Genomic DNA, 144,179 nt, shown 5'->3' with positions numbered 1-144,179 from the left:
TTTATCAATAACCACTAAGATGGGCGGATCGAGTCTAGTAGTTTTCTCATTGTTTATTAAATTGGCTTCAAGTTTGCTATTTTTATCCATTGCAAAGTTTTCCAAGTTGCTTTTTCATCTTTATTCTATCTGAAGTTCCAGCTAGGTCTGTGCAATATTAAATTTGTATACAAAATAAATTTGGTCTCTCAAAATGTTTCTTCCTAGAAATGCTTAAATTAAAAAAAAAAAAACAATGTTGGTGAGCCAACTTCTTTGCCAACCATTCAACTGTAGGGACCTTTATGGACCCACAGATTTTCAACTGTAGGGACCTTTATGGACCCACAGATTGAGGCCAAACTATCAGGGTTCCTTGAATCCATAAAAGCCAGGGGGAGGTGGCACCATCCCCTTCCCCAAGAACAACTAGCAGGCTGCGGTGCAGTCAGAAAAAAGTGGCACATGCACAATTGTGCGAACGCTACTATAATTAAACTCAACAACAACAACTTAGGGAGTTGAGGTGAATGTGTTTAAAGAAGTGATCATACGGCTTTATAAAACTGGTGGATGGACACATTTTGGTCAACTCGTTTTTGTTGTGTTTAAATGCCGATAGTAGGTTTCATATTCGTAGATCCGTAGACAAATATTGTTTGAAAAATATTTGAAGATGGGAGGTGTGGAGTGCCCAATAGGAGCCGTTTTTGGTATCTATTTTTCTTAAATGAAAATATATGACGTAAAACCTGTTGTCAACACGTATTTAGGCGTCCATAATCGGATATTACGAGCTCCAAAAGACCTAGTTTACGGGTATCAGTGTAATATTACATCTGAGATATACTATGTAAATGAGAAAGAGCAAAGCTAAGGTTTATCAAAATCTCATTTCATGCTACGGTGTTAAATTTCACACTAACCAAGTTCGTAATTCACGCACGAGTACCTCTGACACTAACTATCACAGTAAAGAAAATAATACCTTCTTTCATTTTTTTTCTGCGTTCCTTCTTGTACTTGAAAGGTTATATGTAAACTACATAAATATATTGTCACAATCACGAATACATCTTAATAACCGACAATTTCATCCTAAAAATGGAGGTGTCAAGGGTTTCTTTCCAACTAATATTTGTTTTATTCTTTAATCTCAAGATATTCGTTTTTTTTCTGGATTAAAACGACAGATATAATTAGCTATCACTGTCTTCAAACCGAAGCAAAAGTATTTTTCTAAAGTTATTTTGGGCCTGGGCATTCTCGTAAGATTCAAGTCCCCCACCCCTCTAAACCCAACAAATTAAATGATCAGTTCCTTAGCTGAAGGTTTATTTTGTATTCGTGCACGAGTGCGAATTCTTCGAGTACGAGACACAATAATATACATTTTCTTCCAGATGGTTTAACTGCACGCGTGCTTCTCGACTGGTGATCTGATAAACTTCTTGGAAGATTAATCATTCTTCTACGTAGCGAATGCACAGATTCTTACTATAAAGTAAACAAAGATTTTACAAGTTATATTAATAATTACTTTAATATTTTATATGTATCATGCGTATTGAAATATGTGTGGCAATATGATATATTAAGCTGACATAAAAATAGAGATGTTTTCGAGACATATAGATGTATTTATACAACTAAACTGTCAATTAATTTTTAAGCGGGACAAAACATCGGCACTGATCTTCGATATGAACTTAAGTACAGCAAGCAAACCAAACATGCTAAACATGTATGCAGTCATGAAACATTTTAAATTATATGTTGAAATACTGATACGTGTACCTTTAGAAGAAAAGAAAAACAACTAAATCGGTTTATGGTCATACTTGACTATCTAGTTTACTAATACCCTCAATGAACAAACTATTTTTGTGTACTCAAAACACTTTCAGTGCAATGTCTTACCCAACGAGGTCCCTCCGTAATAAAACTCAACATATCGAGTAATAAATCTTACTTCAGGCCGGCAAGTCTTACTTGAAACATACACATACAGCTTGATTGGTCAAAACAGACATATACATACAGCTTGATTGGTCAAAACAGACATATACATACAGCTTGATTGGTCAAAACAGACATATACATACAGTTTGATTGGTCAAAACAGACATATACATACAGCTTGATTGGTCAAAACAGACATACACATACAGCTTGATTGGTCAAAACAGACATACACATACAGCTTGATTGGTCAAAACAGTTTTGATCATGATTTTGGAGTCAAGTAAAGTTTTATGATGAAGGGATCGGACCTTTATTAAATTGTGTTTACATAATTGTTAATTATTTACAAAAGACCCGCACACAGCTCGGTCATGGGTATGAATGAATTTCCATCATGGAGTAACTCTTGACGAATGGTATGAGATGAATATTAGTCAACTGTACCTTTCTTCCATCTTTGAAATATCCAAACGCGACACGTACAAACAGTAACCTGTATCTGAAGTAAGTATTACCTCATCGTACTTTCAACAGACAAAGTAAATAATTTCATTTTAAGAAGTGACTATTGAACAAGAGCCTTCACCAATGAAAACTCTTACAAAATTAGATAAAACTGACAAGCAATTTAATTAAAGCAATAATGAGTGTTTGCACTGAAAAGATGTATGTACGTACGTGTGCATGCATGAATGTATGTATGTATGTATGTATGTATGTATGCATGTATGTATGTATGTATGTATGTATGTATGTATGTATGTATGCATGTGTGTATGTATGTATGTATGTATGTATGTATGTATGTATGTATGTATGTATGTATGTATGTGTTAGCATTTAACAGCACAATATTGGTTACATATTGCCAGTTTAAAAGTAAAGTTCTAAAACTGAAAATTAAGTATTCTAATGTCACTGTCTTGGGTAAAATGTTAGACAGAAGTCAATGAGATACATATATTAGATAAATGAACCATACTCGTTTTGACAAATACAATACTGTTCTAATGGTGTATTCTGTTCGTGCCTCAATTCGTTTTCAGGCTGGTATAATGCCGGTCTGAGCTAGATATGACGATGATGACGTCATATGTGCACTTTCTAAAGGTTGTGTCAATGCCCTATGAATCGCCCTAGAAAGGTTATCGATGGATTGAAACACAATCAGTATCTACATGAAGAAAAGACTCTTTAAACTATATTTGTCATAGTATTTATTCTTCCAAGTGTTAGACCAGTATATGCAGAAAAGCTCAGTTACCAAAAAGCCACGAATGATGCCGTCTTCTCGTACACCACTGGACGTAAACACATAAAACTTGGTAATATATTTTCCTACACTGCATCTTGAAATTCATATTATTGATTATTATTATGAGGCGAGTAATATTTATTTTTCTTAGACCACATCAACGTTTAGATTTGCGATCGATTTACAAGTTGATTCACCACGTCTTCATAGAATATATTAATGTTGACTAAAGACAGGTGAATATGCTACCGATTAAAAGTAATTTCATCACATCCTCCTAGAATCTTTGTCTTTTGACCAAAGACATATGATTATGCTATCAATTTGCAGGTAGATTCATCAAGTCCTCTTAGAAACTTTGGCGTTTGACCGAACACAAATGACTGTGCTACTGATTTACATGTAATTTCGTCGCGTCTTCTTAGAAACCATGTTGTTTGTTTTTTTATACCAAAGACAAATGACTATGCTACCGATGAACAAGTAGATTCATCAGGTCCTCTGAGAATCTTCGGCTTTATAACAAAGACAGATGACCATGCTACCGATGAACAAGTAGGTTCATCAGGTCACCTGAGAATCTTCAGCTTTTGACCAAAGACAGATGTCCATGCTACCGATGAACAAGTAAATTCATCAGGTGGTCTGAGAATTTTCGGCTTTCGACCAAAGAACGATGACTATTCTGCATGAGATGGCGAGAAAGCTGCATCTCATTTTCGTCTGTCTTAAACATATCGTTGGTTAAAGTTTCACAAAAATAACAACATCAACAAAATACAGATTTAACATCATTTTCCACATCAATAAATTACGACATTTAAACGTTTGTCTAATAGCAATTTTGTTCATTAGCGTGTTTCATAAACTGAGTCTGACTGTGCACTGAAGACTTTCAGTGAATACGGGTCAAAACTGAAATCAAAGTCAAACGAATTGATATGGAATTAAATGGTCCCAATCAATGCTCGGATGCGGAAAGTAGGTCGTGAGGTCGATCCCCAGCCGAGTCATACCAAAGACTTACAAAATGGTACTAACAACTGCCTCGCTTGGCGCTCAGCATTAAGAGGCTAGTATTAGGACTGGTCGGCCTGGGGTCAGGATAATGAGACTGGGTGGGACATCATGCTACATGTCTGCAGCATGATGTCCCAGTGCTAGACATCACTATAAACTGCCACACTGCATACATCGTAGCGATATGACTGAATTTTTTTTTTTAAAGCTACGTTAAAAATCCAAAAATCACATCCTAATTAATGCATATACTTTTATTTTGTCGGGCTTACATCATAATAAGGTGATAAGACATTCATTGTAGAACAGTTTATTGATCTTCACGCACTCCCTCTGCAAAACAATTTAATGTTGTTTGTTCAAGATATAGTACACAGAAGGTAAGGCAATAGACTCCGAACGCGTAGCAAAGAATCTTATAAAAAAGAACAGTAATTAAAGAAACAACGGTATCACCATGGAAATGTGACAAAGTTCATCACCTTAGGGAAATATATAATAACACAAAGCTCTGATGGATAGTTCGGAATTGTTTTTTACTCGCAAATAAAGTTTAGGAAGAAATGCGAAAGTGCTGTAAAGGGGGTGTTCGATCTGCACCATACCACACTGTCAACGTGAGACTATGAGATACACTGAAAAAAAGAAATTCAAACATCACATAAAAGAACTTGTTAGTTTGCCAAAAACACCATGAAGCATCCCATAAACAAGTAACACACTAGCAAGCTTTCTCACATACGCACGTTGGCTAAGCCGAGACTTGAACTCACGCGGACAGTGATGAAATGTTAAGGATCTGTAAATGTCATCGCCTTAGGCCACTCGGTTAACGTCCCCTCTCAAAAAACATAAAACAAAAAAAATTGACCAAAATTGAAAATAAATGAAACAAATTATTTATACTGTTACACGAAAGGGGCATCTGTAACAGTGCAAATTTTGTAGATACCTTGGACACGTTTGCGTAACACACTTGCCGCTGTCAGTGTGACACATGACCAATTAAATTGACGGATAGGTTTAGGTACCCTGTCAAGTCGATAGACTGCGGTGATTTTAATGTTCCTGGTTTAGGGCGTGATTGATTTTTAATTAGGATCCGTTTAATAACGGTCAGACAGACAGACGGGCAAGGTGAATTTAGAGTCTAAGTATCGAAAATTGCCAAAGTTGAAATGATGCAAAGACAAGTTAGTCCTCGTTTAATTAAGTATCATAAAATTAAACTTTGCAGAAATCGGTTTATTAATAGCGAGCGGAATAGAGAGTTAATCTAACCTCGATGGACGTGCATCAATAACGACGGTTAGATAAATGTAATCCTGACTGGCTAAGTTAAATGAGATATGTGTGTTCCAGACGAAATTCAATATTTTAAGTATTATCCATCTTACGATTAGGTAGTTCAAGTGTTTGTATTTTTTGTGTGCGGAAGGCCAAAGCTTTGACTCCGTGGATAAATAGCGAGGATATTTTCTCGTTAAAGCAATTGTCAAATGGAAGGGTGTCCGGATGTTTTGAAGGAGACATAACCAAAGGGCACAGAGACGATTATGCTAAGATAGAGGGCTTTTCCCAGTTGGAAACAAACCTGTTCCTTTTCCCGATTTCCAGGTAGCGTGGGAATACACAGAGTAGTCTGTATAAAATACGCGCACGCGTGTGTTTATCTATATGCGTGCGCGGATGGATTATTAAGCTATTTCAGTATCTAGGGAGTTTAGTACAACTATACGGGTATCTGCTTTTCACAGAGAAAGACACACACACACACACACACACACACACACACACACACACACACGCTGTTTATGGGTTTTAATATCTACAGCTACAATGTGGTTCAGTAACAATAATAAAGACTTTATAGAAAAAAAAGTGATTTACTCTGACAATCTACATCACAGATTTTACTAAAGTATTCTGTACTTTATAGATTGCCATGAAAAAAACATAAACAACAATATTCTCTAGACTAAGGAAAATTGTTCGAACATTCTCGTCATTATTAGATTAAACGAACCGAGGAAGAAATTTGTTTGTATCTAGTTAATTTTTTATAACATGGCTTTTATGTGTTTCTGTATCTAAATTTTAAATTTGTGACAAGGTTTTGCAATAGTTGTTATTAGTTTACAATAAGCCATATATCTCAATGAGTGCATACATGCTCATTCTCTCATTCAATGGGCCCCCTGTTCACAAGGGATACCCCGCAAGGTAAGATTTATTGGGTCAGGATGGGGTAGGGGTTTCTGATATTTAAAAAAAAAATATTTTTCATTTGTTATTTTTCCATATATGCGTCTATCATTTCAATAGGACAAAGTTCATTTTTCTCATTTTATCCGTCAAACACGTAGTCTGGTACCACTTCTGTTCCAACGTGGATATTTCTATCACGTACATCTTCTCAGGGCTCGTGTAATTAACACGTCACCTTAAGCATCGAAATTAACAAAGTATATAAAGGTCTGAATACTCTCACTGATTTCCTTCCACGGAATTTTTTGTATCACTTCTGATAAAGGCCCTGTCATGGAAATCCGCTTTTATACCTCTTTTTGTCGGATTAATAACTGTACATTCTGCACAGAGATGATCGTACTTCAGTGGCAAATCAAAATGGTTTTGTTACTAACTTGCACATCACACTCCGTTCAAGGGGGCCCCAAGTGGCCGAGTGATCTAAAGCGCTCTCCGTTACGGATCGCTGCCCTCTCACCTCTGTCTGCGTAGGTTCGAGTCTCGGATTCGGCTAATGTGGGTATGTGAGAAAGCTGGCCAGTAGCTTCTTGAGGGTCGGTGGTTCCTTCCGGGAATTTCCCGGGTTCTTCCTCCACCATTAATACTGACCGCCGCGTGCTGAAAAATGGCGTTAAAACCCTATAACAACAACAACAACAACAACAACATACCGTTCAGAAGTTTCCTCTTGAACTAGGTTTACGTTGTGTAAAAGATTTTGGTAACCCTCTAACTCTTCCTCTGGAATTCATTGCAGTAGCAAAAAGAATGAGTCAAAACAAACCTATACTTCTCGCCCACGTCCATTTTAACAATTTCTGACCACTGGAACACTTAAAACTTTCATCTCAATCAGGCCTTTTATAACATTCAGGTACCAGTGGTTTAAACGTCGGTAACTTGTATTTTGACCAGCTCTCGGTAAATGCGTTCTCTCAACTCTAGAGGCAAGCCACGGATGTTTTCTTGTAAAGTATCCATGATCATGTCAGTCAGAATTTATACCCATGTTGGGGTCACTTCTAATTGTCCTTATTTTATTTAAAATGTTCTCCCGGGGCGAAAGTAATCGACATAGTGAATAACTTCTGACCAATGCCATTCAGGGAAATGGCCAAGAATGGTAATACAATCTTCTGATGTAAACGGTCAAAAGTGGAATAATCTGATCAACCCAGACTTGATCCAGAAAATCTGACGAGTTTGTTGACTTTGTCAATTTCCTCTTGTGAATTTCTGGACACAAAAGTTCCTCAGTCACCAATTGAGATTTTGCTCTGGCAAGTCCCTGCCAAACTTCCTTGTAGATCTTCTCTTGCAATTCGTTTGGTAATCCTTGAGTATTACTTTTTAAATGGGGTTTATATACTTGTCTAGGTGTTGTTCAACGATTGACTCCTTTCCAAGCTGGTTTCTTAAACGACATGGTATGCCACTTCAATGACTAGGGTCCCACTAAAGGTAGGATATGACAATGCGGAGACCATCGAACATGTTCCAGGTAAGCTGAATCTTTCTGCTCCCAGTCGTGAAGTGACACACCGCAACTGAATGACTTGACCATATCCCCTTTGCCCAAGTAGAAAAATCCGGCTCTGGCTAATTCTTCAGGGCAAGTCGTTCCAGATAATTAAGTTATTTTCCTTGAAAGGTTTGGAATCTACTTTCACAGTTCCACTATTCAGACAAACGTACAGGAAACGAATATTCGTCTTTCACATGCTCATTTCGATGAGGATACGTCCTCAGGAATTTAGTTACGGTTGGATGACATCCAGTAGGGTGGTAACTGCATGGTTTCCCGTGGAGGATGATAATGAAAACCAGTAAAGATTCCACGATAACGAGTGGCATCGCTTTCGCATCCGTCAGGTCTGACACGCACATCATCACTTTCCATGGTAGTAGTAGTAGTCATAGCAAAGTTCCCATGATATGGTACTGAATCCCTAAGGTCACAGCGTACGGCATCCCTCTGCAGTCGCAAGGCATAGCATCGCACTCCACTTGAGAATCGCCAAACTTGAATGATGTCTCTTTAAAAGTATTTATCTTTCTCGATTGACGTTAGTAGTTACAATGAAATATCGGTCTTGGACGTTTTCCCTTTTATATGCTGTGACACTTCTAACAATTGGTATCCCAGGTCCAGAGTTTTAAACAATACCACGCTGACTCAAATTTCCGTCAAGGCGCCTTCTTCCTGTGTGTACTGGCAAGGTCGGTCTTGATTGCACGTATCGGCACAAGTACGGCACAAGGGAAACATAGGTTTTCCTTGGCAATGGTATGGTAAAATGGGATGGCATAATTCCGTGGGAGGCAAGACTTCGCACTTGATCAATCCTTCGTATTGTCGAATGTTGTCCGGGTCGATATGTTCCGTCAGCAATTGCGGGTACCCTGCGGAAAATTGACAATATTTGCACACGTAAGGATACAGCGAACACACGTTCAAGTATTTTTTTCTTCTTCTCCTTTCTCTTCGTCGGAGTGGTACAGCAAACAGGTCGAATTCGTCTGTCCACCGTACAAACTATCCCGCGGGTCCACCAGCTTGTAACTTTCCACAAGTTTAAATTCGAGATCGGCTTTCAAACGATGATCATACTCGTGTTCCCACATTTCCACCACTTGTTATCCTTACTGTTCTAAATTCAAGCATAGCTAACAAATAGTCTCGTACAAGTCTTCCATAGTTATCAATACTTTTAGTTTTCTTAAATTTTCAGTTTGTAACTTTAGAGTAATAAATTGTTTGTTAATATTACTAATCTTGTTGGTTTCGCTTCTTTTCTGTTACTTAGTTTAAGACCGGGGCCCCGAGTGGCCGAGTGGTCTAAAGCGTTCTCCGTTACGGATCACTGCCATCTCACCTCTGTCTGCGTGGGTTCGAGTCTAGGATTCGGCCAATGTGGGTATGTGAGAAAGCTTGCCAGTAGCTTCTCGTGGGTCGGTGGTTCTTCCCGGGTTCTTCCTCCACCATTAATACTGGCCGCCATGCATAGCCTATCCTGTGCTGAAAAATGGCGTTAAACCCCACAACAACAACAACAGTTTAAGACCACAGAGTTGTAACAATGTCTTAAGCGATTTGACTTATCCAAGCGGTTCAATCACCACCCCAATCCCAAATATACCTATATGTGCATGATCATGTTGTTTTGTTTTTTTAAGTATAGATGACCGTCGGAGAATATCTCCATCTTTCATCGCACAGGTGTTCTCTTACAGCAAACAACGTCACAATATACTTTTGACTGGCTCATCAACACACTGTATTGTTTTTACTACGTTATTATATGCATGACGTCACATTTCTCTGCCATTATCGTATCCCTTGATATCAAGAATTGTCTAAATGATCTGAGTTTAACTTCATTAGCAAATTTATATCGAATTTTTCTTTCCTCTGTATTAAAAACCTAACATTATACGCTCTCTCAAAATATGAACACATATTAAGTGTATATTTATGTACCCAATATGTACGAAATAATATTTCTTTGCTGGGATAGGTGGGAATTTTTGCTTTGTCGAAAACATACTTAAAAAAACGTACGTCCAATAAAAACGTTTTGTATGGTATTGCATTGTCATTTTGATGCAAGTGTGTTTGTTGTAGCGTTTTACGATATATTATTACCATATTGACTATATGATGTAACTCACGGTATATTCCGATGCAATATCCGTACCTACTCGGAACCTTTGTGGTTATAACCTACGTCTTGAAGCCAGGAATGAGAGAACAAAATGTAAGCCTTCGTGATATATTAGTGATGGATACGTGTTCACCGATGCATATGAAGAATCTTTTGAATTGTATCACTCATACAATGCTTTCTCGTTTTGCTTTTCTGAGATAGATGTCATCAAGAATGCATGCATGAATTATTATTATTATTATTATTATTATTATTATTAAAAGGTCTAAATATTTCTTTCCTGATCCCTGGGTCCCAAACATTCCAATAAAACGTTTGCTGATCCGGATCTATCTATCTATCTATCTATCTATCTATCTATCTATCGATCTATCTAATCCCGGTTTACAGCGTCATATCAGAAAATCCAGAGTAATCTTGTTACGAACTGAATAATATTAACAGCACGATTTCATGACAAAATAATTGAAAAAAAATTATTAATTTTACAAAACAGTTGTATTTGTCACACGTTATTTTTAAACGTATGTTAATATGTTAGGTTCACGTATTCCTTTGATCTTCGGGAGATAATTTTTTTCTGTTTTTATGTTGCACAATTTCTTAAATTATCTATTTTTTGTTGTTGTTTGTTGAGTGTGTTATGTTTACTAGTCGCTCTGATAAATATTTTGTTGGGTGTTCCCTGCATATTATATCAAAAATGTAAATCAAAAATGTAACTAGTCAATTTTAGTGGCAACACGTCCTAGTCTTATCAACATCAAAATGTCACTTACAATGTCTTTAACAGGGAGGCATCTATAGCGTACGCTTAGTCATCGCACTTTAATTAAAATTTAGATTTATAACTTATTCAACAAGTAACACGTATGTAGAAAATTCATCTCCGATAAGGTGCTAACCATTTAAATCTCGGAGGGGAGGCTGTAATTTTCTATTGAAACGAGATATTTTATGGGTTGTTTTTGTTAAATCTCAAAATAATATTTTTTTGCGAATAATGTAACAGTTATAAGAGGGTGTTAGTTTGCTATAAATCAGTGCAAGCTATTTTCCAGCTATTGACAGACGGAAATTTAAAACAGAGTCAGGCCACTGCCAGAACATTAGTTCATTATATAATTGCGGTATACCATGGTACCTTTCGCCGAATGCTATTTAAGTCTCAACCCTTAATATATCAAAGCTTAGAGAAGGAGAAAAATGGATCTACTTACCATCAGAAGCCATAGAGAATCTAAGGATGCTGAGAACAAACAGAAACGTTGCCTCTGTGTATACTCGCACGTATGAGGACATTTTTAAAACTAAGATTGGTAGTTTATGGATTACAGTACTATTACTGATTGCCTGATGTTGGACTTGACACGCAGTTACTCTGATTGTACCCCGTATTGGGAATGAAGCAAGGGTTGTAATTGTTCACTTATATACGGTGATATTGGACTAAATCACCCTGTGTAAAGTTTTGTGTGGTTACCGGATAAAGCTGGTTGCATTTGACGATTTGTGTCGTATATATTCATGAGAGAGACACATTACTAACTTTAAGTTCATACTTTATTGTTGTATTCAAAACAAACTAAAGCTAACACACACACAAACACACACAACATATATTTGTTACATATTTGACAAGTGTAAATGTGCATTCTTTTCTGGTGTAACCTACAGATAGCCTATACCAATCCGTTGGAAAACATCCATTTCCCGAGCTATGGGACACTGTACGGCAAGGCATGTGTCCTGCAATGTCAGACAATATGAGTGGGATTGCAGCGTTTTAAGCTGACCTGTTCCATCTGGTCAGGTTGCCTCGGGCTCAAAAACGAGATTGGAAAATACAAAGAGAATAATGTTGTTTAGCAAGCTCTCAATACTGTATGATGTCATTTACTCATTTGACATTACGCAATCGGGCTTATTGTTGTCGGACAAAACTAAGATAAAGCGTTCGGTAAACCATATTGCTTATTGTTATCATCTTTATTTAAGTGATAACTTGTGTGTTGTCCAAGAAGGTCTTTAAAATAATTGTTGTGAAACAACGTTGTTATGGAAACTGGACTGACTGTTCCAGCCTCTATCCAATCTTTTACCCGACAAAGATATAATAATAATTATGAGTAACATAGAATTACCAAATATATTAAAATGTAAAAAAAAGTTATCGGCTCTTTTTTTTATACAATTTACCCCTGAAGTCCAGGAAGTGAAAATGACCAAGTGGAGCTAGCACCTTTTTGAAAGGTGCGCATCTGGAGTAAGACCAAGCTGTATACTCTGTAACCCGTATTATACCCATCAATCATACACCAAAATAAAGGAAATTAAAGGTTCTTTGAATTATACCTAAGATATACAAGGTCCTTTTTAAATAGCCAGCATAACCAGTGAGAAAAGCCGGGGAAATTCTTTTTTTTTAAAACTTCTAATATGCAAAATACGAAACTGTAGAGCCCCACCATAGTGTACATATGTATTATAGTGTACATAAGTATCATGGTATACATAAGTATAGTGTACATAAGTATCACGGTGTACGTAAGTATTATAGTGTACATAATTAGTATGGTGTACATAAGTATTATTGAGTATGTCATGCTGTGTGAAATTTTTTGTTAACAATTCCTGCTCATGTTTATAAATGTCTTCTGATAGAAATCATAATTCAAAGTACTTTAGGTAATGTCAATACATGTTATAATAATATTAAAAGAAAATACCTGTCCGTGAATTATTCATTGCGTGAACTTCAAAATCGCTGTTAATTCCTTTGAAGATCTTGCCACGGGGCGAGGTACTCTGTTGTTTGAACTTAGTAGTGATGTCACCTGTCGGAAAGCCGACACTGTAACACCTCAGGATACCACCCCAGACCATTTTTAAAGAAACCACCGGTATCCAATAAAAACTAAGGTAATCGAAATTTGGGCGGGTTTCTCACGCAGCCAGACATTAATCTGTTTAATTCATTGTGAAAGAATCAGTTCACATATGGTCAATGACGAGAACAGATCATAGGGAAACTAGAGACGCTAGTCTGCGCTCCGAGTGCCGATGTTTTGCGCTTGTTACAAAGGGCGGGAAGGTAGTTATAGGAACTTAGTATGAGATTGGAACAGAGCCTTCTGAGGAAGCTTTCCGAGTGGGAACGGACGCAACCCGAAGATTATAGTGGATTAGACGTGGAGAGTACGAAGAGATACGCTGTTTTGGCGAGGAGGAGGATCGGAGACGGAAACGAGGGTACCGGAAGTACCGACAAGGAGGAATGACAGAACGAAAACGAGGGTACCGGAAGTACCGACAAGGAGAGCCGGAAAATGAATACAAGGCGGAAGTTACAGATGAGTAACATAGAAGGGACACGGGAAGGAAATCCTCTCATCATTAATTTCACGGGATGAGATAATTGGCAATTTGGATAGGTCGTATAGTGATTGGAAGCAAAAACATTGAAAAATTGTCATGTAATTGTGAGATACTCTGATATAGTTTGTTAAATTGTTATTTCTTTCACCTTATTAATTTTATATTTAAACACCTAGACCGTCGGGTCTGCTGAATGGAGGCTCGGAATTATTTAACCTTTAAATTGTCCGTCCTTCTCCATGGTTAGCAAAAATTCCGCAGGGGGGCACGTGCTAGTGTACATAAGTATTATGGTGTGCACAAGTATTATTGTGTACATAAGTATTATACTGTACATAAGTTTTATGGTGTAAATAGTTTTTATGCTGTACATTAGTATTATATTGCATTAAGTCGCAAAATAAGTTTATAAATAGCGTTAAAGAGAAGTACGAACAGAAATGAACATCCGTGCGTGTAGGTTGCTAGGCAGCAAGAAAAGTAATTGCAATGCGATCAGTCCGATTAATTGATGCTTCATTCTATTGATTAAAAGTTAATTTACTTAATTCATTTCCTCTAAGTACGATATTTTATAAATTAAATAATGGTTCTGGTCCGCCATATTATTATCCGTTAGTCCGAAACTGGAGCTATTTTCGTTTTTAGATATGAGGTAGTGATTGGTGACGTCACAAAAGGACCGCTGCTAAACAACCGTATTAGATTTCACTGGACAGGTATGTTTTTAGTGAATTTTCATCCCGACAATGACTTATTGCAGAAAAATCAGAATAAGTTCTCATTAAAGATACAAATAAAGACTAATGATTTTTATAGAAAGCATACTTGTGAGATTTTGACTGAGGCATTCAGGTTAATTCCTATTACAACTGGTGGTCTTATACTAAACTGACACTGCCTCCTACCCCTCTTGTTTACGTTTATATTTGCTCAAACTTTCTACCTTAAAAATTAGAGAGGTTTCAAAATAAGAAACTATCCAATGAGACCTTAAATCAATCGTGTAGCAGTGAACAGATTTCTGACTATAGGTCAGGCTCCCTACTGGTAAATAGACTTAATTTAGTTTGGTGTTTCACTGGGCAAGTGGTTAGGCTCCCTATTGGTCAATAGACTTAATTAGTTTGGTGTTTCACTGGGCAAGTCGTTTGATACAGACAATATAAAATTTACTATGTTTTCAATACGCCATTTGTTTATTTGAGAAGGAAAATAAAATACACAGGCCGCCTCTGGCTCATTTAGTCAACTCTACTCGGTTTTAACCGGTTTTGTCCACCACCCAAAGTTTACGAAAATCTCGTTCTTAATAACTTCGCAAACTATGAAAAGGTCTGGCTCATTAACACCCAAATTTATATGAAAAGCCGAAGCTCTCTAACTTCGACATATTTTATGAAAACCCCCGGCTCACTACTACCTCAATGTTTTTGGAAGGCACTAGTTCACTAACACCCAAAATTATATTGGAAAAACTTGGTTCAATAATGTCCCAAAACTTCAGGACAAATCCTGGCTCACTAACACCCATCAACTTTACCTCCACACACATACACACCTTCATGGTTCAGTAACGCACAACAGTTTATGAAAAATCCCAGCTCACTAGCACCAGACCCCTCCCCCGAGTTAAATTTAAAATTGTATGCAAAAACGCCATTGTCATTGTAAACTGTATGATAAACCTTCAGTCAATATACAACAAACTACATAGAATGTATCTTCTAGTTTTATTATCCTCAAACAAAAATCACAATGCAGTGAATCCAAAAATTTATGAAAAAATAAATAAATTCATGGAATCGCGGACAGTATTTTGTTAGGGGTTGGTGGTATTAAGAGGCGATATCCGTGGCACATGCGACCTTACTACCTCCAACATCCTTACCGCTCAGACAATTTTAGTTCTCTTCCATTTTTAAAATATCGGTGTTTTATCCTAACTGACTGACCGAATGAGACAGCACTGACCATTCAGGTTCCCAACTCCTTACTCCCTTCTTGTTTCCCATGGGTTTGTGTTCCCCTTGGTGATTTTTGCACATGCGCGCATCCGGGGAAAAAACCCGCGTGAGAATCCGAAACAAGACGAAAGCATCGCCGCCAGTTTGCAGTTCTGCCTGCAGTATTGACCATTCCCAGAACAGTATTGCACTAGCTCAACAGTTTTGATGTATGTTGAACGGGACAGTTTTCTTCTAGAGACGGAGATTCTGCATGCCTTCATTTTCAGAGGAGAAACAAAATTTCTTGGATTAAAGTCCACAAGAGCTAAATTTGGTCACCGCTGATGTAACAACGAATCTAATTATTGTTGTTGGACGTCCCAAGTAATATGTACAAGTTTGTTTTTACATTGGCGAAGGGATGTGGGTGCATTTTGTGTTTTCGCAGTCGCTGTGAAGTTTGTATACGGGTTTTCTTTTTCCACGTGCAAGAGTTGTATGTGGCCTAATCGGTTAGAGTCTTACACTTGATTGAGATATTACATGCTGTTATGTATATTTAAATTAATTGTTTGTCTGTTGATTTAAAAACTTTGTTATTCTATTACATGTTATTGTAATGTAATATTGTTAACTACACTAATTGGCCTTTCTTTCAGAATTAAGTTCAGTTCTGTTTGACTTGATTGAATTTTTTAAATTTATTTCATTGATGTAAATACCTAATAATAGAAATATTGTATCTAGTTACTGACCTTAAACTCAGTGACAGTTTTGGCAAACAACTTTTTTAATATTTTGAATTCTTTCTCAGAATAAGAATCATTTAGCTGAGTCAAGGTCATACCTAGGCACGTGTTAATTCGTAAATAAACATATTTTTCCAGAAAGATGAACTCTTGACCCCCATCCGGGCATCTGTTTTGATTTTAGTTAGTTTTAAAAATGATGTTATTTTGTGTTTTAGTTAGTCTTATAACTGATGTTATGATACGAATTATATCAGTCGTGCCTTAACACTTCAGAAGTCAAGTTGTTTGTTGTGTCCAGTTTGGGGCTGAAATTTTATTTTCTTCAAATTATTGAATTCAAGAGATTGTTTTCCCTAGAAATACTAAAGTGCTCTAAATTAATTCTTGGACAAAGACATTACCGGAATTTATACAGAATTCAAAAACTGGAATAATATTTTCTGTGATTCAACAAGAGACTTTTTACACATCAGTACAACGCTAACTATTGCATACGTCTCGCTTTCCATCTTGTATGGGTTCGAACCCCGGCCGAGTCATGCCAACGACTTACAAAATTGTACTAACAGCTGCCTCGCTAGGCGTTCAGCATTAAGAGGTTAGTGTTAGGACTGGTCGGCCTGGTGACAGGATAATGTGACTGGGTGGGACATCGTGCTACATGTCTGCTTCATGATGCCCCAGTGCTAGACATCACTATAAACTGCCACACTGCAGACATCGTAGCGATATGACTGAACAATTGTTAAAGCTACGTTAAAAATCCTAATCACACACACACACACACACACACACACACACACACTTTCCATCCCGTATTTTCATCGGTATTTGAACTGTGATTCACTGAGAACTTTAAATTGATAGGACTTGTCTTTTAATTCTTGAATTACAATTTGGATTTGATTCGCAATACCGTAAGTTCCTTTTTCATATTTTTTTACTTTGTACTCTAGAGAAATAAATTAATTATAAAATTTTACAAAGCTTGTTGTATTCACTCTTTTCTGTTACTTTTTTTTTAAGAGCATATACTCGTAAAATTATGTGCAGGGCCGATAACAAGGGGGAGGGAACAGCCGGGGATATATAAGGGGGCCCGGGCGGAACACTACTTTTTAATTTTATAAAAGACAAATTATGTTTGAACAAGAACAGTGAGAGGCCCGGGTGTTTCTTATCCCAGGGCCCGTGATCGCTCTCTACGATCTATCTGTCTATCTGTCTATCTATGTGTGTGTGTGTGTGTGAGAGAGAGAGAGAGAGAGAGAGAGAGAGAGAGAGAGAGAGAGAGAGAATTAATGCCAGAGTGTAATAATTCTCGCGTATGCAAAAAGAAGGCTCCAAATTTTTATAGTGGATAGTAGGCAATAAATCTGCAAAGACATGCAATCTCTCTCCTTGGGGTACGTGGTTTATGTCATGTGACTATCAGCAGGGGTTTCGCCTTAGCTAGTAAGGTGGGCATTCTTGCAAAAATGTTTCACTGCATAATGAACTTAAAAAATGATAACATTAAAGATATGCACTTGCTTTTTACCCAGTATATTTTGATTATATTTTGTGTGGGATCCCTATGGATTTTCATGTCGATTTGAATGTTAGTGGAGATTTTTCCTAAACGTTTGAATGTAACTGAGGTTTCATAAACTGTTATATGTTAGTGAGCCATGTTTTCATAAAATTGTAAGCGTTTGGGGTCAGTGCTTTTCATAAAATTTTGTAGGTTAGTGTGCCAGAGTTATGCCAGGATTTGCAATACATTTTTGCTGTTAGCTACGGCTTTAATGTTTCTCATACTATTTGGTGTTGTGCTACTAAGCAGGATTGCTCATAATTATTTGGGTGTTAGTAATTTTTTTTCTTTCTCAGAACATTTAGGGTGATAGTTAGCTATGGGTTTTCCTAAGATTTGAGAGTGCTAGTGACCTAGGGCTTCTCGTACAATTTGGGTGTTCATTTGTCAGGATGTTTCATAAAACTGTTGGGTGTTAGAGAACCAAGTTTTAAAAATGTAGGTGTTAATAAGATAAGATTTCTCATAAAATTCGTGGGTGTTAGTAAGCCACGGCTTTTCATAAATGGGGTAGGTACCATAAGAGTAAATTTCAGACTATAAACAGAATCAGTTGAAACTTATATAGACAAAATATGCACATCTCTATTCATAAAATATACATTTCATTTTTATCCAGGACCAGTTTTGAAAAAGGAAATTAACAGTTGTTATGTATATTTGATTTAATTTTTGTATCTGATTTAATTGTTTGTAAGTATTAAAAATCTTTCTATTTTTTATTTCATTATATGTCAAAATAATGTAGTTCTACTTATTAGGAAGTCATATTTTTTCCAGAAAATAGTTTCACCTTGACTGTTCATTTTAATAAACACATAAGGCTGACCTGGTTCTCGAACTTAATTCAAAATTAGTAACAGCCACGCCAACAAGTTCTTTTTTTGATTTATTTTTATTGTGGGACTTATAAGAGTGTGATCGAGGCTGTATAGAATACGTGACCCTAGACTTGTAAATAGTTTTAGTGAAGAAAACAACATTTATTCTGGGAGTAAAATGATTGTTTCTAATCAAGGACATACAGGGTCTTCGTATTTTTAAAAATATATGTAAACATGACCACGTGACCCCTATCCGGGGCGTGAATTCAAGTTTTAAACCATCGTTTTCGAGAAATAATCGCAGTTGGGCTTTTACACTGGAAAGTGTCTGTTGTGTCGTTTGGAATTATTTCAGATTATTTGGATTCATAAAGATTAATTCATTTTTTCTGGAAATATACGTATGCTCATTCAGAATTCTTGAACAAGGACATTTCATATAAGTTTTATTTGGATTTGCAAAACCGTAGTGATATTTCTTGTTTCTACAAGGAAATGTAGACTTAACACAGTACAGGTTACAGTATACGCTATCGCCTTCCATCTTGGATTCTTCGTCTGGACTCGAACTTGAAATCATTAGAACATTTTATTATTAGGACTTCTAAAATTTTATTCGTGGATTATTCTCGGATTAATTTTGGACTTGATTCTTAAAATCGTAAGTTCATATTTTTTCATTTTTGCAGTATTTTTCCAGGGAAATAAATTATTATATTTTTTAAAGCTTGTTGTTTTCACTCTTTCTTGTGTTACTGTTTATCCCAGCCTAAACATGTAACATAAGACAATTAAATTGCATATTGTTTTTTCTCTATTGTGGTACCAACATTAGTGGATTAGAAATATGCAGTCGAAAAAGCTCCTTTCACACATTGCCGAAAAATATATGTTCTAAAGTGTGTATTTGCAGACTTATAAAAAAACAACTTTATTATTGTTTTGAAATATGTCTAAATGATGTATATATTTCTATCAGGTTTGGTTGATTACCTCTGACACTTGTTTTCATTTTAAACATTTCGCACATGTTTAAAGCTGACCTTCTGTCGCATTCTTGCCAGAAAAGTCAATATACGTATTTGTTGATCACTTTTTTGTTGTCCAAAAAGCCAGCGATCAAAGATGTTTTGTATATGCACCATTCGGGGGGAAAACTTAGTTTTTGCAAGTAAAAAATCAAACGTAAATAGTCCCAATGATGATAATTGATCCTAAAATTTGATATATTTCTATAAAGTTTATACGAGAGAGAGAGAGAGAGAGAGAGAGAAGTACATTCGCTGCGAACTATAACGGCGTGTGAGGCACTAGTTTAATTTACAAATTCATTGGATCTGCGTCTTATATCGCCTATTGGTATGCACGACTTCTTAGTTTATGCCATTAACCACCATTACCATTTCACCGAAGCAAGCCGCAAAAAAGCATTATATATAGCACGATTTTATTACTTCACCTACCGATGTTATCAATACATTTATTGTCAAAACGATGAGTAAACTCGCACTAATTTCTTATTATATATCGAATGGATCTCCAGAATGGACGGTATGAAAAACGAAAATTGCTGTAAGACAGATTAATACAAATTTATTTATTCCAGTGCGAAATGCCTCCCCTACGCATTATCTTATGAAGCACAAATGACTAGTCACGAGCGAAAGACTTATACTAAATCATAAAATATTGGAATGACAAACAATAATGAACCGAATGACGACAAATGTAAACAAACTGTTGAAATAGCAGTATTTAAAACAAATTGCTTTCAGGATTATTTCTAAGCAAATTTTTGGATAGATGAGACGAGAAAGAAAGACAGAAAAAATTAATATTGCGAGAGGTACAAACTAAAATCACTAAGGAAAAAAAGAAAAAGAAAAGAAAACTTCTATCGAAAAAGAAACATTACGCTACCTACGAGGCTCCAACTGCTGACCTAAAATGTTGTGGTGATTCGAAGCAGTCTTGCACCACGTGGAACCCTTAAAATCGTGACAAATTATTATATATAAGTTAGAGATGGATTAGCTAGGGGCAAGTAGGTCATTGCGATTTGCCATTGGTGCAATGTTCTACCGCGAGCAGAGATAAATAATTAAACTACGCTTATCAATAATTTTATTTGTAGCAGTTTCAATACAATAATTGATTATTTCAAAATATTGTCAGGTATTCAAATTCAGCACAAGCTAAAACGCCCCCCCCCCCAAACTTTTACAGCGCAGATTATTATGCCACATTAAATTATTCTCTAATTGTTGTCTGTGACATATTTGTAAAAAAGATATTGAGGTATATTATTTGCCAGGCATCATTCATGAATTATAGGATACTGTAACGCTAATCATTCAGGTTTTATTTTGTCCTTTAAAAATTGAGCACCTAATAGCAACTGGTATTTTACGTGATAAAATTCTTACTTAGTAATAAATAACCAAGCATATCTGACGAGGAATGAAAAATTCTGTCACAAAGGAAAAAAATATACTTCTGTTTTAACATGCAAGCTAAATTAAATTTTAAAATTATGTCAGTGACAGCGTGTTCTAACGGTATACCCATAAGTACAATAGAGCAATCAAAAGATCTAGAGAATCAACAAAACCTTATACTTCTACAAAGTCGTTCTCTCCACGCATACCAGACCCAGAACGCCCATGTACTCTCGTTTCATGCAATGTACAAGAAATCAAATGAATCTGAAAATAGCCAAGTCTAAATAAAATAAATTATAGGTGAGTTGTAAATATAACTGCTTCGAAATCCATCTTCGTGCTAAAAGGGTCAGCATTATTCGCATTAGCAGAATATATATATATAGAATATTCCTGAAACAAAATGTGGTTATGGTTGGCCACTGCGAATTTGAAGATGACAAAAGTGGGGCGTAAAAATGGTCAATAAGAAATCCAAGTGCTTGCGAAAACGATTGTGCAATACGTTTCTTAACAAATCTATTCAGACAAAGAATTGGGCCAGGCTAATTCACAGTTATCGATTGTGACACTATATGAATGGAAAGTACATTCTTCACCTAAATACTTATACCCGGTAGCTATTGAAACCAATCAGTTGCTAATGGACACTCACAACGGTTAGAACGTGTCTTAAGACAGGATTTCTGACCACAATGTCTGCAGGGCAAATGGGAATGACTTTTACACTAATTGGTCAAGTTTTGTTTTCATTATGAGTTTGGCCGTAAGGCACATTCACTCACTGATATTTCGTTCAAAACGCGAAGATAATATAAATGTACATAAGTTTTGAAAGTTTCTCTTAGAATCCGTTAAAAATCCAGCTGTGCGGCTAGAAACCATTGTTGTAATGTAATCGCAATGAGACCCATTGAGTGAGTGTATCAATGAAATAGAAGATCAAAATAAATAATAGTGTGTGTGTGTGTGTGTGTATGCTTAAAGGCGTCTCATGACAAAGAGAGGGAGAGAGACAGACAGAGACAGAAGGATAGAGATAGAGACAGACAGGCGGGGACAGACAAAGAGAGTACCCAAGCCTTAAGAATATGGGAAGGTAGACTACAAAATATAAACAGGTTAAAACAGTTATCCATATCAAAGCCATGATGATATAATTAGAAAGGTTCTCATGGTTTTGAAAACTGGGTTGACTTTGACAAGATTTGATAATCAAAAAATCATAATTCGATCCAGATCTTCAAATACAAAATAATCAAAGATAAGCCTAGACACTTTCAGAAGCATGTGCTACACATTTGGCTTTTATCCGAGAATACTAAAATTTTGAGAGCCTCTTGAAAGCCAAAGTTAAAATGTGCGCTAACGTTTAAAACTTGTTTTCTTCAGAAAGGGACAAACTTAAACTTTTTAGTGGATGGTGTTCTTTAATCATCACTTTTCTTCTGCATAATGGTGGAATGAAGATGCTGTCAATGTTATCCTTTTGCGCCTTATTTGCTTATCATCGGCGTTGAGATTTAGCTATAAAATTGAAAGAAAAAAGGTGGAAGTAAGGGGACTCCTCTTTTATGTCAGTGAGTATAAATTGGGTTAATATGCCGATGACGATTGTATTCCCCTCGCTGTATCTCAGCATTCACTTAAGCAACTATGACTATATTGCAAGGCTTTTTCTCCTAATATCTGGACTTCAGTGTAGCATAACATAAAACAAGCTATTTGGATTGGAAATAAGAAATTTTCCAATTTAAAAATTTGTCCCGATATGGACGTAAACTGGTCTTCTTCTAACTTTACGCTCATTGGCATCGATTTCTCTCCTATCTAACATCAAATGGTGTAAATCAATTATATGAATAAACTAACGAAGGCAAAAAGAATACTGGCAAGCTGGAGTCAAAGCCATCTTTAAGTAATCAGGCAAGCAATTCTTGCAAAAGTCTTATTCTGCCATATTTGTGCATCTTTTTTCAACACCTCCAAATCCATCAAGAAAACAATTAAAGCAGAACTAAATCGTACCTTATTTAAATTGGTATGGAGTGAAATGGTGGAGATAATTAAACTTGATATACTAATATACTAGTTTAATTGTAAGGTGACCTTGAGATGGTAAATTTATTACGTGATATATATATATATATATATATATATATATATATATATATATATATATATATATATATATATATATATATATATATATATATATATATATATATATAACAAGGGGAATAAAAATGTCCTATCATGCAGAGAATCAATTCTTTATATTAAAACTTAGACCAAGTTGCATTTAATAGTTTATGACAATAAAAATATTTTAACATTTTGATGCATTTATTTCTACAGTCTGTCGGTCAAATTATTGCAAAATTTCGAATGCAAGAAAATATTAACTACATGCATTTTTGATCCAAGCTTCAGTTATATTATCTACAATTATCTAATTCATATCATTTCCAAGGTTTAACTGCCATTGTCTGGATCTTTTCCCACCATAAGTTTTCTCTGATTGCTATACTCGGATGGGTACGTTTGCCTCCGGCCTTTCAGTTATGAAACGACTCGCGCCAAGCTTGCGATTGAATTGATCAGTGGTCTATTGGAATCTCAGTAATATAATCCTTAATTGAAAAAGGCCACTCTTGAGGGTTAGGTTACTTCGAAATGTGTAATCGAACAAATGTAAGCCGCTATGACGTAATAAGTTCAATTAAAGGTCTTTGTCGTGTTCCGCTGATAAGTACATTTGCATCTCAGCGTTTTGAAATCGGCTAAGAGATTAATGTCAAATCTTTGCTTTGACCGTATATAGAGAAAACCAAAACCGAAGAACAGAAGGCTTTTTTCCCTTAATCTTAGGCCATACCGCAGATGGCATCTGAGAAAACCGACGTATGCTGAATGTGAAGCAGTATTAGAATGCAAACATAAAATGTGTATATGCAGTATTTGGACACAAGAATCGAGAGAAATTTATCATTTATTATTCACTACAATATTCCCGATGTTCAAGTTTTTTAACCTCTGACAAAATAAAAATGAAAAAATAAATGATAACTCTGTGTTCATGATGTAAAAGATCCAATTATTGGAAAAAAGATTCATTTAGATAATAAAAAAAACGAACAAAATTAATAATTGATACAAAAACCACACCAAAACGGGATACGAAAAAAAATGTATAAACATACAAAAACCACACCAAAAAGTGGAACTGAAAACAAAATTAATCAAATAATACAACAACCATACCAAAAGGGGAAATGAAAAAAAAATTAATAAAATAATACAAAAACCACACCAAAAAGGGGAAATGAAAACAAAATTAATAAAATAATACAAAAACCATACCAAAGGGGGATAATGAAAACAAAATTAATAAACTAATACAAAAAACACACAAAAGGGGAAATGAAAACAAAATTTATAAACTAATACAAAAAAACATACAAAAATGGGAAATGAAAAAATTAATAAGATAATACAAAAACGATACCAAAAGGGGAAATGAATACAAAATTAATAAACTAACACAAAAACCAAAAGGGTAAATGAAAATAAAATTAATATACTAATACAAAAACAAAAAGGGGGAAATGAAAACGAAATTAAGAAACTAATACAAAAACCACACCAAAAGGGGAAATGAAAACAAACTTAATAAACGAATACAAACACCATACCAAAAGAGGAAATGAAAACAAAATTAATAAAGTAATACAAAAACACACATAAGGGGATAAACTAATACAAAACCAAAATGGGGAATGAAAACAAAATTAATAAACTAATACAAAAACCAAAAGGGGAAATGAAAACAGAATTAATAGCCTAATACAAAAATCAAAAGGGGAAATGAAAACAAAATTAATAAACTAATGCAAAAACCAAAAGGGGGAAATGAAAACAAAATTATTAAAGTAATACAAATAACCGTACCAAAAAGAAAACTGAATACAAAATTAATAAACTAATATAGAAATCAAAATGGGGAATGAAAACAAAATTAATAAACTAATACAAAAACCAAAAGGGGAAATGAAAACAGAATTAATAAACTAATACAAAAACCAAAATGAGGAATGAAAACAAAATTAATGAACTAATATAAAAACCAAAAGGGGAAATGAAAACAAAATTAATAAACTAATACAAAAACCACACCAAAAGGGGAAATGAAAACAAACTTAATAAACGAATACAAACACCATACCAAAAGAGGAAATGAAAACAAAATTAATAAAGTAATACAAAAACACACATAAGGGGATAAACTAATACAAAACCAAAATGGGGAATGAAAACAAAATTAATAAACTAATACAAAAACCAAAAGGGGAAATGAAAACAGAATTAATAGCCTAATACAAAAATCAAAAGGGGAAATGAAAACAAAATTAATAAACTAATGCAAAAACCAAAAGGGGGAAATGAAAACAAAATTATTAAAGTAATACAAATAACCGTACCAAAAAGAAAACTGAATACAAAATTAATAAACTAATATAGAAATCAAAATGGGGAATGAAAACAAAATTAATAAACTAATACAAAAACCAAAAGGGGAAATGAAAACAGAATTAATAAACTAATACAAAAACCAAAATGAGGAATGAAAACAAAATTAATGAACTAATATAAAAACCAAAAGGGGAAATGAAAACAAAATTAATAAACTAATACAAAAACCAAAAGGGGAAATGAAAACAGAATTAATAAACTAATACAAAAACCAAAATGAGGAATGAAAACAAAATTAATAAACTAATATAAAAACCATACCAAAATGGGGAATGAAAACAAAATTAATAAACTAATATAAAAACTGTACCAAAAGGGGAAATGAAAACAAAAATAATCTAATTCAAAACCATACTAAAAGGGGAAATGAAAACAAAATTAATAAACTAATACAAAACCCAAAAGGGAAATGAAAACAAAATTAATAAACTTGTACAAAATCCATACCAAAAGGGGAAATGAACATAAAATTTATAAACTAATACAAAAACCATACAAACAGGGAAATGAAAACAAAATTTATAAACTAATAAAAAACCAAAACGGAAACTGAAACATTAGAATGATAACAATTCTGACAACACTCACTGCTATGAACAATAAAGCAAAGCAGATGGGAACAGGGATCCTTGTTTTTCTCAGGAAGTAAAAGGCGTTTATCTCGCAGGGCATTGCTACGTGGCTCACATGAGGTCGACGGGCTTGCAAAGAAGTCACTGAAAACTAAGAGAATGGAACATAGACATTTAGTAAAGAAATATCTTAGGAAACATAAATGCTTACAAACACACAGGAAACTAATAAATTTCCTCGAAGTTGTCTAACACACACACACACACACACGCTTTTACATCTCCGTCTACTAACCAGCTTACGAGTTTTCGAACAAAGCAATATGCTCTTAAGATATATCTTTTACAATGTTTAGAAACGTTGGCCCTTTTTCCCTATACTGAATGGAGGATAACCTTAAAGTAAACGGATGCACATTTGCTCAGAATAAAAAATATTTTTGTTTTAATTTTTTAAAGCAACTACGAATATGAGTATCTAAATATTCCACAACACACACAATGATAGTACAGAAACTTTGCAGACCTATTTTTTTCTTTATCATAGAACATAAACTTATAGTAAATAACTACTAAAAGTAAAGAAATGTGACTATCATACTGGCGTATGGCAAATACGAGACAGTAGGAAAGATCCCTGGCAATAATCATTTGACTTAATAAAAAGAGACAATGAAACCGGTCAAAAGTCATAATGTCTGAGGACGGAAAAACATGTCATCTAGAAATAAGTATAGTTTTGGGCAAGGTAAGGTACAGGGACCTGAAAACAGAAACCACATAAGGACGAACCATCTAAATTTAAAGAGAAAGAGAGAGAGATTAGAAGCAAAACATATAAATAAATGTCTGTGTCGAAATTAATTGTTTTTTTTTTGTTTGTTTGTGTTTTTCTACGAAAAACATACACTAACATACAATTGTGACTAACATACTGACACAAATTTTGTTCAACCTTTCAGATGCCAGAAAGGGGACACATCGACGGCCTTACGTTTAACATAGCATAAAGTATAAGGTCGGCCCACACATAAACTAAAAGAGGGGTATCAAATTTATATCGCAGGTCTACCGACAGATATGTATGAAAATTCACACAGGTGGGTATCAAATTCATACCGAAGGTAAACCGACCATTTGTATCAAATTCATACCGAATGTAAGCCGACATGTGAGTATCAAATGTAATGCTGAGGGTAAGCAGACAGGTGGATATCAAATTCATTGAAGGCAAACCGCCAGATGGGTATCAAAATGACACCGAAGGTAAACCGCTAGGTGGGTATCAAATTCATACAGAAGGTAAACCGACATACAGGTATCATATTCACACCGAAGGTAAACCAACAGATTGGTATCAAATTCACACCGACGGTAAACGTCCAGATGGGTATCAAATCACACCGAAGGTAAACGTCCAGATGGGTATCAAACTCACACCGAAAGTAAACGTCTAGATGGGTATCAAATTCACACCGAAGGTAAACCAACAGATGGGTATCAAATTCACACCGAAGGTAAACCAACAGATGGGTATCAAATTCACACCGAAGGTAAACCAACAGATGGGTATCAAACTCACACCGAAAGTAAACGTCCAGATGGGTATCAAATTCACACCGAAGGTAAACCAACAGATGGGTATCAAATTCACACCGAAGGTAAACCAACAGACGGGTATCAAATTCACACCGAAGGTAAACCAACAGATGGGTATCAAACTCACACCGAAAGTAAACGTCTAGATGGGTATCAAATTCACACCGAAGGTAAACCAACAGATGGGTATCAAACTCACACCGAAGGTAAACCGACAGACGGGTATCAAACTCACACCGAAGGTAAACCAACAGATGGGTATCAAACTCACACCGAAGGTAAACCAACAGATGGGTATCAAATTCACACCGGAGGTAAACGTCCAGATGGGTACCAAACTCACACCGAAGGTAAACGTCCAGATGGGTATCAAACTCAACCGAAGAACAATAAAATGTTGCATGATCTTTGTTATAATATAGCATTGCAACTACATTCTACACGTAAGCGCCAATTTTATAGCAAGTTTTCTATGGAGCAAAAAAGTTTTAAACGATGATGCTTACCAATATAGACTGTCAAACATACTTGAATGTAGTTGCGTATTGGGGCACATGGTGGCAAATAGCTCTTGATTTCAAAACACTGCAGTGCAGACTTGATACAAAGTCGTTTAAAATCTACATTGTTGTCTCCTAGGACAAATGAAAGCCGTCTAATAATAAAATAGGGTCCTGAAAGAAGTCTAATTCCTATTATAAATAATTAGGGTGCTAAAGGGTCTCCTTGGCGAAATTCCCCAAAGTTAATCTTAGAGATAAATTATTATTATTAATGATACAACTGTTTAATTTATTGCAGAATACTCTAGCCCACTGAGAAATAGATCCCCCCCCCAAAAAAAAATAAGAGATTTCAGGGCATTCTCCAGAAAGTCCCATTCGACGGAATCGAAAGCTCTCTCAAGGTCTCTCTGTAGGAGAAGACCAGGTTCAATTTGTTTCCATAAGATATTGCATCAGGTCGTACAAACTTTTAGTATTTTCACCGATATTCTCCCTGTTAACACAAATCCTTTGATTGCCACTAATAAGAGCAGGGAGGACTTTCTTGACCCTAGAAACAATTTGATGTGAATAAGTATTGAAATCTAAATTAAGTAGTGAAAGTAGTCTCCAATTTGTAATGAATTTTCTGTCTTTATCTTCATTTAGAATGCAAATAATGGTTCCCTGCGACTTATATTCTGAAAAATGTTGCATATCATATCCAACATTAAGAGACCTAAACAGAAAGCAGCCTAGATCTTTAAGAAAGAATGTGTAGAAATCAAAAGTAAATCAATCGGAACCAGTGCAAGTTTCATTTTTGTAATAAATCATAAAGTCTTTTTTATAATGATTAAAACAGTAATTACAAATTTGTAAATTATTGTTGTTTTTGCTTTTTCAATTTTTCTTCTGGTGATTCAATATCTCTTTTTGTCCCATTATCCTTGTTCCATCTCTTGCAATTAACTATTTTATTTTTCTCTCTAACAGACTCGTACCGCCCTGCTTTCGATTTTAGCATTACACCTTCCACTTCGTTTTCTAGTTTGTTCTAAATCTGCTTGTTTTCTTTCAGTTCTTTCATATCAGTAGTAGTCTTAAATCAAGGGATTTCTGGTCCAAAACCCTATTTTGTTTTGGACGACAACATAATTCCCCCCTCCATGTCCCCTCTTGTTAGTCTAAAAAACTACGAACACAACTTCGTTGAGGTAACAAAATTTGTATCATAATGGTTTAAAAACTGAGGACATGCCATTGAATCGTCCCCGTCGTCAAACAAACTAGGAGTTTGATTCCGAAACAGCCCTTTTTCAAGACTACGTATATATTTCACACAAAATTACTAGAGATTGCTAACAATTGCTATATCTGATATTTTACACACAATTTTAGTTGAAAGTGGTAGCAATTTATATGATATTGCTAGCGATTCACTGCAGTAAACATTCTAAAAAATCTATCTTCGTAAAATCAACATCATATTTTTGTATCCTAATGCTAATGTGTTAATGCCATCAGAACAGTATCTCTTATCATCAAAAAGACCAGATTTTAGTATTACGTCAGTCTCAATTTTGTGACAATTTGATTTTAGTTTTTTTCAACATGACCACTAAACCCATCTAACGCAGACATATACTTATCAAATCACATTAACTTACCGACAATATTTCTTATTATTCCCTTGGCTCGTTTCTTAACCATATTATCTGATAATTTTAGACAGTATATTTTACTACACAATCCGATGAATTTCGTTCTGATTTTCATAGCAACCTCATCTTAAATCTTTCCTATTACTTTTTTTTATTGTCATCGCAGTGAAATCCACTGTTTGTTGGGTAACCTGAAAGATCAAACAGATCCCCGTGTTGGTAACATTCTCTGTAAATATCATCCATCTCAACTCCATGCATCAACGCGTCAGTGTCTGTGAACAACACTTCCGTATCAGGCCACATAACCATAACAAAATCACAATGAAACTGGTCCATTAACGTCTTTGATATTTCAAGTACTGCCATCCCAAGACGATCTAATCTTTCATACAACGTGATTGATTAAACATTAACACTCGATGAACTTTTCTTAATATCAGTCTAGCATCGATTGCTTGTTTAAGATTTTTGTAATGGAACATATATCTGCGTCTGTAAAGAAGATTAACAACTGGTTTTCGAACAACAAATTTACCACTAGTGCTAGTACTAGACGAATAATTGAGATTTTGCTCTTCAAGCAAATTATAGTCGATCAACAGTGATTCTGAACGAAATTGATAATCGTTATGAGCGTCATGTAGTTTAACAGGATAGTCAAGATCAATTTCAACAAAGTAACTAATATTATCAGGTACAGTTTAATCAGTTTCTCTGAAAACTGCTCCGGACTTACCCATTGAAATTCGTCCAACGGCATCCGCTAGACATTGCATAGCCATACAGATTATCAGGGTTTAGATAAACTATGAAAACCTATGACAATGTTTTATCATAGTCTCTCATGTACATATTATTAGATTTCGCATATTTGTTTTTGGTTATTACACTAATACCATCTCTGATCCCACGTTCTATAAAGTTGAACATGTCAGGATCTGTCAGCAATTTCAGTTTTATTTTGTTATTTTGAGTAATGCATCCCATCTTAATTCCGGTGCTGAGTAATACCAGGCTTGGTCAAGTCCGTAGTTGCCGGCGCTGACATTTCTAAAATTTTAAAATATATCCGCGAGCAACAACACATCTTTGATCAGATATAGGTCATGCTAATCACCGAAGGTTTTAAAGTCTAATTCATTCCAAATTTGCTGAGCGTAAGCATAATCGTCATTGCTGACTCTTTCAAAATTTAACCTGGAATAAAAGATGTCCCGGTCCGGTAAATGCGTTTCGTTAAATATATCCCAGTTGTCAAGATATTCGTATGAAAAGATACATTTTCGTGTCAGTAAATTTGCTTTGTCACCGAAATGATCAGTCAAATTATCAAACTTTCCACATCTTTTCACGAGTTCGTCTAACGATGCCGCAAGAAACTGTAAAGTGTGAATTATCAATAAATCTCAACACGCCAAGTGTTACTGACATATACGTTTCCGTATTATTTGGGATGCATTTTATTTCATTGTTGTTACTGATTTATAGGCGGTTTATAAAATCGTTTTTGCCGAATGCTTCTACGATAATATGAGACTCGCATTCACGAAAATTATATACGACAACAGGAACGAAATCTGGTGCGATATAATTAAGATTGCATTTATCATGAGCTGGACCGCCATACTTACCTGCAATATGACAGTGCTATTTTAATCGATCTTGAGTCGTAAACGCCCGCTCGCAAATATGACATTTTTGCTGAAGTAAATTCTGTTTCTTTTTCTATTATAAGCGGTTTCATTTTCATTGTTCTATCGAGCAACATTATGATGGCGTCAAAATCGTCGATAATGTGTTTCAGTAGCCACAAAGTAGGATTGAAACCATGATAAAGTTTTACAGTTTTTAATAAACTTTTATCAGCAGTAAGTAAAACTTTGCATACGACCCCACATGGAACGTGTTCTTGTACTTTTCTTGTAGAAGATTTGTCAGGGTTATTATCTGCTCCTAACACCGGAAGCAGAATAGACTAAAAATCGTTGTAGATTATTAAAGGAACTTTCATCTTGTGTTTATAGTTTGTAAATTGTAATATATTATAACTTTACCTGGCACAGATATTTGTTGTACGTCAGAACAACATTCGAGATGACGATCGAATACCAGCTGCACCTTGCACCCGTACAAGCATTGGACTCAGAAAAATTTCTTTTCTTTGCGACTAATCTGTTAAAGTTTTTAATCCACATGTAATGATTTTTTTAGAAAACAATATATATATATATTGTTGTTTGTTTGGATCTCGCAAGATCTGATGTGGCATGCTCTCTGACATATCTAGGATACATCTTTTGTGTATCATCATCAACTCCAAATACATTGATACCACCTGCAAAGGTAAATTGTTTTGTTTCTCAAATTTTGGAATTTGATACTCATAAGCAGGAAAGACGGTACCAGTACAGTTTAGATTGCTAAAATGGTAGATGTAACTTGATACTCTGACGGCGTGCTTACCTGCTAGAAATAACATTAATAATAAAACCCATTGAAATCATTTGTTGTTGCTGTTCTTGACATTGATACAACATTTTCTTTATACTTTACTTGGTAGATCGACATATGAGCTACCTCGCAACGGATTGTATTTCATGGTATGAAACATTGTTTTTTGTTGTTATTTTATCGAATCTACAATCCGATCCAGATGTTGTGTATTCATCAAATATTTTTCTGTGATAATGTATTGTTTGGATCAAAGAGTTTATCTTATTGAAAATGAAATCCCTGATTTATACCCTGCATGTGCAGTTACTAGAGTGACGGCAAAAGAGCTATTGAGAATGATATTGATCAGGAACCTATTCATTTAGCTGACACATTAATTGTTCAGTCTTTTATGAGGTCAATTACGCTCCTAATATTGATAAATCAATAGATATTGCTCACATTCATCCTCTTTCACTAATCATTCTCTCTATTCGAATTATGGTCACTCATTGTCGAATAGAAAAATAATTCATGAGATCTAATGTTTGTTTCTTAGGGCTACTAGTGAAACTGAGGTCACACAAGTCTCATTTTTTATCGTTTGCAAAATTGGATCATTTTTGAGAAAATGGAGACAACCAGAGGTACTAGCTTGTGACGAGTGGTCAGTGGCTGTCTTTTTTCTTTCCAAAGACATATCGACAGGAAGTTCATAGAATCGCCCAGGAAACTCACTTTGTTGGTCATTTAGGAGTCAATAATATTTATCATGAGATCTTGAATCATTCGTATTGGTTGAAAATTAAAAGTGATGCTTTTAAGTACATTAGATCTTGTCTCACTTGGTAAATGGTAAGAAAACCTAATTAGAAGGTACATAAGGCACATCTGCAACCTATTTCTGTGCTTGACGAATCATTTAGCAGAATATTGGTAGACTGTGCTGGTCCTTTACATAAGACCAAGTCAACCATAATATGTGAGTCCACAAGATTTCCAGAGGGAAATCCTTTGAGAAATATTAAAATTAAAACCAGAGTAAAAGCTTTGAAAATTACTTTTTCTAACATGATTTGGCATTCCTGAACCCGTTATGCATGAATTAGGCTTCCAACATTTTAAATCTTTTGCTTATCACCCTGAGCATTAATAGGTTTTAGAAATATTTCAACAAACTCTGAATAATATGTTTTGGTCATATTGTCTTGGTACAGGAAAAGATTGATATGATGGTGTTCATTTTCTGTTGTTTGCTGTTAAAGTCTTTGAATTAGTTCAAGCACATATTGTCCGGGACCATTTAAATTATTGAAAAAGAAACTTATTTCAAATGAATATTCCAAGATTAATATGCTTGACTATGTCTCTGATTTCAAATATTAGTTGTCAAAGACTTGTGAGGGATGAAAACTGAAACAACTTTGTCATATAATTTTGCTAAAGGGGTATTTTGGAAAAAGATAGCCAAGTTAATCATCTACTCAATTTAGTTGCACCTGTCCCACACAGGAGGATGTAAACAATGGAATGCAATCTGATTGTAGTGACTTTGGTTTAATTAATCTTCAGAATTCAGAAATATTAAACAATCTGGATCACAAAAAAAGAGTGAGCTAAAACAGCTATCATGTGAAAATGAGCCCTTGTTACTTAATGTTCCATTACAAGCAAACAAAATTCAACATGATGTCGAAATTGTAGATTCGACACCTTGGAAACAGTGTCCTTGTAGAATGAATCTTTTCAAACAGGACTGTTTTAAAAAAAAGAAATTCAGTATTTGCTGGAGAATGATTTTATACAACCATGTTAAAGTAACTGGAGTTCACCATGTATTTTTGTGCCTAAACCAGATCATACATTTCATATGTGTACTGACCATAGAAAAATCAAGAAGAGTAGATTGGAGATATCGGTATTTGCAACTCCAGATGGACTTTGTCAATATAAAGTGATGAAGTTTGGTATGAAAAATCTACTCACCATTCCAGCATTTAATGAACATAAAATCTGGACAAGATAATTTTGATCACTTGGAAACCATTTGGAAATTCTTTTATTGACTCACTGGTCCAAATTTGAAAATTAATTTAGGTAAAAGTGAGTATTCATCAATAACATCATCATCTACAATGATACATGAAAGATAACTTGGAAACCATTCTGAAATTCTTTGATCAACTCATCTATGCAAATTTTTGAAAATCAATTTAGATAAGAGTGAGGTTTGTCATGTTTGTGTTCTATTTTTAGGACACATAGTATGACACAGTAATTTTCAACCTGCAGAAGTTAATATCAATTTATCTTTAATTCTTAGTACCTAGTAGTAAAAAGCAATTGTGGCCACTTTTGACTATGCCTGGATATTATCCAAAATTTTGCCCAAATGTTTCCATAAACATTTGTATAATGTGATATCCAGCTTTTTAAGTGACTGAATGCATCAAGTCACGTTGCTCAAGACTTATAAACCAGATCTGAAAATACAACGAGAGTTAAATCACTTATGTGGCAGTGAACATATCCATGACTATAGCTTCACTATTGGTCTATAGACTTAATTAGTTTCGAGTTCTTTTGGGCAAGTCGTGTGATATTGAAGCAGACAATAGCAACTTCAAAATGTGTTCATAATAGCGTATGCTACCAATCACTCGCATTTTGTAGTTCTGCAATCAATCTCAAAAGGTTAGTAAAATACTTGTCTATTTACAGGCTCTCACTTACTGTATCGACTTTCCTATCCAGTGACCATCCGCCTTTGTTTATTTGAAGAATTTTTTTTTTACACAGGCCACTTCTGGCTCATTTAGTTGGTACTATTTGGTTTTAACCAGTTTTGTCCAAGACTCGAAGTTTAAGAAAAATTCTGGCTAACTAACCTTGCAAAATTATTTGAAAAGGTCTGGCTCTTTAACACCCAAAATTATTTGAAAAGGTCTGGCTCTTTAACACCCAAAATTATTTGGAAAGGTCTAGCTCTTTAACACCCAAAATTATTTGAAAAGGTCTGGCTCTTTAACACCCAAATTATTTGAAAGGGTCTGGCTCTTTAACACCCAAAATTATTTGAAAAGGTCAGGCTCTTTAACACCCAAATTATTTAAAAAGGTCAGGCTCTTTAACACTCAAAATTATATGAAAAGATCTGGCTCTTTAACACCTGAAATTATATGAAAAGCCGAATCTCACAAACTTTGACACATTTTATGAAAGGCACTAATTCACTAACACCCAAAAATGTTAAGGAAAGCCTTGGTTCAATATTGTTAAAAAAACGTATGAAAATTCCTGGCTTATAAATACCCTAAAACTTTAAAACACTCCCACCACCACAACCTTCTTGGTAAAACTAATGCCCCACATTATATGTGAATTCATGTTTCATTAGCACCTGAGCCTCCTGTGCCCCTCCGTAACAATTAAAATTTTATGCGAAAACCCAACTGACATAAAATGTATGATAAACCATAGGTCACTATACAACAAACTACATAGAATAAAGATTTAATGTATCTCCCAGTTTTGTTATTTTCAAATAAAATTCACCATTGAGTGAAAGCAAAAAACTGAAAATGTAATTTAAATAAATTATAGACTTCAGTAGAAGCATAATTAGGTGTGTGGAATCGCTGACCTATCTGGTTCCCAACTCCTAAATCCCTTCTAGTTTCCCATTTTCTTTTTCCCACTAGGAATTTTCTGCACATGCGGGTATCCGTGATTATAACCTACTCAAGAACCTGTGAGAGCTCTGAGATCCCATCCCACGAGAACCTTCCTGCGTGATCGCTGCTCTGCAAGTAATATTGATCATTTTCAAAATGGTATTGTACTAGCTCAAAAGTTTGATATATTTTGTACAAGACAGTTTAATTGAGGAGACGGAGATTTTGCATATTTTAAATTTTTAAAGAGAAATAAAAATTTCTTTGATTAAAGTCCTCAAGTGTCAAACTTGGTCTCCGCCGATGTAACAACTAATCGAATTAGTGTTGATAGACATGCCAATTAATGATTAAGGATTCTGTTTTAGATTATCGAAGGTGTGTGCGTGTGTGTGTGTGCAGTACATATTTTGTAATACAGACCAATACCTCCACCTGGTAACACGCCCCACAACCAATAATTCTGATCTTAACTCCATGTAACTCCCTCTACAACTCTCGCACTATTCTCCCACTACAACTTTGGCACCCGTTTCTTGCTAACAAAACACTTATAATATATAGTAACATAATATGCATACTCCTTCCATCTCTAATTAATTAATTAAAATATGATAAATGGGGCTTAAGGCCGGGGATCAATAAGTCAATTATAACTCAGACTTTAATGAATAAATATTTAATATAAGGCGGCCCCAATGTCATGACCTGCCACAAAAGGTGGCTAAGTGCATAAGGTGGTCAAAACCTCAAAACACCAGGCCCCGCCACACAAGGTGGCAAATCGTTGGTTCAAAACAAATAGACCAAATATAGTATCCACTAATCCCCAAACAAAAAAGAAACATAAGGTTTATCAAACTGTAGAACTATCAGGACCCACAGCACAAAGTGGTAAATATCTACCCTCCCCAATCAAAATACATAAAGGAAACATTAGAAACTCTTGATTTAAAATAAAACTCTTTCTACATAAATCAAACAGTATAAGCAGACTAAAGTCCAAAACTATCTGACCCAGCTACACAAGGTCGCATAAAGTGGATGAACTGAACTCATCAACAAGATTCAATGCCTCTTAGTTTAAGACCATGCTGAGCAAGGAAAAGGATAGCAGAAACCGATTTTTTTATATAAAAAAGAACAATTACTCTACTCTCCACTAATACCTAGCCAGAAGTACCAACTAGCCAGAAGTACCAACTAGCCATAAGTACCAACTAACCAGAAGTACCAACTAGCCCGAAGAACTGAATTCATTCATAGGATGACATTTCTCAATTTTGGCAAAGGATTAAAATTCTACAACCAAGGATCAAGACAGGTTTTAAGCTCAAGGTCTGAAAGAAAACATTTTAGAGAAGAAATTAAGACAACTGCAGACAATGACGTGCAGCCTGAGAGCCCACCCTAGGTGGTGACCACTACTTAGGGAGAGGAATGATAGAAACCCAACAGCCCTTTACAGATCCATCCAGATCTCTAGAAAAGAGATATACTAATCATCTGCCAAAGATTAATGCATCTGTTTGTGAATATTTTGTACATAATTGCTTAATTTTGTATATGTTTGCTTATGTCTGCGGTCACAGCTAAAAACTTAAAAAAAACCTACTCCTTCTTGCTTCTTTGTGACAATCTTGTCTTCTAAACATTTGTCAACAAAGCCCAATGACTGCAACTCTTAAATTAGCACCGTTTCCACTGAAAACATTTGGTGGACCAACCTCTGTACAGTTAAATCTTACATGTTGTTTTACACTCCATAATGCTGTCTCTATGTGGAAAATCGTTCTTAATTTCATCAATTTGTATCAGCCTAAATGTAAACTAATTTTGCTAACTTTTAAAACTATTAAGTAGATCAACTCTATAATTAATAAGTTTACTTAATGATTTTGCATATTAGTCAATCGAAAACTAACTCATGAGACCTTTGATCAACCTATTTAATGCTACTTCTGTACCGATATAAATTCTATTATCTATTGTAAAATAAAATATTCTCCACTAACGCATGCTGTAAGTTAATGAAACCTGATTTTATTAATGCATGGTAAATAGTGTCGCTTACCATTTGTTGATATAAATTTGATTAAATTTAGTCATGATATCATGTCTCCGCTGCAGCATGTCTGAAAGTGATTAAGCTTTATTTGACCCTTTGGCATATATGATAGTAGAACGTTAAGTTATAACAAGTTCTGCAATCACTCATCTTTATCTAGTAGTTTTGTGGAAAACATAATATCTATTACTACAGTTAGAATTACTCCATCTATTTGGTAATAAATTTTACAGCCTAAAAAGGCAGCAGCGTGCATGTCCTGATTGGATGACTCTTTGTCTTATAAAGGCAGTACCCAGTACATCATGCTTGGATGACTCTTTCTCTTAAAAAGACAGTACACTATATGTCAAGCTTGGATGACTATCTTAAAAAGGCAGATTCATGTACATCATGTTTGGATGACTCTTTGTCTTAAAAAGGCAGTACCCTATATGTCATGCTTTGATGACTATGTTAAAAAGGCAGTATTGTATACATCATGTTTGGATGACTCTATGTCCTAAAAAGGCAGTATCATATACATCATGCTTGGATGACTCTCTCTTAAAAAAGCATTATTGTGTACATCATGCTTGGATGACTCTGTCTTAAAAAAGGAAGTACTGTGTACATCATGCTTGAATGACTCTTTGTCTTGAAAAGGCAGGATCGTGTACATCAAGACTGGATGACTCTTTGTCCTAAAAAGGCAGTATCGTGAACATCATGCTTGTATGACTCTGTCTTAAAAAGGCAGTACTGTGTACATCATGTTTGGATGACTGTCTTAAAAAGGCAGTACTGTGTACATCATGCTTGGATGACCCTTCGTCCTAAAAAGGCAGTATCGTATTCATCATGTTTGGATGACTCTATCTTAAAAAGGCAGAATCATGTACATCATGCTTGGATGACTGTCTTAAAAAGGCAGTACTGTGTATATCATGCTTGGATGACTCTTTGTCTTAGAAAGGCAGTATCATATAAAACATGTTTGGATGACTCTGTTTTAAAAAGGCAGTATCATATACATCATGCTTGGATGACTGTCTTAAAAAGGAGTACTGTGTACATCATGCTTGGATGACCCTTTGTCCTAAAAAGGCAGTATCGTGTACATCAAGATTGGATGACTCTTTGTCATAAAAAGGCAGTATCGTGAACATCATACTTGTATGACTGTCTTAAAAATGCAGTACTGTGTACATCATGTTTGGATGACTGTCTTAAAAAGGCAGTACTGTGTACATCATGTTTGGATGACTGTCTTAAAAAGGCAGTACTGTGTACATCATGTTTGGATGACTGTCTTAAAAAGGCAGTACTGTGTACATCATGTTTGGATGACTGTCTTAAAAAGGCAGTACTGTGTACACCATGTTTGGATGACTGTCTTAAAAAGGCAGTACTGTGTATATCATGCTTGGATGACTCTTTGTCCTAAAAAGGCAGTATTGTATACATCATGTTTGGATGACTCTTTGTCCTAAAAAGGCAGTATCATATACATCATGCTTGGATGACTGTGTCTTAAAAAGGCAGTATGGTGTACATCATGCTTGGATGAATCTTTGTCTTAAAAAGACAGTACCATGCTTGGATGATCCTTAATTTTGTTAATTTTATTAAGTACTTCAGATACATATTAAAAAACTATATAACATTTTTTGGCCTCCTTCAAGAACTGCAATGATGTATTGAAATTGAATAGTATCTTAATCTCTTCTTTGATGCTAATAATTGGTTGAGCAATTTAATTCTCGCATTAGCACATGAAGTGAAATTATTCACAATAATGTACATGTCAAATATATATATATATATATATATATATATATATATATATATATATATTATTCTCGCATGAAAGGAAGCAGTCTCTACTGAAATTGATCAATAATAATTCTTTGACAATTAAAGTCACACGCAAACTACCATCTTTTGCTGTTGCAAATAGTTTCCAACAGTCAAGAGACTTATTTTAGTCAGTGTTAATTATGGTGGTTTGAATTTGCAACCCAGCATGAGCTCCTTGGGTGCAAAACAAGTCGTCTCAGAAAATGCAAAGGTTGTTTCTAACACATTCATCACCATTTTCACCACCCTTTAATACAAGTGGAATATATGTTGTCCTCCATTTATGTTGATGTTATCATTTGAATCATTTGATCTGATCCTTCAGAATTCTAATTTATTACAAACTATCAAAACATCAATTTTTATTTAATAGGAAACTTGTATTCGCCCAACCTGACATATAGGTCTGATTACTAATTTTGCATACTTGATGCTAATATAATGCTTTCATATAATGCAAGCAATATTCATGCACTACAAAAACCTAAATTCCAAGTTGACTAGGTGCTTATGAACATTCCACTAAAAGGAAAAGCTGCCAGGTCATTCTGATGGGCATGTTAGGGAACATTATTATGAAATATTCATATAAAATTACAAGGTCCTGTAACAGAATGTGAAGAGAGAAAGGAAAACAAATGGTCATGACTAATTCTGTGTTTATTAATGTATAAATATGCTAAAAATAGGAAATATCTGAATATCTAATATCTGAAATATAAATGATGTCAGCATGTTCTTCGCAATTAACTTAAACCATGCATAGGGATAATGTGACTGGAGTTTCTGGTCAGACAAGAAGGTATACAATTAATGACCTTTAGTTTATGTATAAAGGAAGTTTAATTAACCAGTAAACTTCTTATTACAGGATTTAAAGCATTTTTTTTATTTCAGTTTTTTTTTTAGAATAGTGAAAATGCCATTTCACTTGCATGATATCACATACAATATCATGAATTATCTTAAATCCCTAGTCCGCCAATGAAAGATATAGCACATGTTGTTTTTGTCACCCCCAGAATAAAAATATCAGGTGAATCTGTGTCTTACACTTTAGGACTACTTAAATCCCATGATGTCATTGCAGCCATTAAAATGGTATCTCAAGGAAATCCTGTAACAAAACAACTTCATGCATCCTTAAATGCTCCACGATGGGTTTGTTTTCATATATATGAATTATAACAGCACTTTAAAAAATTATTAGCTGTATAATACCAACGAAATGGGAGCCAAGTGCTTTTCAGAAGGACTAGTCATATAATGTAAGACATAGCACATGTTGTTTTTGTTTTAGTTCTATCACCCCTCAGAACAAAAATATCAGGTGAATGTGTCTTACATTGTAGGACTACAAAAGGACATGCTGAAGCTTAGGTGGTATCAAGCACCAGACCTTTGGATTACAAGTCCCATGCTCTAACAACAGAGCTAATGTGGCTCCATTCCATGGTAGGTGGTATAGCAATAAGTATATATTCTTACATTTAAAATAACAAACAGAAGAAGATATCACCTTTAATTATTCTTCAAAGAACAAAGAAAGAATATTTACTCCTTTCATATAAAGAGGGATAATATTTCAATTCATTTATTAAACATTCACAATGAATTTTGATTCAGATATATAAAAATCAAATTTACATTTGATGAACAATATACCAACAAAGGTTAATTATGACATACTTATTAATTAGTCTATGTATGTATAGAATTATCTCATTTTCTAAGACAAATTATTTTCAGTTAAGAAAATGCATCTTTCCTGTTTAATATATTATAATGGCTGATGGTATGTGCATTTCAGGAGTATGAGATAGTACAAATTACCCATCCTCATCCCCAAGCCCCACCCCCCAAGGAAATCCTATCTCTCCCAGGTATTGTTAGATCACACTGCATCTCATAAATTATTACCGACACTGCACATGCAAAGTGTTTCATTAACTGGCTTAATTCAGCTTTACCTTATTGCACCATGACAAGCTTACACCTCAAAGCATTGCACAATGTTTGGGCTAGGTGTGCAGGTGTAAAAGGATATTATTTCCAAATATTTCCTCAAAACTGTTTAGAAAGGATAAAATAAAGGACAACAATAGCATTAATGGGAAGGATAAATTGAATGACAACAGTAACATGAATGGGAAAGATAAATTAAAGGATAACAGTAACATGAATGGGAAAGATAAATTAAAGGATAACAGGAACATGAATGGGAAAGAAAAATTCAAGGATAACAGGAATACAAATGGGAAAGATAAATTGAAGGATAACAGTAAGATGAATGGGAAAGATAAATTAAATGACAACAGGAACATGAATGGGAAAGATAAATTAAATGACAACAGGAACACGAATGGGAAAGATAAAGTAAAGGATAACAGGAACATGAATGGGAAGGATAACAGTAACATGAATGGGATCAATAATTTCTTCACACACTTTTTGTTTCAACCATGTAAACGTTGAGAAATATAGTACTGTAGTCACTTCCATAGCAACAATGCTCAAGTTCTGCATTAATGTTTTTAACTTTGGAAACTATGGTTACAATGAAAGCATGTAGAGTAATGGATGCTGGTGAGACACCATTTACAGCAGAATTTTTTCTTGAATTGTATAATAGGAATGATTTGGTTGACCTTGACAAGGAGAAGACCCTTTGTGCTTGCGTATAGCATGCATTCAGCTGGCATAGACAATCTTTCTAATCATGATTTCAAATGTACTGTGAAGTCTATTGTAGAACCTAATTAGGAGATGGTATTTTGGGACGAAGTTTTGGAACATTTTATACACAGCTGCATATAGTAAAACAGCAGTAAGTGCCACTGTGTCAATGTCCTCAACCAGTGCATTACCACTTGCCTGATGCATTAAGCTGGAACAAACAATTACCCTGCAAACTTCATTTGAAGAAGCACATGTACATCGAAAATATGTTTCAAGATTTTGCTCAACATGAAAATTGTACCACAGATATGGATTTCATTCATGTGATGCATGCACTGTTCATGCATACTATAGGAATTTGTCAAATCAACACAAGACTAACCAAATGGCAGAAAAATGTTATTTTGAAATGTTTGAACTATGTGAAAAGAATTCTATTTGTGCAAGGCAAATTTGATTTTGGAATTGTGGGTTTAATGCCATTTTTTCATTTGTGTTATATGGTGGACAGTATATTTGGCAGAGGAAAAACTCAGGAAGACCCAATGACCGATGGAAGATACCATCATGATTTCTCACATACCCACGTTGGTTGAGCCAAGACTCAAATCCACAAAGAGGTGAGATGTCAGTGTGATTGACATATATTCTCATGGATTCCAACTCATTTTGTCAATGTAAATTATAGCATCAGATTTCGTGTTGACATTGTATCAATAATAAGAACATAAAATTTAAATGTCAATTCAGTAGTGTAAATACTTCAACTTTATTTTCCTTCAGAATACATGTATTTCCATCAAAGTCTGTGTGTATAATTTACAATCTCTGTAGCATCAACAAAATTATGACAGAAGCGAACTGCCAAACCATGGAAAGCTACTGATTAGCTTTTTCACATTGTTAAAGTAAGGTGATGGGTGTTGTCAACATTTACATAGAAATTTCTATATTACCCTGGTAGTGTTGTTATCATAAATCAAGTGATGGTTGGTAAAGTTCCATTTTATACTGCTTGTTTGCATATAAATTTATTACCAATGCTTGGAGCTGTTTACATTCATGATATTATGCCATTAACAGATGTGCAAATCTATCCTCAATAGCAGCTTCCATTTCATGGGGATCCATGTGTGAGATAAAAGAACAAGGCTCTTGACCAGAGTAGTGTTCTTGGGCTTCTTTTTGCCCTAACTCCACAAACCTTGCTCAACAATCATGAAGAACTTTATCTCTTATGAATACTGACAACACCTCTGAGGTGAGAATAGACAGAACTAAAGATAAGGGAACATGCTTATAGTTCTTAGATATGGTTTTTCTTGTCACAGTGGAAAACATAAGCGTTCTTGATGTTTCAGGTGAGATCTAGTTTTGATAGTAAGTGTCAATACTACTTGAACTTGACATCACTCAGATGCTTGGTGTAAATGCTACTTGAACTTGACATCACTCAGATGCTTGGTGTAAATGCTACTTGAACCTGACATCACTCAGATGCTTGGTGTAAATGCTACTTGAACCTGACATCACTCAGATGCTTGGTGTAAATGCTACTTGAACTTGACATCACTCACATGCTTGGTGTAAATGCTACTTGAACCTGACATCACTCAGATGCTTGGTGTAAATGCTACTTGAACCTGACATCACTCAGATGCTTGGTGTAAATACTACTTGAATTTGACATCACTCACATGCTTGGTGTAAATGCTACTTGAACCTGACATCACTCAGATGCTTGGTGTCAATACTACTTGAACTTGACATCACTCAGATGCTTGGTGTAAATGCTACTTGAACCTGACATCACTCAGATACTTAGTGTAAATACTACTTGAATTTGACTTCACTCACATGCTTGGTGTAAATACTACTTGAAGCTGACTTCACTCACATGCTTGGTGTAAATACTACTTGAACTTGACATCACTCACATGCTTGGTGTCAATACTACTTGAACCTGACATCACGCACATGCTTGGTGTAAATGCTACTTGAACTTGACATCACTCACATGCTTGGTGTAAATACTACTTGAAGTTGACATCACTCACATGCTTGGTGTAAATACTACTTGAAGTTGACATCACTCACATGCTTGGTGTAAATACTACTTGAAGTTGACATCACTCACATGCTTGGTGTAAATACTACTTGAACTTGACATCACTCACATGCTTGGTGTAAATGCTACTTGAACTTGACATCACTCACATGCTTGGTGTAAATGCTACTTGAACTTGACATCACTCACATGCTTGGTGTAAATGCTACTTGAACTTGACATCACTCACATGCTTGGTGTAAATACTACTTGAACTTGACATCACTCACATGCTTGGTGTAAATACTACTTGAAGTTGACATCACTCACATGCTTGGTGTAAATACTACTTGAAGTTGACTTCACTCACATGCTTGGTGTAAATGCTACTTGAAGTTGACATCACTCACATGCTTGGTGTAAATACTACTTGAACTTGACATCACTCACATGCTTGGTGTAAATACTACTTGAACTTGACATCACTCACATACTTGGTGTAAATGCTACTTGAAGTTGACATCACTCACATGCTTGGTGTAAATGCTACTTGAACTTGACATCACTCACATGCTTGGTGTAAATGCTACTTGAACTTGACATCACTCACATGCTTGGTGTAAATACTACTTGAACTTGACATCACTCACATGCTTGGTGTCAATACTACTTGAACTTGACATCACTCACATGCTTGGTGTAAATGCTACTTGAAGTTGACATCACTCACATGCTTGGTGTAAATGCTACTTGAAGTTGACATCACTCACATGCTTGGTGTAAATACTACTTGAACTTGACATCACTCACATGCTTGGTGTAAATACTACTTGAAGTTGACATCACTCACATGCTTGGTGTAAATACTACTTGAAGTTGACATCACTCACATGCTTGGTGTAAATGCTACTTGAACTTGACATCACTCACATGCTTGGTGTAAATGCTACTTGAACTTGACATCAGTCAGATGCTTGGTGTCAATACTACTTGAAGTTGACATCATTCACATGCTTGGTGTAAATACTACTTGAAGTTGACATCACTCACATGCTTTGTGTAAATACTACTTGAACTTGACATCACTCACATGCTTGGTGTCAATACTACTTGAACTTGACATCACTCACATGCTTGGTGTAAATACTACTTGAACTTGACATCACTCACATGCTTGGTGTAAATGCTACTTGAACTTGACATCACTCACATGCTTGGTGTCAATACTACTTGAATTTGACATCACTCACATGCTTGGTGTAAATACTACTTGAAGTTGACATCACTCACATGCTTGGTGTAAATACTACTTGAACTTGACATCACTCAGATGCTTGGTGTAAATACTACTTGAATTTGACATCACTCAGATGCTTGGTGTCAATACTACTTGAACTTGACATCACTCAGATGTGTGGTGTAAATGCTACTTGAACTTGACATCACTCACATGCTTGGTGTAAATACTACTTGAACTTGACATCACTCACATGCTTGGTGTAAATACTACTTGAACTTGACATCACTCACATGCTTGGTGTAAATAATACTTGAACTTGACATCACTCAGATGCTTGGTGTCAATGCTACTTGAACTTGACATCACTCAGATGCATGGTGTAAATGCTACTTGAACTTGACATCACTCACATGCTTGGTGTAAATGCTACTTGAACCTGACATCACTCACATGCTTGGTGTAAATACTACTTGAAGTTGACATCACTCACATGCTTGGTGTAAATGCTACTTGAACTTGACATCACTCACATGCTTGGTGTAAATACTACTTGAACTTGACATCACTCACATGCTTGGTGTAAATACTACTTGAACTTGACATCACTCACATGCTTGGTGTAAATACTACTTGAACTTGACATCACTCAGATGCTTGGTGTAAATACTACTTGAACTTGACATCACTCAGATGCTTGGTGTAAATACTACTTGAAGTTGACATCACTCACATGCTTGGTGTAAATACTACTTGAAGTTGACATCACTCACATGCTTGGTGTAAATACTACTTGAAGTTGACATCACTCAGATGCTTGGTGTCAATACTACTTGAACTTGACATCACTCACATGCTTGGTGTAAATACTACTTGAACTTGACATCACTCACATGCTTGGTGTAAATACTACTTGAACTTGACATCACTCAGATGCTTGGTGTCAATACTACTTGAAATTGACTTCAATTAGATGGTCTAACAAAACATTTCACACTTCTAAATAGGAACTGCATTCCTCAAATGCAAGATTTTACTGAGTTAGTTTTAAACAATGTGCTACAACAGTTGTCTTCTGAAAGAATTTTTTTTAATCAATAATTTGCAAAATCAGTCTTTGAAAAATCTATAATTTAAAGCATGGATTAAATTACCTGATAACTGAACCTGGGCAGCATCAATTGTGATGGCATGATAATCTGCTGAATATTATGGACTATTTTGTAGTGTTATGACAAAAAGATATATATGGTATTCAAAAAGGAAACAATCAAAAAGCCAATTTTGTTGAATGGTAGAGTAGGGACAAAGATGATGAATTCTTTCATCCTTTTTTTCAGCCCAGTAAAAGGAGATCTACTGCAAACAAGCAATCAGAGTACGAAGACTTGCAACAAACAATCGGAGTACGAAGACTTGGTCATCTACTCAAACAAGCAATCAGAGTACGAAGACTTGCAACAAACAATCGGAGTACGAAGACTTGGTCATCTACTGCAAACAAACAATCAGAGTACGAAGACTTGGTCATCTACTCAAACAAACAATTGGAGTACGAAGACTTGGTCATCTACTCAAACAAACAATTGGAGTACGAAGACTTGGTCATCTACTCAAACAAACAATCGGAGTATGAAGACTTGGTCATCTACTGCAAACAAGCAATCAGAGTACGAAGACTTGCAACAAACAATCGGAGTACGAAGACTTGGTCATCTACTGCAAACAAGCAATCAGAGTACGAAGACTTGCAACAAACAATCGGAGTACGAAGACTTGGTCATCTACTGCAAACAAGCAATCAGAGTACGAAGACTTGCAACAAACAATCGGAGTACGAAGACTTGGTCATCTACTGCAAACAAGCAATCAGAGTACGAAGACTTGCAACAAACAATCGGAGTACGAAGACTTGGTCATCTACTGCAAACAAGCAATCAGAGTACGAAGACTTGCAACAAACAATCGGAGTACGAAGACTTGGTCATCTACTGCAAACAAGCAATCAGAGTATGAAGACTTGCAACAAACAATCGGAGTACGAAGACTTGGTCATCTACTGCAAACAAGCAATCAGAGTACGAAGACTTGCAACAACCAATCGGAGTATGAAGACTTGGTCATCTACTGCAAACAAGCAATCAGAGTACGAAGACTTGCAACAAGCAATCGGAGTACGAAGACTTGGTCATCTACTGCAAACAAGCAATCAGAGTACGAAGACTTGGTCATCTACTGCAAACAAGCAATCAGAGTACGAAGACTTGCAACAAACAATCGGAGTATGAAGACTTGGTCATCTACTCAAACAAACAATCAGAGTACGAAGACTTGCAACAAACAATCGGAGTACGAAGACTTGGTCATCTACTGCAAACAAGCAATCAGAGTACGAAGACTTGGTCATCTACTGCAAACAAGCAATCAGAGTACGAAGACTTGCAACAAACAATCGGAGTATGAAGACTTGGTCATCTACTCAAACAAACAATCAGAGTACGAAGACTTGCAACAAACAATCGGAGTACGAAGACTTGGTCATCTACTGCAAACAAACAATCGGAGTACGAAGACCTGGTCATCTACTGCAAACAAGCAATCAGAGTACGAAGACTTGCAACAAACAATCAGAGTACGAAGACTTGGTCATCTACTGCAAACAAACAATCGGAGTACGAAGACTTGGTCATCTACTGCAAACAAGCAATCAGAGTACGAAGACTTGCAACAAACAATCGGAGTACGAAGACTTGGTCATCTACTGCAAACAAACAATCGGAGTATAAAGACCAGGTCATGGCCAAATTCTATTTATTCTGAATATATAAGATACCAGATATAATTTGTTTTAAACAATCACAATATCCAATTGTTAAAAGACTTGCTTAATTTCTGTTTTTAACAAAATGACAAGGTTCAAAGTTTGTTTATTTTATCATCAGTTCCACTCATCCAGATCTGTAGGAATGAATTATAAGTGCCCTTGTACATTCAGGTGATCTTGTCAAACACAAGTTTATAAGATATCTGTACACCATGGGAATGACTGACTGTCACCTGCCAGTTTAATGATACTACACTTACAGTTTTGTAACATTATAGTTATACCAAGCATGTCTTGTTGACCATTCACTACATAATAGGACTTACTACAGTGGCTTGTGGTCCATTCACTGTAAACTAGGACTTAATATAGTGACTGGTGGACCATTCACTGTATACTAGAACTTAATATAGTGGCTTGTGGACCATTCACTGTATACTAGAACTTAATATAGTGGCTTGTGGACCATTCACCGTATACTAGGACTTAATATAGTGACTTGTGGACCATTCACTGTACACTAGAACTTAATATAGTGGCTTGTGGACCATTCACTGTATACTAGGACTTAATATAGAAGCTTGTGGACCATTCACTGTATACTAGGACTTAATATAGTGACTTGTGGACCATTCACTGCATACTAGAACTTAATATAGTGGCTTGTGAACCATTCACTGTATACTAGGACTTACTATAGTGGCTTGTGGACCATTCACTGTATACTAGGACTTAATATAGTGGCTTGTGGACCATTCACTGTGTAATAGGACTTAATATAGTGGCTTGTGGACCAGTCACTGTATACTAGGACTTACTATAGTGGCTTGTGGACCATTCACTGTATACTAGGACTTAATATAGTAGCTTGTGGACCATTCACTGTATACTAGGACTTAATATGGTGGCTTGTTGACCATTCACTGTATACTAGGACATAATATGTTGGCTTGTTGACCATTCACTGTGGGGCCCTGAATGGCCAAGTGGTCTAAAGCGCTCTCCATTATGGATCACTGCCATCTCACCACTGTCTGCATGGGTTCAAGTCTTGGATTCGGCTAATGTGGGTATGTGAGAAAGCTTGCCAGTAGCTTCTCGTGGGTCGGTGGTTCTTTCTGGGGTTTTCAATATGCAGAGTTTATAATTAATAGCAAGCAAACTGTTTAGATAATTCACATATTTGAAGCAAGTTACATAATGCTATACTCCTAGCAAACTGTTTAGATAATTGACTTACTGTTTAGATAATTCACATACTGTTTAGCTAATTCACATATTTAAAGCAAGTTACACAATGCTATACCCCTAGCATACTGAACACAGTGGGACTGGAAGTGCCTAGAGTATCTGCCATTATTTATGCTTGCCATAGTCATTTTCATGGTCACTGGACTGATACACTGTTAAACATCTCCAAATAATGACAGATTCATTAAATCTGGCTTCCTGCTCTGTAACATTAATTTATAAAGACAAAGAACATTCACAAGATACAATGTGTCTCATCTCTATGATGTCATGCAACACCAATAGAAACACATGTCCAGCAAGTAGGTCTTGCCTATTTCAAAATACCACATTTTATCTCCATTAAAAACTTTCCCAGTGCAAATCTTAGAACCATGCTTACAACCAACTAAATTTATTTCAAAGGCCTGCCACAGTTTGAAAGATGACTTCCATGAAACTAATATCATACTGGGTTGCTGGTATTTTAAGATAGGTTGTTTTTAAAAAGTTGTGTACTGTTGTCTGTAGTCACTTACTGGTTGAATCAAACTGCAAATGCCAAGATCTGGCATCACATAATGTGCTGGCAGATCTGGGTCTCTACAGCTTGTAATGAGGAATCAGTCAAACAGTACAGACCCCAACTATTGAGCATTATGTGATAGCAGATCTTGGTCAATGTTTGCAGTTGGAATTGACTTAAACATCAATATATATATACAGTATTTTCCAACATAAAAATATATATGAAATTATATATATATATATATATATATATATATATATATATATATATATATATATATATATATATATATATATATATTACTTCTGTTGATAAATTTTAATCATGCATTTTAAGGATATATATGTTCTATTGGTTTCAAAAACATTCGTTGTGGAAAAACAAGAACTGCCAAATAACGCAGTCAACATTCATACTGATCAGAAGTTGGATAATCATCTTTCTAAAGCTGACTAGTTCATACATGTTTTCAATGTCGGGCATGATCCTTTACGTGACTTGATGTTCAATGAATCCTAGTTATAAGAAAGCAGATGCCTATCACTACAGACAGCATGGTTCCTGCAGATAACGTTCTGGAAGCAGCTGAAAAATTGAAGTTTTTGAGTGAGAACTGGAAGTTTTTGAGGACCTGTCTGCTGTTTAGCCTCTGAACTGGTCTATAGTTGTTGTTTATAGTGCCATAGGTCACAGGTACTGATGGCTTCTCAATGTGGTGAAGTTTCCGAAATTCTTTGAGCTGTGAATGAAATCAAGACTAGGGTTTAGATACAATCAATATATTATAATACATGAATATGCTACAATACAATTAATACATAAAATACAATCAATAAATCACAATATAATCAATATGCTACAATACAATCAATACATTGCAATAAAAATCAATACACCACAATACAATCAATATACTACAATAAAATCAATACATTACAATACAATCAATACATTACAATATATGAATATGCTACAACACAATAAACATCTTACAGCAATAAGCTTAATCAATACCAAAATGACAGCAACAAGCTTTATCAATACCAAACAAACCCCATAGAAATGACAGCAACAAGCTTTATCAATACCAAAACAAAACCATGGAAATGACAGCAATAAGCTTAATCAATACCAAAACAAAACCATGGAAATGACATCAATAGGCTTTATTAATACCAAACAAACCCCATAGAAATGACAGCAACAAGCTTTATCAATACCAAACAAACCCCATAGAAATGACAGCAACAAGCTTTATCAATACCAAACAAACCCCATAGAAATGACAGCAACAAGTTTTATCAATACCAAACAAACCCCATAGAAATGACAGCAATAGGCTTTATCAATACCAAACAAAACCCATAGAAATGACAGCAATAAGCTTTATCAATACCAAAACAAAACCATGGAAATGACAGCAATAACTTTATCAATACCAAACAAACCCCATAGAAATGACAGCAATAAGCTTTATCAATACCAAACAAACCCAATAGAAATGACAGCAACAAGCTTTATCAATACCAAACAAACCCCATAGAAATGACAGCAACAAGCTTTATCAATACCAAACAAACCCCATAGAAATGACAGTAACAAGCTTTATCAATACCAAACAAACCCCATAGAAATGACAGCAGCAAGCTTTATCAATACCAAACAAACCCCATAGAAATGACAGCAATAAGCTTTATCAATACCAAAACAAAACCATGGAAATGACAGCAACAAGCTTTATCAATACTAAACAAACCTCATAGAAATGACAGCAACAAGCTTTATCAATACCAAACAAACCCCATAGAAATGACAGCAACAAGCTTTATCAATACCAAAACAAAACCATGGAAATGACAGCAATAAGCTTAATCAATACGAAAACAAAACCATGGAAATGACATCAATAGGCTTTATTAATACCAAACAAACCCCATAGAAATGACAGCAATAAGCTTTATCAATACCAAACAAACCCCATAGAAATGACAGCAATAAGCTTTATCAATACCAAACAAACCCCATAGAAATGACAGCAACAAGCTTTATCAATACCAAAACAAAACCATGTAAATGACAGCAATAAGCTTAATCAATACCAAAACAAAACCATGTAAATGACAGCAACAAGCTTTATCAATACCAAACAAACCCCATAGAAATGACAGCAACAAGCTTTATCAATACCAAACAAACCCCATAGAAATGACAGCAACAACCTTTATCAATACCAAAAAAAACCCATAGAAATGACAGCAACAAGCTTTATCAATACCAAACAAACCCCATAGAAATGACAGCAACAAGCTTTATCAATACCAAACAAACCCCATAGAAATGACAGCAATAAGCTTTATCAATACCAAAACAAAACTATGGAAATGACAGCAATAAGCTTTATCAATACCAAACAAACCCCATAGAAATGACAGCAATAAGCTTTATCAATACCAAACAAACCCCATAGAAATTACAGCAACAAGGTTTATCAATACCAAACAAACCCAATAGAAATGACAGCAATAAGCTTTATCAATACCAAAACAAAACCATGGAAAGGACAGCAACAAGCTTTATCAATACCAAACAAACCCCATAGAAATGACAGCAACAAGCTTTATCAATACCAAACAAACCCCATAGAAATGACAGCAACAAGCTTTATCAATACCAAAAAAAACCCATAGAAATGACGGCAATAAGCTTTATCAATACCAAAAAAACCCCATAGAAATGACAGCAACAAGCTTTATCAATACCAAACAAACCCCATAGAAATGACAACAACAAGCTTTATCAATACCAAAAAAACCCCATAGAAATGACAGCAATAAGCTTTATCAATACCAAAAAAAACCCATAGAAATGACAGCAACAAGCTTTATCAATACCAAACAAACCCCATAGAAATGACAGCAATAAGCTTTATCAATACCAAACAAACCCCATAAAAATGACGGCAATAAGCTTTGTCAATACCAAAACAAAACCATGGAAATGACAGCAATAAGCTTTATCAATACCAAACAAACCCCATAGAAATGACAGCAATAAGCTTAAACAATACCAAAACAAAACCATGGAAATAACAGCAATAAACTTTATCAATACCACAACAAAAGCATGGAAATGACAGCTGTAAGTGTAATCAATACCAGAACAAAATCATATAAATAACACCAATAAGCTTAATAACAAACAAAACCCATGGAAATGACAGCAATAAGCCTAATCAGTACCAAAACCAAAACATGGAAATGAAAACAATACACATAATAAATACCAAACAAAACCATGGAAATGACAGACATAAGTTTTATCAATACCAAACAAAATCATGGAAATGACAGCAATAAGCTTAATCAATACCAAAACAAAACCATGGAAATGACAGCAATAAGCTTTATCAATACCAAACAAACCCCATAGAAATGACAGCAATAAGCTTTATCAATACCAAACAAACCCCATAGAAATGACAGCAACAAGCTTTATCAATACCAAAACAAAACCATGGAAATGACAGCAATAAGCTTAATCAATACCAAAACAAAACCATGGAAATGACAGCAACAAGCTTTATCAATACCAAAAAAGACCCCATAGAAATGACAGCAACAAGCTTTATCAATACCAAACAAACCCCATAGAAATGACAGCAACAAGCTTTATCAATACCAAACAAACCCAATAGAAATGACAGCAACAAGCTTTATCAATACCAAACAAACCCCATAGAAATGACAGCAACAAGCTTTATCAATACCAAACAAACCCCATAGAAATGACAGCAACAAGCTTTATCAATACCAAACAAACCCCATAGAAATGACAGCAACAAGCTTTATCAATACCAAACAAACCCCATAGAAATGACAGCAACAAGCTTTATCCATACCAAACAAACCCCATAGAAATGACAGCAACAAGCTTTATCAATACCAAACAAACCCCATAGAAATGACAGTAACAAGCTTTATCAATACCAAACAAACCCCATAGAAATGACAGCAGCAAGCTTTATCAATACCAAACAAACCCAATAGAAATGACAGCAATAAGCTTTATCAATACCAAAACAAAACCATGGAAATGACAGCAACAAGCTTTATCAATACTAAACAAACCTCATAGAAATGACAGCAACAAGCTTTATCAATACCAAACAAACCCCATAGAAATGACAGCAACAAGCTTTATCAATACCAAAACAAAACCATGGAAATGACAGCAATAAGCTTAATCAATACGAAAACAAAACCATGGAAATGACATCAATAGGCTTTATTAATACCAAACAAACCCCATAGAAATGACAGCAATAAGCTTTATCAATACCAAACAAACCCCATAGAAATGACAGCAATAAGCTTTATCAATACCAAACAAACCCCATAGAAATGACAGCAACAAGCTTTATCAATACCAAAACAAAACCATGTAAATGACAGCAATAAGCTTAATCAATACCAAAACAAAACCATGTAAATGACAGCAACAAGCTTTATCAATACCAAACAAACCCCATAGAAATGACAGCAACAAGCTTTATCAATACCAAAACAAAACCATGGAAATGACAGCAATAAGCTTAATCAATACCAAAACAAAACCATGGAAATGACAGCAACAAGCTTTATCAATACCAAACAAACCCCATAGAAATGACAGCAACAAGCTTTATCAATACCAAACAAACCCCATAGAAATGACAGCAACAAGCTTTATCAATACCAAACAAACCCCATAGAAATGACAGCAACAAGCTTTATCCATACCAAACAAACCCCATAGAAATGACAGCAACAAGCTTTATCAATACCAAACAAACCCCATATAAATGACAGTAACAAGCTTTATCAATACCAAACAAACCCCATAGAAATGACAGCAGCAAGCTTTATCAATACCAAACAAACCCCATAGAAATGACAGCAATAAGCTTTATCAATACCAAAACAAAACCATGGAAATGACAGCAACAAGCTTTATCAATACCAAACAAACCTCATAGAAATGACAGCAACAAGCTTTATCAATACCAAACAAACCCCATAGAAATGACAGCAATAAGCTTTATCAATACCAAAACAAAACCATGGAAATGACAGCAATAAGCTTTATCAATACCAAACAAACCCCATAGAAATGACAGCAATAAGCTTTATCAATACCAAAAAAGACCCCATAGAAATGACAGCAACAAGCTTTATCAATACCAAACAAACCCCATAGAAATGACAGCAACAAGCTTTATCAATACCAAACAAACCCAATAGAAATGACAGCAACAAGCTTTATCAATACCAAACAAACCCCATAGAAATGACAGCAATAAGCTTTATCAATACCAAAACAAAACCATGGAAATGACAGCAACAAGCTTTATCAATACCAAACAAACCCCATATAAATGACAGCAACAAGCTTTATCAATACCAAAAAACCCCATAGAAATGACAGCAATAAGCTTTATCAATACCAAACAAACCCCGTAGAAATGACAGCAATAAGCTTTATCAATACCAAAAAAACCCATAGAAATGACAGCCACAAGCTTTATCAATGCCAAACAAACCCCATAGAAATGACAGCAACAAGCTTTATCAATACCAAACAAACCCCATAGAAATGACGGCAATAAGCTTTATCAATACCAAAACAAAACCATGGAAATGACAGCAATAAGCTTTATCAATACCAAACAAACCCCATAGAAATGACAGCAATAAGCTTAAACAATACCAAAACAAAACCATGGAAATAACAGCAATAAACTTTATCAATACCACAACAAAAGCATGGAAATGACAGCCGTAAGTGTAATCAGTACCAGAACAAAACCATATAAATAACACCAATAAGCTTAATAACAAACAAAACCCATAGAAATGACAGCAATAAGCTTAATCAGTACCAAAACCAAACCATGGAAATGAAAACAATACACGTAATAAATACAAAACAAAACCATGGAAATGACAGACATAAGTTTTATCAATATCAAACAAAATCATGGAAATGACAGCAATAAGCTTAATCAATACCTAAACAAAACCATGGAAATGATAGCAGTAAGATTTAGCATGACCAAAGCAAAACCATGGAAATGACAGCAATAAGATTTAGCATGACCAAAACAAAACCATGGAAATGACATCATTAAGATTTAGCATGACCAAAACAAAACCTTGGAATTGACAGCAATAAGCTTAATCAATACCAAAACAAAACCATGGAAATGATAGGAGTAAGATTTAGCATGACCAAAGCAAAACCATGGAAATGACAGCAATAAGATTTAGCATGACCAAAACAAAACCATGGAAATGACAGCAATAAGATTTAGAATGACCAAAACAGAACCTTGGAATTGACAGCAATAAGCTTAATCAATACCAAAACAAAACCATGGAAATTATAGTAGTAAGATTTAGCATGAACAAAGCAAAACCATGGAAATGACAGCAATACAATTTAGCATGACCAAAACAAAACCAAGGAAACGACAGCAATAAGAATTAGCTTGACCAAATCAAAAAACCTTGGAAATGACAGCAACAACATTTAGCACAACCAAAACAAAACCTTGGAAATGACAGCAATAAGATTAAGCATTACCAAAACAAAACCTTGGAAATGACAGCAATAAGTTTAATCAATACTAAAACAAAACCATGGAAATGACAGCAATAGGATTTAGCATGACCAAAGCAAAACCATGGAAATGACAGCAATAAAATTTAATTTAGCATGACCAAAACAAAACCATGGAAATGACAGCAACAACAGTTAGCATGACCAAAACAAAACCTTGGAAATGACAGCAATAAGTTTAATCAATACTAAAACAAAACCATGGAAATGACAGCAATAGGATTTAGCATGACCAAAAGAAAACCATGGAATTGACTGCAATAGGATTTTGCATGACTGAACCAAAACCTTAGAAATGACAGCAATAAGTTTAATCAATACTAAAACAAAACCTTGGAAATGACAGCAATAGGATTTAGCATGACCAAAACAAAACCATGGAAATGACAGCAATAAGCTTTATCAATACCAAACAAACCCCATAGAAATGACAGCAATAAGCTTAAACAATACCAAAACAAAACCATGGAAATAACAGCAATAAACTTTATCAATACCACAACAAAAGCATGGAAATGACAGCCGTAAGTGTAATCAGTACCAGAACAAAACCATATAAATAACACCAATAAGCTTAATAACAAACAAAACCCATAGAAATGACAGCAATAAGCTTAATCAGTACCAAAACCAAACCATGGAAATGAAAACAATACACGTAATAAATACAAAACAAAACCATGGAAATGACAGACATAAGTTTTATCAATATCAAACAAAATCATGGAAATGACAGCAATAAGCTTAATCAATACCTAAACAAAACCATGGAAATGATAGCAGTAAGATTTAGCATGACCAAAGCAAAACCATGGAAATGACAGCAATAAGATTTAGCATGACCAAAACAAAACCATGGAAATGACATCATTAAGATTTAGCATGACCAAAACAAAACCTTGGAATTGACAGCAATAAGCTTAATCAATACCAAAACAAAACCATGGAAATGATAGGAGTAAGATTTAGCATGACCAAAGCAAAACCATGGAAATGACAGCAATAAGATTTAGCATGACCAAAACAAAACCATGGAAATGACAGCAATAAGATTTAGAATGACCAAAACAGAACCTTGGAATTGACAGCAATAAGCTTAATCAATACCAAAACAAAACCATGGAAATTATAGTAGTAAGATTTAGCATGAACAAAGCAAAACCATGGAAATGACAGCAATACAATTTAGCATGACCAAAACAAAACCAAGGAAACGACAGCAATAAGAATTAGCTTGACCAAATCAAAAAACCTTGGAAATGACAGCAACAACATTTAGCACAACCAAAACAAAACCTTGGAAATGACAGCAATAAGATTAAGCATTACCAAAACAAAACCTTGGAAATGACAGCAATAAGTTTAATCAATACTAAAACAAAACCATGGAAATGACAGCAATAGGATTTAGCATGACCAAAGCAAAACCATGGAAATCACAGCAATAAAATTTAATTTAGCATGACCAAAACAAAACCATGGAAATGACAGCAACAACAGTTAGCATGACCAAAACAAAACCTTGGAAATGACAGCAATAAGTTTAATCAATACTAAAACAAAACCATGGAAACGACAGCAATAGGATTTAGCATGACCAAAAGAAAACCATGGAATTGACTGCAATAGGATTTAGCATGACTGAACCAAAACCTTAGAAATGACAGCAATAAGTTTAATCAATACTAAAACAAAACCTTGGAAATGACAGCAATAGGATTTAGCATGACCAAAACAAAACCATGGAAATGACAGCAATAAAATTTAATTTAGCATGACCAAAACAAAACCATGGAAATGACAGCAACAACAGTTAGCATGACCAAAGCAAAACCATGGAAATGACAGCAATAAGTTTAATCAATACTAAAACAAAACCTTGGAAATGACAGCAATATGATTTAGTATGACCAAAACAAAACCATGGAATTGACAGCAATAAGATTTAGCATGATGAAAACAAAACCATGGATATGAGAGCAACAACATTTAGCATGACCAAAGCAAAACCATGGAAATGACAGCAATAAGATTTAGCATGAAAAAACAAAACCATGGTAATAAGCTTTATCAATACCAAAACAAAACCTTGGAAATGACAGCAATAAGTTTAATCAATACCAAAACAAAACCATGGAAATGACAGCAATAAGATTTAGCATGATGAAAACAAAACCATGGATATGAGAGCAACAACATTTAGCATGACCAAAGCAAAACCATGGAAATGACAGCAATAAGATTTAGCATGAAAAAACAAAACCATGGCAATAAGCTTTATCAATACCAAAACAAAACCATGGAAATGACAGCAATAGGATTTAGCATGACTGAAACAAAACCTTGGATATGACAGCAACAACATTTAGCATGACCAAAACAAAAACCATGGCAATGACAGCAATAAGATTTAACATGACCAAAACAAAACCATCCTGGCAAAAAATTTGACTGAAATTTCAGTTAATATTCAATAGTTTTTCAGCAAAAATTAAATAAAATTTCACTAAATGTTTTAGTCAAACAATTAATGAGATTTCACTAAAATTTCGCTGACATTTTGTTGAGATTTCACTGAAATTGTGATGAAACGTTTGAGATTTTGTTGAGATTTCACTGAAGTTCTTGTGACATTTCTCTAAAATGTTTTCCAAACCTTTCACCACAATAGCATTAAATTACCAATACAATTTTATTGAAATAGTGAAATTCAGACTATTGTAATGAAATTTTAGTAATTTTTAACAGACGTTTCAAAAGGCTTCAAAAGAAATAATGGGTACAATTTACATAGCACTTTATTAACCACGGTAATATTACAATATAAATGAAATAAAAATATACATCTTTTATGACATACATGAGACACAGAAGTTGTACTGTAGATTGGACTTTTTAATGTACAAACTGTTGATGCTGTTGTGATTGCTTGAAGTTGAATGAGCCCTCAATCCATAAGCAGCCATCGAGAATGTTTATTATGATACTATTACAATGTTTTTCCTCGAATTCTTACACAATTAGAATATTTTGCTAACAGGAACAATAATAGTTAATACCATGCACATCACTGAAGGATGATTCTGTTTGTGGGCCATGATGAAAACAACTCTGCAAAGATATGACCATCTTTGATAGACATGGGTATCTGACAACAATGTCATCACTTCTCTACCTGAGATCTTTACCTTGTCCCTCCTTAAATTCTGGCAGGGAATCAGTCTGTAATTGTGAACTTCCAAATCTGGTTCAGTCCCTTCTTATTTAGCATGTATGATGCTACTATAGCATTAGTAATAGTTCAAATCTTTATGACAAAAATCGGAATATTCTAGTCCTGGCATTCAGTTTTCATGCAAATTGGCCAATTAAGTTTACATCGACTTTGCATTCAAGCCACTCTTATTTATACACATTTTTTTAACTGTTATTCAAATTTTGTTTGTCTATGTCCTGATGGAAAATTCAAAACTCCATGCTTGGCAGGCATGCTCATTCCTATCAGTTTCCATTACGTAAAGATTCATTGGCCAAGTACAAAGTTTTGACCAATCAGAAAGCTTGTTACAGTGATCATCTGATAAATAATGTACAAAGAAATAGTACAATAAGGACTGTTGAGGAAAAGGACCTAACAGACCATTATTTGAAAACTGGCTCAGAGAAGACAAAAAAGGTCCATATCCAGGAAAATCAAATTCAGGTCAGAAGAAAAATGGAATTCTACTTTAAAACCAAAAACAACCTTGTTGTCAGAGAGCAGTTAAAAACCCAATTAAATTTATAAAAAAAGAAACTTAAGAAAAATTGTGGAAAGAAGTTATTGTCTAAAAAATGGTAAATAAAATTAGAGCTATCAGAAATTGGAAATAAAACTCTTTCTGCAAGTCATTCAAAATATACAAGATGCAAACAATAAATTAACATGAAATAAAGGTGAGTTTTTTTTATCAGTGAAGTACTGTAGCTCAGTGATATTTTTTACATGAAACTTACAATATCTCAATCACAAATCTCACTGATTTTGTCAGAAAGATTTGCAAAATCTCAGTCAAATTTCACTGAAATTTGGTGAAATACCATACTTTTGTAAAATAATGACATTTCAGTTACATTTTCACTAGGGATCAAAATGACAGCAATAAGGTTTAAGAGGACCAGAAGAAAACCATGGAAATGACAGAAATAAGGTTAGAGAGGACCAAAAGAAAACCATGGAAATGACAGAAATAAGGTTAGAGAGGACCAAAAGAAAACCATGGAAATGACAGAAATAAGGTTAGAGAGGACAAAAAGAAAACCATGGAAATGACAGAAATAAGGTTAGAGAGGACCAGAAGAAAACCATGGAAATGACAGAAATAAGGTTAGAGAGGACCAAAAGAAAACCATGGAAATGACAGAAATAAGGTTAGAGAGGACCAAAAGAAAACCATGGAAATGACAGAAATAAGGTTAGAGAGGACCAAAAGAAAACCATGGAAATGACAGAAATAAGGTTAGAGAGGACCAGAAGAAAACCATGGAAATGACAGAAATAAGGTTAAAGAGGACCAAAAGAAAACCATGGAAATGACAGAAATAAGGTTAGAGAGGACCAAAAGAAAACCATGGAAATGACAGAAATAAGGTTAGAGAGGACCAAAAGAAAACCATGGAAATGACAGAAATAAGGTTAAAGAGGACCAAAAGAAAACCATGGAAATGACAGAAATAAGGTTAGAGAGGACCAAAAGAAAACCATGGAAATGACAGAAATAAGGTTAGAGAGGACCAAAAGAAAACCATGGAAATGACAGAAATAAGGTTAGAGAGGACCAAAAGAAAACCATGGAAATGACAGAAATAAGGTTAGAGAGGACCAAAAGAAAACCATGGAAATGACAGAAATAAGGTTTAAGAGGACCAGAAGAAAACCATGGAAATGACAGAAATAAGGTTAGAGAGGACCAAAAGAAAACCATGGAAATGACAGAAATAAGGTTAGAGAGGACCAAAAGAAAACCATGGAAATGACAGAAATAAGGTTAGAGAGGACCAAAAGAAAACCATGGAAATGACAGAAATAAGGTTAGAGAGGACCAAAAGAAAACCATGGAAATGACAGAAATAAGGTTTAAGAGGACCAGAAGAAAACCATGGAAATGACAGAAATAAGGTTAGAGAGGACCAGAAGAAAACCATGGAAATGACAGAAATAAGGTTAGAGAGGACCAAAAGAAAACCATGGAAATGACAGAAATAAGGTTAGAGAGGACAAAAAGAAAACCATGGAAATGACAGAAATAAGGTTTAAGAGGACCAGAAGAAAACCATGGAAATGACAGAAATAAGGTTAGAGAGGACCAAAAGAAAACCATGGAAATGACAGAAATAAGGTTAGAGAGGACCAGAAGAAAACCATGGAAATGACAGAAATAAGGTTAGAGAGGACTAAAAGAAAACCATGGAAATGACAGAAATAAGGTTAGAGAGGACCAAAAGAAAACCATGGAAATGATAGAAATAAGGTTAGAGAGGACCAGAAGAAAACCATGGAAATGACAGAAATAAGGTTAAAGAGGACCAAAAGAAAACCATGGAAATGACAGAAATAAGGTTAGAGAGGACCAAAAGAAAACTATGGAAATGACAGAAATAAGGTTAGAGAGGACCAAAAGAAAACCATGGAAATGACAGAAATAAGGTTAGAGAGGACCAAAAGAAAAGCATGGAAATGACAGAAATAAGGTTAAAAAGGACCAAAAGAAAACCATGGAAATGACAGAAATAAGGTTAGAGAGGACCAAAAGAAAACCATGGAAATGACAGAAATAAGGTTAGAGAGGACAAAAAGAAAACCATGGAAATGACAGAAATAAGGTTTAAGAGGACCAGAAGAAAACCATGGAAATGACAGAAATAAGGTTAGAGAGGACCAAAAGAAAACCATGGAAATGACAGAAATAAGGTTAGAGAGGACCAAAAGAAAACCATGGAAATGACAGAAATAAGGTTAGAGAGGACCAAAAGAAAACCATGGAAATGACAGAAATAAGGTTAGAGAGGACCAGAAGAAAACCATGGAAATGACAGAAATAAGGTTAAAGAGGACCAAAAGAAAACCATGGAAATGACAGAAATAAGGTTAGAGAGGACCAAAAGAAAACCATGGAAATGACAGAAATAAGGTTAGAGAGGACCAAAAGAAAACCATGGAAATGACAGAAATAAGGTTAGAGAGGACCAAAAGAAAACCATGGAAATGACAGAAATAAGGTTAAAAAGGACCAAAAGAAAACCATGGAAATGACAGAAATAAGGTTAGAGAGGACCAAAAGAAAACCATGGAAATGACAGAAATAAGGTTAGAGAGGACCAAAAGAAAACCATGGAAATGACAGAAATAAGGTTAGAGAGGACCAAAAGAAAACCATGGAAATGACAGAAATAAGGTTAGAGAGGACCAAAAGAAAACCATGGAAATGACAGAAATAAGGTTAGAGAGGACCAAAAGAAAACCATGGAAATGACAGAAATAAGGTTAGAGAGGACCAAAAGAAAACCATGGAAATGACAGAAATAAGGTTAAAAAGGACCAAAAGAAAACCATGGAAATGACAGAAATAAGGTTAGAGAGGACCAAAAGAAAACCATGGAAATGACAGAAATAAGGTTAAAGAGGACCAAAAGAAAACCATGGAAATGACAGAAATAAGGTTAGAGAGGACCAAAAGAAAACCATGGAAATGACAGAAATAAGGTTAGAGAGGACCAAAAGAAAACCATGGAAATGACAGAAATAAGGTTAAAGAGGACCAAAAGAAAACCATGGAAATGACAGAAATAAGGTTAAAGAGGACCAAAAGAAAACCATGGAAATGACAGAAATAAGGTTAGAGAGGACCAAAAGAAAACCATGGAAATGACAGAAATAAGGTTAGAGAGGACCAAAAGAAAACCATGGAAATGACAGAAATAAGGTTAGAGAGGACCAGAAGAAAACCATGGAAATGACAGAAATAAGGTTAAAGAGGACCAAAAGAAAACCATGGAAATGACAGAAATAAGGTTAGAGAGGACCAAAAGAAAACCATGGAAATGACAGAAATAAGGTTAGAGAGGACCAAAAGAAAACCATGGAAATGACAGAAATAAGGTTAAAGAGACCCAAAAGAAAACCATGGAAATGACAGAAATAAGGTTAGAGAGGACCAAAAGAAAACCATGGAAATGACAGAAATAAGGTTAGAGAGGACCAAAAGAAAACCATGGAAATGACAGAAATAAGGTTAAAAAGGACCAAAAGAAAACCATGGAAATGACAGAAATAAGGTTAGAGAGGACCAAAAGAAAACCATGGAAATGACAGAAATAAGGTTAAAGAGGACCAAAAGAAAACCATGGAAATGACAGAAATAAGGTTAGAGAGGACCAAAAGAAAACCATGGAAATGACAGAAATAAGGTTAAAAAGGACCAAAAGAAAACCATGGAAATGACAGAAATAAGGTTAGAGAGGACCAAAAGAAAACCATGGAAATGACAGAAATAAGGTTAAAGAGGACCAAAAGAAAACCATGGAAATGACAGAAATAAGGTTAGAGAGGACCAAAAGAAAACCATGGAAATGACAGAAATAAGGTTAGAGAGGACGAAAAGAAAACCATGGAAATGACAGAAATAAGGTTAAAGAGGACCAAAAGAAAACCATGGAAATGACAGAAATAAGGTTTAGCAAGAATAAAACAAAACTGGAAATGACAGAAATAAAGGTTATAAAGTGAGACCCAAATGTGTGAAAGAGAATCAATAGTAAAGTGGTCAATGACCATTTTCCCTTAAAATAACTTACTTTCAAAAACTTCCAAGCTGAAGACCATGCAGGGATAGTACTAGCTAGACAGTCACTCTATAAACTATGATGTTGAATATAATCTCAAAACCAAGTGTCACAAAGTTTCTCTCAATAAAACTTACATTCCACAAGGTATACAATTAGCCGACTTTCGTCCATGACAGTTTTGTTTATAATACCTCTGATCCTCTGGGTTAATTTATCCATACCACTTTGTATTCATAATTTATCCATATCACTTTGTATTCATAATTTATCTATACCACATTGTATTTATAATTTATCCATACCACTTTGTATTCATAATTTAACCAAATCACTTTGTATTCATAATTTATCCATACCACATTGTATTTATAATTTATCCATACCACTTTGTATTCATAATTTATCCAAATCACATTGTATTCATAATTTATCCATATCACATTGTATTCATAATTTATCCAAATCACTTTGTATTCATAATTTATCCATACCACTTTGTATTCATAATTTATCCAAATCACATTGTATTCATAATTTATCCATATCACTTTGTATTCATAATTTATCCATACCACTTTGTATTCATAATTTATCCATATCACTTTGTAATCATAATTTATCCATATCACTTTGTATTCATAATTTATCCATACCACTTTGTATTCATAATTTATCCATATCACTTTGTATTCATAATTTATCCATACCACTTTGTATTCATAATTTATCCATATCACTTTGTATTCATAATTTATCCATATCACTTTGTATTCATAATTTATCCATATCACTTTGTATTCATAATTTATCCATGCCACATTGTATTCATAATTTATCCATACCACTTTGTATTCATAATTTATCCATACCACTTTGTAATCATAATTTATCCATATCACTTTATATTCATAATTTATCCATATCACTTTGTATTCATAATTTATCCATATCACTTTGTATTCATAATTTATTCATACCACTTTGTATTCATAATTTATCCATATCACTTTGTATTCATAATTTATCCATACCACATTGTATTCATAATTTATCCATACCACTTTGTATTCATAATTTATCCATATCACTTTGTATTCATAATTTATCCATATCACATTGTATTCATAATTTATTCATACCACTTTGTATTCATAATTTATCCATATCACTGTGCATTCATAATTTATTCATACCACTTTGTATTCATAATTTATCCATATCACATTGCATTCATAATTTATTCATACCACTTTGTATTCATAATTTATCCATACCACTTTGTATTCATAATTTATCCATATCACTGTGTATTCATAATTTATCCATACCACTTTGTATTCATAATATATCCATACCAATTTGTATTCATAATTTATCCATACCACTTTGTATTCATAATTTATCCATATCACTTTGTAATCATAATTTATCCATATCACTTTGTATTCATAATTTATCCATACCACTTTGTAATCATAATTTATCCATATCACTGTGTATTCATAATTTATCCATATCACTTTATATTCATAATTTATCCATATCACTTTGTATTCATAATTTATCCATATCACTTTGTATTCATAATTTATTCATACCACTTTGTATTCATAATTTATCCATATCACTTTGTATTCATAATTTATCCATACCACATTGTATTCATAATTTATCCATACCACTTTGTATTCATAATTTATCCATATCACTTTGTATTCATAATTTATCCATATCACATTGTATTCATAATTTATTCATACCACTTTGTATTCATAATTTATCCATATCACTGTGCATTCATAATTTATTCATACCACTTTGTATTCATAATTTATCCATATCACATTGCATTCATAATTTATTCATACCACTTTGTATTCATAATTTATCCATACCACTTTGTATTCATAATTTATCCATATCACTGTGTATTCATAATTTATCCATACCACTTTGTATTCATAATATATCCATACCAATTTGTATTCATAATTTATCCATACCACTTTGTATTCATAATTTATCCATATCACTTTGTAATCATAATTTATCCATATCACTTTGTATTCATAATTTATCCATACCACTTTGTAATCATAATTTATCCATATCACTTTGTATTCATAATTTATCCATACCACTTTATATTCATAATGTACCCATACCACTTTGTAATCATAATTTATCCATACCACTTTGTACTCATAAATTATCCATACCACTTTGTATTCATAATTTTTCCTATTGCTAATTATAAAAAACTGTCAGTGTTACCTTAATTTATTTAAGTCTCTTGACCATTAGTCAGTACACCAGGATTCATAAATAAATCAGGTAATGATCAGTTTCCAACAGATGGCAAACAGAAAGTGGTCACATTCAATTATTTTCCCCAATTTTCAAAGCCAAATTATACCTATGATTGACAATGAAATAGTGGCAAAAAGATGCCCATTTGTGTACAAACCTAAACAAAAGTACCAATCCTAAAATGACACAGAACGTTTAACACAAAGAAACTAAAAATGCCATAAAGAGTGAAGAGCTCAGACCACTCATTATTTCAGCAGGGTATCATTTTTGAAAGTGGGGAGGGGTTTACAATGGATACTGTAGTTAATAATTTGAGATCATACCATTGGCAGTAATTGTCATTTTTAATTCTGTATGTGAATTTAATTACATGTTTTCATTTGCTTCTCATATGTCAAAGTTATCCTGAGCCTACACTATGTCAAACTTCTGATTTAGGTAGCTTTTCCCATTAATCTGCTTTATTTATCTTAAAAATAAGATCAGAAGCACATTATTTTTTATTATTTAGAACATTTCCCCAATCTTCAATCAGAAAATATGTCTGTTGTATACTGGGTCGTTTAATACATAATTTTTTTCCTCAACAGGTAACATTGCTGTCCACAGAAAATAAATTAGTGGTCTGAGCCTTGAGACAAGACCCAATTTTCAAGACAGTATAAAATTCCTTGCATATGAGCAATTGAAATGTTTCTTCTCTGTTGATACCATATTTGCCAGCCTTTAACTCGATATGGAGTGTAAATCAAATGAGCAAATTTGATAAATATTCTTTCCTTCAAGAAAATATGCCATGTCCCTCAAACCAGAATCCTTGAAATTATGCATGTCTGATGGAAGTTTTTATGGGTCACGGACCATAATAGTAAAGAATTTCAATCTTTCTCTATGGGGTGGTGCTGGTGGAGATATAAGAATATGTAAAAAGTTGTCATCAAATTACATAAAAAGATTCAAAAATCTGTTTTGAGATGCATACTCAGTTTCACATTTTATGTAGAAAATGTATGACAAACCCCAAAATGTAATCTCAATGTTTTTATTTACTTTTGTCCAAATAATTTGTGATCATTTCATCATTCACTTAAGCGTTTATCTTTTTAGTGGTTTAAAAATGTATGTGCTAAAAAAACGATCAATCAATCATATACTTCATCATCATTTAATAGGTAAATCATCTTACTATCCAGATATTGTTCATAGAAACTGAATTTGCATTCATTAAAACTTACATTTTGTACAAACCTTTCAAAAACTTTAGAAGCATCTGATATATTTTAGTCAACAAAAATGGATGTTCCTTAACCAATGCATTTTCAAGGGCAAAGGTAGAGTTTTCATTTTAGTCTGATGAAACATCTACTTATGTTTGTGTGTGATTTGGATTTTCAACATAGCTTTAACAATTTTTCAGTCATATCACTACAATATCTGCATGCCGCAGACATGTAGCATGATGTCCCACCCAGTCACATTATCCTGACACCAGGTCAACCAGTCCTAACACTAACCTCTTAATGCTGAGTGCCAAGTGAGGCAGCTGTTGGTACCATTTTTGTAATTCATTGGTATGACTGAGCTGGGGATCAAACCCACAACCTCCCACGTCCGAGGCAGATGCTCTAACCACTAGGCCACCAGAGCAGTCCGAAACATTTATTTAAATTACCCAGATACAAAAACAAATCAACACTAATGAAACATACTGATATATCTGAACTGTAATGTCTATTCACCCAGTACCTGCTTTTCAGAAATGGAGACAGGCTCTGTAAAAACGGTCCAGATAACAGCCTCAGTACAGGGGGGTGTGGTTAGACTTCCATTGTAGCGGAAAAATGTCAAGTTTTCTTGTTTTATTGGTAGTAGTTGCATCAGTTGCATCAAGCTGGTGTTAGTGCTCTCCCCTGTAAATATGGAGAGATAAATAATTATCTTTTCCATTTAATTTTGTATTGTGAATCCAAAATGACGTTTAGTAAGTGGAGCTAAAGCTGCAACGATATATGTCACTGCATTTTTATTCTAAATTATATTAAATTTAATGTGCAGTATTACTGGTATACCAGCTTACTGCTATATTATTTTCCAGTGGTACACACTACAGCACTTTTTTACTGTACCAGTACTTTGGTAGATATTGTCAATAATGAATCAATGGAAATTCCCAAATAATTTTGGCAAGAATTTAATGATAATAACAGCATGTTTTCCTTTCTTGTTATAAAATAATTTTAAATTTTTTTGTCACAAATTATTTTTGAATATAATTATATTTATGACATTTAAATCACACATTTGACACATGGCACATATGCCAATGTGGTGGCCAAATGGTATGTCGTGAAAGATATTGCAGCAAAGCCAACTTTTGGTGAAATTTTGGATTAAAATGAAATGTCATTTTTTAAATTATTTACCAGCACACATTATACCTGTATTCCTTTGTATGAGTGCAAATCATCTATATATTTTCAGGAGGGGAATTTTATCATTTCTCACATCCACTAAATACTTCCTTGTTTGTTGCATATATTGTGTGTTTTATGTTTATTGGCACTCTGATAAATATCTTGCCCAGCTGTTAGCAACCCACTCAAAGTTTCCCTGTCTGTTATATCAATAGCATAGCTAGTAAATTGTAGGCATCAGTGTCAACATTTATTCTGCTTTTATCAACAAGTTCTCTTAAGTCAGCATGTCGTCTTTTACACTGTGTCATCTACAGGGTAGTCTTAATCATCCGACTTCAGTTACAGTGTTCTACTGTCACAAATCATCTACTGCCTTTTAAATCCCTTACCCCCTTACTGGAGAAGGGGCTGCAATTTTCTTTTGAGCTGAGATATTTTATTTTATTTTATCCCAAAATGATTCTTCATTTTAAAAATTATTTACAAATAATATTAATATTTTGCTGTAAATCAGTACAAGATACTTTCCAGTCACTGAGGTGTGTCCAGAAATACCACAATATAATATTTTTTCAAGTAACCAGCTCTTTACAAAACTCTCCCAGGTCTCAAATAATAAATTTAATAATGGTTATGAGTTGCAATGTTTTCCATATACAAAACATTATTAACAGTTATATTAAAGCAAATATAATAAGATCATGTTTTCAAAGATAGCATTAGTTTTCTCATTTCTGGACCATAACTAAATTTAAAAATAATCCAATGTGGTAAAAACTGGAGTGAGACAAAATCAAATTTTTTAAAGAAACAACTAATAAAGAAAGAACTAAGGAAATATTTTTTAAAAATCAAAATCAGAATTATCTAGTTGAGATTTTAAAAAAAATACAATTTGATATTCAAATAGAGAAAGATGTGCTGTAAATTTGTGGGCCTTTCTGGACCATAATTTTATGACTGGACCGATAGAGAATTGACTTTTATGAAATGTATAAGAAAAATACTCTGAAATTAAAATAAAGTTGGTATTTTATCTATAATACAGGGGCTATTCTAGACAACAATGAAGAAAAAAATTGCTAAGATAAAGATTTTCATGGTGACTAATTTCGAGATATGTGAATATTAATTTTGCTGATTACTGTTGGTAAGGATATGTGCTGGTTTTTACGTACTTTTGTAAGATAAATGAGGACAATTAAACAAATTATAACTACTTTTGTAAGAGAAATAAGGACAGTTTAATAAATTATAACTATTTTTGTATGAGAAATGAGGACAAGTAAACAAAATGTAACTAATTTTGTAAGAGAAATGAGAAATTTATAAATTATAACTACTTTTGTAAAATAAATAAGGACAATTAAATTATAACTAGTTTTGTAAGAGACATGAGGACAATTAAACAAAATGTAACTACTTTTGCAAGAGAAATGAGGACAATTAAACAAACTGTATCTACTTTTTTAAGAGATAGGAGGACAATTAAACAAACTGTATCTACTTTTGTAAGAGAAATGAGGACAATTAAAAGAGCTAATGCTTTCCAACACATTTTCAGTATTTAAATGAATCATTCTGAAATGTTAATTACTTCACAAAGCACATTCAAGTTTTAATCAATTATACAATATTTGTGCTGAAAAGGACAAAGTTAAAGGTTTTTAACTTCATAGTTTTTTATGAATTGATCACACTTAATATTAATCTCATCCAGGATTCTGATGATATAAGTATACATTTCTATTTTGATCAAAGTATAATCAGAAATATGGCTTCCAATCTCAGCCAATCAGGTGCAAGATGACCTAATTATTATGCATGGATCTCACCCATCATTAAATGTGTCCAAGATCTTAATGATATGAACTTACATTCCAAGTTTAATCAAAATCAGATTTCCAGAATGTCAACAAGCTCAGTCAATCCTATTCAAAATCAACATGCTAGTGGATCCTATTCATTACCTAACTCCTTCAAGACCTGTCATAAGCATTGATTTCCAGACATGTTATAAGCATTGATTTCAAGACCTGTTATAAGCATTGATTTCAAGACCTGTTATAAGCATTGATTTCCAGACCTGTTATAAGCATTGATTTCCAGACCTGTTACAAGCATTTAATTCCAGACCTGTTATAAGCATTGATTTCAAGACCTGTTATAAGCACTGATTTCAAGACCTGTTATAAGCATTGATTTCAAGACCTGTTATAAGCATTTAATTCCAGACCTGTTATAAGCATTTATTTCAAGACCTGTTATAAGCATTGATTTCCAGAACTGTTATAAGCATTGATTTCAAGACCTGTTATAAGCATTTAATTCCAGACCTGTTATAAGCATTTATTTCAAGACCTGTTATAAGCATTGATTTCAAGACCTGTTATAAGCATTTAATTCCAGACCTGTTATAAGCATTGATTTCCAGACCTGTTATAAGCATTGATTTCCAGACCTGTTATAAGCATTGATTTCCAGACCTGTTATAAGCATTTAATTCCAGACCTGTTATAAGCATTTATTTCAAGACCTGTTATAAGCACTGATTTCAAGACCTGTTATAAGCATTTATTTCCAGACCTGTTATAAGCATTGATTTCCAGACCTGTTATAAGCATTTAATTCCAGACCTGTTATAGGCATTGATTTCCAGACCTGTTATAAGCACTGATTTCAAGACCTGTTATAAGCACTGATTTCAAGACCTTTTATAAACATTGATTTCCAGACCTGTTATAGGCATTGATTTTAGGACCTGTTATAAGCATTGATTTTAGGACCTGTTATAAGCATTTAATTCCAGACCTGTTATAAGCATTGATTTCCAGACCTGTTATAAGCACTGATTTCAAGACCTGTTATAAGCATTGATTTCAAGACCTGTTATAAGCATTGATTTCAAAGACCTGTTATAAGCACTGATTTCAAGACCTTTTATAAGCATTGATTTCAAGACCTGTTATAGCATTTAATTCCGGACCTGTTATAAGCATTGATTTCCAAACCTGTTATAAGCATTGATTTTAGGACCTGTTATAAGCATTTAATTCCAGACCTGTTATAAGCATTGATTTCCAGACCTGTTATAAGCACTGATTTCAAGACCTGTTATAAGCATTGATTTCAAGACCTGTTATAAGCATTGATTTCAAAGACCTGTTATAAGCACTGATTTCAAGACCTTTTATAAGCATTGATTTCAAGACCTGTTATAGCATTTAATTCCGGACCTGTTATAAGCATTGATTTCCAGACCTGTTATAAGCATTGACTTTAGGACCTGTTATAAGCATTTAATTCCAGACCTGTTATAAGCATTTATTTCAAGACCTGTTATAAGCATTGATTTCAAGACCTGTTATAAGCATTTATTTCAAGACCTGTTATAAGCACTGATTTCAAGACCTTTTATAAGCATTGATTTCAAGACCTGTTATAAGCATTGATTTTAGGACCTGTTATAAGCATTTAATTCCAGACCTGTTATAAGCATAGATTTCAACACCTGTTATAAGCATTGATTTCAAGACCTGTTATAAGCACTGATTTCCAGACCTGTTTTATAAGCATTGATTTCAAGACCTGTTATAAGCATTGATTTCAAGACCTGTTATAAGCATTGATTTCGATACCTGTTATAAGCATTTATTTCCAGACCTGTTATAAGCACTGATTTCAAGACCTGTTATAAGCATTGATTTCCAGACCTGTTATAAGCATTTAATTCCAGACCTGTTATAAGCATTGATTTCAAGACCTGTTATAAGCATTGATTTCTAGACCTGTTATAAGCATTGATTTCCAGACCTGTTATAAGCACTGATTTCAAGACCTGTTATAAGCATTGATTTCCAGACCTGTTATAAGCATTGATTTCAAGACCTGTTATAAGCATTGATTTCAATACCTGTTATAAGCATTTATTTCCAGACCTGTTATAAGCACTGATTTCAAGACCTGTTATAAGCATTGATTTCCAGACCTGTTATAAGCATTTAATTCCAGACCTGTTATAAGCATTGATTTCAAGACCTGTTATAAGCATTGATTTCAAGACCTGTTATAAGCATTTAATTCCAGACCTGTTATAAGCATTTAATTCTAGACCTGTTATAGGCATTGATTTCAAGACCTGTTATAAGCATTGATTTCAAGACCTGTTATAAGCATTTAATTCCAGACCTGTTATAAGCATTGATTTCAAGACCTGTTATAAGTATTGATTTCCAGACCTGTTATAAGCATTTATTTCAAGACCTGTTATAAGCATTGATTTCCAGACCTGTTATAAGCATTTATTTCAAGACATGTTATAAGCATTGATTTTCAGACCTGTTATAAGCATAGATTTCCAGACCTTTTATAAGCATTTATTTCCAGACCTGTTATAAGCATTTATTTCCAGACCTGTTATAACCATTGATTAAGACCCATTATAAGCATTGATTTCCAGACCTGTTATAAGCATTGATTTCAAGACCTGTTATAAGCATTTAATTCCAGACCTGTTATCAGCATAGATTTCAACACCTGTTATAAGCACTGGTTTCAAGACCTGTTATAAGCATTGATTTCAAGACCTGTTATAAGCATTTAATTCCAGACCTGTTATAAGCATAGATTTCAACACCTGTTATAAGCACTGGTTTCAAGACCTGTTATAAGCATTGATTTCAAGACCTGTTATAAGCATTTAATTCAAGACCTGTTATAAGCATTGATTTCAACACCTGTTATAAGCATAGATTTCAACACCTGTTATAAGCACTGATTTCAAGACCTGTTACAAGCATTGATTTCCAGACATGTTATAAGCATTTAATTCCAGACCTGTTATAAGCATTGATTTCAACACCTGTTATAAGCACTGATTTCAAGACCTGCTATAAGCATTTAATTCCAGACCTGTTATAAGCATTGATTTCAAGACCTGCTATAAGCATTTAATTCCAGACCTGTTATAAGCATTGATTTCCAGACCTGTTATAAGCATTGATTTCCAGACATGTTATAAGCATTTAATTCCAGACCTGTTATAAGCATTGATTTCCAGACCTGTTATAGCACTGATTTCAAGACCTGTTAAAAGCATTGATTTCAAGACCTGTTATAAGCACTGATTTCAAGACCTGTTATAAGCATTTATTTACAGACCTGTTATAAGCATAGATTTCAACACCTGTTATAAGCACTGATTTCAAGACCTGTTATAAGCATTGATTTCCAGACCTGTTATAAGCATTTAATTCCAGACCTGTTATAAGCATTGATTTCAAGACCTGTTATAAGCATTGATTTCCAGACCTGTTATAAGCATTGATTTCAAGACCTGTTATAAGCATTTATTTCCAGACCTGTTATAAGCATTTAATTCTAGACCTGTTATAAGCATTGATTTCAAGACCTGTTATAAGCATTGATTTCAAGACCTGTTATAAGCATTTAATTCCAGACCTGTTATAAGCATTGATTTCAAGACCTGTTATAAGTATTGATTTCCAGACCTGTTAAAAGCATTTATTTCAAGACCTGTTATAAGCATTGATTTCCAGACCTGTTATAAGCATTTATTTCAAGACATGTTATAAGCATTGATTTTCAGACCTGTTATAAGCATAGATTTCCAGACCTTTTATAAGCATTTATTTCCAGACCTGTTATAAGCATTTATTTCCAGACCTGTTATAAACATTGATTAAGACCCATTATAAGCATTGATTTCCAGACCTGTTATAAGCATTGATTTCAAGACCTGTTATAAGCATTTAATTCCAGACCTGTTATCAGCATAGATTTCAACACCTGTTATAAGCACTGGTTTCAAGACCTGTTATAAGCATTGATTTCAAGACCTGTTATAAGCATTTAATTCAAGACCTGTTATAAGCATTGATTTCAACACCTGTTACAAGCACTGATTTCAAGACCTGTTATAAGCATTTAATTCCAGACCTGTTATAAGCATAGATTTCAACACCTGTTATAAGCACTGGTTTCAAGACCTGTTATAAGCATTGATTTCAAGATCTGTTATAAGCATTTAATTCAAGACCTGTTATAAGCATTGATTTCAACACCTGTTATAAGCATAGATTTCAACACCTGTTATAAGCACTGATTTCAAGACCTGTTATAAGCATTGATTTCCAGACATGTTATAAGCATTTAATTCCAGACCTGTTATAAGCATTGATTTCAACACCTGTTATAAGCACTGATTTCAAGACCTGCTATAAGCATTTAATTCCAGACCTGTTATAAGCATTGATTTCAAGACCTGCTATAAGCATTTAATTCCAGACCTGTTATAAGCATTGATTTCCAGACCTGTTATAAGCATTGATTTCCAGACATGTTATAAGCATTTAATTCCAGACCTGTTATAAGCATTGATTTCCAGACCTGTTATAAGCACTGATTTCAAGACCTGTTAAAAGCATTGATTTCAAGACCTGTTATAAGCACTGATTTCAAGACCTGTTATAAGCATTTATTTACAGACCTGTTATAAGCATAGATTTCAACACCTGTTATAAGCACTGGTTTCAAGACCTGTTATAAGCATTGATTTCAAGACCTGTTATAAGCATTTAATTCAAGACCTGTTATGAGCATTGATTTCAACACCTGTTATAAGCATAGATTTCAACACCTGTTATAAGCACTGATTTCAAGACCTGTTATAAGCATTGATTTCCAGACATGTTATAAGCATTGATTTCAAGACCTGTTATAAGCATTGATTTCAAGACCTGTTATAAGCATTTATTTCCAGACCTGTTATAAGCATTGATTAAGACCCATTATAAGCATTTATTTCCAGACCTGTTATAAGCATTGATTTCAAGACTTGTTATAAGCACTGATTTTTCAAGACCTGTTATAAGTATTGATTTCCAGACCTGTTGTAAGCATTGATTTCAAGACCTGTTATAAGCATTTAATTCCAGACCTGTTATAAGCATTGATTTCAAGACCTGTTCATTGATTTCCAGACCTGTTATAAGCATTGATTAAGACCCATTAGCAGAGATTAGCACGGCAGTGTGCCAATGAATACTGGCTTCAGCTCTGTCAGAGTATCCAGTCAGCAGCAGATATTGGAAACATCAGAGGCATGTACGATGGCATAAAGAAAGCAATGGGTCCCACGAAGAAACTGAAAGCACCACTGAAGTCTGCCACAGGCAATACCATCCACAACAAGGGCAAGCAGATGGAGCGTTGGGTGGAATACTACTCTGAACTGTACTCCAAAGAGAACCACGTGAACAATGATGCCCTCAATGCCATTGAAAACCTCCCTCCCATGGCCGAACTGGACGAGAAACCTACTGCAGACGAACTAAAGAAGGCCTTAGAGAAACTGTCCCTAGGTAAAGCCCCAGGGAAGGATGGCATCACAGCAGAACTCATCAAGTGTGGATGTAGCGTGCTTCTCACACACCTGCACGACCTCCTCTGCCAGTGCTGGGATGAGGGGGCAGTGCCTCAGGACATGAGAGATGCTAACATTATAACCCTGTACAAGAACAAGGGTGACAGAAGTAACTGCAACAACTACAGGGGCATATCACTTCTCAGCATCGTGGGTAAAATTTTCGTACGTGTCATCCTGAACAGACTGAAGACGCTTGCTGACAGAGTTTACCCAGAGTCACAGTGCGGGTTCCGCGCAGAGAGGTCCACAATTGACATGATCTTCTCTGTCAGGCAACTGCAGGAAAAATGCAGAGAACAACACAGACCCCTCTTCCTGGCCTTTATAGACCTCACCAAGGCATTCGATCTGGTCAGCAGAGATGGACTCTTCCCAATCCTGGCAAAAATTGGTTCCCCTCCAAAGCTGCTAAGCATGATCCAGTCCTTCCACGATGACATGAAAGGCACAGTGCAGTATGATGGCTCAACATCCAACCCCTTTGACATCCGCAGAGGAGTTAAACAGGGCTGTGTCCTTGCCCCCACGCTCTTTGGCATCTTCTTCGCAGTCTTGCTCAGCACGCCTTTGGGACATCCACAGAAGGGATTTACCTGCACACACGATCAGACGGCAGACTGTTCAACCTGGCACGACTGAAGGCAAAGAGCAAAGTGCGTGAAGTAACCATCAGGGACATGCTCTTCGCAGACGATGCTGCTCTAGCCACCCACACAGAAGCTGAGCTTCAGTGCATGATGGCCCACTTTGCTAAAGCATGTGATGAGTTTGGATTAACCATAAGCCTAAAGAAAACAAACGTGATGGTTCAGGATGTGGACCCCCCAAGCATCATCATCAACAACTACGAATTTGAGGTGGTGAGTCAGTTCATGTATCTCGGCTCTACCATCACCAACAACCTCTCGCTCAATGCTGAGCTCAACAAGTGGATCAGAAAGGCATCAACAACTCTCTCCTGGTTGTCGCAGATAGTGTGGAACAACAGCATGCTGACCATGAACACTAAGATCACCGTGTACCGTGCATGCGTGCTAAGCACTCTCATGTATGCCAGTGAAACCTGGACTCTGTACGCCTCACAAGAGAAAAGACTGAGCTCCTTTCACAAGCGATGCCTCCGACGCATACTCGGGATCACCTGGAGTGATCGAGTAACAAACAAAGAGGTGCTCGAGCGTGCCAAGATTCCCAGCATGATCACACTCCTCCGCCAACGCCACATCAGATGGCTGGGCCATGTACGTCGGATGGATGACAGACGGATCCCCAAAGACATTATTTATTCGGAACTCGCCTCTTGCAAAAGGTCGATCGGATGGCCACATCTCCACTTCAAGGATGTCTGTAAGCACGATATGAAAGCCCTTGATATTGATGTCAACACTTGGGAAGAGCTCGCTCTAGACAGATCAAACTGGCGACATGCTCTGATCACTGGTCTGAAAGCTGGAGAGGACAAGCAACGCTTGCTAGCTGATGAAAGACAATCGCAGAGGAAGAAGAAGCAGCTTGAACCAACACCTGACACAACCTTCAAGTGCAGCAAGTGCAGCAGGGACTGCCACTCCTGCATTGGACTACTTAGCCACAGCAGATGCTGCACAACCACCAACTGGGACATCTCTCATGGGCGCAGTTCCATTGTCTCTCGAGACTAACGGATGCCAACAACAACAACAAGACCCATTATACACATTTATTTCCAGACCTGTTATAAGCATTGATTTCAAGACCTGTTTAAAGCATTTATTTCAAGACCTGTTATAAGCACTGATTAAGATCCATTATAAGTATAAATTCATACAGTATCTAAATCTGTAATGTGGCTAAGATTTAGTTTGAGTTAGGCTTGAAAATGGGTTGGCTTGTCTGGTGACTGCTTGTCACAGTTAGACTAGCATTGGAGATCAAATGCATAACATGGGCTGTAAATGAACAGCCGACTTAGCACATGTATTTATATATGTCTGCTATTGAGGTAAATATCTAAAAAAATCTAGATGGTTGAGGGGTGATGAAAAGTATGCTAATTTGTTATAGTACTAGTGAACTTTATTCATGCATAAAGCACATACTGATTCTTTTAGCTGCCTTGTCACAGGAAAATATTCAAAATAGCTCTTTGCTGTCAAAATTAAATGCAAAATGAAGGGTTGGTGGCAGTGTTGGTTGAATATAAAAGCTATCAGTTGTATAAGGAATGAACCTGATAGCTGCAGTCAAAATCTCACATATATGCTTTCTACAAAAAACATTAGTTTGTTTTTATCTGCATATTCAGTGTAAAATTATTCTCTTTTTTCTGCAATAGGTCATTGTTGGATGAAAATTCACCACATAAACTGTCGAGTGAGACCATCAGCACATAAAGGGGAAAGGTAACAAGGACGGGATATACAAGGACCTGAAAACTATTGTGCTAAGCTGACAAAAAAATAACTACAGAGGAAGCCTTCAAGTTACTATCAAACAATTTAGTACTTCAAAGAAAACTATAGGACACTGAGAAGTTTGAACAGAATAATTATGTCACAAGAGATAAAAGATAAAAAACTTAAGAAACAGAGGAGGGCTGTGAACAAGGGAGAGTGATTTAAAGCAATGCAAACAGAAGAAAACAAAAGGAAAATGATGCTATTTTGAATCAATCTATACATCCAACATTCTGGTGTTTGCTGGTATCACTTGTAGCATTTCAAAATAGAAGACATGGTCAAAATAACCATACAACATAAACAGAAAATGGATAAGCCTGTTTTTTCTCTTCATTAAACAGTACAGCCAACAGCATGCAAATAAACTTTTCATCACCATGGCAACACCTACTACATCCATAAAGATGTTGTAGTTGTCAAAACATCTACTTATTCAAAGCTTCTCTGTTTTTAAGGCATTTTCCGTAATACATGCAATGTTTAATGCCTTTTAATAGAATATGTTACTTGTTGTAATTCCTACAGCATTCGTTGGAAAGAGGAATTTAACTGTCTCACAAATTTTGTTATGCATATTGTTGTTCTGATACAGTTGCAATTTGTGTCCAAATTTATGTAGGTATATTTTAGTGTAGCTTATTTACTAACACCATTTCTACAAGTTTTAGGATAGACTTTTTAGGTATAGATAAGTTAACTGCAGAAAATATTAATTATTTTGTGCTGATCTGTTTTCCTCTATGATCCTTGTTTGTCTTTCAAAAGTAACACAATCATCAATTCCACATACTTAACAAAGGTAATCCTAAAACCACCATTCATGAAATTTTAAAAAAGGTCTCCAGGTGAGACAATATAATTAAAATTTTGTAAATGTAATTTAAAATATTTTTGTTACTATTGTGTTAAGTTTATGTATTTTTCTTACAATTTGTAAAAATCTATTCTGGACCAGTCTGGTTACAAGAACACTTAAAGAATTTGCTTTTCAGCACATCTCACTGTGTATGATTAGTAAATCTTTTTCAAACCTTATCCTCTACTGCAATACCCTTTATACAGATGAATGCAAAGCATAGTATCATGCAAAGCAGGGAACCAGACAACTATATCATCAGTTGTGTAAGTTCATTGTCCTTTATTCCTTTTCAATGAAGATTTGAACATTATTACTTTTCACAACAGTTTTATTCAAGATTATAATTTAATATCTAAACATAATGAAAAATCTAATTAGTTCTGAAGTTGACTTAGTGGCATATAATGACTACCATATTCGGTTCCTGTACACTGCACAAATTTTAGGAATACCCACAATCCATTACACCATAGTATTCCAGTCTGATGAATTGAAAATTAGCATGTATTCAGGCAGTAATCTAGAAATTGGAGATCACTGAAATGAAATGAGATTACTTGCATGTTCATTGACTTTTCTTTTGTTTTTCAATGTTGGTCTTGTTTAGTTTTAAATTTTCCATGCTGCCTTTTCTGGGATGTGCAAACATAATCCATATTTCCAGAATACAGTGATCATTAGACTGGTTTCCTGGAATAAATATGGAAATATGGAGGGACTGTCTGCAACAAAAATACAACTTTTATCACATTTCAATTTTCAACATGGAGAACTTAAAGAAGAAAATAGATATGGCTGACAAACTGATTTATGAAGATAAATGAAACACAAAATTGACACCATTCTGCAAAGATTCAAGTTATAGTCATAGTTGTAAGTTTTCACCAGTGATATATATCTATTTTGTGATTCCACAAAATATATTTTAACTTAATATTACCATAATATGATACATCAGAACTGTTTTTCAGCAAGTTTCCATAGGGATCACTGTCTGCAGAGCTCACCTGAAATTGTGTAAACACGTACATCAGACAATGTTCAGATTACTTACAGAAACTGACACATTGAAACTGACATATTGAAATCGACACATTGAAATTGACACACTGAAATTGACATCTGTACATGAGAAATGATGAGCAGATCTATATATCATGGAGAGAAATTAAAACTTGAAACATTTCATTATAGATAACAAAATTATTGTTTCCAAGAAAATATTATTTTAAAAATTATACATGCAGGGCTGGTGCCTCCAGATTTGTTATGGTACAATGATGCAACTGTACCAAGATGAGAGAAGATGAGACAGTTCTAATTTCAGACTTTTCTACAGCAATTCAAATACCAGCTGGATATAAAAACTAAGTGCAATTTTTAGGAATCAAAACTGTTTAGCGAACAGAAATTTTCCAACATTCATTACATATTCTGCCAGTATTCATTGTATCACCTATATAGCCTAGACAACAGTATTCCTTGTATCACCATTGCCTAGACAACAGTATTCCTTGTATCACCATAGCCTAAACAACAGTATTTCTTGTATCACCATAGCCTAGACAACATTATTCATTGTATCACCATAGCCTAGACAACAGTATTCCTTTTATAACCATAGCCTAGACAACAGTATTCCTTGTATCACCATAACCTAGACAACATTATTCCTTGTATCACCATAGCCGAGACAACAGTATTACTTTTATCACCATAGCCTAGACAACAGTATTCCTTGTATCACCATAGCCTAGATAACAGTATTCCTTGTATCACCATAGCCTAGACAGCAATATCCCTTGTATCACCATAGCCTAGACAATATTATTCTTTGTATCACCATAGCCTAGACAGCAATATTCCTTGTATCACCATAGGCTAGACAACAATATTCGTTGTATCACCATAGCCTAGACAACAGTACTGCTTGTATCACCATAGCCTAGACAGCAATGGCATTCAAGTTCTTTTTTCAATTTGTATACCTTTGTTGGTTTTTGTTTTTTCATTTGATAAAAATTATAGAATTAGTCATTCAGCATGTATCTTGGATTTCAATTACACAATTTTAATTGCTGAAATTTCAAATAATGATATCACATGGTTTGAAAAAAAATGTATAATTCATCTCATACATAAGCAATAGAAATCCAAGATTTATTTCTTTGAAGTTCTTTACTACACTTACCATATGTACTCACTAATAAGTCACTACACTTACCATATGTACTCACTAATAAGTCACTACACTTACCATATGTACTCACTAATAAGTCACTACACTTACCATATGTACTCACTAATAAGTCACTACACTTACCATATGTACTCACTAATAAGTCACTACACTTACCATATGTACTCACTAATAAGTCACTACACTTACCATATGTACTCACTAATAAGTCACTACACTTACCATATATACTCACTAATAAGTCAAGTGCAACTGCAAACAACATAGATCTGTATCTACCATTGCACAACAGCAGATCAGAGTCTATATTTTTGTTCTACTGATTACTCCTAATAAACTACAAAGACCAGATCTGCATGCACATCATACATTATGGGTATGTACAGTCTGCAATTGGACTTGACTTATAAGTTACTATATAGGGTAATTTTTTTACCTTTTATTTTTTCCAATTAAATTTGATTTCATTCACTTAGATATAAACGTTGTTTCCAACACAACAACATTAACATAGGTGTGGAATAATTGAAGTACTTCTAAATTAGCAAGAACACTACAGATGTTGTCATTGTTGACCTTCAAGAAACATGTCAATAAATGCAATATATTACTGTTACATGACTTTGTAGTTTAATACATTGTAAACAAAAAAGAAGAGAAAATCAGGATGAGTCAAGATTTATTGTTAAAAACTTTGGAATCACACAGATTTATATTTAGTAAAAATGACATTACTGCTTTGGTTTGCATGTTTGTTTTGGATTTGATTTTCCACTTAACAGGAACATGCATGAGTGTGAACACTAGGAGTGTTTCTGTAATTTACCTTGAACATGAAGCCCAGTACTGCCAGACCATCTGGATGGTTAAGAGCCTCAGTTATACTGCCATACTCTTCTTTAAAGTGCACAATGTGTAGCTACAAGGAGATAATGAAATATTGATAATGTGGGACACTGTGTAACTACAAGGAGATATTGGAATATTGATAATGTGGGACACAATATGTAACTACAAGGAGATACTGGAAATTGATAATGCAGGACACAATGTGTAATTACAAGGAGATATTGGAATATTGATAATGTGGGACACAATGTGTAGCTACAAGGAAATATTGGAATATTGATAATGTGGGACACAATAGGTAGCTACAAGGATATATTGGAATATTGATAATGTGGGGCACAATGTGTAGCCACAATGAGATAACAACATAGAAATACCAAATTTTTCCAAGTAAAATATGTTACCTAGCAAATCCAGCCCTCCTAGATAATACATGTAGATAAAGGGAGCTAAACATTATCTGCTGACCTATGTGGTGGTTAGGCAGAGTGATCTCCCATTAAGTATAAGACTATATGATAAAGTCTCAGAACCTATCAGTTACTACTGGAACAGAAAGCATGCTCTCTATGGATGTAACTGCAGCGAGACTGGGAGGGTGTATGTGTATTATGATTGGGTAAGTATTCTTGAAGAAACATATTTTACTAGGAAAAATTAGTTTCTTTTTTAAATACATTAACCAATCATATCATCTTAGGAGAATAGATAAGAGGTGGAGGTTACTGTATATTCCATTACCCCATTACACCAGAGATACCATCTCCAGTCCCCTAAGGTTTGTGAGACAGCTTCTAGGTAACCTGATTGGAGAGGACTTCATCTGTCAGGGCATGGCTTCAAAGAAGGAAAATATTTCCCCCACAAATCAAGCAGAAGCTGAAGCCAGGTCTTAAAAAAGCCATCAGTTGACCTCGGAAGAGTGACCTGTTCTGCTGTGGATATATGTCCCACCAGATCGAATTGGGCCCTTTGGGATGACAGATCTTGGAGATAAAAGCTAGAGAATGTGAGCTTAGATCTCCATACCAGAGTTTGAAAAGATGTCACTTGAGAATAGTTTAGGTCGAATGCTATGCCGGTGGCAGCTGCTCCAACCGCATGAGCCAAAATGCATAATAAGTCCATTTGAGCTGACTTGGTTATTTCTTTATATGCCATGCAAATAACCCACTTAATCAAGGAAAAGATAATCTTGTTGATATATCCTCCTGTCCTGTCTTGAGAGGCAGAAAGAGGTGTGATCTCCCTTGACGCAACCGCTCTGTTTTATTGAGGCACCACTTCAAAGCCCAAACTTGGTCTTGTAGGTGGTCTTCAGCTGATGTGTCCAGATGAAACAGGTTTCACAACAAAAGTCTGGCTATCATGACATAATATAAATGATATAAAAGTTAAAAAATTTCGTGGGCATAGGAAAAAAAGCTTGTTATGATCAACAAAAATCCAGTCATCCATGCAGTATGTAAAACAGTAAAATACATTGTCTAGTGAAATTACCTCCATCGGAAAAGCAGTTCCAGCAAAGGTGTGTTCAGAGCCGCGCCTTGATGTTTCAGCCCAGTGAAAATGAAACTGAGCAACTTGATATCGTGCTCCCAGTCCACCACCCGAGATATAAAATTTCTCACTGACATCAACTTGCACTACAATGTGAAAGATAGAAGTGAATTATACTTGTTTAAAGTCTAAAAACTTTCCTCAAATATATTATTTATTGATCAAATACTAATGAAAAAGATATGCAATTTTGTTATTATTCCTGAACTGCATGACTGATATGTGATCTGGCTGATTTGATTAGTTATGCACCGCCACAGCATTTGTGAAAGATATATTTAATGTAACAGATGGCACTCCCAAAATACAAGAAAAGTTGATTGGACATTTCTATATTCCTTCAGCTTCACTCTTCACCTCCACTGTAACTTGGAACTGGTAAGAAACACTCATGGATCATAATTTATATACATCCCTGTCTATTGCAACCATATCAGTACTTGCTGGACATAAAAAGAAATTCATCCTCTGGGTCCTTAACTCCCTGCAACATAATTCACAGGTCATAATTTGAAACTACTGACATCCAGATGCTAATAATATACATAAACTTTCTGGACATGGACGATGAAGAGACATGGGACTGCATGATATTGGCTTCTTGGTCTATTCTTAACCTATTGGGACTTAAGTTTCCAAAGTCAACATGAGGGATTATTACAGTATTCCCTTTTTGTATATTATGAACTAGAACATATATCTACTGGAAGTGAAAAGATACAATGCACATATACATTGCAGATAACATTCTGTAGCTTCTAATGACCCATCAGGTACTTGATAAATAGGCTTATACAGGGCAGGTAATTATAATGGCTATACTGGGGGGGGAGGTAATTATAACGGATACTATCCACACTCTCCCCTATGTCCAGACCAATTGCAAATTGCACAAACCACAATTTTAAGTTGCATAATGCACTGGCAAAAGTAGATGTATGAAATTTATTTTGATTATTAGAAGAAGAAAAACAATACTGACCCTGACTGGTTGGTGCATTATGCAGATCAGGGTTTATGTTGTTTGCATTTGGAATTGACATATAGGTAAATATATACGGTAATGCTGGGAATATGCGTGTGTGTGTGTTTGTGTGTGTGATTTGCATTTTTTACATGGTTTTAACAATTTTTCAGTCATATCACTATGATGTCCGCAGTGTGGCAGTTTATAGTGATGCCTAGCACTGGGGCATCATGTCACAGATATGTAGCATGATGTCCCACCCAGTCACATTATCCTGAAACCAGGTTGACCAGTCATAACACTAACCTCTTAATGCAGAGCTCCAAGCCAGGCAGCTGTTAGTACCATTTTTGTAAGTCTTTGGTATGACTCAGCCAGGGATCAAACCTAAGACCCCCCACATCAGAGATGGACACTCTAACCACTAGGCCACCAAAGTGGTCTGGGAATATGTGTTATTAATAATAGACTTCTATAGGTCTACACATGTGATAAAACATTTGGATTCTGCACAAACAAAAATATTTATCTTAAACAAGCATGGAAGCATCCATAACAAATGTGGCAGTGTTACTGTATGCATATCACCTGCCAAATCTACCCTACAGACAGCCAGAGACTAGAATATGTTATATGTACAATACACATTTTTTTTCCATATGTATGCTGACATTTTATTAATGCCTTCTCGTGAGGTAACTATTCTCCTATAGCATTGTCTGGCTTTTCCTGCCATACCAGACAGCAGGAAAATAGTTCCCTTTGGGAGAATGATAGAATAGATTTGGTATTTCACATGACATAATTTGAGATCACAAGATATTGGTACATCATGGCAATAACACCTACGAAACATGTGCAATAAATGTCTAGCCAGATATGGGATCTTATAACACTGTGGAACATGTGCAATAAATGTATAGCCAGATGTGGGTTCTTATAACACTGTGGAACATGTGCAATAAATGTATAGCCAGATGTGGGATCTTATAACACTGTGGAACATGTGCAATAAATGTATAGCCAGATATGGGATCTTATAACACTGTGGAACATGTGCAATAAATGTCTAGCCAGATATGGGATCTTAAAACACTGTGGAACATGTGCAATAAATGTATAGCCAGATGTGGGATCTTAAAACACTGTTCAACATGTGTAATAAATGTCTAGCTAGATGAGAGATCTCATAACACTGTGGAACATGTGCAATAAATGTATAGCCAGATGTGGGATCTTAAAACACTGTTCAACATGTGTAATAAATGTCTAGCTAGATGAGAGATCTCATAACACTGTGGAACATGAGCAATAAATGTCTAGCTAGATGAGAGATCTTATAACACTGTGGAACATGTGCAATAAATGTATAGCCAGATGTGGGTTCTTATAACACTGTGGAACATGTGCAATAAATGTATAGCCAGATGTGGGATCTTATAACACTGTGGAACATGTGCAATAAATGTCTAGCTAGATGTGAGATTTCATAACACTATGGACCATGTGCAATACATGTCTAGCCAGATGTGGGATCTTATAACACTGTTGAACATGTGCAATAAATGTATAGTCAGATGTGGGATCTTATAACACTGTGGAACATGTGCAATAAATGTCTAGCTAGATGTGGCATCTTATAACACTGTGGAACATGTGCAATAAATGTATAGCCAGATGTGGGATCTTAAAACACTGTTCAACATGTGTAATAAATGTCTAGCTAGATGAGAGATCTCATAACACTGTGGAACATGAGCAATAAATGTCTAGCTAGATGAGAGATCTCATAACACTGTGGAACATGTGCAATAAATGTCTAGCTAGATGTGGACTGGTATAGATTATTGTTTATATACTGCTTTCAGCCTAAGTACCCTATTTACAAAAACTTGAATTTTTCATGTTTCAAAACATATCAATGTAGACATAGAATACAGACTGTGACAGTAGTTCATCATATATATGTAGACCTAGAATACAGACTGTAACACTAGTTCATTATATCTATGTAGACTTACTACACAGACTGTGACAGTAGTTCATTATATCTATGTAGACTTATTACACAGACTGTGACAGTAGTTCATCATATCTATGTAGACTTATTACACAGACTGTGACAGTAGTTCATCATATATATTTAGACCAAAATACAGACTGTACCAGTAGTTCATTATATCTATGTAGACCTAGAATACAGACTGCAACAGTAGTTCATCATATCTATGTAGACTTATTACACAGACTGTGACAGTAGTTCATCATATCTATGTAGACTTATTACACAGACTGTGACAGTAGTTCATCATATCTATGTAGACTTATTACACAGACTGTGACAGTAGTTCATCATATCTATGTAGACCTAGAATACAGGCTATGACAGTAGTTCATCATATATATGTAGACCTAGAATACAGACTATGACAGTAGTTCATTATATCTATGTAGACACAGAATACAGACTGTAACAGTAGTTAATTACATCTATGTAGACCTAGAATACAGACTGTGACAGTAGTTCATCATATCTATGTAGACACAGAATACAGACTGTAACAGTAGTTCACTATATCTATGTAGACACAGAATACAGACTGTAACAGTAGTTAATCACATCTATGTAGACATAGAATACTGACTGTAACATTAGTTCATCATATATATGTAGACCCAAAATACAGACTGTCACAGTTGTTCATCATATCTATGTAGACCTAAGAATACAGACTGTACCAGTAGTTCATTATATCTATGTAGACACAGAATACAGACTGTAACAGTAGTTAATCACATCTATGTAGACCTAGAATACAGACTGTGACAGTAGTTCATCATATCTATGTAGACTTATTACACAGACTGTGACAGTAGTTCATCATATCTATGTAGACTTATTACACAGACTGTGACAGTAGTTCATCATATCTATGTAGACTTATTACACAGACTGTGACAGTAGTTCATCATATCTATGTAGACCTAGAATACAGGCTATGACAGTAGTTCATCATATATATGTAGACCTAGAATACAGACTATGACAGTAGTTCATTATATCTATGTAGACACAGAATACAGACTATGACAGTAGTTCATTATATCTATGTAGACACAGAATACAGACTGTAACAGTAGTTAATCACATCTATGTAGACATAGAATACTGACTGTAACATTAGTTCATCATATATATGTAGACCCAAAATACAGACTGTCACAGTTGTTCATCATATCTATGTAGACCTAAGAATACAGACTGTACCAGTAGTTCATTATATCTATGTAGACACAGAATACAGACTGTAACAGTAGTTAATCACATCTATGTAGACATAGAATACTGACTGTAACATTAGTTCATCATATATATGTAGACCCAAAATACAGACTGTCACAGTAGTTCATCATATCTATGTAGACCTAAGAATACAGACTGTACCAGTAGTTCATTATATCTATGTAGACATAGAATACAGACTGTCACAGTTGTTCATCATATCTATGTAGACCTAAGAATACAGACTGTACCAGTAGTTCATTATATCTATGTAGACATAGAATACAGACTGTCACAGTAGTTCATCATATCTATGTAGACCTAGAATACAGACTGTAACAGTAGTTCATCATATCTATGTAGACCTAGAATACAGACTATGACAGTAGTTCATGATATGTATTAGACTTAGAATATAGACTGTAACAGAAGTTCATCATATCTATGTAGACCTAGAATACAGACTGTAACAGTAGTTCATCATATCTATGTAGACATAGAATACAGACTGTCACAGTAGTTCATCATATCTATGTAGACATAGAATACAGACTGTCACAGTAGTTCATCATATCTATGTAGACCTAGAATACAGACTGTAACAGTAGTTCATCATATCTATGTAGACATAGAATACAGACTGTGACAGTAGTTCATGATATGTATTAGACTTAGAATATAGACTGTAACAGAAGTTCATCATATCTATGTAGACCTAGAATACAGACTGTAACAGTAGTTCATCATATGTAATTAGACCTAGAATATAGACTGTAACAGTAGTTCATCATATGTATGTAGACCTAGAATACAGACCGTGACAGTAGTTTGACATATCTACATGGATCTAAAATACAGGCTATGACAGTAGTTCATCATATCTATGTAGACCTAGAGTACAGATTGTAACAGTAGTTCATTATATCTATGTAGACCTAAAATACAGACTGTAACAGTAGTTCATTATATCTATGTAGACCTAGAATATAGACTGTAATAGTTGTTCATGATATCTAGGCAGTCCTAGAACACAGACAGTGTAACAGTAGTTCATCATATGTATGTAGACTTAGAATACAGACTGTAACAGTTACTGTAGTTCATCATATCTATGTAGATCTAGCACACAGAATGTGTCAATAGTTCATCATAGCTATGTAGATGTATATTACAGACTGTAACAGTAGTTCATTATATATCTGTTGACCAAGAATACAGACTGTAACAGTTACTGTAGTTCATGTAGACTTATTACACAGACTGTAACAGTAGTTCATCATATCTATGTAGACTTATTACACAGACTGTAACAGTAGTTCATCATATCTATGTAGACTTATTACACAGACTGTAACAGTAGTCTGCATGATATATGTGTAGACCTAGAATTCAGACTGTAACAGTATATTGCATGATACTGCTTATAAAGTATAACATACAGTACATGATAATGCATGTAATGACATTTCAAAGGGTTACAGTTACAGTCTGTATTCTAGGTGTACATTGATAAAGATGGCATGACAGATGGAAGATATATACACAGATAGTGGGATATATATATATATATATATATATATATATATATATATATATATATATATATATATATATATATATATATATATATATATATATAAGGTGTGAAGTCAAACATAAAATAAATACATGTCTGTGTCTTTAGGATGTTCAAAGTGTAGAAACCATGATACTCACATGAATGCCCATTATTTTTAAGCTTATGTACTCGCATTTCCTCATATCCCAAAAAGTTTATAAAGCCAAGTTCTTCCGCATATTTAACATTTTCTTCTCGGGGAATATCAATAGGGGACTGTCTGTTACCCCCACAGGCTTCGTAATGGTGTAGCCAATGGGAGGGACCTGCAAGATAAATAGTCACCTGATTTCTGTAAATATACTAATATGTAAATTGTTCAAATCATTTTTTAACAATATGTTTGCCATTAATTCTATCCATTAAAATAAATATTATGGCTTAACTGAAAAGTTTATGAAATGTAGGATGAGAAATGAGTAAGTTATATCTTGGCATACATGCATCGATATAATTCAGTTACATTAGTGAGGACATTTGCACTCATACTCCCTAAACCTATTCCCAGCACCCTAGATATTTTCTGTCTTATTCAATTTCCGCAAATATGGACAATTTTGCCATTCAAAGAATTTACAATGTATGTCATATATGCCTGCCCCCCCCTTATCTTTACAATTCCATCAGATGTACATTTTGATATACATATGCACACACACAAACAGTAGTATAAATTCGACCATTAGCTCAGTCAGAACTATATACCATGATATGTCTTTGTGCAAGGCACTTTAGTCAAATTGCCTTGGCATAGAATAACCTACTTTTGTTGATTTACCATAAAATACCAAAGAAACTAAACCAAGTGCAAATATCAACACAATTAAATTCAACAGATGGGTTTCTGTCCTGTCTCCATGTTAATTAAAAATAGTAAGTTGGATAAATTAAAAATAATTACCGTTCTCAATGGTTTATTACTAAGGTTAGAAATCAAGACGAAGTCCTGGCAATTGAGCAAGTGAATCCTTGTAAGATTAGGAAAAATCACAAAAAAGGTATAGAAAAAAACTGAATGCAAGATGATATAAAGTTCTCTGTAAATAGCATGCTTTAATTCAGTAACTAGAAAGAGTTTGTTTTATAAGTAAAATCATACATCTTAGGTCAAATGGTCAGAGCAGGTAGTGGCACTGTGCAACTACATCAATTGTGGGGGTATTTCTAGTAGAAAAATCTAGTACACTGGTCAAAACCTGTATATCTCTACTTAAAACACTTGGTACATAATTATAATTTTCCCCTACCTTCAAGCTAAATCTAATTCTCGATGTTTTGTTGATGAAGAAACTAAAGGATTAAAGTTAATTAGGTACCAATTAAGGGCACCTCTGTTTGCAACTCTTAGGCTTGCCATTATTAAGCCTTAAACATATCTTGGGTTGAGTACTCAAGTCTTAATCCATAAATTCAACCCCACTCAGTTAATCCATGTTTCCAGTAGTTGATAACATTCACTTTAGTACAACCTTATTCTTTATCAAATTTTGAACTCATTAATTTATGATTTGTTTGAAATAAGGTTTCACAAGGTCTGATAAATGTTTTGATGCTTACTTAATAATAAAGTGAAGTGGGGCCCCGAGTGGCCGATTAGTCTAAAGCGCTCTTTGTTATGGATCACTGCCATCTCACCTCTGTCTGTGGCGGTTCAAGTCTAAGATTCAGCCAATGTGAGTATGTGAGAAAGCTTGCCAGTAGCTTCTCGTGGGTCAGTGGTTCTTTCCGGGGTTTTCCCGGGTTCTTCCTCCACCATTAATACTGGCTGCCATGTATAGCCTATCGTGTGCTGAAAAATGGCGTTAAACCCCACAACAACAACATAAAGTGAAGTAAAGCTCATCTCAATAATATAAGTTAGAGAAATTACTGGGATCAAAAGAAATTAAATCAATTAGTTAAATGAGATAATGTTGATTCCTGATTAGATGAATCCATCATGAAGATGACATTGATGACAAAAAACCTATATACCTATGAATGCCATTGTAAATAATTATAAGTTACTGCATTTGTATGGGAAAATAAGGATGAGTTTTTTCTAAGTAATACTGCATGACCTTGGGAGTGAAGTATTACTAAAAAAAAATGAGTTTACATTTTCCAATACAAATGCAGTAACCTTTTCATTATGTATTCCTTTTGTTTTCCAACCTAAGGCTTAACAATAAAGGAATACACTACCAGAAACAAAGTAAGGGAATTTATGCTGGATTTCAAACTAAATAGTCAACCATAGAGCCATCAATATATAGTAACAATATTAATGCTCACAATGCACAGCCCAGCAACCTTTGTGACTTTGGAAATGTAGCAGAAATTATAGTGCAATTTTGGCATGTATAAGGTTTTCCATGACATGGGCTATGTCATTCAGATTTGCAAAACTAAGAAAGTATATTTTGAAAAAATTAACGATGCATAAATATAAGTATCTTTACTACTATTATTATTACCAGCTAAAGAAGACATATGTTTATGTCCTGTCACTTGCATACTTGTGTTTGGAGGGACCCCAACTATGACTAGTGTATATCTTCTATAGCTAGTCTAACACTATCAAAATAGTTAAATGGGGAAATTTGCAAAGCAGCTGTTGTGTAAAAGTCTGTTTAGCCAGCAGGAATAATACTTTTTCATTGTCTTGGCTTACTGGTATTGATTCTCTTAGTTTCCTACTTAAACCTTCAGTTGCATTTTTTCTTGAATTTATTATTTTGACTGACTTGTAAAATGGTACATGTCTGATGGATATGCATTAGCCCTTGGCCGCAATATACTTTTCTGTGTTATTTTTATAGACCCTAGAGAGTCATAGTCTGAACTATTTTATTTGTGAAATATTATGAATATTCCTCCTACATAATTGCTTAAAAGATCAGAACATATTTTCAATTATGGCATCTGTCATGTCTGTTTTTGACATCATGAATATCATGTTCATTCGTTTCATAGTTTACATTTGTGACTCATTGAACTTGTCTATGTATTTACATTTATCAATTCTACTTTCAAATGGATGATACAGCTTGTTTAGTTCATTCACAAACAAATGTAATCAACCAAGTAGTTCCTAATACACGATACTATTTTTAGACACACATTTTGTACAGCATAAAGATTTTCAGGATTGAAAAATACTGCATAATTCTGACAATGTAAAGCTAATGGAGACAAAAATGAGCATATAAATAATAAAGTTCAGTGTAAAATGGCTAGCATTTAACACACTTGCCATTTATGTACACATACATTTATAAAGATAAATAAGCATTTGTAAAAGAATAAGGTAATATAAAGAAATAATTATATTTATATTATAATAATATATGGAAGAAATAAATATGCTTATTTGATCATGTTCTATGTACTGCAACTTTACTATGTTCCATCACTGGCTCCACTTTGTTGTAAACATAGCTTAAAGACAAATGGACTTGCAATCACTATAATTAAATTTAATACTATTATCATTATAACACTATTACTATTATTATAACTACTACCACAACTACTTCTACTACTACTAAAGGAATGAACATTGAAATAGTAAAATACATAAGATGAAGCTTAATACCAACCTGTATTTAATTCCTCTTCATAAGACCAATGAAATGCTTGAAAGAAAAAAGGTAATCATTTTAGAATGTGTCTTTACTATAACACGTGCACTATTTGTACTCCATTGCAAGCTGAGTCATGTGCTGGCAGATCTGGGTCTATGCAGTTTGCTAGAAGCAATCAGCAGAACAAGCGACATGGACCCTGATATGCCAGAACATTATGTCGATGTTGTTTGCAGCTGGATTTAAATTATATGCAAGTATTTACAGTGCACTGTTTCCTTAACATGAAAAATGAAATAAAATTTGTGTATCAAACTAATATCTCATTTGTTACCAAAAGTACCCACATTGCATTGCTTATCACATATTCTAGTTGTAAAATTATTATATTGTACGAATAAGAAGAGTCCCTTGAAGGGACTGACGCTCTCTTGGCCGAAATGAATTACCAGGAATTCAAGATAAGACCATTTCTTCAATTTAAATGCAGGGTGTTGAAACCATCTTTATATTTATAATCAGCAGGAGATTTTCAAATTAGCTACTGTGGTGGACATATCAGCTTATCTTCATTTGGGAATCAGGAGGATTTGCAATGGCAAGGGTTTCCAATTAGCTACTGTGGTGGACATATCAGCTTATCTTCGTTTTGGGAGTCAGGAGGATTAGCAATGGCAAGGGTTTTAAATTAGCTACTGTGGTAGACATAGCTTGTCTTCATTTGGGAGTCAGGAGGATTAGCAATGGCAAGGGTTTCAAATTAGCTACTGTGGTGAACATATCAGCTTATCTTCATTTTGGGAGTCAGGAGGATTAGCAATGGCAAAGGTTTCAAATTAGCAACTGCGGTGGACATATCAGCTTATCTTCATTTGGGAGTCAGGAGGATTAGCAATGGCAAGGGTTTCAAGATGGTAGCTATATCAGACATCAGATTCACTCCATTTTGATTTAGGATCAACTAGACATCATAAGAAGTCTTAATTCTGCTGAAAACCCATGGCAATATTACATTTCATTCAGGAAAGGTAGCAATAAGACTTTCAATATGGCCACTGTGGTGGACATACTGGACATAAGATAGGCACCATTTTCATTTAGGACCAGCTTTGTTGTTGTTGATGTTGATGTGGGGTTTAACGCCATTTTTCAGCACACGATAGGCTATACATGGCGGCCAGTATTAATGGTGGAGGAAGAACCCGGGAAAACATCGGGAAGAACCACCGACCCACGAGAAGCTACTGGCAAGCTTTCTCACATACCCACATTGGCCGAATCCTAGACTCGAACCTATGCAGACAGAGGTTTAGGACCAGCTAGGCATTTTAAGGAACCTTTCAGTGAAAATATGACCGTCCATTCGGAAAGTGTAGCAATAGCATGATTTTTACAATGGTCATATTGCCATAAAATAAATCTATTAGTGCAGATTCCATGTTGATATGACCATTGATTCCGAAGAAGAAGCAACAGCATGACTTTCAAGATGACCACTGTAATGGCCACTATAGATGTCTGATTGGCACTATTTTCATTTAGGATCAACTAGACATCATATAAATTCTTCTGGTGAAAATCCCATGTCAATATGACTTTCTATTAAGGCAGTGTAAGGATCGCACTATTTTCAAGATGGCCACTATGGCATGGCCATATATGTCTGAGCAGCACCATTTTCATTTAGGACCAATTATACCATGGGATGAGTCTGTGTGTAAAGTTTCATGTCAATCTTCCAAATAGTTTTGGTCTGAGTAGAGATAACAAACTTGTTCTAAGAGACAGATGGATGACAGATGACGGACAACAAATCCATCCATAAACTCTTCTGGTAGAGCTAAAGCTTAAATTACTGACATAGTGAAAGTTAGTTGATTTGTTTAATTGTACTTCTAGTACAGTCATTGTTTTCCTTGCTCAACAATCAATGTTGTTTCTTTTTTAAAAGTGTATCCTGGTTGTATTTAAAACTATATTCATCAAATGACATGGATTCAATAATTCCCTAAAGGAAATCCATTCTAATTGCAATCTTATTTCTACTCTGAGAAAACTTGTGATTATTTCTAAGTGTCAGAGCTTTCTGTCAACTTTTGTCAGCTACTTTGCTGTTCATAGATGATATCATCATTATAATGTACCTATGCATCTTCTACATTAACTTACAATGTGAGTCAAACTGCAATCAACATAAACCCTGATCTGCCATCACGTAATGCACCTGCAGATCAGAGCCTGTGTTATTTGTTCTACTGATCAGTTGTAACAAACTGCATAAGGCTAGATTTGCCAGTGTATTATGTGATTGCAGATCTGGGTCTGTGCTGTTTGCAGGTGGACTTGAATTACACTAAAGCATATACAGTAATTGTTGGGACATTTTCAGAACTGTGAGTATACCATTCTTTTATTCCAGAAGCTTTAAGCAAAAAATATTATTTGAAGATGGTAATACCTTGTAATGGTACCACTGAGGTGATTCAGAACAAAGCTTGTAATGACATTATTTTGTCTATTAAGAAGGAACTACAAAGAAAGCAAGCATATAAAAGTGAGAACAAATATTCAAAAATTATGTGGTACACAATTGTGCTAGGTGCTAGTAAATGTCTTACTGTTGGTGGTAATTTTCCGGCTTCCGAGAGCCTGAACAGGCCTATAGTTGTCATACAACAGCTCTTCGGGCGTCTCGCCATTTTCCGTTTCAAAGACACCTCGTAGCATCGCAAGCTGAGAGCACCAAAAACAAAATGTACAAGAATATAAGAGTGGTAGTTTAGCAAAGTACCAAGACAGTACACAGGAGTAATGGCATGTAACAAAGCTGTAACCGAGGTTAATATGCATGAAATGTGAAAAAAAGTAGCAATTTTGTTTACTGTATGCTTTGAAACTTATTTTATAACCAAACGTTTTGTATTTGAAGTGATGGCGCTGTTTGGTTCTATATAGGACAGAAAAGTCTTCTATCTGGTAGCACATGCAAGGAATATCATCAGACACAGAAGAGTATGATACAAGCATAAGTTAAAGTCAAAATATAATTACAGATGAGATAAATAACTCTTACCTACATTGTCATATAAAAATAAAATGCCAACTTTGTATATATTTATGTCATTCTACCAACAGAGGAAACTGACTGAGCTAATCAATATTAAATCATATAAAATATCATTGATAAATGAAAGCCATGTAAAACTGCTGCTAGATAGTGTAAAGTCAACTGTGGTGCCCCATCGACCTGTTGGGTTAAGGGATTGATGATGATGATGATTATGATGAGTATAATATTTTGGAAATGTTATACTTTTTCCCGGTAACATATCAATCGCAAAATATAACAACTCTAACTCTGATAAGAATGCTTGAATGAAAACTGCCAGTATCTCCTCACAACATATAAAGTGAGGTATCGTTTCTTAAAAATAAAACATTAAAAAAAATTAGTGTGTTCAGTACCATAATTATCAATAAAACTCCAGATCTTACGTCAATGTAATAATAATGGTAAAGCAATATTTTCAAAAAGTTTCAATTGCAGTTCCAATGATTAAAACATATTTTCTGCTTTTTTTCACCTATTTAGTAATTTTCTTTTTGACTATATTAAATGAACCATTCTCTTTAAAAAGAAACCTTATAGTCCTATCACCAGTCCTAATGAATAAAGTTTTAATTAAATTCCAATTCCAGTGGTGTTAGAAATAAGATCCAACACTGAACGTGTTGATGTGCCTGTAATCTTGAATGTACTAATGTACCAGTAGTCGCAAGTGTGATGATGTATTAACAGTCTGCCAATAAACCACAATAATATAATCCATAATGTCTTTGTTTGAATTTGCTATAATTCCAAATTAATGTTTCTGTCCAAGAACATTATTTAAGAACATTTTTCATTTCCAGTGTGTGAATTATTTGAATAAATAAATTCCACCCAAATGAAATGCTGAACGCAACAATAAAATTGATTCAGCCACAAGAAGTTAATACAACAATGAGTAATTTCTCAAATTAACAAGATTATAAACTCTCTACTTGACATCATAATTAGTATTTCTGGAAATACCTGTACTGTATCTATTTAGTGGAAGTGTCCATTCTAGAACACTCTGGGTTGCTTACAAGATAAAAACATAAAGTCCATGACTCAGAGCAAGATAATTATCCTAATATTAAACCCACACTCATAGGGAAAATATTAGCTATGTATTAATGGTTTACCAAAATAAAAGTCACTGGTCAGGTAGACAATGCACTTGATTTTGGACAAGGTCAAGTCTAAAATACAATTATACATTTCAAATATTTATGGAGAAAAAAACTAACAAACAACGCAAATTAAATATACATAACACTTGATACCAAATTTTACTACTTCTTTACATCTCTACATTTACTTTTTATCTCCGTTCTCTGCAGTATAAAAAGAATTCATTCAAAGTTTTTTGAGGATCTTTTTTGCTATCATTGTAAACTGCTTGACAAATATGCCCTAGAAAACCAAGTGCAGAGTACCGGTATCACTTCAAAAATGTTCTCCATGGCATAACAGTGTTGAGACCAGCTTCATGCTACTAAAAGAGAATGCCATGAAGCTGAGAGGATTTTGCTTTTCACCAGCCTCACTATTCATCAGCAGATCTATGAAGCTGCTAAGATGACTGTTACAAACATAGCTCCTACAGCAAAATCAGCCTATTACAGTACTAAGATCTCTGAACGTTCTAGCTGCAAAGAGTACTTCAAGACTGCAAACAAGATCGTGTCAAGAAATAAATGTTCACCACTTCTAACGACCTTCTCTTCTATTGACCTTCCAGATCTGTTTACAAACTTCTTGAGTGGTCAAATATAATTCATTAGAGATTTGGTTGACAACACAGTTTCAACTGATTCATCATCACCATACAGTTGTGATACAGAATATTGATGGCAAACCTTTAACTAGATTTGGACTTGTCTCTATGGATTTAGTACTTACAATTGTGATGAAGACCTGTCTCTATGGATTTGGTACTTACAATTGTGACGAAGACCTGTCTCTATGGATTTGGTACCGGTACTTACAATTGCGATGAAGACCTGTCTCTATGGATTTGGTACCGGTACTTACAATTGCGATGAAGACATATCTCTGTGGATTTGGTACTTACAATTGTGATGAAGACCTGTCTCTTTGGATTTGGTACTTACAATTGTGATGAAGACCTGCCTCTTTGGTACTTACACTTGTGATGAAGACCTGTCTCTATGGATTTGGTACTTACAATTGTGATGAAGACCTGTCTCTATGGATTTGGTACTTACAATTGTGATGAAGACCTGTCTCTATGGATTTAGTACTTACAATTGTGATGAAGACCTGTCTCTATGGATTTAGTACTTACAATTGTGATGAAGACCTGTCTCTATGGATTTGGTACTTACAATTGTGATGAAGACATGTCTCTATAGATTTGGTACTTACAATTGTGATGAAGACCTGTCTCTATGGATTTGGTACTTACAATTGTGATGAAGACCTGTCTCTATGGATTTGGTATTTAAAATTGTGATGAAGACCTGTCTCTATGGATTTAGTACTTACAATTGTGATGAAGACCTGTCTCTATGGATTTAGCACTTACAATTGTGATGAAGACATGTCTCTATGGATTTAGTACTTACAATTGTGATGAAGACCTGTCTCTATGGATTTAGTACTTACAATTGTGATGAAGACATGTCTCTATGGATTTAGTACTTACAATTGTGATGAAGACCTGTCTCTATGGATTTGGTACTTACAATTGTGATGAAGACCTGTCTCTTTGGTACTTACACTTGTGATGAAGACCTGTCTCTATGGATTTGGTACTTACAATTGTGATGAAGACCTGTCTCTATGGATTTGGTACTTACAATTGTGATGAAGACCTGTCTCTATGGATTTAGTACTTACAATTGTGATGAAGACCTGTCTCTATGGATTTAGTACTTACAATTGTGATGAAGACCTGTCTCTATGGATTTGGTACTTACAATTGTGATGAAGACATGTCTCTATAGATTTGGTACTTACAATTGTGATGAAGACTTGTCTCTATGGATTTGGTACTTACAATTGTGATGAAGACCTGTCTCTATGGATTTGGTACTTAAAATTGTGATGAAGACCTGTCTCTATGGATTTAGTACTTACAATTGTGATGAAGACCTGTCTCTATGGATTTGGTACTTACAATTGTGATGAAGACCTGTCTCTATGGATTTGGTACTTACAATTGTGATGAAGACCTGTCTCTATGGATTTGGTACTTACAATTGTGATGAAGACCTGTCTCTATGGATTTGGTACTTACAATTGTGATGAAGACCTGTCTCTATGGATTTAGTACTTACAATTGTGGACTCATAAATACAGAAATCCACACCAAACATTTGGTTGAAATCCAAAAACTATTGTCAAAAGGTAAGATGTGGACAGAAAAGTTGAGAGGAAGGGCAAACCGGACTTTAGTTGCCCTAAATACTGACACGGAAGGTCTCCTCAACACCAGATTGCAATAATTCCCATTAACATTACCAAACAATATGGATGAACAGGTGGAAAGCCAGATGAATAGATTACTATTGGCTCATGCTGACATCCTTAAACAGGGTCTTGATAAAAATAATAACCTAAAATTATTAAACCTTTCTAATTATCAAAAAAACTTATGTAGAGAGACATAAAAAGTATATTTTGATAATGTGTTAACTGCCTATGAGCAATGGCATCAATCTTTACAATTATATGAAAGAAAATATATTCTACACTTCTTTTTACGAGATTTTCTATTAGCAACAGAACTCATTCATCATTCTTGTCATCAGAGTGTTGTACAAGTGTCTTGTGGGATTTCTAGACTGATTTGCTGTTTCTGAAGCCTTTTCCTCATTGCAAAAATATAAGATAAAAGGGAGCCAGGAGACCATGCCATCCACAGTATTTATGTATATATGAGCATGATGAGGTAGATAATCAGTTCCTTGGCAACAACAAAAAAGAAAAATGTACCTGTCGTTCAGATATTCCAATTGTACTTTCAAAGACAGTCCAAATGACAACTTCAAGGCAGTTGGGTGTTGTCAGGCTGCCGCTGTAACGGTGATAGGTCTGAGAACCATCAAAATGTGGGAGAATAGACTGTAGGCTGAAGGTAGAACTCAGGGATACCAATTTACTACTGTCTGAAAAAAAACAAAGAGCACATCATGTGATCAAAAGCTCATAGACACTGATCAGCTTAATATGCAATTGCCCATTGATGATGGTAGATAACCTGTCACTTTCACAGGTGAGGCATTTTAAATGATTATTAAATATACCTTAAGAATACAGATGAATTCAATATATATATATATATATATATATATATATATATATATATATATATATATATATATATATATCAGTAAGATATTACACACAAGATGAATACGAGGTAATGTAACCTTAATATTTATTTAAATCAGTATTTGATATGGCATTGGAAAAATTAAAAGGTCCAAATTTGTATCCGATGATCACCTTAATGAAACTATTCTCACTGAGAAACTCAATTTATATGGGTAAAAAATCATGAAGACTTTTGTAATATTCACAGAATTATCATCATACATATTTATATCTTTCTACAGTGAAATGACAACTAAAAAGTCAATGCCATTTGCACTACATGTATGTAGACAAGGCAACTGACTTCAAGCCCTTTAACAATATACAGACAAAGAAATGGACTTCAAGCCCTTTAGCAGTGTATAGACAAAGCAATGGACTTCAAGCCCATTAGCAGTGTGTAGACAAAGCAATGGACTTCAAGCCCATTAGCAATATAATGACAAAGCAATGGACTTCAAGCCCTTTAGCAGTGTGCAGACAAAGCAATTGACTTCAAGTCTCTTAGCAGTATATAGACAAAGCAATTGACTTCAAGCCCATTAGCAGTGTGTAGACAAAGCAACTGACTTCAAGCAATTTAGCAGTGTGTAGACAAAGCAATGGACTTCAAGCCCATTAGCATTATATAGACAAAGCAATTGACTTCAAGCCCTTTAGCAGTGTGTAGACAAAGCAATGGACTTCAAGCCCATTAGCAATATAATGACAAAGCAATGGACTTCAAGCCCTTTAGCAGTGTGCAGACAAAGCAGTTGACTTCAAGTCTCTTAGCAGTATATAGACAAAGCAATTGACTTCAAGCCCATTAGCAGTATATAGACAAAGCAATTGACTTCAAGCCATTTAGCAGTGTGTAGACAAAGCAATGGACTTCAAGCCCATTAGCAATATAATGACAAAGCAATGGACTTCAAGCCCTTTAGCAGTGTGCAGACAAAGCAGTTGACTTCAAGTCTCTTAGCAGTATATAGACAAAGCAATTGACTTCAAGCCCATTAGCAGTATATAGACAAAGCAATTGACTTCAAGCCATTTAGCAGTGTGTAGACAAAGCAATGGACTTCAAGCCCATTAGCAATATAATGACAAAGCAATGGACTTCAAGCCCTTTAGCAGTGTGCAGACAAAGCAGTTGACTTCAAGTCTCTTAGCAGTATATAGACAAAGCAATTGACTTCAAGCCCATTAGCAGTATATAGACAAAGCAATTGACTTCAAGCCATTTAGCAGTGTGTAGACAAAGCAATGGACTTCAAGCCCATTAGCAATATAATGACAAAGCAATGGACTTCAAGCCCTTTAGCAGTGTGCAGACAAATCAATTGACTTCAAGCCCTTTAGCAGATTATAAACAAAGTGTTGGAGTTAAAGCCCTTGAGCAATATATAAACAAAGTACTGTACTATACTTACTTGCATAACGGACATTGTCAAGCTGAGACATAATTGGTACAAGGTTCTCATTATCGCTAGATGTGACCTATACATAATGGTAAAACAAAATAACAAGATTAAATTTATAAAACAAAGTAGTTCTTAATTCAAAGCCGAATGCTATAAATGTACTTTAATATATACAGTATATTTAATTTCAGTTAAAATAGGAAATACAACTGACTACAACATTATTAGTATGACAATCATGGTATCATTTCTATTTTTAATACTGCAACAAGTAATATTTCTTCTTCCTTTTTTCATCCTTGTCTTCTCATTTCTTCTATACATCAAATACTACTAATACTACTTATGTTAATCACTTAAGTGACCCGTTCAAGCAATATATAGCAATGTAATACTTGGATGCTGTGTTTCAATGTGATAAATTTCTGACTTTGTGAGAGTAACATTAGTATGATTGCTAACACACATTTTGCTTGATTGTCATAGTTATAAAATGAACTTACTGAGAATCTTGAAGACCTAGAAGATTCAAATGATGCTGATTTGTATTGCATGTACTGTATGTAAGGGGAACCAACAATGTGACAACTCCAGATATTATCCAGCACACACTATTTGTAAGGGGATCCAACAATGTGACAAATCCAGATATTACGCTGTACATACTGTATGTTAAGGGAACCAACAATGTGACGACTCCAGATATTATGCTGCACACTGTATGTAAGGGGAACCAACAATGTGACAACTCCAGATATTATGCTGCACACACTGTATGTAAGGGGAAACAACAATGTGACAACTCCAGATATTACGCTGCACACACTGTATGTAAGGGGAAACAACAATGTGATGAATCCAGATATTGTGTTGCACACTGTATGTAAGGGGAACCAACAATGCGACAACTCCAGATATTATGCTGCACACTGTATGTAAGGGGAACCAAACAATCTGACAAATCCAGATATTATGCTTCATACTATATGTAAGGGGATCCAACAATGTGACAAATCCAGATATTATGCTGCACACACTATTTGTAAGGGGAACCAATAATGTGACAACTCCAGATATTATGCTTCATACTGTATGTAAGGGGATCCAACAATGTGACAAATCCAGATATTATGCTTCATACTGTATGTAAGGGAAACCAACAATGTGACAAATCCAGATATTATGCTGCACACACTGTATGTATGGGTGACCAAAACAATGTGACAACTCCAGATATTATGCTGGACACTGTATGTAAGGGGAACCAACAATGTGACAAATCCAGATATTATGCTGCACACTGTATGTAAGGGAACCAAAATGTGACAACTCCAGATATTATGCTGCACACTGTATGTAAGGGGATCCAACAATGTGACAAATCAAGATATTATGTTGCACACTGTATGTAAGGGGAACCAAAAATGTGACACATCCAGATATTATGCTGCACACTGTATGTTAGGGGATCCAACAATGTGACAAATCCAGATATTATGCTGCACACACTGTTTGTAAGGGGAACCAATAATGTGACAACTCCAGATATTATGCTTCATACTGTATGTAAGGGGATCCAACAATGAGACAACTCCAGATATTATGCTGCACACTGTATTTACGGGGATCCAACAATGTGACAACTCCAGATATTATGCTGCACACTGTATGTAAGGGGAACCAAAAATGTGACACATCCAGATATTATGCTGCACACTGTATGTTAGGGGATCCAACAATGTGACAAATCCAGATATTATGTTGCACACACTGTTTGTAAGGGGAACCAATAATGTGACAACTCCAGATATTATGCTTCATACTGTATGTAAGGGGATCCAACAATGTGACAAATCCAGATATTATGCTGCACACTGTATGTAAGGGAAACCAACAATGTGACAGATCCAGACATTATGCTGCACACACTGTATGTATGGGGGACCAACAATGTGACAACTCCAGATATTATGCTGCACAATGTATGTAAGGGAACCAACAATGTGACAACTCCAGATATTATGCTGCACATACTGTATGTAAGGGGAACCAACAATGTGACAACTCCAGATATTATGCTGCACACACTGTATGTAAGGGAAACAACAATGTGACAACTCCAGATATTATGCTTCATACTGTATGTAAGGGAAACAACAATGTGACAAGTCCAGATATTATGCTGCACACTGTATGTAAAGGGAACCAACAATGTGACAACTCCAGATATTATGCTTCATGCTGTATGTAAGGGGATCCAACAATGTGACAACTCCAGATATGATGCTGCACACACTGTTTGTAAGGGAACCAATAATGTGACAACTCCAGATATTATGCAGAGATACTCTGTGTAAAGGAAACAACAATGTGACAACTCCAGATATTATGCTGCACATTGTATGTAAGGGGAACCAATAATGTGACAACTCCAGATATTATGCTTCATGCTGTATGTAAGGGAACCAACAATGTGACAACTCCAGATATTATGCTGCACACTGTATGTAAGGGGATTCAACAATGTGACAACTCCAGATATTATGCTGCACACTGTATGTAAGGGGAACCAATAATGTGACAACTCCAGATATTATGCTTCATACTGTATGTAAGGGAACCAACAATGTGACAGCTCCAGATATTATGCTGCACACAATGTATGTAAGGGGAACCAACAATGTGACAAATCCAGATATTATGCAGATTTTTCAAAAAGCATTTTTCTGCTATTGTGTTGAGTACAATCAACAGTGATTCAAAATGCAGTGGAAAAAAGTACTGTAAGGTCATGTCATTTACCTTAAATTAGGTTGCCTCCCTTGTCACTGAAGCTTTAATTAGATACCAACTTTAGTAAGAACATATATTTCCACAACATTTTTTGTGGAACTAAAATGGGGATTCCAATACATGGAGTATTACTAAGATTGTGTGACCTGTTCAACCAATCAGAATTCAGAAAAGTTCTTTTTCTTCATTTTTTAAAAATTTGTTATAAAAGTACTAATTAGTAATACATGTATTGCTAAAAAACAAGTCCTGTTACTTTTCCTTCCAATATAGAAGCTATTTTAATTCATGTATAAATTAACTAATCAACACATATGTTGATAAAAAAAATACTGAATCGAACCTCAAAGAAAAACCCTAGTACAGCTAGGGCATCGGCTTGTCCTGATACTGCTGCCATGGCCATCGACCCAAGAGATGTCTTGTAGTGAACGATGTGCAGCTGAAATAAAGAAAATGCAAGAAGTCATGAAATGTCTGTGCATATGTATTCAGGGTAGATGAGCTATACAAACTATGATGTCATCTGACATAGGAGTCATTATATGTTAGAGACAGGTGGTTAATACAGTTCCTGCATCAACCTGACTATTGCATTCGCATTCATAGGCCATATTAAGTTTAAGAATCACTAGTTAAAAGTCAGCTTTACATTAATTCACAGAACAAAGGTGAAGGTCAACCCATGTCTCCTCTTTAGTCCAATATGTAGATATTCTTCTGAGACCTTCAACCAACTGCAAATTATTGCTAAATATCATTTTAATAATGTGATTTGTCTTTAGTACCTAAATTTTGAGACATGCATACTCAAACTCACTACTCAAAAATAGATTTCCATAAAGCCTAAGCACTATAAAACACGTGAGAAAAACAATTAATGATAATCACTGTATCCAGTGCTTTAATCAATAGAATCCTCTTAATACTGTAATAAATGTACAGTATATGCTATTTGTATTTACGTCTCAGTTTCTAACTTTCTTTGATTTGTTTTGTGTTTGATTTGGGACAGTGAGTGTTGAAAATAGGTACATGCATCATAATGAACTTATTCACAAGACTTTCAAGTTAAATGGAGTAAGCTTATAAAATGCCGCTGTTAAATTTCTTATAATGAGTTCTTGAAATATTTTCACCTGCAAATGTCTAGTTATTACAGATAGGAACAATGCTGTATATTAGATGTTTTGGGTCTGTCTTATAGCATGTGGCATGAAATACTGACCTGCAGTTTAGAACTGCATACTGATTGGTAAACTGTGTCAATCTAAAGCAAGAAAAGCACAAGTGAGAAATCAGAGACTTGTGAAGACCACTCCAGTGCCCTATGTGATTAGAGCATCAAAATCAGATGATGGAGGTCGCGTGTTCGAACCCCCAGCCAAATAATACCAAAGACTTATAAAATGGTACTAACAGCTGCCTCGCTAGGCATGCAGCATTAAGAGGTTAGTGTTAGGACTGGACAGCCTGGTGTCAGGATAATGTGACTCAAGGGTGGGACATCATGCTACATGTCTGCAGCATGATGCCCCAGTGAAAAACATCACTATAAACTGTCACACTGCAGATGGCAGACATCATTGCAGCAAGACTGATCACACACTCTCATGAATGTACAGTTCTTTGTTTGATATTATGGACAATTATTTGCTGTATTTTATTGTGTTTAATTAAGAAGTCATTCATTTACAGTACTGTCTGGATGTCCTTGGAAATAGGAGCAACAAAGACCTTAAGCCAGACTCAAATAATGGGTGCAACATTGTTTTTTTTGCTAGGCCTTGGGTTGAACGTATACCAACTACTTTAGATAAATGTGAGCTAATTTGGACCATCGCTGATTTGGACCACATCTGATTTGGGCTAAATTAAGAGCTGATTCAAACCAAATGAATGAATGATTCGGACCAAATTAAGGACTGATTCGGACCGTGTTATACATTATGAAAAACACAATAGAACACACATACCTGATATATTTCAGTATTTATAACTTTTTCCCAAACATAGTAAGGGAACGTTAAAGGTTGATTTTCAGCTCTTAAATTTGCAAAAATAGTTTTTCACAACCTTTTAGCTGAAATTGGAACCAAATAGATATCAGCTATCTAATTAGATTTTTAACCAAAATAACTGCTTAGTGTTTGCAAAACAGAAAACTGATTATTGTTTACCCCCCAAAAAATTATTCTTTGAATGAATATGTTTGAGAAATATTTTAAAACTTTTCATAAATCGGTTCAATATGGCCAACTCTCAACATTATCAAGCAGTAATTGGCCCAAGGCTTTGTGTAAAGAGTTACTGACGAACAACACAACATTAATAGTTCGCTGTTATCGTTGATTGCTTATCTTGCAAGTAAAAACTCCAGTTAGTCACCAATTTATATTAAATAATCAACATAAATGCTGTACTTAAAACACCTAGCAAATCTTTGATTTATTAACAGAGATTTCATTATAGTAACACATTATAACATAACAACGAAATAACACTTCCATGTAACCAGAATTCACAAAGTTATTTCGTTACAGTCAAGCCAGCAAGGTTTTATGTGAATGGCTACTTCGGCATTTTCCCACGTCAGTTAGTACATTTCTTGCTGATGAGGAGGCCAGCACATATGGCTAATTTAGAATTGACCTGGGCATCGCAAATACATCCTGGGAAAGTATACATTAGGATGCCGATCATATCTGCTTATTGGGAACGCCATATCGAATGTCATTTAACAAAAGGAAGTTAGTATGTGTCATATTTCTCAGATAATTCTAAGCTGTCAAAATCTGATGGAAGAGATAATTATCTTGGGGAAAAAATTAGAAATGGCTGATTACGATTGGTCAGTTTAACTTAAGGTGTACACCCTGGAAGACAAGTCGAATTTAATGGCTTTGGGTGAATTTCCTCAGTCCGACATTTTCCTGCAAGAGGAGCAAGACTCGTTTGACTCTGGGGAAAACTAAATGTAGTTCTTCCTCGTTAAGGCAAGTAAGGGAACCAGGTGGCTGTCTTGTAGGCAAAGACAGGCCTTTAGTGCTAGGACACACATTTTCCTAAAAAGAACAGCATTAAGGTACGCAATTTTAATTTTTCATGCAATTTTCTGTTTGGTTTATTTTGTTTTATGCAAATGTCTTTGATATGCCTAGCATCCATAATATGCATCATTTATTCAATTTCACGGAAATCTGTTGAAATGCTAGAGTTGTTTATGCAATTTATTTCTTTAATTTTATAGTTACTAGCTCACTGATAGAATTGACTTATTGCATGTGATCCAAATTTTCAGATGTGTAGGATTTCATAGGGTTATGTGAATCAGTTTCCTTTGTCTGTGAAGGCGATACTGATTATCGTGAGTTAACAATAACTGCATATTTATATCTGATTTTTAATGCTTAAAGAATCTTGTAGGTTAGGGATTACCATGAGATAGAAGTTAGTGAGTCTTATACAATAATAATCGATGGCTGGTATCTTATTGAGTGGAACTGACTAGATTGGATGCATAAGGAGTGATATGGTAGCGTATGCAGAAAGATATGGGAATGTTTGTTATATGCACCACTCACATGTTAATTTAGGATCAGTTGCTGTGAAGCAAGGGTGATGACATATCTAGTTAGGTCAGACTTAGATTACATTATAGGGGTCATTTGTAACTCAAGATAACAATTGTACCTTACTCAAAATAGTCCAAATTTGTAAGGACTATTAACCATTAAAGTCACCTTATCTCAGAATTTATGAAGCTCTTAAATAGCTATTTTATGCTTTCTGAGTAATGAAAGTGAGAGAATTTTATATACATATAGAAGGTGATACGAACAGAGACTGAGTTGTAATCTTGTCATTCAGGGAAACAGTTCGCTGGAACAGTCTGGGCCAGTTCGAAAGATGGAAGTCCAGATAAGAAATCAAACGGTTAGGATAGAAGGATCAAGAAATATCAAACATATACATGTGAAGATGGGAAGACATGGGATTCACAGAGACAAAGATGGGAAATGATGCTAGGTGATGCAAATCAGGAGTGGACATTGTGCTCGTTTCACCACTCTCGTTATCATGATGAAATGAATCAATAATAGAACACTGATACTGAAATTCTGTAAAAGCAAATTTATTTGAATTGAATCTGACACTGTTAGTTTATGTCATTGATTAAATTGTTATTCTCTTGCCTAAAGGGGGCTCATGTTGTCTTATTTCTTCTCAATAGTTATGCTCAGTTCTCTGTTGATGTTCTATCTTAGTCCACTCACACTGGGCAATAAAATCGAGGTCATCCTCTAGATAACGACAGCCAAATCTAATTAACCAACCCTCTTTACCAAGAGGGAGCATCGTTACTATATATATATATATATATATATATATATATATATATATATATATATATATATATATATATATATATATATATATTCTTATGTTACATGTTTAGGCTCAAATAAACAGTAACAGAAGAAAGAGTGAAAACAACAGCATTGAACAATTTAACAAATAATTTATTTCCCTGGAAAAATACTGTAAAAATGAAAAAATAAGAACTTACAGTTTAAAGAATCAAATCCAAAAATAATCCACAAATTAAATTGTATAAGTCCTAGTAATGAAATGTTTGAGTCCCAAGGAAGAATGCAAGATGGAAGGCGATGACATTTACTGTATCCTTTGTGGTGTTGGAATATCTAAAGTTCTGTGTTATTCACAAACAGTAATCCGGTGTTTGAATTAATGAAATGTCTTTGTCCAAGACTTCTGTATGAGCAGTCAAAGATTTATATAATAAAGCTTTCTTTTTACCATAGATTAATTATACATGAGGTTAAAAAACTCTTATAAATCACACACAGGCTACAAGAAATAATACATTGTTATACATGGGAAAGTGCTGCTAATAAATCATCTTTTCCCTTGATGTGTCTCATGTCAATATCATGTTCTTGTAACAACAAACTCCACCTTAGTAGTCTTTGATTTCTATTTTCATCTCGCCGATGAAAGTAAGTGGGTTGTATTCACTAAACGTAATAATCGAAGAAGGACCTGAACTACTGTAAACTTCAAAATGTTGTAATGCCAATATCAAAGCCAAACATTCCTTCTCAATTGTTAAATATTTTCTTTGGACTTTTTTAATTTGTTAGAAAAAAAGCACACTGGATGATCTATACCAATTTTGTCTTCTTGAATCAAAACTGCTCCAACTGCAACATCACATGCATCAATACACAATTTAAATGATTGGCTGAAATGTGTTTCTCTAAGAACTGGCACACTTTTAAGTATGGCTTTTAACTTGTCAAAAGCCTCCTGTCATTTTTCAATCTAAAGGAACTTGTTTTTCTTACTCATTAAATTTCTCAGGCTTCAGCAATTATAGAAAAATTGGAACAAAATTTCCGACAGTATGGGGCCAAACATAAAAATCACCATCAGTTGTTTTTTTTTATTTGCAAGCACAGGGAATTCAGAGATAGACTTAACCTTAGCATCTATAGGTTTAACTCGTCCGTGTTCCATGTTATGTCCTGGAAAAGTTACCCTAGCATGGCAGAACTCACCTTTGGATAAATTTATTGTCAAACTTGCATCTGTGAGTCTGCCAAAGAATTTCTGAATTGTTGCTAGATGTTCTTACCAGGTATCATTGTAGATGATGACATCATTGATGTAAGCATCACAATTGTCTAGACCAGAGGTAATCATATTCTTGAGACATTGGAAAGTACTTGGCAACCCTTTCATTTCCAAATGGCATTACTTTATATTGGTAAAGTCCATCTGGAGTCATGAATACCGAAATTTCATTTACTCTTTCCGTTAGTGGAATTTGCCAAAATCCTTTCAGAAGGTCAAAGTTGGTGACACACTTGGCATTTCCGATCTCATCAATACAGTCATCAATTCTTGGTAATGGAAATGAATCTGTTTTGTTACACTATTTACCTTCCTATAAGCAGTGCACATACGGAAAGTTTTATCTGGTTTTGGAACAAGTATGCATGGTGAACTCCAGTGACTTTTACTGGGTTCTATAAAATCATTCTCCAGCAAATACTGAATTTCTTTTTCAAGTATTCCTGTTTGAAAGGGTTCATCCTGTACGTGTTTCACAGGTTTGAAATTTACAATTTTAACATCATGAAAAAGTTTGTTTGTCCTTGTAGGAACATCTGGCAATAAATGCTCATATTCAAATAACTGTTTAAGTTCATTTCTTTCTTGCTCTTGCAAATGTGACAGTTTATGCTCCAGATCTTTCATAATTTCGGAATTCTGTAGATTTGTCTATCCAATATCAGTAGAATCTGATGATAATCCTTCACATCTTCATTGAATGGGATAGGTACAGCTAAAATTAATTGCATGTTTAACCTGGCTATCTCTTTCGATATATTCTTTAAGCATATTTATGTGACAGAGTTGTTTTTGTTTACGCCTCCCAGGAGTATTTATGATGTAATTTAAATCATTTAACTTCCTATCAACTGTGTAGGGACCATAATACTTGGCCTGAAGAGGATTTTGTGGTATGGGCAAGAGAGCCAGGACTCTATCACCAGGCTGAAAGGTCCTTTCCTTTGAGTTTTTATCATATCTTGACTTCATTATTGATTGAACAGGGTGCAAATTTGCTCTTGCAACCTTACAAGCCTTTGACAACTTATACTTAAAATTAGAAACATAATCAAGAAGATTAATTTCAGAATCTTCATTAGAAAGAAGTTTCTTATTCAATAATTTCAATGGTCCAAACACAGTGTGTCCAAAATCCAGTTCAAAGGGACTAAAGCCTAAAGATTCTTGAACTGATTCCCTAACAGCAAACAATAGTAAACGAATGCCTTCATCCCAATCTTTACCCGAATCAAAACAATATGATCGAATCATATTTTACAACATCTGATGGAATCTTTCTAATGCCCCTTGGCTATCAGGGTGATAGGAAGAAGATTAGAATTGTTGCATGCCTAATTCGTACATAACTTGCTGGGAAATTCCAGACATAAAATTTGAGCCTTGATCAAACTGGACAGATTTGGAAAGGCCAAAGAGAGTACAATACGTTATCAAAGCTTTTACTATTGTTTTAGATTTTATTTTCCTCAAAGGAATTGCCTCTGGAAACCTTGCTGATGCACACATAATGGTCAACAGGTATTGGTTACCTGACTTGGTCTTAGGTAAGGGACCAACACAATCTACCATAATTCTACTGAATGGTTCGTCAAAAGCAGGAATAGGCTGTAGATAAGCCTTAGGTATTTTCTGACTGGGTTTTCCTACCATCTGACAGGTATGACAAGATCTACAATATTTAAAACATCACTTTTGATTTTTGGCCAACAGAAGTGAGTCAAGATCTTGTGATAAGTCTTATTAATCCCTAAATGACCAGCCAAAGGAGTGTCATGGGCCAGTCTAAGTATTTCCTGTCTGTAAGGTTTTGGAACTACAATTTGAATATTCACTGACCATTCGTCATCAGCAGGTACCTCGGGAGGTCTCCATTTTCTCATAAGAATTCCATTTTTAATGAAATAACAGACAGGAACTTCAGTGGCTTCAGTTTCGAAATTGCACCTTTGAAACAAACAGATCTCAGGATCTTTTTCCCGTTCGACGACAAGTGACTGATGTTTATCACCCTGATTAGAATAAAGAGAATGTGTAGTTAAAAGACGATCACTATGATCAATACCTTCTGACTGATCCAAAAAGCCTGACCAATACATGTGTCAGCTAAAGGAATGCTTTCCTTATCAACATCATTCTCAAGAGCTTTCTTTGCCATAGCTCTGATAACTGCACAAGCTGGGAATAAATCAGGAATTCTTTTTCGATTAGATCGACTTTTTGATCCAAGCAAGGCTTGTCAGTTACAAGTAAATTAACCACAACCTTGTCTCCAGCTAGATCGTTGCTAGTAATAAATCAATGCCCTCAACGGGTAAAACATACACTGTGCCGGCTGTCACGGGTCCTGGGACTATGTCTGATGACAAATTTAAATAATGGAGAGAAACATTAACAAAGCTGCACTCTACTCCTTGAATAAGAACACTCTCAGAAAAAGGCAGAATACTTGACAATAAAAGACTCCGAGAAGCTCCTGTGTCCCTTAAAATTTTAATAAGGATAGGATTGGCCGAATCACCCAAGAATGATATAGAACCCTTCGATATGAATGGTTCATAATTCTCCATAATAAAATCAGACTGAGGTTTGTTAGACCCAACAAATGTATTTTTTTCAATACATGACAGTGGCCTTGACCTCTTAGAAATAAGAACATTTGGAATAGGTCTGTCATGATCGTGATGCCTCTTTTTCAATTTGTAGCAATCAGAAATAACGTGTCCTTTTTTCTTGCAATAGGTACAGGTAGAAAGAGACAATAATCTTGATTGAATCAAGCTTATCGAAAGCTCGATTTTTGGAAGTTGTGCCAGTTTGAGTTTTAGAAGGGTTTGTATTAGACTGAAATACTTTTCTGCCAGAAGACTGTTGAGTAGAAGTCTTATATACAAAAGGAACTTTATGAGTTAAAGAATACTCATCAGCAGCACCAGCAGCATTTTCCAAGGTTTCAAAATAATGCTCGTCAAGGCAAGACTTTATTCACTATAGACACAGTTTTTGAAATCTTCAAATAATACAATTTGTTTGAGACTTTCATAATCTCGTTCAACTTTCTTGCCTAAGTACCATCTATCAAATAACTGCTCTAAGACTTTTTCTCTAGCAATTTTGACATGGGTTTGTTCAGCTTCTTTTCTATAGTTTCTGAATTTTTGCCGATAAGCTTCAGGGACTATCTCATAACCCATTAGGATGCATGCTTTAACCACATCATAGTTACCAATTTGGTGAACTGACTGTGAATTGTAAATATCACTAGCCTTACCAGTGAGTAATAATTGTAATAACTGAGTCAAATGCTCCCTTGACCATTTCAAATTTTCAGCAACTTTTTCAAAAGGAATAAAATATTTATCTACTTTTTTTTTCTCTGAAAGGGGGCACTAATCTAATATTCTTTGCAAGATCAAATCTTAAATTTGGATTTGAAGTATGAATGTGCTTTTCACTTGTCAGTTCCATTTTTTTTTTCATTTTACATTGATATTCCCTCTCTTTCTCTTTCTTTCATATCTATTTGGGTTTTTTTGTAACTGCATTTGCATCTGTTTTTCTTTCTCTCTTTCTTCGTTTGTAAATGCATTTGTTTTTCTTGTAGCTGCATTTGCATCTCTCTCTCCTTCCGTCTTTCTTCTGTCTGAAGTTCCAGCTTCCTTAACTCCAGTTCCATCTTGTATTTTAATTATAACTCCTTTACTTTTATGTCAGAGTCAGATGCAGACTTACTGATCAAAACCAAAGCACTTTTATCCAACACATTCTTTTCTACCAAATACTGAACAACAATATTTATTTCTTGTTTCGTTAAGGAAGCCTTTACCTTAGAAAGATAGTATTTTCTGGCAAGTTGAATCAATTCATTTTTTTCTTAAAAAGATCTAACTGTTCATGAGTAGGATTTTAAAGAAAGATTTCCACTTTTTATGACATTTTAGAAAAGCTTGTCGATTTCACTAAGATTTAAAAAACATGGGGAATTCAAATTTCAAAAAACAAAGTTTTCTGAAATATTCTAGCCAAGGTTCCAAATAATCCCGAGGACAGGCGCACAGTTCTTATGTTACGTGTTTAGGCTCGAATAAACAGTCACACAAGAAAGAGTGAAAACAACAAGCTTTCAAAAATAATCCAAGAATAATCCACAAATACAATTTTAGAAGTCCTAATATTGAAATGTTCTAATGAAATCAAGTTTGAATCCAAGATGGAAGGCGATGAAGTATGTTGTATCCTGTATTGTGTTGTGGTCTACAGTTCCTTGTAGAAACAAGAGAAGTAACACTCCGGTGTTGGAAATCCCAATAAAATTTTTAAGAAATGTCTTTGTTCAAGAATTCTGTATGAGCACAAAAATATTTCCAGAGAAACGAATTAATCTTTTATAATACAAATAATCTGAAGAAAAATTAACATATAACTCGAAAACTGGCTACAACAGAATGAAACAACTTGACATCAAGCGTTTTTAAGCCAAGACTGAGAGATCTCTCTCTTTCTCAACATCACTATTAAAACTAAGTAATGCCACTTTTGGGAATACATAATTGCCAAATAGAGGATCACGAGATCAGGTTTACATATAAAAAATCACGTAGCCTCAGTATTACCTTGATAAGAACCAATCAATTTACTCCGAGAAAAAAAAGGTTGTTTACTTCACTAAAAGCTATTTACAAGTCGAGGGTCACGTAACTATGTAACCTCGATCTCGACCGTATTATTCCCACAATAAAAAAAAATTTAAAAAACTTGTTCACATGGCTGTTACTAATTTTGAATTAAGGTCGTTAACCAGGTCAGCCTTATGTGTTTAAAAAAATGAGCAGTAAAGGTCAAACTATTTTCTGGAAAAAATATGAGTTCCTAGTAAAGAGAACTACATTATTTTGGCATATAATGAAATTAAAAATTAGAAAATATTAAAACGTACAAACAATTGAATCAGATATAAATTAAATTAAATCAAATATACATAACATATTCTACATACAGGGGCTCGTGTTGTACTATTTATATCTTTGCTCAGATCTCTGTTATTCCCTCCATAAATTTCATATTTTGTTTTATCGTCTGCTCGATCCGGTCAATAACACCACGATCAATCATCTCCTAGACAAAGATAACCAAAGCACCATAACAGGTGGGGGACCATATTATTCCCTCACATAGATGAAGAAGAATCCCAAGTGGGCCTGAAAGCATTCAGATGTCCGCAGCGCCGGACCAAGGTTCTTGTAGGCACTAGGCATTTCTGATTTGAAGACCTTTTGGCGGGTACATTTTTGACATGACTATGTCTCTTTGTGTATTCATTTTTCATAGCCATTAACACAATAGATTTTTTCAATAAGAGATCTTTGTTACAGCTTTTGTCATACAAAGGAAAAACAAAAACATGGTCAATTTTTTTTTCGTTGGCCCTTGTCACAGTGCCTACTGAATAATACATTTAAGTTCTCTGTTTTATTAAAGGAACAGGTGTCCGTTTCATTCGACAACTTGTGACCAATAATGATCTTAAGTCAAATTTTATACCTCAAACAATTTCTAACAAAACCTTTGATTATTAAAAAATTGCTATTTTCATATGCATTAAAACTTTTTCAGAGGACTTTAAAAATTCACGAAAAGAATCGCGTAAGCATAGTATTAGGGAGAAACAACAGTTTTGCACCAGGACTAAGATTTGTATGAAACGGACCATCGTTTCCAAATCTGGAGTCATCACGATTATATATGCAAATCCGATTTAGGAGGGACGTTTTCCAATCCAGTTCATATACTGACACGATTAATTGCTTTTGTTCGTCTCGTTTATTAAACATAATATCGAAGAGAATACTGTTAAAATTAAAACTTGCCCGATATTTAGGATTATCCAAACAAAATTCTTGACTTTTTCAAACCCCCACCTCACTTATATATTGCCCCCTCCCCATGTGACAGAAAAGTATCTATTGTTACAAGTATTGTAAAATTTAACAATGTCATCCCTTTCCCCTTCACACCCCTGCACCATTGAATGACCCTTATAGCAATAATACTATAGATGTTAACGACATAAATGTGTCATGTGTATGCAAGAAAAAACTGGAGCTACGCGTAACGTCCCTTACAGCATAAACTAGTCCTACAAAGTAAGACATGGACCCCTAGCATTTATGTTTTGGGGGCTGCAGTTTTACTGTTCTTATAACGGCGCTGTGTAGCGTGTTCGAGGTCGATGAAGTAAAATTAATTTTGAGGAATATCTCAAACACTTGGCAGCCCATATCGACGCTTTTCTACAAATTAAAGTCATATTGCCTTAGTCGGACACGTAATGTCGTTTTTTCTAATAAATTCAAATTCTAATACAAACAAATGGACGCAATCGGATTAAAACCAAATCTAAATTATTATACATAAAGATCTGACAGCGACCGCTCAGGGTCATGCCCTGGTAACCTATGTTAATAACATAATCGCTAATTGTATCAACCAAACAGATGAAGGCTTATATCTGCGCATTTGGAGACTGAGCAGTAGAAATGAATAGCATGAATGTGTACCGAACTATTTGATTCACTTTCAGATTTTCGAAAGCTGCTTTTCCTTTGGCTAATTTAAATATGCAATATATGGCGTGCTTTAACTACAATACCATGCACAGTAAATTACTGCATATTTATTGAACTGATTTTCCTTTACGACATCACAGGAAAACCTCTATACTAGGATGGATATATATATATATATATATATATATATATATATATATATATATATATATATATATATATATATATATATATATATATATATATTGGACTGCTTTCAAAAGTAAATGATCTAAACCCCCGCACGTTACTGAAGGTTGAATGTCGAATGTGTAGGTTAAATAAACATCACATTACAATCAATCAAATCCATCTTTATTTCCTCCTTCAGGAGAGTAATAACAAGGTAGAGAAATGGTACAGCCACAAGCATCACAAGGACATGACGTACAATTACATACAGAAATCACAAACACGTACAAATACTAATACAACTGCATATGGAAACCACAAAGTCGGACAAATACTAGTGCAATTACATTTATAAATCACAAACCTCATTCATATATAAATAGGACTACAGCTTGATGGTGATTTCTACAAATAAATGGGTGATTCATATATTCCCCAACTCGACATAATATAAGAGGTACACAGTTTAATCATAAAAGTTGATACCTAGGACATAATGACAAAATAAATGCTGTGAAATCAAGTTATATGTGAGGTAACCGCGAGGGATTATTTTGAGTTACTGGTAATTGATCAATTTATCATCGTTTCGTCATTTGGGCATTTAAAAAGAGAAGAAAAAAAACACAAGCAAACAACAAACAAACAGCTCGATTTTGCTGCAAAATTCATGTTAGCTTCCTGCAGAAAATATTACAGCTGACATAAAATTTATGTAGATGTTGGGGTCATTCGGTCTACGCGTATGTGAATTCGATCAATAACTGCTAGACAAATTCTTCATCAGATATGTCATGAAGGTATGCACCAAGTACAGTAGCAAGGTTATTGATAATATGCAACCAAAATAGATCCCTCATTCTTTGAGTTTCTCAACACTAAATATGCAATAAGACCAGTGTGCGAAGTATTGTAATGCTGACAATTATGAAGTGTCATACTGTATGCAGTGACCAGAAACCTGGCCAATACTTTTACCAGTTTAAGTTCTTTGTTTGGCCAGGTCTTGACAATAAACTGGCGGTTTAAAACAATGATGTATATTTTAAAATCTTTGAAAAGATGGATAGTTAGAGCACGTGTGCTTGAAGCGAGTATTTTCGTGTTCATTTATGGTTTCCTATACGATATGCTTCCATTCCATTCAGATTTGTGAAGAATTCTATATATATCGAGAATAAATCTAATTTGTTTCATACGGTCATTCCTGCAAAGATAGGTATGCAATCTCGTTAAAAATATTCTTTTAGTCAACGTATTCTCAGTCATATGACACCATTTGTAGAATAAAGTTAACTTTATTTTGTCAATTTTCAGCGATAATTCTGTTTAGTCCAAGTATTCGTTCGCTCATTGTAGATTGGTCTTACGTGAGAATTCTTGTATGTGCTACATACATATATATATATAAGAGTATGATGATTTCTTAGTTACAATGATGAATTTGTCAGTAATTTCCAAGAGAACATGCTTTATGAAAAGGCCCTCGTGCCATACGGTGTTCATTTTCATCGGACAAAAACCCAAGGAAAGGACTATACATTTTTGGCAAGCGAAAATTAAGGTGCTCGCTGCCTCAATTAGGCAAACATAATCACTGTGTATTTTTATAAGATAAAGCTAATGAACTATCATTTGTGACAGTATTTAACGAGAAACCTATCACATGGCTGATGAAATTTATTTTCAGTATTATAAAACTATTCTACAATTTCCTAATGCCCTTTTTGCAGGAACAGATTTTATGCAAAAACTGAAACACCTTAAATTTCAAAGTCTAATTTAGTAATACCCTTAATCCAAAGGTAAAGTTACACAAAAGAAACACCTTAAATTTCAAAGTCTAATTTAGTAATACCCTTAATCCAAAGGTAAAGTTACACAAAAGAACATTAGAACTAGTCAATGTTCGTAATGTTATTTGCAAAAATTCAGTGAATGCAGATAACTTATGTAACCATTTTCTACACAAGAATTAATAATAATATATTTTTGGGACATCTTGACATTCTGAGAATAGCAACGTCATTATACTATATCAAGTAATAAACGGAAATGAAAGCTTGATTCATGCTCTGATACGTTTAGTCTTTTAGCCCAACAAGTTCGAGAAGGTCAGTGTAGATATTTATTAGAAACAAATTCAAATCTTATTTTAAAGTAGTGACTTGCTGTCGTTTTGAAAGGGATATGTTCTTGTATGTGTGAAAATTAACAGATTATATGTGTATAATTGTTCGTTAAATTAGGATAAACAAAAGATTCAAAGCTAAAGTAGTAAAATAGACACGTTTTAACAATAACAGCTAATTATGAAATAAGCGTGTTTTATCACAGCCTAAGTACGTAGTCTAAAATAGGTTTGTAGGATTCCGGATACAATGCGTATTTTTCGATATTTAAGTCCGATAAAGGTCTAACTGTTTAACTAGCATCGGTCATAACAACCTAATATGGATATGATAATGCATTATTTCATTCAGTAGTTACGTAATTTTAAAAATAAAAAAGTATGCATCTTGGGGTCACAAATTTCGAAGCTCTTCTCGCCAGGATATTTTCTACCATGTCTGGTTCAATTCTGTTTAGCGGTTTAAGAGAAGAGGTTGTTTAACGGTCTTTCTATTTTTAGTATTTGCGGTAATATTTGAAGGCAAATCAACATAATTTGTAACTAGATTACACGATCTCTATACCAGGCTCTTATTAGTCATATTATATTTATTCAGTGGTTTCTGAAAGGGAGTAGTTTAAAGGTTTTCAGTTATAAGTAGCGTATCCATTTTTGATGGCGGATCCGACTGGCTTATAAACATATGCAAGGCCTTTGTGTCAGAATGGTCCGCGCAAAGTTTGGCTAAATCTAGTGTGGCAGTTTATGGAGTTGAAAATAACAATTGTTGAAGGACGACGGGCATATTTCTCTCGTTTTGGTTATGACAGCCATATTTGATGTTGGATTGGCATCATTTCAAAAAGTTTCAAAAACCGCTATGTCCCTTTTTAGGTCATTTTCATTTAGGACAAAGTTGAGGTGTTTGGGTGAAGATACGATGTCAGAATGATCATCCATTCAGGTAGAGTGGTGACAACACTATGTTACTCGTTGTGGCAGCCATATTGGATGCATGAAATATCACCATTTTTATTTGGGCCCTTAAAGTATCATAAGAAGTCTATTGGTGAAAATCACATGTTCATATAACCATTTATTTGGTGTGGATTAGAGATAATAATTTCAATCTATTACTTTCCATTCAGGAGGAGTAACAGTTACAAGATTTTCCAGATGGCTGATGTGGTAGCCTTATTGTATGACAGACATGCATCATTTTCATTCAATACAAACTGGTCATCACAAGAAGTCTTTTGGATTTAAAAAATCGAAATCAGTAATTACTTTCTGTTCAAGTAGAATTGTAATAACAAAGAAAATTAAGATGGTTTCAAAGGTGGATATAGTGGATTTCAGACTGGCACCATTTTATGTTAGGACCAGCTAAACATCATAATATTACTTTTAGTGAAAATCCCATGTTGATATGACCATCCATTCGGGAGAAGTAACGATGACACGAATTTCATGATGCCGATCATATCTAACGTCAGATCAGCACAACTTTTATTTAGAACCCAATAGACACCATAAGATGTCTTTTTTAAAACCATATGTAGATATGACCATTCATTCCCCCCCCCCCCACACACACACACACACATCGAGGCCCCACATACAGATGAAAAACTCATGGTATGTTTGTTACATTAGGGTTCAAAGAACACATAAAAACTACTTAAGGGCCCACAACTTTGTGTACAATAAAGCTAAAATATACACAAACAAACAAAATAGCCCAGTGTTGCTTAATATCCAAGCCCAGACATATAAATGCTTATTCTCCAACTCAGCTCTTGTTTTAGTACGGGTTAGAGATAAGGAATTTTAATTAATTTAACATTTGTGCCTTATCCATGGGCATGAACTGGTCGTGGCTCAATTAGCCATGGGAAGAAAAACAACAGAACAGTACATGTTGACCGTCTCTCCTACTAAATATTCCGAATGACTGGATTAATGTTCTGGCCAACTGTTACTAAGAACATTTAGAACCTGATATGCATTGAGAGTGAAAGTGTGCTGATAACAATGTTTAATCGGTATATGACCAAATCCCAAGTACGTTTAGACCTATACACGGAATTACAATTTGTAATAAAGATAAAATTTATAAATTCTGTTAATTACAGGATTTCGTTATATTTATGTGTATTTGGATGACTTTTTTTATGTCGCACTGAAAAGAGCATTGTGTGTTAATGCTAGTTTAGTTTGATAAATCACACCACCCCCCAGCCCCAATCTGTGTTGATACCGAATGACCATATGTGAGAATTATGTCACCTGTTCATTAAAATGTGCAATTTTGCTGCATGCAAATCATTCCGGAACAAACCTGCGTATACTTTAGACACATACTGGCAATTGGTAACAGCCCAATATAACGCGACATTCTGAATGGCCACAGGACAGACGGTTGTGCTATTCCACGCGGATTTACAAGTCACCAAATATAGAAAATGCTCCGGAAATATAACGTACATGTCACTAAAAGAACCATTCAGCCGACGGAAGCTTCATAGTCAAGAGAAATACCGGTAAGTGTATAAAATGTAACCGATGTGTGCAACAAAATTGGCTCCCAATAATTGCAGCTTTTAATGAATAGGTGATATCAGCCCCTGATCCCAAAATCAATATCATCACGGGTTAGATGCTGATTTATCGGCCTACTTCTTCTACTTCATCAGTACAGAATTCATTTTAGGGTGATACAATAAAAATCTGAAAATATAAAGTTTATTATGGTCGTAAGCAGCTGATCGGATTCAACTATAAGGTCAAAACAACAATCTTTTTTCAGTTTTTGTTAAATATTTGTGAACTTGTAAATTAGATTTTAGCATATTTCGTTTTGTGCCTCTTCACCTTCCCTCAGCTTCCCACCCATTATGATAGCAGAAGAGGTCATATTTGGTTGCTGCTGCCCATCAACATGACAACAAGTGCATTTAGTCTTCTCGTTGCCGATTTGTGCACAGATAACGATGACGTTCATCACAAGGAGTATTTTGCCACCGACTAGTTTCTATAGGCAGACAGTGTCCATTTTAAATTTGGTAAAATTTGTATACATTTTTCTGGTGGCTCAATAATGGCCATTTTCCAATTAGAGTGTAGAGTTAATTATCCTAGAATTCAGTCTTCTTAATTAATTTTCTTAATTAATTATCAGGAATTTTGAACTCCAATTAATTTTGTCTTTCTGTTTCTCAAACAATGTGTAAAGGACTGTGTTTTAAAATTGTCTTGCTCATAGGGAAAATTCCTGACCCAGGGGAGCTTTAAAACAAATATATAAACATTTTTGTTTATAAGGACTGTTCCCCGGCACAGGGGAATATTTTTAACAAAATCTTATTCATGACATATCAAACATTTCTGCATCATCAGTTTGTTTTTCCTAGACATTCCTAAACTTTTTACTTTTGTAAGTACGCACTCCCCGCCCTTCAAAAGGCTCGGCATCTTGAAAAGCCAGGATAGAGTAATTCACTGCTTCATATTGAACTGATTATCCACATTTCTTTGGGTGGAAATTTTTTATATCTTTTTGATATTTTATCAAAATCAAAAGGTCTTAATGTTTTACTGGGAGAAAAGAAGTTCCAGGAATTCAAGGTAAGACTATTTCTTCCATTTTCTGCTGAGAGTTGAAACCATCCCTGTCTTCGTCAGCGAAAGCAATATTTTCACATGAACTTCTGTGGAGGATACAATATCAGATTGGCACCATCTTCAATTAGGTCAAAGTTGATATGATTAGAAACCTTTTGGTGAAAACTTCGATATGACCCTCCATTGAGCCAAGGGATTTTGACTGCAAGATTTTATACTGGATATACGATTGGCATCACTTTCATTTTTGACGAACTAGCTATCATCAAAAATATTTTGGTGAAAATCGCATGTTGATATAACCATTAACTTGAGAGATGTAGAGATAACATTTCTAATATGGACATCATGTTGGCGATATTGAGGGTCAGTTTGCATCCTAACACCTAAAGTCAAAATGACATTTCATTTAACATGAGTAGTGGTAACAAGAATTTAAAGAGTAGGCATATTGGACACCATTTCAAATAGGTCCAACTAGACATTGTAAGAAGTCTTCTGGTGAAAACCATCAGCTGATGATGTCCGTTTTGAGGGAGAAATAACAAGAGTTTTCAGATGGTTGTCATGGTAACTATATTGGATATCAGATGCCCACAAAGTACTGGTGTAAAATTTTGTAGAAAATTTTCACAGTGCATTCTGGTCAGCGTGAAACGTATGCATTAAGTTTGATGCATGGGTTAGACTCGCCATAAATTGTTGAGTGCGAGGGAAGGAATCTGTTCTTCGAGGCATGAATTAAATTTAAAAAATGACTCGTTCCATTAACGGTTAGGCCAGATAAGAGTGCAATGTTAACGCGAGGTCAGTGGCGGTAAAATTACAAGAGTTAAGACGAACCAAAGACATTTGTTGGAAGTCGTGGGCCATTAGAAACATGTCATAAAACTATATTTTTCAGAATAGTTAATAATATAGGCGGACTGGAGAGGATTATTCTAATTCCGATGGCGGTGATATCAATTTTTGAGGGGCTCCGAGATCAGTAGAAAATAATCAGCAAAATAAATCTTCTAAAGGACCGGGGGTCTGGAGCTTTTATAGATCCGTATCCAGAGAATAGACAGAGGGAATTTTCTGACGATAGGAGAGCGAAGTTCGTTTGCATTACATACAATTTGTTAAGTGATCTAAGTTTGTAATTATTGTTGAATATCGTTTAAATTCATACTTCAATTTTTCCTTGATTTCATAAATAATTGTATATGTTATTATTCATGCATTGTAAGAATGTCATGAAATACTGTTTTGTTATGAATGAATTCGGATTTAGCTGCTTTAAATGTAATCGAAATCATGTAGTGTAGGATTTCCTGCATTTCTTTTGATACAGTTGTATGATTATGTAAGTTACCTGTCATAAATGACTTGTATAATTTATCCTGAGGATTGATTTTTCTATGTCTATCAATATATGTTAATTAATCGCTAATTAGCAAAATAACGTAGTCAGACAACCGAGAATCGATGAATACGTACCGATTGGCATAGGTCATCTGGTAATTTATAGCCACAGCGGGGCAGTAAAGGTATCTGGGATGACTAATTATGTCATGGTCTCAGATGTTGACATTCCGGCAATTTAAGCTCAATTAATCACTTGATTATATGATAAGATTTGTTCTATTAGTATTACAGAACGATTTCATTTTGTTTTGTTGTATTTTACATACGGAGGCTCGTGTTATCCTATTGTATAACTATGCTCTGATCTCGGTTGTTCCATCCATTAATTTCATATTTTATTTTATTGTTTACTCGATCCGGGCAATAACACCGTGCTCGATCCTCTCCTAGATAACGATAACCCCCAAACCACAAGGATATGGGAAAATCACACATCGCCACCTCCTCCTGACACACCATTTCCATTCAGATCAACTAGACACCATTCGTCTTCTGGTCAAGGCATAATTCGACAGGACCAGCTGTCATGGAGAAGTAGCGATAACACTTTCCAGATTGCCGTTATGACAATCATATAGGAGGTCAGATTAGCAACATTTTAATTTACAGCCAGCTGAACCTAATAAGAAGTCTGTAATGACAGCCCCATACTGGTATGATCGTTCGTTTATGATAAGTAGTAATGAACATATCTTCAAGATGGATGTCTGATTGGCATATGTAACATACGTAAAAACACTTCATGACGTCATAAATAAAGTTTGAAACGGAAAGACATAACGACCGATGAAGCCGAATGCATTTCAAAGTCATTTGACCACATTAATCTGCCGTTTGGTCAAATAAAATCAGTATTTTCCATCATGTGAGAATCAGAATATTGCATACATGTTCATTACTACTAAAATTTATGAAACTCTTCGAATATATTAAACCTTTAATTCGTCAAAGCTCACAAGAGATAGACATTACTAGTTTAATAAATTCATTATATTCTCTGGCTCATCCAACGTGGGTATGAGAGAATCCTGCCAGTAGCTTCCCGTGAGTAGGTGTTACCGGAGTTTTCTCGAGTTCTTCTTCCACTAGCTAAATGGGGGTGAAAACGAACGTTTTATACAGCCGATTGAGTTGGATCTTTCGAAGAAGAAGAGACTAAGTTATCTGGCTACGAAATTTATTCCCAGTGAGCAAAAATATAGAATATTTGGCACTTTGCGTTTTCCTGCTTATTTTGTGGCATTAAACCACATTCCGCTATCGTACGGTAATTACTGGGGAATTAGTCCAATTTTCACGACAAAAGCTGATATATGAAAATGGGCAAAGGAATTTCACTATAAAGATAGTGATAAATCAACTTTGTAAAACACAGGAATAATTTCCTGAAAATGTTTTCTCACAACACAAAATGTATAGAGTGCATGCATGTAAAGAGAACATAGCATCTTTATATGTGTGCACTATGATAAAGATCTTTAAATGACCCCGATTCATCGGAAGACAAACTGTACACTAACGCACAAACCAATTACTAAGTTGGCACGAGCTCAGACGTTGATGGATAAACATAAAGTAAATATCAGAGCTGATCTTGTTGATAGCCTGCTAGGTAAATTTGTGAAATACAGATTAATACGAACTATGCAGATATACATGGCAGTTGATGGCTCCCGTTATAGGAACTGAATTCCTCTCTGCGCTGCTTCATTCCAAGTCCATGCATCAAATTTGTGGTTTACAACCGATTTTTGTGTATTGGCATTCAAATTAAATAGACTACTGCATAAAGATTAAAATACCCTCAGAACCACACCGCCCAAATAATAATTGTTGCAACATGTCCGGTGTATGTAAAATACTTTATTTCACGTCGTCTTATTAAGGCCTTAAGATTTATCTGTCGCGCTCTCCACGACTCATGTGAAAGTTCGGTTGACTAATGAGCTTCATGGCTGTTAAGCAGCATACATATGAATTGTGGAATGGCAACAAAAAAAAATGGAAACATGACCGGATGTCTTCAGCCATGGGCTAACAGTGTTGATTTATCTAGAAATATTGCTTGTAGACGCGTCAACAACTTTTCCTTGTTGGTATGTATCTTACATCTTCGTCGATGCTGCACCTCCCATCTGAGATTTATATCAAAGTACCATAACAGTTAACCGTCTATGTCTGTTATTGCATCATGCCAATGTTTGTTTTCTCACGGTAATGTTTTTCATATCTCACTTAAGCAGTCACCTCCTCTGAGAGTCAGAATTGTTTCATTCCTTTTTCCAGGTGGTTGTGTATTACAAGCGACATGTTTCAGTGGCTTGAGTCAGTTTTCTGCATGTACATTTTTCGGTGATGATTTAGCAAAACCGGTGCAGGGAAGATACGTTTTAATTTAACGTGAACCAATCTACAAACCTAAAATCCTGATATAGCTTGATTGGTTTTTTTTTTTTCTCCTGATTTCAACCATAATTAACTGGAATGTCCCATCTGAATTGAACCCTCTGAACTCAGTGAGAGACTATTTCCCCATAAGATGCTGAATGACTCCAAGACATATCATGCCCATACTCTAAGACAGACTGTAAATTAGATTTCCGAGTGTTGCCTGATGTGTTTAAAAGTCGTTAGCATGAAATACCGTACTCCCACTGTCTTGTTACATTAGATGAAACAAGACGCATGAAACTGTGCACATCATCTTGAATACATTGTGCGGTCTGCTTACGTTAGTGATACTTACCTCCAATGGGTACTTTTTGCCATTAAGTGTGTGCTCAGAACCCTGGGAGCTGTTCCCTCCCCAGTGGAAGTGTAACTGAGCTGCTGTATACAAGGAAACAAGACCACCACCGCTTATCGTTATGTTGTTCTTTGTGATGTCCACTTGAACTGAAAATAAATTCAGAGGATAAGAGGCAGAGAGCATAATGGAGTGCTCATTTACGAAAATAAAACATAGAACAATATTGGTTTATTATACGTAATAAATTGATCTGCGAGTAAATTTTAGGCGTCGTATTAATTTTTTTCCCTGACTTCAGACCACGAAACAAAATTGTAATGTTATGGGGCCAGTTCAATGGTAGCGAGATAGAAAAAGTTCAAGTTATATTTACAGGAGGCGCGTCACTGGATTACTCAGGTAAAGCTATTTTTTAACATCATGATAAACAATTTCCACAGAATTGGCAGGAAGATCTCAATAGCAGAAACGTAAAAACAGTCGTCAGTCAATGCGAGAATGATTTAAAAAGTGTCAGAGCCAAGAAGAAATTAAATCGCTTCTAAACTGTGTAGCAGTCGGGGGAAAAAGGTCATATTCTTCAATTTTTAATTTGATCTCTTTCATTCATGTAGATACACTTACTGATGCTTAATGGTTTAATTAACTGCTTTACTTTAACTCTGCTTAAGAAGTTTTTCACCTCTATGTAACATGGGCTTATAAACACAGATACATAACATGGGCTTATAGAAAACGTATATAACGTAGGCTTAGAGCACAGACATAACGTGCTCATTTTCCTTTCTTTGTTTTGGAATGTATTTAACGGTTTTTCACAACCCATAATCTACATTAATTCTTATTTATTTACTTTAATTGATACCAGTGAAAATTTCGATTAGACTTATTGCATATCCATAAATTTTGTTTTACAAAACTTTTGTTTATTATTTTAGCATTGACCGAACTAAATCATAACAACTGCATGCATTCACACCATGAATGTTTATATTACTGACGTGTGTTTCTGCGTGAGTTTAAGTGAATTGCGAATAATCTGAGTTAATAAATTACTACATTTATTCCTGGAACCGAAAATGTTCATGTCTTGTGGGGTTAATGCAATGTGTCAGCACATGATACGTGGCAGCGAGTCTACCTGATGGAGGACGAAACCTGGAGGATCCCAGGAAGAACCAAGGGGAACTACTGGCAATCTTTCTAGCATACACACGTTGGTCGAGGCGAAACTCGAACTCACGCAGAGGATGTGTGTGTGTGTGTGTGTGTGTGTGTGTGTGTGTGTGTTCTGGATTCTTAACGTAGCTTTATATAAAAAATCAGTCATATCGCTACGATATCTGGAGTGTGGCAGTTTATAGTGATGTCTAGTACTGGGTATCATGCCGCAGACATGTACTAGGTAGACTAGTCCTAACACTAACCTCATAAGGTGGCAGGGTACAGTTTCGTAAATTGGCCTCTGGCAAATTTCTTAACTTAAGGCTATGGTGTGACTTTTTTTAGCTATTATTTTTTACTATTTAAAGATATGAATATATTTGTGAACTAGGTGTTTCGAGCTTGTGTTGGTCTTGAAATTGATGCCAGGCATGTATACCTTCCATAGTTACTCTGCAGTAAGTTCATAGTGAAATACCAACACTCGGCTACGAATGGGGCAAGTAGAATATCTATTTTTAAAAAAAACGGCTTGGATTACGACTATTTTCATTTGCATCAGCCTGTTTAGTACATACTGTTTTGCAGAATTGTCATCTAGGAAAAGGGCTTGTGTTTGCACTGTGAGCATCACATGGTGTCAAAAATGACCTTCGGTCATGAAAATTGCAGATAGAAATCTGGAATTGGGGATGCATAAACTTCTTCTGCTGTGAACTGCCATTGTCTTCTTTGGTCAAGTGGATACTATTATTATGCTTTGTTTTAATATAGGTATCCAAAAATATGGACCTTTTTTACTTCCCTTGTGTATTTGATTTTTTTTTATACTAGGTCCCAGATTGCGGCATTAAGTTTGTACATAAAAACTGGCCCCTGCGCCCTAATGCTGAGCGCCTAGCGAGGCAGCTGTTAGTACTGTTTTGTCAGTCTTTCATATGACTCTGCCGGGGTTCAAACCCTCGACCGTCCGCATCCGAAGCCGACGCTCGAACCACAAGGCCACCAGATCTGAAATTGGCGAGCGCCTTATACAATTCGGCCATGGGCCCCGAGTGGCCGAGTGGTCTAAAGCGCTCTTCGTTACGGATCACTGCCATCTAACCTCTGTCTGCGGCGGTTCTAGTCTAGGATTCAGCCAATGTGGGTATGTGAGAAAGCTTACCAGTAGCTTCTCGTGGGTCGGTGGTTCTTTCCGGTGTTTTCCCGGGTTCTTCCTCCACCATTAATACTGGCCGCCATGTATAGCCTATCGTGTGCTGATAAATGGCGTTAAACCCCACAACAACAACAACAATTCGGCCACCCGGGGTCCCAAGAACATATATGTTATGATCACACGTGTATTAACTCAAGTCGCTGAAATATGGGGGTATGAATATACACATACAATTAAACAGGTACATGATAGGTACGTACTAGATTTTTAAGCTTTCAGAGAGATCCGTACTCCGTTTGACGACGAGGAGAATGTGGAAGATTGCCTGTGTAAACGTATTGAGCACTGTATTAAGTAAGGTTCCTCAAAATGGGCGATAACCGATATCTAAGATAATGTTATACTGTGCTGAGAGGCTCACTATTCTAAAATGGATCTGGTTATCAGTGGTAGGCACAAAATGTAGGAGACGAACAAGTATTTTTGTTCAATTTCAGACAATGTTTTAAAGACAATTTAACCAGGAATTTGAATTCAGCTGTAAATAATGACATAAGGAATATCACTATCATAATTTTGTTAAACATTTTTCCGTTCAGCTTTATATAACCACTGATTTATCTACGCATCTACCAAACGCATTAGCCAGATTCCATTATTTCACTCGTACTTTAGTTGTAAAGGAGGGACGGCATAAACGCATCCTCCCCAAATCAACGTATATGTATGCTATGTGATAAAAACCAAATCATCGTATATGTATGCAATGTGATAAAAACCAAATTATCATACAGGTATGCTATGTGATAAAAACAAAATCATCGTATATGTATGTTATGTAATAAAAACCAAATCATCGTATAAGTATGTTATATAATAAAAACAAAATCAGCGTACATGTATGCTATGTAATAAAAACCAAATCAACGTACATGTATGCTGCGTAATAAAACCAAATCAACTTATATGTATGCTATGATATAAAAACCAAATCAAAGAATAAGTATGTTATGTGATAAAAACCGAATCAACTTATATGCATGCTATGTGATAAAAACCAAATCAACTTATGTTATGTGACAAAAACCAAATCAAAGTATAAGTATGTTATGTGATAAAAACCAAATCGATGTATATGTATGCTATGTAATAAACACCAAATTAACATATATGTATGCTATGTAATAAACACCAAATCAACATATATGTATGCCATGTGATAAAAACCAAATCAACTTATATGTAAGCTATGTAATAAAAACCAAATCAACGTATATGTGTGCTATGTGATAAAACCAAGTCAACGTACATGTATGTAATGTAATAAAAACCAAATCAACGTACATGTATGCTATGTAATAAAAACCAAATCAACGTACATGTATGCTATGTAATAAAAACCAAATCAACGTATATGTATGCTATGTAATAAAAACCAAATCAACGTACATGTATGCTATGTAATAAAAACCAAACAGAAGATGAATATCACTTTGTTTTACAATGCCCATTTTATGAAAGATCTCAGAAAGATATTCATACCAGGAATTTACAGCTAAAGGCACTCATGTGAAGAAATCATTACTGATGAAGTCAAAGAACCCTGTCATAATATCTAAACATTCCACATTACGTTGTTTGAGCATTTCAGTATTCCAAAATACGTCATTTCAGCATTTCAGCATTCCACAGAAGAGATGAAATGTGCACGATGCTATTTGATTTGTACCTGCCTGTTTCTATGTCAATGGTTTGAATTACAGTTTTATAAATAATGGGCATTTGGCATCTTTCATTAGACTTGAAAAAGTCAGACGTCAATGATGCATTCTCTCGCTTTAGACTTGAAAAAGTCAGACATCAATGATGCATAGTCTCGCTTTAGTTATCACTGGTCTCGAGACTTTAGCGATAAATTTAAAGCAAAATATGACAATACAGGGACTGATCTTTGATGTCAGAGAATAGTATGCTGACCATGCTTTTGTTCTTCTTGATGGATCTCAATCTTCTCAAAAGTAACAAGGAATAATTTCTAAAAAGTTTTCCTACTATATGAACTAACTAAAGTGTTATGCAACAAAACAGAGATTATCTGGATTAGCAACAAAACAGAGATTATCTGGATTAGCAACAAAACATTTTCTAAGAAAAGAACATGTCACGTAATTAACCTAAATTCCAACTGTAAACTCCGTCCTATTGATATTTTTTCATCAGTACTTCCAAATCCATCTACAAAAGTAAGAAACACAACTTAATCGTGTTTTATTATAATTTATTTGGGGAGGCAGAAAGCTGAGAAGAATAACCATGACAGTCTAATACCGCGCGGGTCCGTGCGTGTGTGTGTGTGTGTGTGTGTGTGTTGGGTGGGTGGAGCTAAATTTGACTTAACTGTATTAATTAATCAAATGCCATGAGAAATCACGTTTTCTAAAAAAAAGTACTGCTTGCAAAATGAAAAAAGATTTGTTTAAATATTTAGGCAATACACTTATTTTAACAACACATTTTGGAGGGAAGTTATATTGAAAGATTCTTACTGGAAAGAGAAACAACAATGTGTGTGTGTGTGTGTGTGTATGTGTGTGTGTGTGTGTGTGTGAGAGAGAGAGAGAGAGAGAGAGAGAGAGAGAGATTTGGATTTTTAACGTAGCTTTAAAATAGTTCCAGTCATATGGCTACGATGTCTGCAGTGTGGCAGTTTATAGTGATGTCTAGTACTGGGGCATTATGTCGCAGACATGTTACATCATGTCCCCCTAGTCACATTATCCTGACACCAGGCCGACCAGTCCTAATGCTAACCTCTTAATGCTGAGCGCCAAGCGAGGCAGCTGCCAGCACCATGTTTATAAGTCTTTGATATAACCCGGAAGGTGTTCGAACCCGCATCCGAGGTGGACGCTCTAACTACATACACAACTGGATAGCAAACAATGTAAAAATGAATATGTATCCCATAATTTCGTATTAAATGAACACTATTACAAAATCCTATTTATAATCATGTTCAGTAACAACACAAGTTAAATGGAAAATTCTTTCATCTGCAACAATACGACACATGTGGCCATTTATCGTGTGTGTGTGTGTGATTTGGATTTTTAAGCAGTGTCATAATTCCTTTGAAGGAAGTGGAGTGCATGCAGTGTATATAAATAAAAAAAATAATAAAAAACTGTGTTGGTGCATGTGTAAATCAGTGTATGTAGTGAATATAAATAAATAAAGTGTGTTGGTGTATGTGTGTGATGAAGATGAAGTCCCCTAAGCTGGAGTTATATCTGCATAATCAATCTGGCCTGGATATACCATGCGTCAATCCAAATTAGGCAGACATGTAGCATGATGTCTCACCAGTCACATTATCATGACACCAGGCCGACCAGTCCTAACACTAACTTCTTAATCCTGAGCACCAAGCGAGGCAGCTGTTAGTACCATTTTTGTAAGTCTTTGGTATGACTCGACTGGGGATCGAACCCACGACATCCCGCATCCGAGGCGGACGCTCTAACCATTAGGCCACCGGAGCAGTCGCCATTTATCGTAAGATTTTCATTTAACGTTGCAAATGAATACATTTACGTTTGACTTAGAAATTTGCACACAAAGCAGTAATGCTACAGATTTTCATTTTGCGGGTTCAATGAGCTGTCAACAATATTTTTTACTCGTGCGCTAGCGCGCGTGTGTGTGTGCGTGCGTGCGTGCGTGTGCTTACTCGTATGACCATTGTTCTTGATCTGGTACATGTTTGTCCCTGTCGCATTGTACCCGGAGAAGATGAAGTCCCCTAAGCTGGAGTTATATCTGCAATCATGCATGTCTACCGGGGACTGGGAGCGTCCACCGCATGTTGGCACGTGCTCAGGCCAGAATTTTGGACCTAATAATAATAATAATAATAATAATAATAATAATAATAATTAATAATAATAATAATAATAATCATAATAATAATAATAATAACAATAATATAAATGTAAGCAAATAAATAACGACAACGATGTTAGAAGTAATGAGATCAAATATACATTTGTTCTGAAAGTATTTTGTGTCACTGTTGAGTGGACCTAAACAAATCAAATAATAACATCACCGGACAGATGTATTCTATCCCGCTATTGATGGATGAAGCAAGGATTACATGTATTAAATAAGTTTTACTGAAATGATCGAAAGGTGGATTTCTTTGTTCTGATGTGTTTATTGCAATTGATGGACAATAGCCGGTCGGTCATCAAATGAACATGATAGCTACGCTGCTGCTAATCTTACTTTGTTGATTTAACAAAGCTATACTGATAATACTTGTTGCTGTTTTAAATAAACCAACAGAATAAGTGGGATTGCATCGTGCCAGGTCAAGAAGATAAAGTCGCCATTGCTTTTTTTTTTCAGTTCGTACGAAATAGCTAGACCTATAGTTCACACGCCTTGACTGAATCAAGAATGTAAGATAAAATTTGTTTTTCCTATTTTGTTCTTTAAATTTTATAAAAGACTTCTGATTGGGGATATTGGAACATTTCCATGTGTATGCTTAAAGCTGTATTTTCCATTGGAAGCAGTCCAATTGACACATTTCACTTTCTTCAAAAGAATTATGACAATGCTTGTAGACATTACTATGAACCAATATTAAAAAACAAAATACTTCATTTACGGGCATCATTTTCTTATACATTACATGGAAGGATAATAAACGTCATTCTGTGGTACAGCACTATCATAACCTTCTTCATATAAGATAAGTTTGGATAGATGGGTGTTATCTGTATAATCAATCTGGCCTGGATATACCTTGCGTCAAGTAATAATTGCTTTCATCTACGTTGATAGGTCTAGCTACTGATAGCTATTTCGTACGAACAGAAAAAAAAAGCAATGGCGACTTTATCTTCTTGACCTGGCACGATGCAATGCATCGAGATCTTTTGTAACATATCACTCTTGTGGCAAATCATGTTTTACAGTAACCATAGCTGTAATAAAATAGTTTATCAACGTAGATGGGGAAAAATATTATTACTTGACGCGCCTTGGGGTTTCGTAATCTATTGTAGAACTCCACTGCGAGTTAGTAAACGCATTTAGTTTTCCCTGTTTGAAATTAACTGCCGCAGGGAATTCAAACCAAAGGCGCCTCGGCGCTAAAGGAGTGTCATTACCAAGTCACCCTAATTGACCTATTTGTTAGCCTAAGGTAAATTGTCACAGACAACAATTATGAGATGAAACCAGTCTATGTGTTGTGTGATATTAAATGCCGTATTTAAAAGAATGAAATCATACATTAGATGAAAATAGGTACGTAAAATAATTAAAGTATTATTTATTTAAAAGAAGAGTATGTGTGGCAAATTGTAAGAAATAGTTCAAATCCAAAACTTTTTTTTTTCATTTCATCATTGTCGCCGTACATGTACCAAAGATGTAATGGGGGAGATGTTCCTGGCCCAGATTTTATTAACTGGCTAGTAGAAAAGAAATGTTTTCTCAATAGAGCTACAAAACATATCATTTACTCATAGAACAGATCATTCATAATACGTGTGTTGTCTAATCAGTAAAGTATAGTATTTTTTCAAGCATTAACATAACGGTCCAAAGAAATCCATAAATATGTAGTTTTTTATGGCCTTTAGGAAAAATACACACTATGGAAAAAGGACCCGAATTTTATTTAAATTTTTCTCTACCAATTAGGATGAAATGGGGGGGGGGTAGGTTAAAGAATACGTTTTCACCTATGTTTTAGATACTTTTACATACTGCACCATTTTTTGTCGCGCTGGATTTAAAAAAGAAAAAAAAAGAAAAGAAAAGTAATGTAGCGAAGGTCGATGAAATGCTGAGTTCATTTTGTTTGGGGCGCATTAAGTAGTGATTATCCACCAAAGCCTAGTTGTCATAAAATCGAGCACATAAATGTGTGATTAACAATTCTCAACTCTCAAAAATGGACGATTGCAGTATTAAGGTAAGGGAAGAAAGGCGTTCATATTTTTAGGCTAAAGACTGTCTAATTGTATTGCTCATTCCTTATGTTGTCTAACTAAGTATATATAATCTGACAAAACTTAAGACCGTTACATGATCATTATATGTAATGATTGGTAACCTGCTTCTGTTACTTACTCATCAGTTTATAATAATTTTGTTTCGATTTTTCATCACTCTCATCCATTTTATCCAAAACATACTTATTTATATAACGCCCGGACAGTTTCCGTCTCAGGTACAGTAACAGAATTGGGAGATGAAGATTTTTCCTTTAATAACTGACAACAGTTTAAAGTAGAATTGTATAAACCCTGAAAACGACCGCTCAGTTTCTCCAAGAATGCGAGATGGTGAAAACTGAAGACTGGCGAGAAGACGGAGTCCAATATTTACTTCCTGTTTCTATGGCCATCGTTATTTACGCAAACGCATCGTGTAGACCTTATCCAAGAAGCCCTATTAAAAGGTCATATATAAACATTATTCAGACATGCCCTTCTAACGGGTCTCGTCTACAAATTATTAAACCATCTAACAGGTCTCATATAAACATTAACCAGACATGCCACTTTACATTCAATGGCATTGAGTAAGTCTGTGATAAAATGCAGGATGGAGTACCGACTGGGAGCTGTAACAATCGCATATTACCTCCATTACTAACAACGTTATTGTAATGTGCGTGATACTTTCCTATATCATATGATATACACTGCATACACTGATTTACACATACACCATCACACTTTATTTATTTACTTATATACACTGCATACACTTATTTACACATACACCAACACACTTTATTTATTTATTTATATATATATATATACACTGCATACACTGATTTACACATACAGTAACACACTTTATTTTTTTATTTATATACACTGATTTACACATACAACACACTGTATTTTTTTATTTATATACACTGCATACACTGATTTACACATACACTAACACACTTTATTTATATACACTGCATACACTGATTTACACATACACTAACACACTTCATTTATTTATATACACTGCATAAACTGATTTACTCAGACACTAAGACACTTTATTTATTTATTTATTTATTTATTTATATACACTGCATACACTGATTCACACATACACTAACACACTTTATTTATTTATTTATATACACTGCATACACTGATTTACACGTACAATAACATACTTTATTTATCAAGAAACTTTAGACAGATTTTTTCTATTGTGTTTTAATGTGGGGTGGGTGGGTGTCGTATGTATTCAAAAATAAACTTTTTAGGGAATGCGATTCTTTTGTGAGAAATCCTATTCCTGCTTCTGGGAAATTGTATAAATTTGTCATTACATCGGACACTGAAATTTAAACGAATTTCTCGATAATATTGGGAGACATCTATGCTACTGCTGGATGTTTCGAGGAAAATGCCGTAGGCTATTAATAATTACGATTAAATTTAAATTGGGGCGGGGGTGGTGACATGTAACACTTATTTTACGAGTTTCAGAACCAGCCTACGTGTGATGGAGGATTAGAAACCATTTTATTAAAAGAAGGAAAGTCCTTGAATGGCAGTAATAAAGTACCTGAAAAAAAAAAAAAAACTTTTCATAATTCTGCATGTGGTTAAATTATACAAATGGAGGTAATTGGTGAGATCGCATTTGTCCTGATTTTATATAGTTAGTACCTACATGGAAAAATGTTATCAGACTCGACCCGTGCAGTACACATCGTTCATGTTTCACCGGTCATAAAAGTAAATTAATTTTGCAAAACATTAACATTGGGATCTGCAGGAACTCCGTATCTTAATCTGCTACAAGTACAAACACTTAAAAACAGTTTCCTGGTTGGAGTATATAGACCCTGCATCTACTCTGATCTTGTCCAAATGAAAACGAACTGTACTTTTGTAAAACCATTTATCTAACACCACAGAGCTTTATTACCTTCATGGTGTATAACATTACGTCTTGAGTTTGAGATTTTGTAGAGCAAATGAAAATGAACATTACCAATGTAAATCGTGTTTCGAGCACTGATTATCATGCTAAATCTTAAAGGTTTCATAATCTCAAAACCCAGAGCCCATACAACACTAAGCTTAAATTTTAAAACTGACTTTCGACTCTCAGCCAATCAAAAGGGACGTTTTAAAAAGTGAGCTTCTTTATGATTGGTTAAAACAAAATCTTTAGCATCAACTGCAGTTCAGATCTTTTATGATGTGAATATCCAAAGACATATCACGAGATGTTGTTGTTGTTCTAGTGTTTAACGTCATTTTTCAGCACAAGATAGGCTATACATGGCGGCCAGTATAACTGGTGGAGGAAGAACCTTGGAAAACCCAGGGAAGAACCACCGACCAACGAGAAGCAGGCTTTCTCACGTACCCACGCTAGCCGAGCCTTGGACTCGAACCCACGCAGACATAGGTGAGATGGCAGTGATCCGGAACGGTGAGCGCTTTAGACCACTCGGCCACTCGGAGCCCCCATATCACGAGATGGGAAAGGGCATATGAAATCTAGAATCTTCAAAGTGAGGCCCTACGGGTCACGAAATGTATCAGTTCCAGCATGTACTCAGTGAAAAACATTTTTCTTAACGAGTTCTAAGCAAAGTTAAATGTAAATACAATTTGTTTTTCTGATGACCAAACCTGACAAAAACACATATGAATGGCCTCATTTCGATCGATATTTCCAAAAACAAAAGCTATGAATGTTTTAGCCGAGTACGTACTAATAGAAAAACAAAGTTAGCTGGGCACGGCATTTCGCACCTTTCCAACGTTTGTAACACCCTGAAATTGTAACTGGATTTTTTTTGAAGACCAAAAAAAAAAAAAAAAAAAAAAAATTAAATAATTATGGTTTTCTCTGCGTGCACAAGTTGGGACATGCGCCTTCAATATGTAAATGAAAATCGACTACTGAAATTAAAATGAGAAATTCTACAATGGTGATGCCAGAGACCTTTCTCGTCCATCTCTACTGAGTGTATTTAATACGATCCTCGAATGATTTTCACGTGATACGGACAAAAGAGTAAGCTAGGTCATTCAGCAAACAAACCGTAGAACAACACACATCATTTACCACAATGTAATTAAAATGTAATTAAATTAAAATCAGGTTTTCAAGGTACCACCACTCACACTAACATGAAAAAGAGAAAAGAACAAATAAAAAAACATACACTGCGCGGACGTAGTCAACGTAACAACAACTAAACTGATCTTCATCATGTATTCAACGAATTTATATGCTTTTTATCCTCCTACGTGAATTATTTTTAATATATGTTCTTACCTATGAATGCACTGTATATACAGTAAGTATTAATGACACTGGTGTTGTTTATATTCCTTTTATCTTTGACTGTATATTTCTTACACTTTCCCATGAGTTCATACAGATCAATACTTTCTATATATGTCACCTTCAGTAATCGTGACACGACGAGGACGATTATTATTATTTGTAGTAGTAGTAGTAGTAGTAGCAGTAGTAGTAGTTGTTATTGTAATAGTATCAGGTAATATCGAAAGTTATGGACACCGATGTTAATAGACAATTATTACGAAAAGGTAGAAGCCGATCAATGTAAATTATAGGATCATGTATTAGCGAAGTACATTATAACGAGGGAAAGCTGTAAATAAACAGAAGTTGACTAAATTATTCAAACGCATTGTTACGCTATCAAAGTATCTCGACAAAAAGATAGTTCTCTCGTGGGGCCGATATATCGTCGGTTAAACTCTTTGTTAGTTGACGCGAGCTAAATGTTGAAAAAAGCAATAACCTAAGAACAACATTTATACCGAGTGACAAGATTACCTCAGACTTCTCATATATCCTGTTCTGACACCGGACCCTTGGAATCCTGGTCCAAGAAAGAACCTCGTGAACATTATTTTAAATCCATCTCATGAGTGAAGAGCGCTTTTGTGGCACACATAACTCACGAGCGTAACATGATTGGCTCAAAGTTACTATATATCATCCAATTGATTGCAATACATGCCATTAAATAAAGTAAATAATGAATATATGAAATTTAGTTTATATAGTTGATAAAATGTAAGTAATAACCTTTGAGCCAATTATTTTACGTCCCTATGCTGTGTCTGCCGCACAGGAGCTCTTCAGTCAGGAGGGTTTGAAAACCAGTGTATACATAATTCGAACCGAGTGCACTTAGCTGACAAATATATAATTCTTCCATGGAACATGATTACTAAAAGTTGATTCGAGTGAATGGAAGGTGGAAACGTATCTGTGCATCTCCCACTGATCTAAAATTAATGAAGGAATTTGTTGTACACTGCACCTCTCTGCAAGTACCGGAAGCTGTAGGTGAGCGTAACTTTGTCTCGGCTGGCAAAATTCGCGCAATTCCTTCTTACATTTCGGTTCTTATAACTTGAGTTTGGTGAAACGCAGAAAACTCAACGATGGCTTGATGAATAATAAAAAAATAGCAAAATAAAAACAAATATAAGATTAAGACCGAGTCCCGTCGTGGACGGAATAGCAGCCTGAGATTGGGGGGGGGGGGAGTAAGGTGTGGAATGAAGTGTTTAGAAGTTACTTACCATGTCTCTTTTATATTATTATAGGCAGGATCGGGTGTCAGAACGGACGATAGGAGTAATCAGATGTTTTACTCGGTATGAATGTTTCCTTCAGGTTATTGCTTTTCTTTTCGATAGTACACTCGTGTCTGCTACCTGTGGTTATAACCGGTAAATTTGAGCTGATTGTTGGTGTACGAAACGAAACACTCGCGTCTATTTTAAGATGCAGATCGAACTAATTGAGTGGTCGTGAACGAGACGGTGCATAATTCCATAAGAAGCAATGACAGCTGCAGATAAGAAATGTTGACAAACAATCGGTTTGTATTATCAAAAATGATTTTAATCTGCACTACGCACTATTACGCAGCATTCGGATCATCCTGGCTTTCTAAGCCAAAACAAGAAGGAGGTCAGATAACCTAATCAAATTCCAACACTTTATGCAAAATCTAAACGCAAATATTATATGACTGTGACCTTGGGTTTGGCTGACAGGGCTTGACAGCGTGTCACAGAATAATACCGTGTCAAAGAATAAAAGCGCCTCACAGAATTACAGCGTGTCACAAAATGAACTATCATAGCAGGGGCCCCGAGTGGCCGAGTGGTCTAAAGCGCTCACCGTTACGGATCACTGCCATCTCACCTCTGTCTGCGTGGGTTCGAGTCCAAGGCTCGGCTAGCGTGGGTACGTGGGAAAGCCTGCCAGTAGCTTCTCGTGGGTCGGTGGTTCTTCCCTGGGTTTTCCAGGGTTCTTCTCCACCAGTTATACTGGCCGCCATGTATAGCCTATCTTGTGCTGAAAAATGGCGTTAAACCCTAGAACAACAACAACAACAACAACTATCATAGCTTCAAAATGTTTGATCTAAAGTATTAAAAAATTCCAAGAAGCAGCTTAGTAATATTAGCAAATCAAAACCTTTAATCAAAACCTTGAACGCAAACTGAGGCGAGGAACCATGAATTTTATTAACGTCCTCATCATACAAGACAAGTATGACGAGTACTTATCAAGAGGTTTAGGAAAGAAAAGCGAACGAGCCACACACATAAAACCAGCTCCCCCCCCCCAACAAAAAAACACCCAAAAACCCAAACGCTTGGATCAAAGCCTGAACACAAAATTTTTATGACTGTGACCTTGATCCCAAGATAAAAGGACACAATGATTCCTGCCAGATATGATGAGAATCCATTAAGTGGTTTAGGGCATGTATGCAAATGAAAAACATAACGACAAATTTGACATAAAGGAAAAGATGAGAGAGAGAAACAAACAAGATAGGCATTTAAAAAAAGAATTAATTATATTGTGTAATATAATAAGTATGTATAAATTATACATACAAAGATCATTCTGAAAGTATATGAATAGTTTTCATTTCAAATAAAGACGGAGAGAGAGAGTATGCACAACATTGCATATCCAAGAAAATATCGTTGTTCCTTTTCTCTCAAACACTTTCTATTTACGTACATCTTGCAGGATAGTGAACGGCGTTATTTTAAGCAGTACACATGTACACGTATAAATGCCGTCATGTGTTCTAGTAAGGATATACATAGAGGTAAAACAACAATTTAGTTCTGTCAAAAAGGATACTATTAAAAAATGACTCTTAGATAGTTATAACGAAATGTTTCCTTGCTAAATAATGTATTTTCTGTCATACGTCATGTTTTCTAACCGTATCAAACAATTTCCAAAAACACTTTCTACAAACCATAAGGTTCAACGCTGATTAAAATTACTTAATTTTGAGTGTGTGATACATTATAAGCAAACCGCTTAAATTCACATTATGAAACTGTGGTAGTACGAGAATGATTTGATAATTTTTTTTATAAAAATTATATTATTTGAAAAATGAGTGACCGCTTTCAGAACAAACGATACTATTATTATGCGAGTGACATTTTGCTTTTCTTGGGTATACTATCCATGTCAGTAGGTGAACAACCGATATTAGTCTCGGCGGTAAAACATAAAAGGCAGTTGCTTTAAGCAACCACATTGCACCCCATTGTTGTTGTCGTTGTTGTTAAAGGGTTCAACACCATTTTTCAGCACATGGCGGCCAGTATAAATGTTGGGGAAAAAACCCGAAAAGAACCACTGAAGCGATGGGCAAGCGTTCTTACATATCCACATTGGCCGAGCCCAGTGAGCGCTTTAGGCCACTCGGCCACTCGGGTAAATATCTTTGTTACACAACATATTTGTGGACATCTCCTACACGGCATATATGTGATTGTCGCTGTTACACATCATACATGTGAATATAACTGTTGCACAGCATATACGTGAATATATCTGTTGCACAGAATATACATGAATGTCGCTGTTAGAAACCATATATGTGAATGTCACCATTACGTGGTTTAAAAGTAAATTCAAGAAATGCGGACGTGTACCGCACATATGTAACGAACTATAAGTATCTAACATGAACGCCAAGTTTCTTTCAGGACTGAGAACGTAAGTGAATTTTATTTATTTATCTTTTCATTTATTTTGCAAATTGCTGAGTTTCACGTATAGTTGCAACAGCAATACATTTTGCGAATTTGCGAGGGGTTTTTGTTGTTTTGTTTTGATTTTGTTTTCTTTAAATTTCACACATTTTTCATTCATCAAAAGTGCCTTTTTGTTACTTTTGTTGTACACCATATAATTGTAACACATAGATATATAAATATTCTGTATTCAGATGGTCAAAATAAGCATGCAGAGGAACAACGGTCGTACTGTAATCCAAGGGTTGTGGTTAAGGCACTTTTTGGATTCAAGGTACCAATCGTATGGAAGAATGGGAACCAGTCTGGAAATAGGTGAAGATACAATAGTAT

The 144,179-nt window shown here is 34.9% G+C and overlaps 2 protein-coding genes across 2 annotated transcripts in view; both read right to left on the bottom strand.

The window, feature by feature from the left end:
• Positions 1-11,524, bottom strand: part of LOC149771949 (uncharacterized) — a 130,988-nt gene extending 119,464 nt beyond the window's left edge. Inside the window, exon 1 of the mRNA XM_089948043.1 lies at positions 11,358-11,524. Coding sequence (XP_089804169.1) covers positions 11,358-11,439 — 82 coding nt within the window. The 5' untranslated portion in view covers positions 11,440-11,524. The remainder of the gene's footprint in view (positions 1-11,357) is intronic.
• A 39,215-nt stretch (positions 11,525-50,739) lies between these two features.
• LOC149771948 (carbonic anhydrase 14-like) lies at positions 50,740-134,603 on the bottom strand. Its single transcript, XM_089948042.1, has 13 exons — positions 134,444-134,603; positions 128,388-128,536; positions 106,443-106,541; positions 103,316-103,382; positions 101,520-101,692; positions 97,090-97,204; positions 94,487-94,522; positions 91,004-91,171; positions 84,978-85,123; positions 83,455-83,547; positions 81,369-81,435; positions 69,014-69,177; positions 50,740-51,212 (listed from the first exon to the last, which is right to left on the bottom strand). The coding sequence occupies exons 1-13, from the start codon at positions 134,544-134,546 to the stop codon at positions 50,979-50,981; spliced, it is 1,614 nt and encodes a 537-aa protein (XP_089804168.1). The 5' UTR covers positions 134,547-134,603; the 3' UTR covers positions 50,740-50,978.
• Positions 134,604-144,179: the final 9,576 nt, after the last annotated feature.

This window comes from Sinohyriopsis cumingii, unplaced genomic scaffold, assembly GCF_028554795.1.
Source record: "Sinohyriopsis cumingii isolate HCF-2022 unplaced genomic scaffold, ASM2855479v2 utg001554l, whole genome shotgun sequence".
NCBI classification, from domain to species: Eukaryota; Metazoa; Mollusca; class Bivalvia; order Unionida; family Unionidae; genus Sinohyriopsis; species Sinohyriopsis cumingii.
Note: the sequence above shows the minus strand (reverse complement) of the source record. Positions and strands in the feature narration are given on the sequence as shown.

Bases quoted from the DNA above. Each gene is read 5' to 3' on its own strand.
- LOC149771948 (XM_089948042.1), bottom strand. From the start codon at position 134,546: ATGCATGATTGCAGATATAACTCCAGCTTAGGGGACTTCATCTTCTCC. The intron at 128,537-134,443 runs GTAAGCACACGC...ATTTATTTTCAG, and splicing joins CAAGAACAATGGTCATACGA to TTCAAGTGGACATCACAAAG. The intron at 97,205-101,519 runs GTACATTTTTCT...TGGTGCTCTCAG, and splicing joins TTGGAATATCTGAACGACAG to CTTGCGATGCTACGAGGTGT.